At 46.8% G+C, this 141,883-nt stretch overlaps 9 protein-coding genes, 1 long non-coding RNA gene and 1 pseudogene across 20 annotated transcripts; 4 read left to right on the plus strand and 7 right to left on the minus strand.

Moving 5' to 3' along the window:
• Positions 1 to 4,833: 4,833 nt before the first annotated feature.
• LOC133926302 (serine/threonine-protein phosphatase PP1-like) lies at positions 4,834 to 10,743 on the minus strand. Its single transcript, XM_062372158.1, has 3 exons — positions 10,295 to 10,743; positions 6,313 to 6,872; positions 4,834 to 5,460 (listed from the first exon to the last, which is right to left on the minus strand). The coding sequence occupies exons 1-3, from the start codon at positions 10,470 to 10,472 to the stop codon at positions 5,230 to 5,232; spliced, it is 969 nt and encodes a 322-aa protein (XP_062228142.1). The 5' UTR covers positions 10,473 to 10,743; the 3' UTR covers positions 4,834 to 5,229.
• A 4,498-nt stretch (positions 10,744 to 15,241) lies between these two features.
• LOC133926305 (transcription factor BHLH6-like) lies at positions 15,242 to 29,315 on the plus strand. Of its 6 annotated transcripts, none has more exons than XM_062372162.1 (7): positions 15,242 to 15,791; positions 15,880 to 15,945; positions 16,053 to 16,118; positions 17,058 to 17,375; positions 17,487 to 17,556; positions 17,637 to 17,758; positions 28,811 to 29,315. In XM_062372162.1, the coding sequence occupies exons 1-6, from the start codon at positions 15,468 to 15,470 to the stop codon at positions 17,756 to 17,758; spliced, it is 966 nt and encodes a 321-aa protein (XP_062228146.1). In that variant the 5' UTR covers positions 15,242 to 15,467; the 3' UTR covers positions 28,811 to 29,315. The 6 variants fall into 6 exon arrangements, with proteins under 6 accessions (XP_062228146.1, XP_062228149.1, XP_062228150.1 ...); XM_062372165.1 differs by having other exon boundaries at positions 29,026 to 29,315; XM_062372166.1 differs by having other exon boundaries at positions 15,242 to 15,788.
• Positions 29,316 to 30,182: 867 nt separating this feature from the next.
• On the minus strand, positions 30,183 to 32,299 carry LOC133927525 (uncharacterized). The gene is made up of 3 exons (XM_062374000.1): positions 31,787 to 32,299; positions 30,777 to 31,083; positions 30,183 to 30,236 (listed from the first exon to the last, which is right to left on the minus strand). Exons 1-3 carry the CDS (start codon positions 32,297 to 32,299, stop codon positions 30,196 to 30,198), a joined length of 861 nt encoding a protein of 286 aa, XP_062229984.1. The 3' UTR covers positions 30,183 to 30,195.
• Positions 32,300 to 50,670: 18,371 nt separating this feature from the next.
• Positions 50,671 to 50,952, plus strand: LOC133927526 (transcription elongation factor 1 homolog). Its single transcript, XM_062374001.1, has one exon. The coding sequence runs from the start codon at positions 50,671 to 50,673 to the stop codon at positions 50,950 to 50,952; it is 282 nt and encodes a 93-aa protein (XP_062229985.1).
• Positions 50,953 to 53,611: 2,659 nt separating this feature from the next.
• On the minus strand, positions 53,612 to 55,016 carry LOC133925774 (uncharacterized). Its single transcript, XM_062371526.1, has 2 exons — positions 54,357 to 55,016; positions 53,612 to 54,305 (listed from the first exon to the last, which is right to left on the minus strand). Exons 1-2 carry the CDS (start codon positions 55,014 to 55,016, stop codon positions 53,865 to 53,867), a joined length of 1,101 nt encoding a protein of 366 aa, XP_062227510.1. The 3' UTR covers positions 53,612 to 53,864.
• A 1,702-nt stretch (positions 55,017 to 56,718) lies between these two features.
• Positions 56,719 to 62,871, plus strand: LOC133926304 (protein ALP1-like). Its single transcript, XM_062372160.1, has 2 exons — positions 56,719 to 58,015; positions 62,718 to 62,871. Exon 1 carries the CDS (start codon positions 56,862 to 56,864, stop codon positions 58,008 to 58,010), a length of 1,149 nt encoding a protein of 382 aa, XP_062228144.1. The 5' UTR covers positions 56,719 to 56,861; the 3' UTR covers positions 58,011 to 58,015; positions 62,718 to 62,871.
• On the minus strand, positions 58,362 to 60,798 carry LOC133927527 (putative receptor protein kinase ZmPK1; annotated as a pseudogene).
• Positions 62,084 to 64,593, minus strand: LOC133926303 (putative receptor protein kinase ZmPK1). The gene has a single exon (XM_062372159.1). The coding sequence runs from the start codon at positions 64,586 to 64,588 to the stop codon at positions 62,228 to 62,230; it is 2,361 nt and encodes a 786-aa protein (XP_062228143.1). The 5' UTR covers positions 64,589 to 64,593; the 3' UTR covers positions 62,084 to 62,227.
• Positions 64,594 to 71,974: 7,381 nt separating this feature from the next.
• LOC133926306 (caffeoyl-CoA O-methyltransferase 1) lies at positions 71,975 to 73,510 on the plus strand. Its single transcript, XM_062372168.1, has 5 exons — positions 71,975 to 72,285; positions 72,380 to 72,459; positions 72,567 to 72,711; positions 72,802 to 72,933; positions 73,038 to 73,510. The coding sequence occupies exons 1-5, from the start codon at positions 72,151 to 72,153 to the stop codon at positions 73,329 to 73,331; spliced, it is 786 nt and encodes a 261-aa protein (XP_062228152.1). The 5' UTR covers positions 71,975 to 72,150; the 3' UTR covers positions 73,332 to 73,510.
• Positions 73,511 to 79,946: 6,436 nt separating this feature from the next.
• LOC133926309 (uncharacterized) lies at positions 79,947 to 84,677 on the minus strand. The gene is made up of 3 exons (XR_009911083.1): positions 84,319 to 84,677; positions 80,874 to 83,716; positions 79,947 to 80,765 (listed from the first exon to the last, which is right to left on the minus strand). It is a non-coding gene; the product is annotated as an uncharacterized LOC133926309 (long non-coding RNA).
• A 137-nt stretch (positions 84,678 to 84,814) lies between these two features.
• LOC133926307 (histone-lysine N-methyltransferase EZ1-like) lies at positions 84,815 to 102,682 on the minus strand. 6 transcript variants are annotated; one of them, XM_062372169.1, is made up of 17 exons: positions 102,477 to 102,679; positions 100,451 to 100,567; positions 100,030 to 100,358; positions 93,517 to 93,678; positions 92,161 to 92,241; positions 90,977 to 91,061; positions 90,709 to 90,858; positions 90,577 to 90,624; positions 90,436 to 90,504; positions 89,607 to 90,316; positions 88,841 to 88,976; positions 88,536 to 88,756; positions 87,799 to 87,930; positions 86,687 to 86,777; positions 85,861 to 85,908; positions 85,638 to 85,766; positions 84,815 to 85,426 (listed from the first exon to the last, which is right to left on the minus strand). In XM_062372169.1, exons 1-17 carry the CDS (start codon positions 102,558 to 102,560, stop codon positions 85,148 to 85,150), a joined length of 2,871 nt encoding a protein of 956 aa, XP_062228153.1. In that variant the 5' UTR covers positions 102,561 to 102,679; the 3' UTR covers positions 84,815 to 85,147. The 6 variants fall into 6 exon arrangements, 5 of the variants coding, with proteins under 5 accessions (XP_062228153.1, XP_062228154.1, XP_062228157.1 ...); XM_062372170.1 differs by lacking the exon at positions 102,477 to 102,679 and adding an exon at positions 101,333 to 101,435; XM_062372173.1 differs by lacking the exon at positions 102,477 to 102,679 and adding an exon at positions 101,134 to 101,261.
• Between the last annotated feature and the right edge of the window lie 39,201 nt (positions 102,683 to 141,883).

The raw sequence follows: 141,883 nt of genomic DNA on the forward strand, positions 1-141,883 counted from the left end.
TCGCCCAACCGCCGGGAACAGAAGGGAGCCGTTCGTGCTTGGAGCCGAGCCATTACCGTCGCCCCTTGATCAAGCGCCGGCCATATTCGCCGCCGTTCCTCCCTCCGGTGAGTCTATCGTCTTCGCTCCGCCCTTATCGTCTCGTAGATAGCGTATAGACGCCCCCGAGTCCTTCTTTTTGCTTGCCGCCACGCGCCATGGCGCATTTATCTCCGTCGCCGTGCAGTCATTGACGCCAGCGTGCGTGTGAGTAGTGTGGTCGCCGGCCATCGTGCCGTGTGTTAAAGAGGCTCCAGGCCTCTTTTTCTTGCAGGTTGGCCCCTTTCCCGTACAGGGGAGGTGCCGCCCGTTTCTCTCCGCGCCTTGTTCCCCCTCCGGCGACGAACTGGCATCGTTTTCGGCATCAGCTGCCGTCGAGGTGCCCCCTGCCGAGTCCGCCAGTTCTCAAGGTTGGCCGGCGTGCCTTCGTCGTCGTGAAGCTTTGGCCGAAACACTTTTCCGGTGAGCTCTCTGGTGCGCGCCCTCGCAAGATTGCTCGCCGCCGGCCGAATTTCTCCCTCTCCGCCGTTCGCTCGCGTAGGCGCGCCCGCACGCCCGCGCGCACGCCAAACCGACCAACGGGCCGTGGCCTGGCTTGGCCAGACCGGCCTCGGCTCGGCCCAACGACCGTCTCGGCCCGTGCATCGCTAGCTCGGCCCAAGCAGCCAACCGCCAGCGGGCCAGGCCTTAGCAGGCCGGCCCAGCTCCCGTAGCCCATTCAGCAGCCAGCCCAAATACTGTGTGGGCTGCACTGTGTAGCCCACTACTGTAGACCCAAGCCCAGCCTGGCCCATTCAGGCCCGGACCCGGCCCACCTAAAGCCCAAGTGGGCTTGCTACTGTTCATGTGGGCCCCACCTATGAATAGTGTCTTTTTCATATTTTCCCGAGTTAAATCTTCCAGGAGCCGTAACTTCTCCGTTCTGGCTCCGATTTTGGCGTTTCTTTCGCCAAAATTCCTTAAAAATCAAGATCTACTCATTGGCCAACTTGTGTTGTCTGTTAGGGCTTGTTTGGCTTCTCAATTGGTGTTAATCGGTTCTTCTTTAGTTTAGCCGTATTGATCATAGTTGTGAATTACAGAGGAGCAGGAGCAGGAACAAGGACATTTGTTTTGCGAGATCTGTGCTGGGATTATTCGGGCTGAGGAGGATCCTGACTTTGATCAAAATCAAGAGGAGAACTCCGGAGAAGGCAAGTCCTATTTTCCTTGATCATATTGAACCTATGTTTTCCGATAATCTACATGCTCAACTAAAACTGGGAATACTACTGCATGTGCTATGTATTACGCTTTTGCAATTGTTTGTAGTAGTTAATCCTATCAACACTTGCCATGCCATAACTAACTTCACCCAGAATACATATCACCCTAGGATTACCTATTGTTATCTATATTAACGATGGAAGACGTCTTGATATCTAGCATGCTTAGGATTGAATACGTCTCCTCAGAGGCGTCGCTTTTAAACTGCATCTCCTCGGGGATGATAAATTATCATTATCCAATGACAAGTCATATACCATGAATCCTTGATGGATATGAATTTCGTGATGGATGTGAGATCCTTGTCGGTATGTGGGATATGGTGGGTGGTGTGTAAAAATTAGTGAAAACTGTTTTGGCGGGGGCAGGTAGAGTAGTCCTCTGTGGGAAGGGATGCTTTTGGGGGCATGTGGTATTGTGGGAATACTCGTGCTGAGAGATGCCCACCCCGGCCGCTTAAGGACCGAGTCATTGCGGCCCGTCTAGCCTAGCCACTACGTACAACCATACGTCCTGTATGGGCAGGACTTGACTTTCCTTTCACTGGACTGGGGCGGACATCATACCAGGAGGCTGAGAGCAACGAGCAGGCAAGTACTATCCTGTCCCGCATGCTTGGAGGTTTCTAGTACCGGCCAAGGCTTAAAAAGGGATGCTGGCCTTCGGAAGCATGCAGCTTTGGTACTTGGGCGTGTCTCGTGGAAAAGCCTGGCAGGAAAGGTGTTATGGAGGGTATCACTATGATTCGCTCCCCTGCATGCAACAGTGGGAGGCTGAGCATATCGCGTAGGTAAAGTTGTACAACCTCTGCAAAGTGTAAAACTATTCGAATAGCCGTGTCCACGGTCATGGACATGCGAAAGCAGCAATCGCGTTGACTAGACTCAGGGTGCGTATGTCTTGATGAGTGAGTGTGTGGACTAGATGTCCGTATGTTAATGTTCCTGACTCGATCCGCCAGAAGCTGTGTGGTACTAGAGGTACAACAGTTGTGATAAAAGGGACTGCGGAGTGAGGTATAGCCCCTCCCAGGACCGAAAACCCCCAGATAAAGCTTGTTACTGGTTTTGAACTATTAAAACAGTTTTAAAGATAATCATTGATGATACAACTGAATACCTGCATAGATTGCTTTACGCTAAAACTATTCCGTAAACCCTTATCCTTGAAATACTTCATTATGCATCTATAAAACCCTTGAAAGTAGTATAGGGCTTGCTGAGTACCTTTTGTACTCACTCTTGCTGTCATTCAGATGAAGAAGATAACGCCGACTTTGCCGGGGGCGAAGCCGGAGACGAAGAGTAATCTAAGCGTCGTGTTCACACCCTCATTGCTTGTGGCTTGGGTCCTTTTTCCGCTGTGCTTTTCATGAAGGCCGCTAGGCCATGTTTGTAAAAGACAATATGGTTTGTAACTTAAAGTACACTGTACGTTAATGTATTGTACGAAGTTTGACTATGATACTACAACTGTTGTACTGTGCGTATCAGCTACGTAATCCAGGGACTGATACAGGAGGCACAGGAGATCCCGGCAACGCGGGTCTTACACCAACTTTGCCTAAACCACTGTTACTCCAATCTGTTGCGAGGATGTTGACCTGGCCATGGTATTTTTTGACCTGCCAGTGGTTGTCTCTAATTTTCCAATCACCTACCTTGGCATGGCCCTAACCGTGGGATGCCTCAAGGCCTCTGTCCCGCAACCCATAGTCGACAAGGTGATTGGGAAGATGTTTTCTTGGAAGGAGAGGAATATGTCCCCGTTAGGGCGTCTTGCCTTAGTAAAGGTTGTGATGACCTCACAACCAATCTTATCGGCGATAAAGACTCCAATGTCGGTCCTGCACTAGATTGACAAAGCTAGGAAATAGTTTCTTTGGGCAGGCTGCAAGCCTATCACAGGTGCAAATTGCAAGGTCAATTGGAGGAAGGTTTCAAAACCAAAACCTCTCGGAGGGGGGGGGGGGGGGGTTCTCGGGTCTAGACCTCGAATCCTTCGGGTGGGCGCTCCGACAAAGATGGCTATGGCAGGAATAGAGCGCACCGCATAAGGCTTGTGTTGGTGGCTATTTGCCTTGCGGTGACTCTGATAGGCTTCTTTTCGTGGCGGCCACCTTGATTACAGTTGGTAATTGAGAGAATATATCCTTTTGGCACTCTCCTTTGGCTGGGGGGGGGGGGGGGTTTCAGGCCAAAAGACTTCACGTCCCTGCTCTTTGAGATTCTCGTAACAAGCAGTGCTCCCTCCATGAGGCAATGACGCATAGAAACTGGCTTACGGACTTGGCCTCGCTTCAACATGTCTCACGAGAGCACATTTCCCAGTTCATCCAACTTTGGAGGGCGACTTAGGACGTTAACCTTCGCTTCGTCATCCCTGACTCCGTTGTTTGGAAATTTTTTAGACACGGTGACTACTCTGCCAAGTCTGCGTACGCTTTGATGTTCAGAGGAGCCATCCCAACAAACTTCATTGGGCTCATTTGGAAGGTTTGGGCTCCGCCAAAGTGCAAATTCTTCACTTGGTTGGCTATCCAAAACAGGTAGTGGACAGTGGATCGTCTCTCGCAAAGAAATTGGCCTTGCAACCCAATTTGTTCCCTTTGCAAGCACTCTTATGCGACTTGTCTGCACTTGTTGGCAGAATGCCCGCTCACTAGGAGGATTTGGTGCCTTCTAGGTTGCAAACTCCACTTATTAGGCATTCTACCGGACACTTAGGATGCTTGTTGTCGCGAGAATGGTCCATATATGTGCTTTGGTTTGTAAAAGAGGGCTGCTCTTTTTGCAGTCGGATCTGTACTTTTGACCCGTAGGACCCTCCATCTTTTTAATATAAATTGACAACTTTCTTACCGATTTTGTTTAAAAATGCTCTTCTTTTAAATAAACAAGACTTATGAAACAGCTTAAAAAAACCTTATCCAGAAAACCGAACATTCCGGGAACCCAACATATCCTTATGAAACGGGGTAGATTGAGTCAGCAGCATCACGGCTAATCCTGGAGTTGCAAAACGAAGCCGTAATGGTCGGTAACCACGGAAATGGTTAAGTCTCTGGCACCAGCTCCGAGCTCTCCTTCAACCTTCCCGTCGGAGGCCCAAACAGCGGTGGAAATTCAACTTCCACCGGAGATGAGTTCACAAAACAGGACAGCAGAAAACAAGAATTAGCTGTTGCTCAGGAGCACACAGCATGTTCCAAAACTTACGTCGTTTCTGCATCTCCCGCCAGTTCTCATTCATAAATAAAACACACCGTGCGATATCATATCATGATCGACAAGATGGTAAAAAAAACTGAATCATGAGCCCGAAGGTGATAGCCAACTACATGGTTTCGCCTGTGCATGTAGCTAGCCATTAAAAAGAGAACACGTACTACCAGTTGTCAAGGAAGAACACATACTACTTACCATAGACCGCAAATTCAATATAACAATGACAAAACATCATGCTCCAGAACGGCCTTTAACCGTTAGCTGCTAGGCACACCTGTCCAGTCGTTTTCTGGCATTAGCATCAGCAAAAGGACATTCACTACAGTTTGTCAATCATTTTCAGTAACAAGCTTATGGGGGAAAATATCGTACAAAACATAACATCTACATAACAATGCAATCTCCACCGCAAGATCTTGTCGACGACACTTCCCCAGCCATAAAGATTTGCATGTGTAGAAGAGTAGGAAGAAAATCCACACAAAAACTTCTGAGGTAAGGTTTCTGTTCCTTAGTATGATCTTCATTTTCGTTGGGATAATGGCAGGACATATTTGTATCAGACCTCAGACCACTAAAAGAAAAGTTACGCGGGTTGACATTTCAACATTGTGTTAGGTGCACCTAAGCTCTCACCATAACAAGTTTGGCGGGATGCTTCATCACAAATTCTCAGTAAAGTTTAGAGAAAATCTGGCTAAATGATATTGATTTTTATCTTCCTAGGAGGTGTTCCAGGTTTTGACATGTTCCCAGTTCCTGCTTTTCCTTTCTTTTCGGAAGGCTTCAGAATCTGGAATGAACATGTCAAGGAATCGTCAATGCTCATCATAGCACCAGCATTGTCGAACTCGCCACAGTAGTTAGGTGCAGAGAATATGGTTACTAGCTGGCGCTTGGCAAAAAATTCATAACCATCCTCCACGACCTGTGCAGAGAAGATTCAGTTATAAAGCAGCGCATGGTAATGAAGGCAATGCACAATAATGAGAATTCACAACAGCAGAGATCCACTGAGAAAAGGTGCTCAAGATGCTTCAGTTAATTCCCTAGAGCACACTAGAGCAAACCAAGAATATCCAATTCTCTTATTCCAGAAGAAGGGGAAATACATCAGCGTTTTAGATTGATGGTTAAAGCTCAAACTGCATGAACTAGACTGTAATATACCAGGCAGTTGGATTGAATTTGACCATTTCAGTTTACAGTAAGTCTTAACAAACTTTACTCATGTTGTCTTGTAATTGGTTCAAAGTTTCAGATACTTAGCAGAAGTGCTGGCACAATACATTAAAAAACTATTGCCTGCTGTGTCCAATACCAAACGACAAACACCCTACAAAAGGACATGTGTGCTGCTGCTTTTTTCTCAATAGCAGGGTTACACTCAATTTTTACAACAATGGAAAGTATATTTGGCGATCATATTGATGCTCTGAATAGTACACTGATGTACATTTTTTTTTTAAAAAAAAATGTGTCCAATATAGACCAGATGTAAATAGCATCTTCACAAAAAGACACCAAATTACACAAAACAGAATATCTTGGATAAATGATTCATAATTAAATGGAGAACATTTTCAATTCTAAAAAACAGGTTAGTAGTAATTTAATCAGGGATTGAACAATTTTTTATATGATAGTTATTTGTTGGGAAACATGATCAAATGAATTTTCATATGAAATATGCACTTAGTGTCAAAAGATGAACAAAATTCTGGGTGGGACAGCTGTTTTTACTTGCTAGAAAAATGTACTGCAAGATCAACATGAATACCTGGTGGGCCCTGCAGACCAGATCCAAATCATGTTTCTGAAGAAACTCAGCAACCTTGTCAGCTCCGAAGGTGTAGGATACACCCCTGTCATTCTCACCCCACCCTTCAATTTCTTTATCAGGGTCAGACCACAGAAGATCACAGAGCAGACCATGGTCAGGCACATCCACAGGACGGGAAATGCTACGTATCTGATCCATGCTCTTCAATTCAGGAGATAAACCGCCATGCATGCATAAGATCTTATCATCAATAAGTGCAGCCACTGGGAGGCAGTTAAAACAATCAGTGAAAATCTTCCACAAGCGAACATTGAATCTTCTCTTACATTCATCAAAGAACCCATATATTCTGTTGATAGAGGCACATTCATGGTTTCCCCTAAGAAGAAAGAAGTTCTCCGGGTACTTTATCTTGTACGCAAGGAGAAGGCATATTGTTTCGATACTCTGTTTTCCTCGATCAACATAGTCTCCCAGAAACAGATAGTTCGCCTCTGGTGGATAGCCACCATACTCGAATAATCGAAGAAGATCAGAATACTGACCATGGATATCCCCTGTCAATGAGTAAAGAAGCTGTTAAACGCTGAACATGATTTCAATACATTACAAATTTCTTATAATGACAAATTTACACAGCATATATTGACCTTGAGGCAAAAGTATGAACCTATTCAACAAACGAAAAAAGGGTTGTACAGCTAATAACAATGTAACAAGTGTTATTGGACTTAGCAAACTAACAGGATACACAGTGTGGGGGATATTTGCACTTTATTCCAGTCTTCACTACAAAGTTATCTATCCTTACAGCACAATAGCAGTACTTATCATACAATGGGTAAAGCTAATTCAAAGTGGCACAAACAAATTATATCCAGTTATCCACTCAACGACCAAATGTTCTTTGAACTGCAAACCTCGGCTGTGAATTTCCAAACAGAGAAACCGACTCTGGATTTTGCAATCTGGTATAAACAGATTGTCTGATAACGACTTAGAATATGTGAAAGTCCACCATCAGAAGTTTCACATGCCTGAATGACTTCACTTGGCACATATTACACGTGTGATTAGTGGTGAAACCCTACCATTTTAATACATTTTTGTATAGTACATATAGCATAGTATGTGCCACTTTAAGTGAGCTAATACAAACCAAACAATCTTTGACAACTAGCATCAATTCTCTGAGTACTAGTTGACTTGTCAAGAACTCAAGATCAGATATTGATCACACTTCTGGCATGCTACATTGCAAATACTACCCGATGTCTCGGAGAGATCTAGGTGAACGGATAGCTTTCATGTAGTTACCTTCTGTATAACAAATATATGCCCCTGGCAAAATTTGAAAAAGACAAAAAGAAGAAATCAGTTGACGACATCCCCACAACTTAATGTGGCATCCACAACTACAAATCCCCACCCCACCCCCCACCCCCCCAAAAAAAGAGGAAATTTCACTTTGGACCATCTATTAGTGTATTTGGTGTACTTTGAACCACCTTTAATAACAACTTTCACTTTGAAACATATATTTCATGCTAATCTTTCAATTTGCACCGCCGGGTTTAGGGAATCAAACTTTGATCATGCTTACGTGACAAGCGGTTCCATCCACCTCAACTCTACGTATTTATCTGGGAGGATGGACAGCTATTTCCAAACCAATCTTTCTTTCTCTCGATTCATTCTTCGTTGTCTGCTTCCCCTTTGGCCTCAAGTTGCTAGAGCCATCTCTCCACATCGCGTAGGATGGTATCGAGTTTATGTCGTTGCCAACAATCCAAAAAGTCAACATCCTACATGTAATATGGTCCTCTGATTACCTGTTCGCTAGCATTGCGGAGATAGGCGTCAGGCCAATGGCGAGGTAGACATGGCCAGGGTGGTGCGGCAGTGCAGGTGGTGACTTGAAGGGAGGCGGTGACAAGATAGACGTGGCTGGTGAGGAGCGACCGTGTAGGTGGTAACTTGATGTGGTAGCGTCAGTGAGGAATATAAATAGATGACGACTGCGAACAATGACACTTGGACTCTGAAGGCCTGATATGGAGAGACGGCTCTAACAACTTAAGTCAACCCTCCTAGTTGAATTCATGGAGCTTGCCACATGAGCACGGTCAAAGGTCCAATCCTTAGACACGGTGCAAATTGAAAGTTTAACGTAAAATATATGGTTCAAAGTGACACTTATTGTTAAATGTGGTTCAAAGGGCACCGAGTGCACTAATATATGGTCCAAAGTGAAATTTGCTCAAAAAATATAAAGCATAAAAAGTCGCTGCCCCCTTTAAAACATTTTCTTCACTATTTCACTGTAAAGACACACAAAACTTAAGAAATAGACATAACATACCAACTCACATGTTAGTAATTACAATTCCAAACAAATTATTTTCTTCCACTAACACTCTTATCTTCACGCTCTTACTTTTCTCTCTGATCTGAAATCTCAAGCGTGGTATAGTGGCATAGGCACATATTAGAAAAGCCATAATATATGTAAACCACTACTTAACCCCCTCAAGTATTAAAACTGGGTTACTTAACCCCTTGGGTGGTTTTGGCTGGGCGGTTTTGCTAGCATGGATGGTATTAGATGATGGTTTTGGCACATAAGCATCGTAGGTGGATTAGTGGTGGTGCATGTGCAAGACAGGACCATTTGAGGCATGTTGAATGTCTCTCAGACGCCAAAACTCCTTGCTGTTCGTGTTTGCTCCAGATCTTGCCGAGCTTAGTATGTGGCTACGTGGGATCAGGTACAGAAAAGGTGTCTGTTCAGTGCACAAGCAGAGCCGGCAGCAGGTCTCATCCCCGGGTGGCAGTGCGGCCGACCTGATCGACAAGCAAGGCGGCAGCGAGAAGAGGTAGCAATGCCGCTGCTCCAGGGCTGCCCGTCATGCCCCTCACGTGGTGCAGCAGCCAATTCTTTAGCCCTCCACGAATTGAATCAAACTACTACTCTTGGCTCTAGTGCAGCCTATACAATGATTTGTGCTGCGAGTACAGAACTCAGGTGGCAGGCCATTCAAGGCTAAAAGTTGCTTCTTGGTGGCCAAAATAGCGGCACCAGAAGCAGTGGGGGAGCTTGACTACGGATTAAGAAGAGACCAGCACTTAAAAGAGGATGAATTGCATTAGGAACGGGTGGCCGTTTCCATGTTTAACTAGCTAATAAGTTAAATGTTCAATAATTTCTCTAAGGATTTGCAATTTTGAGGAGGGGCCATGGCCCCTCTTGGCCCTCACATAGCTCCGCCCCTGACCAGAAGCGTGGAGCAGTGGCTGGCACCATGCACGGCATGTAGTGTGCCATGGGCTGCGCCACTGTCGTCTGCGGCTTGGCGCAGGGCACAGGCTACAAGTTCTGATGCAGGTCCCACGCGGATTCGAGAATGGCATTCGCGGTGTACATGATCACTGAGAGACTGGCAAAATAGGATGATATGGTGAGCACAAGGGACAGAGAAAAGAGGAGATTTGTAGGAGGAAGAAAATATGATGTGGTAGCCACATCAGCAAAATCCGATGATGTGGCATCAACATGGCAAAACCACTAATCCACAACTGCTAAGGGGTTAAGTGACACGGTTTCAGAACCTTAGGGGTTAACTAAACCAAATAAAACTTTCAGACTAGTGAGATACTTGGTAGTAAAATGAACTTTTTCCAAAGAATAACAATAGAATCACCGAAAGTAGCGGAAGGTAAGACAAAGAAATCCAAAGCGCGGTTCCTCAGGCAGTCATACATTTTCTTTGAAATTCCTACCGGTGCTACATATTCCAATTAGGCAATTACTAATAGAACATGTAAACACACTGCGGGATTCCAAGAACATCAAATCCAGAGAGCCCATCCCAATAGCAACAGCTCTAACGAAACACAATTAGCCCGGAACAGACCGAGAAAACGAAGGCTCGGTAGGCTACTAGCACGCTTATCAGTGTTGCTTGGAGGCCGCTCTTACCGCATATCTTGATGGGAGCCTCGAGCTCGAGGAGGTTGGGCTGGGAGAGGAACACGTCCCTGGCGGCGGCGCAGAGCCTCCGGATCTCCGCGTCGGTCACCTGCGCGTTGCGCGGCGACCGCCCGCCGTGGGCATCGAGGAGCCGCCGGATCACGTCGTCGACCGCCGCCGCGTCCATCGCCTCGCCGCACCGGGAAGGGAAACCCTAGCTCTGCTGCCGCCGCGCCTCGCCGGAAAAAAAACCCTAGCTAAAACCCTAGCCCTCTTAATGCCTCCTGCGCTTTACCCAGCCGCCGATCGACGGGAAGACGACACGGGAAGGGAGGGGGGCGGAACGTGCACCAGAGGAGCAGGGAATTTGCAAGTTGTGGTCGCAGGCCATTATTGCGTCGAATCCCCGGCGGGTTGCACCAGGAACTGGCGTGTAGTTCGGACTCAGGCGGTTGGGTTCGGTCAGCTGAAGCAAATTTTATAGCACATTTATATGGAAGACTTTTTTAGACTGTGATTTAGCTAAATATTTTTTATCTGATCAATCAATCCTATATACCAACGGCGGTGGAATCCCTGAGCGCTCAGATGCTCTGCTACTGTAGCAGGGCCCACAAATCATTGCATACGGATACATGTATATATGTATATGTATAGTATACATATATATGTATATATATACGTATTTGTTATTGTAGCTACTGTAGCAGACCCGCCCATCATTGTATACCGATACGTATACATTTATATGTATATACATATTCGTATACATATAATATACTTTCTATTTTCGGAAATACTAGAAAAATTTGTTATATTGATAAATCGATTGGAACACTCTAGAGTGCAAAGAAAAAAAACTAAAACTAAAAAAATATAAAACAAATTTTGTTACTGTCCACAAATATTATATATATATATATATATAAATCTATATAGATATAAATATATATTTATATTTATATATGTATATTACATACATGAGTTTAGATGAATTTAACATCCCATTTCCGATAACATATACTAACGGTGGAAAAATCAGTGCACTAATACGAAACAAATTTTGTTAGTTCCGTATTACTGACGTAGCTATTGCTCAGCAATATATTGTGTGTGTATATATATACAAATATATGCATATATATATATATATATATATATATATATTACATGTATGAGTCTAAATGAATTCAATGTTTTCCTTCTAATAGCATATACTAATGGTGGAAAAATCGGTACGCTTCATGTGCTATTAAAGCTACTACAAATCATGCAATATTCAAGCATAACATTTATTCGAAACGGGCGCAGCAAAGCGCGTTAATCTACCTAGTATAATTAGATTGAAGAGAAGAGAAAGAAGACACGTGTCATCACAGGAAAAAGTATTTTGTAAAGCTTGGTTTTATAGGATTTGTTTCCTAGGTCTACGGTATGCCGGTGTTAGCCTGATCTATTTGAAAAATAAAAGGTGTTTTTATGGCGATGCCTTGATGACCGGTCAAAGTGTTTGGAGATTCGTGTTATAGTCCGTTTTAGATTATTTCGACTTTATAATTTCTATTGTTTTTTTTAATACAACCTGTTGGCACAAATATTTGTATAAGTAATGTTTGGAAAGCAAAATGCATGCTTTTGAGAGCATAAATTCAATTATTGATTCTTATTGTAATATATATGTAAAAAATGGTACTTAAATTATGGTATATAGAAGTATTTTTGTTATATATGTGCCCGTATTATTTTGATATGACCGTTTGATCTGGATACTCATGCGCGTAAGTTGGTCAAAGTAAAAAAGGATACGGTCATCTTTTTGCAAGATGTGAGAGTATTCACTTATTTATAATTGTTAACTCTAGCAAACATGTCTGAAAAAGTTATTCAATTTTAATAATCTAATTTTACATAGGGAATTCATGCATGTATATGTGTGTGAGAGACATGACACACTAATAGACATATATACTCTTAGACCAGACACACAGTGGCAAAAAAAAAAAAAAAACGATGGCCGAATAAGAGAGAAGGTTGGGGGCATCAATGTAATCCACTGCAGCTATCGATACCTGGGTAAAAATTTGTAGCACTGATGCACCTTATCTATTACATATATTAACCAGAGGTCAGGTTACTATTCATGTGGGACCAACATATATGTACGTATATATATATATATGTATATATATGTATAAGTATACATATATATATATATATGCATATATATAATATAATTTCGTTTTCGGAAAATTCTAAAAATGTTGAAATGAATATTAGTTATATTGATAAATCAGTTGAAATAATCTAAAATGTAAAGAAAAATATCTAAAACTCAAAAAATATGAAACAAATTTTGTTAGGTTCGTATTATTGTCGTCTAAATATTAAAATTATGTGTATGTATAAAAGTAATATTGTTTTCCTTATAATTAAATGAATGTGTTAAATATAAATATTGAGATGTTCAAAATTACTAAATCTATTTTTTTTTCACCCTCCTTTTATCATACTCTATGAAACACACGATCTAGGCGCACTAATCCGCCTAGTTGCTTTATGACTGCCGAATAAACAATTGAGAAAATGGAAGCAACTCCACTCCTGCCATCAGATGAAGAGGAACGCAGAGCTCGGGTAAACACCTTACTCCAGATTCAGATAGGGCGAAGCAGAGCTCGATGAAGAGAAGGATGGAGCTTAGCAGCATCGAATCTGTTGATTTGGGGCCATGTTTGTTTGATTTTGGTATATATGTGTGTGTATATGCCTGCATATATGTTTGTGAATCCACTAGCTAACACATCTAAAAAAGTTATTCAATTCTAATAATCCAATTTTACATGAGACAATTCTCTCTATGTTATCAAAAGTTATCAAAATCTTCGATCTACCAAAAAATATTTTTGTCCCTCATATATCACTACTTAAAATTATTTTTACCCTCTATACTACTACTACTATTACAACGGTATTAATTCTAATGACACATAAAGATTAAAAAACTAATTTTTTCTTCCCATATTTGCCACCGCCATCAACTCTATTACGACGACAGTGATACATAGTGAAAAAATTCAAGTAGTGGCATACCTTTTTTATGGCAGATCAAGAATTTTGATTATTTTTGGTATATAAAGAATTATCTCATTTTAGGAGATTCATGCATGTATATGTGAGAGACAGAGCGCGCGCGTGCTAGGCATGATTTGAGGCATGTGGGAAGGAGTTGACACGAATGTATCGGACTATGGGTCTATGGCCACGGAAAGCGGTGCTAGCATGACACATAACGCAATATTAATAAGATACTACGTTGTGCTAATGATGACATGAGGCATGCTCATCATGTAGGGAGGAAAGAGAATATAAATTCAGCTCTATCGTTGTTGCCGTATCGACTAAGGAGGAACGTGGTGGTGACCAAAAACATGACATCTAAGGATGCAAAGGATCAGCGAAGAAACTAGAGCTAAATGTTCGTTTGGTTGTTTATATAGTCTAATCTGACTTGTATCAGTGAGTCTGACTTTTTGCAATTAATAATCTAGAACTAAGGGTTTTTATTTGTTTATATGGTGTAATCAGACCCGTATTAGTGAGCCGAGTTTAATGAGTCAGGCTATATGGCAATTAATAATCTAGAACTAATGGTTCGTTTGGTTATTTATATGGTCTAATCTGACTAGTATTAGTGAGCCTAGTTTAATGAGTCAGGTTGTATATATGCAATACCACTTTATTTGGTTGGTTGTATGTGTTTAGGCTAGTTGAGATAATATTGTATTTGGTTGTTCGTATAAATACATATTGTATGACATTGAAATAAAAAAGCAAGTATTAGTATGATGTTTATTTTATATAAATATACTCTATGGTATTTAATTTGTCACATTAAGCCTTAATCTAATTTAGAATATACTAATATGAGTTAACACTTACTAATTATATGCTAATATCATCATTAGCCTAGCTATAGAGAAACATAATTAAAATACATTTTCTAGGAGCCAGACTCGCAGAGTATTTTTACACCGCTCAAAATAGACCGACTCAAGCGCCAGACAACCAAACAAGCGTTGCCTGAATGCACAGGGGGGGCAACCAAACAAGTCGTAAACAATAGACACCACTTCACTATACACACAGTAACGTATACAATTTTAACATTGTGCCTTATAATATATACTTTCAAGCTCAACAGGGTGCACAAATGATCAAAATAAGCAAATTATTACTAAAATACTGATTTCCTCTAACGCTTGTGCTGCACCCTAACTTCATATAGCTTTGACCCTGCAAAGGATATGGTCGAGGAGATCTAGAGAATGTGTCAAAAGATGTATGAGAGTAGTTTAAAGTAGACTTGAATTATAGGTTGATACACTAATGAAACTAACAAGTAGGTGTGCGAAGTGTTAGACTAAATTATTATTATCTCTTTTGATTATTGATGTCAACATCATCACTCGGCTAAGTACTTAGGATGATTAAGGTGCTGCTCTAGGATAGCTTGACCGCTATATAGATAGGTCTAAGTTCAGATAGGCTTAGTAAGTCACACTTCTACTAACTCGTAGGATTATCCCTATAAAAAATAGGTTATTTCCTTCATCAATGTCGTCAATGTAATATAACCACGTTCATATATTTCTTCGGGTTAAACTTCAAATCGGAGCTTCCGCAGGAAAGAATAACTGAAAGAAAAAGAACACGCTGCACCAAAAAACATGGATGCAGAAACCCACAGCGCTGGACGCAGAAAACCCAAACCCACACACTACTGAAGCCAACATAAATGCACACCCGCCGCACGGACCCACAGGGTGGAAAAGTGACCGGCCCGCGCTAGCTACCGCGGAGCCCGAACCCCCCGCTGCACGGGCGCACGGGAAAAAGCCGCCAAAACCACGTAGAAAGTCCCAAAAAACAAGCCCAAAGCGGGCGCGGGCGAGGGCGAGCAAGCAACCGGCCACCCACCAGTCCACCACCGAGCTCGGCTCCGCTCAGAGGCAGCAGCAAGGCATGGGCGCAACACTAAAAAGACGGACGCGGCCGCGCTTCCAACCCAAACCCACCACCTCCGCATCCTCTTGCCTTCTCTCTCCTCGCCGCCTCTCCCAACGAGAACTCTCCCCTGCCTGTCCTCGGCGGTGACGTCGCGTGGTCGTCAGGCGCGGGCGGGATGGACGAGCGGGGGCTCGGTGGCTTCGGCGGGGGCGGCGCGGGCGTGCAGGACCACGGGCGGGAGGCGATGCTGCTCCTGCACCATCAGCAGCGGCGGCAGCGGCAGGAGGAGGAGGAGGTGCGGCGCCAGATGTTCGGCGGGGTGGCGTTTCCGGCAGCGTTGGGCCACGGCCATCAGGTGGACTACGGGGAGGAAGCGGGCGGGCTCGGCGACAGCGACGCGGGCGGGTCGGAGCCCGAGCCGGCGCCGGCGCGACAGCGCGGGGGGTCCGGCAGCAAGCGGAGCCGCGCCGCCGAGGTGCATAACCTTTCCGAGAAGGTGGTGCGCTGCCATTTCTCAAGTGTTCCTCTTGCTTTGCTCTGATTTCCCAGTGCAAGTGCTAAAAATCGTTGCTTGGTTTGGTTGGCAGAGGAGGAGAAGCAAGATCAACGAGAAGATGAAGGCGCTGCAGAGCCTGATACCGAACTCCAACAAGGTCAGTAGAAAGCGAGAAGACCTTTCTCTTTCTCCCTAAATATATGGTTCTTCAGCTGTGTTCGTGCTGGATAATGTGTTTCTGCTATGATGGTTTATGGAGTCCAGACTGACAAGGCATCCATGCTTGACGATGCAATTGAGTATCTGAAGCATCTCCAGCTCCAAGTGCAGGTGAGCAAACACTACATGTCTGCATGACGCGAATGCATCTTTCCAATGCATACTAGGAACATTAACAAAAAAATGGTATCATAAGAGTATCTGTCCTTATTGATCCTCACCCAACCCGTGACGAACATACTTGCATGATGCGTTATGCTTATGCCAGTAGCCTTATTATACCCAGCAAGTGGTCTTTGCATGATGCGTGATGGACGCTCCATTACCTTGCAGGTACATGATTTGGTTGACAGGATGTTTTTCTTTTTGAAGTGTTAGACCGTTACCCCACCATGGTCGAATGATTGATCAATAACAAACTTCCCTGTTGTCGTGTTAAGTAAAGCGTGTCGTTGTCTATTATGTGAGATGGCAATTTTTGGGCACTAGGTTCTTGTCAAGACATACTTTTCTAACACATAATCTCATCAAGTTGTGTAACCCCAAGATAAATGATATAACTAGTGGACAAGAAGGATTGCCATGGGATGTCAATTCCATATTATGCTGAATACACAAAGATGGTTTGCAGCCTAAGGTGCTAAATAATCAATATGCCAAAGCAGTTTTGGGATAGCAACTAATGTCAATGACAGGCTGACAATATGCAGCAATGTACGTGGTTAGTGTTAAGCCAAGAATGCTGCCTATTTCCTATACTCCACAATAACACTATACTATTTTGGTTATATGCATGCTGTTTGAGTAGTTGACATACTATTCTATTTTAATTGTATGCGCTAATAGCTGAACTGTTTTTTTTTTTTGGATGGGGTATACGGAAGGGGAGACCCATTCCGTGGAAAATGGAACACCTAGGTTGAACCCAGGGATCGAACCCAGACGGGCTAGGCGAACAACCTCGCACAAAACCACCCGAGCTTCGCTTGGTTTTCCTAATAGCTGAACTGTTATTACAATTTTGATGTTTTTCCTATGGATTTGTTACAGATGTTGTCTATGAGAAATGGTGTTTTCTTGAACCCACCGTATTTGTCTGGAGCACTTGAGCCTGCGCAAGCATCACAAATGTTTGCTGCACTTGGTGGGGGCAACATCATAACATCAAAGTCTGGGGCAGTGATGCCACCTGTAAACCAAAGTTCAGGAGCTCATCAGGCATTTGACCCATTAAATCCTCCTCCACAAAATCAACCACCATCTCTTATCTTATCAAGTGTTCCTGACAAAACCATTCCAGAGCTTCCATTTCGCTTGGAATCATCACAGTCACACCTTCGATCGTTTCAGATGCCTGAATCTTCTGAGGTAATCCTTTTATCGAGAATAGAGCAGAATATTGATCCAAACCTTACCCTCTTTTAATATTTCGTTGCAGTGTCACCAGAGTTTTCTTAACTTATATTTTTTCTTTGTAAGATGATGCTTCGGGGGGAGATAATGGCAAAGCATCAACTAACTTCAGCTCAAGAAAGAGTTAATCTGCCAGGTTTGTGACATTTTACTTCCATTCATCCTGCGCCATTCTTTCACTTCTCATCCTTGACATTTCCCTTTGACCTCTTATAGGGAACAATATGAATCCCATTTGGCATGAATCGTCCATCGTGAATTCTGATCATTTTGATGGTTGCTCACGTAGCAAAGAGCGATCACATGATATGCTACCAAAAAATACAGGACATGCGTAGGTAAGCTTCTCATTTCATGTTTGAAGAGACATGTGAATCCTACCATGGTAAACTTTAAAATAGCTGGAAATAGATGATTTGAGCTTCATCACAACATAGCATGACTCTGACAACTTGACCTTTTTGAACTATGAAGTTGGACTATGGTTTATTATTGGTTTGAGCTGGACTTTTCATACTTATTGGCATGTTATCTCATGTTTGTTTAGACTATTGGTGCTATTTTGTTAAAAATGTGAAAACTGTTGATACTTCAAGCCCGAGTCTGTCGGACCCCTCCTTTGGGGTCACCTCGTGTAGCTCATATCAGTCCCTGGATCAGTAGCTGGTACGCACGAACTCCAACAGAAGTAGACATCATAGTCATACATCGAATACGATAACAAGGTTCAATACAGAGTTCATTAAACTAGAAGCCCGAAGGCATAATTTTACAAACCATCAATTACAGCGGAAACACACAAAAGCGACCCAAGCCCTACAGGCAGCTTGAGTGCAGACGAAACCGGCTTCTCTAATCTTCATCTCCTCCTTCGACGAAGTCAGCCTCTGGATCATCTGGATCCACAATTAGCAAGTATGAGTACGTAAGGTATTCAGCAAGTCCTATCTCAAGGGGAAAAGTTAGATGCTTAAAGGTAGATCGAGAAAAGGCTATAGAGTCTTTTAGGTTTTTGCGGAAAGCTAATTTTATTGATGCAGGGTTCATTTTGCAAGATTAACTTTAATGAAAACATTTCCGAAGTGAACACATAGGTTGAGCTTATGGGGGTTGACGGCCCTGGGGGAGATACATCCGTCCCGCCAGTTCCCACAAGACTTTGTCAGCGGACACACAGTCCAGGAGGCTTAGGACACAAAGCCAAAACCATTCTTCTAGAAAACACGGGCACACAGCCCACTCACACGCCAAGGAGTAACTCACGCCGAAAAGTTAATCATTATGACCGAACCGTAGCATGTCCTTGACCGAGGACACGGCTATTGTCAAATCCCTAGTTTCCCCCCTTTTCTCTCTCCTTCCTCTCTCTCTCTCTTCCCTCTCTCTCCCCGTGACTCGCCGTCCCGTCGCCGCGCGCCGCGCCTGCCGTCCCGTCGCCGCGCGCCGCGACGGCAGACCTCGCGCCCTGCGCCATCATCTCGCTCCCCGCGTCGCCTCGCGCCCCGCTCCGTGGTCTCGCGCCCCGAGCCGCCTCGTCCCGCACGCCGCTCCTCGCCGCCGGCTTCTATAAAAGAGGAGATGAACAGTGCCTTCTTCCCCGAGCCATCTCGCTCTCTCTCTCCCGAGCTCTCACCGCCGCCGCCGCCCTCTCTCTGTGCGCCCCGCCGCCGGTGAGCCCCCCCGGTCCCCTTCCTCCCTCTTCCTCTTTCCTCTCCCCCTTTTCCCTCCCCTGGGCGTACCTGGAGCTCCGGTCGCCGGCCTCCGCTGCCCGTCCCCGAGCCGCTGGCCGCCCGCCAGCCAGCCCCGGCCGGCGAGGCCGGCCGCCTCCCTCCGGCCGCCGCCGCCCTCCGATCGGCGCCACGACGCCGGCCTCCGCCGCCGCTGCACCAGCGCCGCCGCCGCCCGACGCCTCTCTCTCCCTCCCGTTCTCTCTTCGCCAAGCCAAGCCGGCCGCCCCCCTCTCTCTGCTCTCTCCCTTTTATACTCTCTCTCCCTGTGCAGCTGACAGGTGGGCCCGGTTCCTTGAGCCGAGCCGCCGGCTGCCGAGCCCACCGACGCGGAGCCGAGCCGTCCCCTCCGAGCTGAGCCGCGAGCCGAGTCCAGTCCGAGCCGACTCAGCCGAATATCCCCCCTTTTTCTTTTTTCTGAATTTTTCTCCCGGCAAAACTTCCGAAGCCCGTTTCTCCTCCGTCCTAACTCCGTTTTCGTCGATTCTTCTACCGATATTCATCTAAATTCGAGATCTATCCAATCATATCAATTTCATAATTTTTGTAAATTGTTTGACCATTATTTTAATTGTTTGATTGATTGCGCCTTTGTCGTTGTTGCGATTATTAGAGGAAGGAGCATTCGAGGACGACCCCGAGGACCCGGAGTTTGAAGAAGGAGCAGACGAGGACTTCAACGAAGGCAAGTCCTACAACCGTTGATCATGTTGATCCTATGTTTTTTTTAAACACAACCCGTAGAGCCATTGTTTCAAATAATAGGAGTATGCATGTTTAGATTAGTAGCTATGATTCTTAAAGAAATGCTAGAATAGTTATGACCCAGCTTGTTTATCCCATGCCTTGTCATTGTTACCATTATTTCGTTGAAACCCTAGAAGATTCCCAACATCAACTATAATGATTGCTTGGAAGAATGCTTGTTTACTAGTATGCTTAGGATTGCTTTGCTCAAAAGAAAGAACTAGATATTTACATGTGATAACCATGCTTTACAATGAGAAATGGTGTGTGCTTGGTGCTTGGTGTGTGTAACATTTGTGTTCTTGGGAAAACTCTAGAGTAGTGTTGACGAGGGTGAGTAAGGTGCCCCACAAAGGTAGGAGCCACCTTGGAGCAAGGTTCGCCTTTGTGGTGTTTTTGCTGGGAGACTCTTACCTCGGTCGTATAAGGATCGGTTCGCTGTGACATCTCACCTAGTATCTACTCGTAAACCACATGGCTTGTATGGGCAGGACTTGATCTAACCCTTCTGACTTAGTGCGGTACCCACCCAGAGGCCGGTAGTGGCAATAGGGACCAAGAGAAGACTTGGGTAGTGTGTAGCTCAAGGTCCGGCTGGTGATATTGTGGAGGCTAAGTCAAGCCTTGGGATTGCTAAGTGATCTTTCCCGTAATTCTTCTAAAGCCCCTGGTATCGTAGTGCCCCATGGGTGGATATTGTGGCTTCGTTATGAGGTCGTTACGTCTCGTTATGACGGCTTCACCCGTTGCTAAGGTGGGAGCCTGTGCATATCTTGTGGGTAAAGTGTACAACCTCTGCAGAGTGTTAAACCTATCCGGATAGCCGTGTCCTCGGTCAAAGACGTGCTATGGTTTGATCATAATGATTAGCTTTTGGCGTGAGTAACTCCTTGGCGTGTGAGTGGGCTGTGTGCCCGTGTTTTCTAAAAGAATGGTTTTGGCTTTGTGCCCTAAACCTCCTGAACTGTGTGTCCGCTGGCAAAGTCTTGTGGGAACTAGCGGGACGGATGTATCTCCCCCAGGGCCGTCAACCCCCATAAGCTCAACCTATGTGCTCACTTCGGAAAAGTTTTCATTAAAGTTAGTCTTTGCAAAATGAACCCTGCATCAATAAAATTAGCTTTTCGCAAAAACCTAAAAGACTCTATAGCCTTACCTCGATCTACCCTTAAGCATCTAACTTTCCCCTTGAGGTAGGACTTGGTGAGTACCTTACGTACTCATACTTGCTAATTGTGGATCCAGATGATCCAGAGGCCGACTTCGTCGAAGGAGGAGATGAAGATTAGAGAAGCCGGTTTCGTCTGCACTCAAGCTGCCTGTAGGGCTTGGGTCGCTTTTGTGTGTTTCCGCTGTATTTGAGAGTTTGTAAAATTATGCCTTCGGGCTTCTATTGTAATGAACTCTGTATTGTACTTTATTACCGTATTTATTCGATGTATGACTATGATGTCTACTTCTGTTGGAGTTCGTGCGTACCAGCTACTGATCCAGGGACCGGTATGAGCTACATGAGGTGACCCCAAAGGAGGGGTCCGACAGATGGTATCAGAGCCATTTTGACTGTAGGGCGAAACCTTAGGATTGGCCGAGTAAAAGAGTGATAATTTTATTACAAATTATTTTGATAAAATTTCCTTATCCCTATTGCCTATATACCTTGATGCTTCATTTAACAAAAGTTTTTACTCAATCCCAACTCATTTCTGTTCCTTAAAACCTTGGCAGATGGAAGGAGATGGATGGACCGTCACCTACTGCTTGGACGTGCAAGGCTTCCCCCTCATCCTTTGGGAGACACTGATGAGGTTCGGATATACTCAGCGTCCAGAGTACCGTGGACGGGAGTACTAGGAGCATGGTACCAGCAAATGTGAGGTCCATGTTCTTGTGTTCGAGACGCCCGAGCATACAGACTGGCAACCATGGAGTGTTGTTGCCTATGGGGCTGAATATAGTGACACCTACCAAGCAGCAGCCCGTAAAGCCCTACTACACTTCTGCGAGAAGCACGAGAAGGACACCGGACGTACCCCGGTAAAATTCTTTGCAGCAAGTGACCGTTCCCGCCCAGTGTGGCGCAATAGGATGAGAAGGTTGGAAGGCCTGGGTCAAAGAGAGGACGACCCTATCATAGTTGCTACAGTGAAGTACCTACTTGCACTAAAAGTACCTACTTGCACTAGACCAGCTATACGAGAGCCACCGCTTTGAGTGGAGGGCAAGTATTCAGAGGGCAGAACACTCAGAGACCCGGGAAAGAGCTCTGCGGAGGCAGTTGCAGCAAGTCCGAGAGCAGGCCGCAGCTGCAGAAAGGCGTGCCAAAGATGTAACCAAGACCCTCATGGAGACCTCAGAACACTATGTCAAGGAGCTCAACCAAGCCTACTTGATTTGCCACAGGATACACGGAGGACCGCACCGCAAGCTCACCCCAAGGAAGAGGACCTTCCACTTGCCTCCTTTTGACAGCGTTCAGCGCTTGGAATTACCCGGAGTTCCCCTCCTGCCCCCAGGAGTCGCCAGCGCAATCGCGTCTGGCAGAGTTATACCAACACCGGTCGCAGTGCCACCACCACCTCCACCAGCTCCCGAAGCAGAGCCAGAAGGCCAGATGTATGAAGAAGGATCCGAGGAAGAAGAAGAAGAAGAAGAAGAACCCTTCGAGCGCGAGTTTGTGCGCGACGACGACTCAGAGGATAGCTAGGAGTCCGTGGGGGAGAACAACATTGACTTGGATGGGTACGAGGAGGACATAGCTAGAACCTTTAGTCAGATGCACGACTTGGAGCTAGCTAGCCATGATGACATTGACCTCGCTGCAGAGTGGAGTGCAGCCCACCCTTGAAGCCCCTCTTCACCATCAGCAACGACGCAATTCAGGAGCGCCGTCAAGACCAATGTACCGCCTGCCGACCGCGTGTCAGACTTCCAGTAGTGAGCCCAGTGATGTAACCCTTGTATCGTAGTGTAGTAGCGTGTTGTGTTTGTAGCAGTTCTGTGTTGCTTGGAGTCCTTAGCTCCAATGCCCGTGTTTGTACTGAATCTTGTGTAATGTAATGCTATGTGATGTTCGTGCTAATGTTGTGTGCCTTAGTTAATCAAGTGCTCTTAAAAGAACCCTAGTAGCCAAATGATTAGCTATCCTTTCTGGAGCCTTACTTTTCTCCTACCTTCAAGCAGATGCCGCCTAAGAGGACAACTCGGATCCAGCCACGCCAAGGGCGTAAAGCTCGTGAAGGATATGAGGCCGCTAGTGAGATTCAAGTGGGACGTCAACCCAGGGGAAGACCACGAACCAGAGGAGGAAATCAGAACCGAGACGGATGGGTTAGACAAGCCCCGCTGTATCCCCAAGCCTAAAGAGAAATCATGGAAGAGCTAGACCATGATGAAGAAGTAAACCAAGAGTCAGAAGGATATGGCCAAAACAACCAACTAAGAGGACAACTGCTACCCCCACCGTCTGTGGAGGAATTGTGGCTTTGATAGCAAATCGGCTGACCGAAGCCATAGCTCAAGGCATTCAAGGCAATCGTGGACATAGTCAGGGGCCACAGCCCAAAATGATTGAGTTCATGAGACTGAGACCAGCCACATTTGACCACACTGAGGATGACCCTTTAGTAGCAGATGATTGGCTAAGGGGCATAAACAGGAAGCTAGATGTTGTAAACCCCAGCGACCATGAAAGAGTTCTTTTGGCATCACACCAACTAACAGGAGCAGCCCTAGAATGGTGGGAAAACTACCAAGAAGCAGTGGAAGATGCTAGTGCCATCACATGGAAGGAATTCCAGGAGGAATTTAGGAGGTATCACATTCCCGAAGGGATCATCGAGATGAAGGCAGCGGAGTTCCGTGACTTGAAGCAAGGGTCCATGACCGTGAATCAGTACATCCGCAAGTTCACAAAGCTCTCTCGCTATGCCCCTAAGGATGTGAACACAGATAAGAAGAAGCAGGACCGTTTCAGAAGGGGACTGTATAGTACCCTGAAGACACATTTGTCTGTAAGTACCTACCCAGACTTCAATACGATGATGAAACTGTCATAAATCAAGCCTTGGGATTGCTAAGTGATCTTTCCCGTAATTCTTCTAAAGCTCCTGGTATCTTAGTGCCTCATGGGTGGATATTGTGGCTTCGTTGTGAGGTTGTTACGTCTCGTTATGACGGCTTCACCAGTTGCTAAGTTGGGAGCCTGTGCAGATCTTGTGGGTAAAATGTACAACCTCTGCAGAGTGTTAAACCTATCTGGATAGCCGTGTGCATATCTTATGACGGCTTCATCATTGTATTGAAGTCTGGGTAGGTACTTGCAGACAAATGTGTCTTCAGGGTACTATGCAGTCCCCTTCTGAAACGGTCCTGCTTCTTCTTATCTGTGTTCACATCCTCACGGGCATAGCGAGAGAGCTTTGTGAACTTACGGATGTACTGATTCACGGTCATGGACCCTTGATTCAAGTCGCGGAACTCCGCTGCCTTCATCTCGATGATCCCTTCGGGAATGCGATACCTCCTAAATTACTCCTGAAATTCCTTCCATGTGATGGCACTAGCATCTTCTACTGCTTTTTGGTAGTTTTCCCACCATTTGGCATAAAGCTCATGGGCTCTTAATCTTTCTAAGACTATTCTTAGGTGCTGTTCGTGCTCTTCGGCACTCTGAGAGTAGATGAGTATGTCGTCAATGAAGACTACGACAAACTTATCTAACTCTTCCATGAACACCCTGTTCATTAAGCTCATAAAATAGGCAGGAGCATTGGTTAACCCAAAGGATATTACTGTGAACTCGTATTGTCCATACCGGGTTACAAAGGCTGTTTTAGGTATGTCACTTTCTCGAACCTTTAGCTGGTAATACCCTGACCTCAAGTCAATCTTAGAGAAGAACTTGGCTCCTTGCAGTTGATCGAAGAGGTCATCGATCCTGGGCAGTGGGTATTTATTCTTTATTGTGACTTCATTTAAGGCTCGGTAGTCCACACACATCCTAAAACCACCATCTTTCTTCTTCACAAACAAGACAGGTGATCCCCACGGGGACGAGCTAGGCCTTATATAACCTTTCTCTTGCAACTCTCCTAGCTGCTTCTTTAACTCTACTAGTTCATTTGCTGCCATACGGTAGGGTCTCTTGGTCATTGGGGATGTTCCAGGGATAAGATCTATGATGAATTCTATTTCCCGGTCAGGTGGCATTCCAGGTAGTTCCTCTGGGAACACATCTGGGTACTCCTTCACTATGGGCACTTTGTCCGGGGTGGTGGCTTTCAAGTTGCACAACATGTGCTTGGGTTTTGGTCCCTTAGGCTGTCATTCCACTTTAATGCCATGGTGGTTAACTAGGGTGACTTTTTGGGTGCCACAAGCTATGTTGCCTTGACATTTGGCTAACCAATTCATCCCAAGGATGATATTTATTCCATCAGATTGGAGAACTACTAAGTCTGCTAGGAACTCTACCCCACTTATTATAATTTTCACCCGGGGGCATCCTAGTAGGCACTTAATTTCCGCTCCGGGAGAGCGTATCATAAGGGGGATCTTAAGCATGACAGTTGGAATTCTATGCTTAGCAACAAACTTTGAGGATATGAATGAATGCGAAGCTCCAGAATCAAATAGTACGGTTGCTAGAGTTGAATTGACAATGAACTCACCGAAGACGACGTCCGATGCTTCCTGGGCATCACGAGCATCGATGTGGTTGACGCGGCCTCTTTCAAAGGATTGTGTTGTCCTCTTCTGTTGTCCTGAGGCTTAGGGTCCACCACGTCCAACTCCCGACGCTGCTGTCCTAGCACTTGCTGCGGGGTTCGTCAGGGCTCGTGCTGCGGTAGGGTTCTTGTGTGGGCAGTTGGCTATCACATGCCTAGGCTCTCTACAATTATAGCAGACTCTGTCCTTATTTCTCTCCGTCACCTGTGCAACAGTTCCACTGTTATTCTGCTGACTTACTGGGTGCTGGCTGCGGTAGGCTGAACTTGCTGGTTGGTTATATCTCTGAGACCGATACTGCATGGTTGGTTGGTGTTTTGTCTTCTGGTGGTAGCTAGGTCTGGGCCTTGCAAACCTTTCTTGCTGCTTTTGCTTCTGCGCCAAAAACTTGCGCTTCCGGTCATTGTCTCCTTCAGTCTTGGCCTCCTCTACGATGATGGCTCGATTCATCATCGTATTGAAGTCTGGGTAGGTACTTGCAGACAAGTGTGTCTTCAGGGTACTATACAGTCCCCTTCTGAAACGGTCCTGCTTCTTCTTATCTGTGTTTACATCCTCAGGGGCATATCGAGAGAGCTTTGTGAACTTGCGGATGTACTGATTCACGGTCATGGACCCTTGCTTCAAGTCGCGGAACTCCGCTGCCTTCATCTCGATGATCCCTTCGGGAATGTGATACCTCCTAAATTTCTCCTGGAATTCCTTCCATGTGATGGCACTAGCATCTTTCACTGCTTCTTGGTAGTTTTCCCACCATTCTAGGGCTGCTCCTGTTAGCTGGTGTGATGCCAAAAGAACTCTTTCATGATCGCTGGGGTTTACAACATCCAGCTTCCTGTTTATGCCCCTTAGCCAATCATCGGCTACTAAAGGGTCATCTTCAGTGTGGTCAAAGGTGGCTGGTCTCAGTCTCATGAACTCAGTCATTTTGGGCTGTGGCCCCTGACCATGTCCACGATTGCCTTGAGCTATGGCTTCGGTCAGCCGATTTGCCATCAAAGTCACAAGTTCCTCCACAGACGGTGGGGGTGGCAGTTGTCCTCTTAGTTGGTTGTTTTGGCCATATCCTTCTGGCTCTTGGTTTACTTCTTCATCATGGTCTAGCTCTTCTATGATTTCTCTTTGGGCTTGGGGATACAGCGAGGCTTGCTTAACCCATCCGTCTTGGTTCTGATTTCCTCCTCTGGTTCATGGTCTTCCCCTGGGTTGACGTCCCACTTGAATCTCACTAGCGGACTCATATCCTTCACGAGCTTGACACCCTTGGCGTGGCTGGATCCGGGTTGTCCTCTTAGGCGGCATCTGCTTGAAGGTAGGAGAAAAGGTAAGGCTCCAGAGGGGATAGCTGATCATTTGGCTATTAGGGTTCTTTTAAGAGCACTCGATTAACTAAGGCACACAACATAGCACGAACATCACATAGCATTACATTACACAAGATTTAGTACAAACACGGGCGTTGGAGCTAAGGGTTCCAAGCAACACAGAACTGCTACAAACGTAACACGCTACTACACTACGATACAAGGGTTACATCACTGGGCACACTACTGGAAGTCTGACACGCGGTCGGCAGGCGGTACATTGGTCTTGACGGCGCTCCTGAATTGCACCGTTGCTGATGGTGAAGAGGGGCTTCAGGGGTGGGCTGCACTCCACTCTGCAGCGAGGTCGATGTCGCCATGGCTAGCTAGCTCCAAGTCGTGCATCTGACTAAAGGTTCTAGCCATGTCCTCCTCATAACCATCCAAGTCAATGTTGTTCTCTCCCACAGACTCCTGGCTATCCTCCGAGTCGTCGTCGCGCACAAACTCGCGCTCGAAGGGTTCTTCTTCTTCTTCTTCTTCCTCGGATCCTTCTTCATACATCTGACCTTCTGGCTCTGCTCCGGGAGCTGGTGGAGGTGGTGGTGGCACTGCGACCGGTGCTGGTATAACTCTGCCAGACGCGATTGCGCTGGCGACTCCTGGGGGCAGGAGGGGAACTCCGGGTAATTCCAAGCGCTGAACGCTGTCAAGAGGAGGCAAGTGGAAGGTCCTCTTCCTTGGGGTGAGCTTGCGGTGCGGTCCTCCGTGTGTCCTGTGGCAAGTCAAGTAGGTTTGGTTGAGCTCCTTGACATAGTGTTCTGAGGTCTCCATGAGGGCCTTGGTTACATCTTCGGCACACCTTTCTGCAGCTGCGGCCTGCTCTCGGACTTGTTGCAACTGCCTCCGCAGAGCTCTTTCCCAGGTCTCTGAGTGTTCTGCCCTCTGAATACTTGCCCTCCACTCGAAGCGGTGGCTCTCGTATAGCTGGTCTAGTGCGAGTAGGTACTTCACTATAGCGACTAGGGTAGGGTCGTCCTCTCTTTGACCCAGGCCTTCCAACCTTCTCATCCTATTGCGCCACACTGGGCGGGAACGGTCACTTACTGCAAAGAATTTCACCGGGGTACGTCCGGCGTCCTTCTCGTGCTTCTCGCAGAAGTGTAGTAGGGCTTTACGGGCTGCTGCTTGGTAGGTATCACTGTATTCAGCCCCATAGGCAACAACACTCCATGGTTGCCAATCTGTATGCTCGGGCGTCTCGAACACAAGAACATGGACCTCACATTTGCTGGTACCATGCTCCTGGTACTCCCGTCCACGGTACTCTGGACGCTGAGTATATCCGAACCTCATCAGTGTCTCCCAAAGGATGAGGGGGAAGCCCTGCACGTCTAAGCACTTGGTGACGGTCCATCCATCTCCTTCCATCTGCCAAGGTTTTAAGGAACAGAATGAGTCGGGATTGAGTAAAAACTTTTGTTAAATGAAGCATCAAGGTATATAGGCAGTAGGGGTAAGGAAATTTTGGCAAAATAATTTGTAATAAAATTATCATTTTTTTACTCGGCCAATCTTAAGGTTTCGCCCTACAGTCAAGCATGGCTCTTATAGAGTCCTCGATTTAATGTAGAAAATTGTAGTTGGAGAGTGAAATTGTATATATGATGTTTAGAAATGAATTTGGTCGACAAGTTCATTGACCTTGCAATTATGAAGTTATTTTGTTCCATGGCTTCAAGCATATCATGAAAAAGCATGTTCCTTCAGGTAGGTGAAGAAAGCTCTGTCAGCAGCTTACTTGCTTCCTGACCTAAATTGGTATTTTTCAGTGGTTCTGCTGATATTTGTTTACATTTCTTTTATTTTCAATCTTGGACAGCTTAGGAAACTAGTGACAACTGATGAAACCGAGGTCAGGTCCCAAGCTAGGATGACATAGTTCAGTAACCTAACTGACAGGCAGGCTTTCCAAATCATTTACCTCCGTTACCACAACAGTATCTTTTATTTTTGAAGCGACCTGAATGCTTCACTTAGCAGGGCAGTACAGATAATAGAAAACCATGTAATCCTTGTCCGTTGCATATTTCACAGTTTATCGGGAAGCTAGCAGGTAATTGAGACTGGTGCGCTGTGATACGTTTTCCAATCAGCAGCCTGTAAACAACTGCCCCCATTAATCTGAGGCAAGTTAGCTAGCTCCACTATCAGAACTGCTCTGGATCAGATGTTCCGAGTATAGTCTACTGAGAGCAGCCCGAGACTGAAAAGGCTTCATTCTTTCATTTGCTGAATATTGTAATACTTTTCAAAAAGACGGCAGAAGCCGAATATTATGATATAATTCAGAATAGTCTATTGTGTGTTCAAGTTTTTGTTTTGAACTGCTCGTTGAACTGGATCAGCACGAGATATAAGATGATCTGAGCAATCTATATTCTAGGGGCTGAAAGCCATGGCCATGTGAATGTAAAAGGATCCGTACCAAGGCCTGAACATCTACCAAGCTGAAATTTTCCTTTTAAGAGAATACATTCGCAGAGATTGTACATGGACCTGATATGAAACAGCAGAACGTTTATCTAGTAATCTGTTATGGTACGCCACACAGGCGTTAGCGCAGGACAAACCATACGAAAGACGAAACGACCCCAGCAACTAAACCGATCAGGCATCAGAACCACTCCCAAAACCCTGAGTCCCTTCTGGCTTCCGTTGTCATTCACCGTACTGAGTTACAAGTAGCACCTGGCTAAAGCTTTAAGAATTCTTCAATGAGAAAACTGCCCCAAGTGCAGAGACCTTGGCATCAGCAGGGGCTCGAGAAGCGAGCATTCGATGCCATCCACCATGCGCGTTCGGCAACTCTGGCATCGAAGGGACGAGTCATCTCGGATCATGATCTCGTGTGTCCCCCGCCGGCCGACTCAAGGTACAGAGTAAACCAGAAGCATCTATCCTTGTTATCAATCAATAGAGATGAAGATGGTAACTACAACCAATGTCACTGTACGGAGTTGTTCAAGCATTATTTCCACATAATACTTTCCGCATTCTGAAACTGAAAGGCACAAACTGCTTCCAGTCAGGATAAGCATCGAGCCTAACTACCAGAAATAGAAGAGTTGATGAGTTTTCTGAAATTTTCTGAACAAAGAAAAGGACATCCACTTCTCATGTCATTCTATCCGAAGCAGCGAAACTTTTGATTTATGAAGAGATGAATTGAGAAGTTGTTGTCAGAAGTCCTGCTCTGATATTCCTCTAGCGTGCATCAACATCTGGGTGCCGCAACGCCTCAGCAGCTGAATTCGCAACGGGCAAATGAAAAGAACGAGTCAGTTAAGCAACATGTCATGGGTGATGCAGCTGTTGCAGAAGTTCAATAATTTAACACAATTTTGTAAATAGCAAAAAAGAAGACAAACATGTATATGCATCGCATTTTCTCAAGCACAAGTCAGCGCATTTGACTAAAATAAGTTCGCAAGAAAATATGTACATGCAACAACTATTTCACTGATCTCTTTTTGACAGCAAATTCAAAACTATAGAAGTACTCTGAACATATGCGCTATGTTACACGGTATGCAAGATTCAGTTTATATTGTCATCAGTATGATATTATGATCTACTGAAGATCTGTCATACAACAACTATTCTACTGATCTCTCACAGCAAATCCGAAACTACAGAAGTGCTGTTAGCATATGATCTATGGCACACAGTATGCAAGTTACGGCTTCTACTCTCATCAGTATGATCAACCGGTCACCTTTCATAATCAGAAGAAGAGCAGATAACTAGTGTCGCACAGACCACTGGGAAAACTGCAAAGTTCTGACCTGGTGATCCAGTGATCAGGACGACGATGTCCATGGTCTCCTCGTTGCGAGGCAGGTCGATAACCAGAGGGGTCAGCCGCCCGTAGACGCCGGCCCGCACGCACACCGTGATGTCGGAGAATATCTCTTGGTCCACACGGAGCGCCACCTCGTTCCTCAGGTTGAACACGGACCGGCCGTAGAACAGGAACGTGCCGAGCTGGTCGGAGTTCCCGAGGTCGTTTGCCCCAAAGCACCGGATGATCCGCGACCGGTCCACCACTGCCTCGGCGCGCCGGCGGAACAGGCCGTGACGGCCTCCTAGATTCTGTTGCAACGGAACACTGGTGTTTAGGAAACCAAAACAAGTAGACAAACACTGGTAACTGAATGAACAAATCTGAAATTCTGAATACACATCATTATGGGAAGGAAATGTTCAGACCCAGACAACACTGCAACCGAGAACTATGAGAAAGAACTACAACAGTGATGTTACGGACAATAGCAAGAACTCACCCAAAAACTGAATTCCTACAACTACAAAACACCAGGATCTGACGCAGATCAACGAACGGCAGACAGAAATTGAGAAAGCAATCACAATTCAGAACAAGAGTCCCAAACTTAAGTTCTAGACTAGACAAGAAATTTTGTATAGCTGGTACGAAATGGGAAGGCGAAAAGGACTAGTTTGATAAAGAACTGCTCCCTAAAGCGAACCAAATTCAGAAGAGCAAGAAGTCAAGAACCTTGCACTACTGCTCCCTATGAGCGCGACCTACGGAATTATAACTTTTGAGTGAAAGGAGTAGTAATCTTGGCACAAAATGTACCAAGAATTGCATCCCCGTGAAGTTAACAGGCGGAATTAAGGGACACTTTGGAACGAACTGTTGCAAGACTTGCCCCCAGGGGAATTCAATGTCAGATTTCAGCAGCTCTTGCAAATTGACGCAAAAATTCCAAACCCTGCTTCCCCCCACCAAATCAATGCGAGGAGTGCAAAGGACAGAGAACGACGAGCTCACCTGAGTAGGACCTGGAACTGGAAGGACTGGCGGCGCCGGTCTCGGGGGGATGGCCTCGACCATCCAATGCTTCATATTGCTCCAAATGCTAATGAAGTGGTCGACGGTGGCGCCGGTGTGCCATATGCGGAACCTGCCGTTGGCGCGGAGGTGGCGGTTGGAAACGTGGCGCAAGAAGACGTCATCCCCGACCCCGCCCGGAGCCCTGACGCCCATCCACATGACGGCGTTCAGCTCCTGCTCGTCGTAGCAGCGCTGGACGACGCGGTGGCCACGGTGGCCGCGCGGCGCCGGGGCGGGTGAGAGCGCGAGGTACCGGCCGTAGGCGGCGCTGTGGAGGAGGACGTAGGTGATGCCGTTGCGCACGACCCGGTGCACCGCCCACGCGGTGTTCAGCGACGCTCGGCGCCGGCGCAGGGAGACGCGCACCCCGTCGTCGTCGTCGGCGTGGAGGTACGCGCGGGTCGCGCGGTTCCGCAGCCTCACGTGGATCCCGTTGGGGAAGAACTCCATCGCCGCCGCCTGTGGTGGTGCGGCGACGGCCGCGAGCGAGTGGGTTTCTTGGTTTCTTGGCGCTGCGGCGAGGGGGCAGAGGAAAGGCGGGAAGCAGAGCAGGTGTTGGTTGCGACGGTTACGTTTGGGCGCCGAGGCGGGGCATTCATTTCAAGGCCAAGGCCTCCGCTGGACTCGCAAGCGTAGGTCCGTTGCTGCACGTGCCACTAGCAGGTGGGCCCGGATACGAGGCATTGCTGCAGCAACTGGTATGTGGGGCCGAACGCGAGGCCTCGTGCTGGGCCTGCGAGGAGAGCACTCCACCGGAGAGCACGCGCTGATGGAGCTCGACGACGTGCACTACGAGTGGATCGACGAGCGCCGGCGAGCTAACAGCGGCGGCCGCCGGGACTATGACGGCGATGAGCGTCAGCCATGAGCGTCGACGGATCGGCCTCAAGGGCAAGGTCGCCGAGGCGTCGCGCTGTGCCTGCGAGGCGAGCTACTCTACCGGAGACGGAGCGCAGACGGTGATGGAGCCCGTCGACGCGTAACGTACTACGAGTGGATCGACAAGTGCGATCGCGCCAACGAGGACTGATGGCGATCGTCGTGTCCCGGTGGGTTTTGACTTGGATTGATTCGGCACTCAAGCTTGCCGAGTTGGCCTGGCCCTTCTTGCATGCTGTTCTGCTTCTGCAGGAACTGCACATCAGCGAAACAAATATGAGAGATGTAACCTTGTAGCGACAATGCAACTCCCTAAAAAAACTCCGTTTTTTGTTGAGTTGTGTGGCACAGGCGCAGTTCAGTCTCTACATTCTTGAGGAGCGTATATTCATTCTTTCTGCTGCAAGACTAGTTCTGCACGCAATAGCAAACCTTATGAAATTTAGGGTTCCAATCTGATCAAGCTCGCAAGTTTTTATTGCTCTGCCCGGACTGCAGAGAGAAGGGACAGAAGTGAATCAATAACAGGATTGATTGTTTTCATTCTGCTGGAACAGCACAGATCCGAAACTTTTGAGGGTACGTCAGTTTTGATTCTGAAGCTCGTGCGGAAGTCGAAGATGAACGTGAGCACATTTGGCATTTGCTTGGATTGACATGGATTCACCCTGGTTAGCTTGTATTATCCAAGTTTGCAACTTGTGGCCGAGGCCCTTTTGGCCACCTGCCATCCTGGTATCTACGTTACAATAAAAAAAATGTAGAACAAACAGAGACTGATCATGGAACCCGTATGCACCTAGGAACTGAGTTGATGATCAATCAGACATAGATCAACCCAACTGAGACTTGGTGATATATCAACACAGGTGCCTACTACACTCACCAATTTGGTTGATTTCAAGCATATAACTTCCTTACATCATACAAATAATGTAGTACTAAGTCAAAACACAACAGTTTCAAGAGAATTTTCTTAGTTCATATTCCCAGTCTCATGCTGATTTTGAGTTCTCAAAGATTCGCTAGCACTGCAACATAAAAGCAGTCCTGTCTAAAGAAGGATCTGCCCAATTGGAAGTAAAGGACAATTGAGGATACTAGGCTAAGATTAGCTATCGCACAAGAGGTTATATTGAGGTTGGACCAAGCGGAGGAAAAACGCAACCTCTCTCTAGATGAAATTGAGTTCAGGAAATTCTTGAGAAGCAGAGCAATTGGTCTGGCGGCCATTGAAAGGACTCATCTACGGCAGCACTCTCGCCTCACCTCGATACGGAAGGCTGATGCAAATTCTAAAGTTCTTCGAGTTGAAAGCAAATTCAAGGAGAAGAAAGAACTTCATCCAAAAACTAGAAATGGACACCGGCATGTGTATCACAAAGGAGGAAAGGGCGGCAGAATTGTATGCGTATTTCGTCAAGCACAACGGGACGGTAAGGGAGAGTACAGTGGGGCTTAACTGGGGGCCCTGCAGTATGCCTAGCATGATCCGAGTGAGCTAGAGGATCCTTTCAAGGAAGAAGAAGTGTTTCTGACTATTAGATCTCTCCCTTCTGAAAAATCGTCGGGCCCAGATAGCTACATTGGGTTGTTCTACAAAACATGTTGGCAGATTATCAAGCCGGACTTGCTGGTAGCTTTGCGTCATTTCTATTATTTGAGATGCGTCAACCTTCATCTCCTCAATGTTTCCAATATTGTCTTGCTTCCCAAAAAGACAGAAGTAGTTAAAGGTCTCCGATTACAGACCCATAAGTCTCATCAACAGCTTCTCCAAAATCGTTTCTAAGTTGCTTGCCAATAGGCTTGTGCCACACTTGAACGAGATCATTTCCAGGAGTCAAAATACTTTTATCAAAACAAGGTGCATCCATGACAACTTCATCTATGTGCAAGGTGTGATTCATGAACTACACAAGAAAAAGATAACATCCTTGTTCTTGAAATTAGATATAGTAAAAGCTTTCGACTTCGTAAGCTACCCATACCTGCTCGAGGTCCTCGATGTGCTGGGGTTTGAGGCCCGATGGAGGGATTGGATTTCTTAGCTCTTGGCCACTGCTTCCTCACGCGTCCTGCTCAATGGAGAGTCTGGAACGAATGTCAACCACGCAAGAGGTCTCCGGTAGGGGGATCCTCTTTCACCGATGTTCTTTATCATTGCAATTGACCCGCTCCAAAGCTTATTCCAATTGGCTGAACAGAACATGCTGCTCTCAACAGTTCTTCCTAGGAAAGCAAACCTCAATTGCTCCTTATATGCTGATGATGCGGCTTTATTTTGCACTTCGGACAGAGACCAACTAAAGACCATAAACATAATTTTGCAAGGAACTTGGCAAAGAAGGGATGGCCACATACGTAAAGCTAAGATATCCAAGAAGTGCTCAATCGTGAAGATGCTGAGAAGTCAATGTTGATAGAGTATTCCGAGGCGAACAGAGTATATGAGCATGCTCGGGGTATCTTTTACCGGGATTTTCCCGAGTGGTATACTTGGTAGAAAGGCAAAAATAAAAAAAAATCTAGCAACGAAGGAGACGAGAAGGTGGACAGGTTGGTAGAATCGTGTCAGCTCATCCAGCCGAGGGGCAACGCTACTATCTGCGAGTTCTCCTAAACCACATGACTGGCACCACCTCCTTTGATGACCTAAGGATGGCTGACAACGAGATCCTACCTACCTTTCGTGAAGCCACAGAGAGAAGGGGTCTGATCGAGGCAGACAACACACTGAACGAGTGTCTTACAGAAGCGAGTTGTTCTAGATGTTACCATCGCTTCGAAGGCTCTTTGCAACAATACTGGTATTCTATGAGCCCAACGACGTGCGTGGACTCTGGAACAAGCACATGGAGGCAATGTTGAAAAACTATCGCCGCATCAATCCATGCACACTCGCGGTCCAACAGATGGTTTTAGTAGATATCAGAAACATGCTACAATAAATGGGTAAAGATATACGGTCATTTCCTCTCCCTGAGATCGACGAGGCACAGGACACAGCAAACGGTGTGCCCAAGGAGATCTTTGAGGAATCCACGATCGAGCTTGAACATGGGGACGCAACTCTGTCGGACTCCCTCAATGCCGAGCAGAGGGCTGCCTACGATGAGATTATATATGTTGTTGACAGTGATGAAGGCAGCGCATTTCTCGTGGATGGACCAGGAGGGACAGGGAAGACTTTTCTGTAAAAGGCATTGTTCCCAACAATACACGAGCAGGGGAGAAGATTGCTGTGGCAACAACTACGTCTAGTGTTGCAGCTTCCATAGTGCCTGGAGGAAGAACCGTGTACTCGCGCTTCAAGATACCACTGAGTGTCGACGATGGTGCGTTTTGTAGCTTCACAAAACAGAGTGGGTTTGCCAAGCTTCTACAGACGGCTTCACTTATTATTTGGGACGAAGTCTCTATGACTAAGAGATAGGCGGTGGAGGCGCTGGACAAGAACATGCGTGACATAACAAGCCAACCAGAACTGCTGTTCGGTGGGAAGACAGTTGTGTTTGGTGAAGATTTTAGGCAAGTCCTCCATATTGTCCGAAAGGGGTCAAGGGCTCAGATAATTGATGCATCGCTGCATAGGTTGTACCTATGGGATTGCATGTGTCACCTAAAGCCTGTATGCAACATGAGGGCATAGGGCGACCCATGGTTTGCGAAATACCTACTGCGCATCAAGGGTGGCACCGAGGAGGCAAATGGTGATGGTGACATACGCCTTCCTGGCGATACATGTGTGTCATATACAGGGGAGGACACAGACCTTGATAAACAAATAGACAACATTTTTTCAATGCTTGATGATAATATGTCGGATCCAAACTACATCACCTCGAGAGCTATCTTGTCCATATGGAACGATTATGTGGACTAGATTAATATGAACATGATTGGTCGCTTCCAAGGGGAGGAGATAGTGTATCATAGCTTTGATCGTTCAGAAAACGATCCCCATAACTTCTACCCCCTTGAGTTTCTTAACTCGCTAACACCTAACGGACTGCCTCCACACGTTTTGAAACTCAAGATGAATTGCCTTATCATATTACTCATGAACATTGACCAAGCGAACAGACTTTGCAATGGGACGAGTTTGGTGGTCCTGGGGTTCCGGAGAAATGCCATGGATACAGAGATTATACTATGGCAGCATGCTGGAAAGAGGGTTTTTCTGCCTCGGATCCCCCTGTGCCCCTCTGATGATGAGATGTTCCATTTCCAGTTAAAAGAAAGTAATTTCCTGTCAGGCTCAGTTTCGCCATGACAGTCAACAAGGCACAGGGGTGTACCATCCTCAACGTTGGCATTTACCTGCTCGAGTCGGTGTTCTCTCGGTCAGTTATATGTTGCGCTATCTAGAGCCACCGCCAGAGCGAACATCAGGATCCTCGCCATTCCAGCTGATGAAAAAAAAAGTGCTCAAAGCAAAGTGGGACATACACGAGAAATCTCGTCTACAGAGAGGTCCTTACGGCATAGACAAGGTCTAGAATCTCATGTAGTGTATATTTTTTTGCTTTTATTAGGAATATTTTTTTATCTTAAAATTGGATGCTTACAAGATTCCTGTTGAGGCTCATAATGCAGACATTGCATTGTTTTTTTTTTGGTCATCTTTAATGTAATTCTAGACTCTGAAGTTCATAGATTTTGCTTATGCTTGATGTTATCTTATGTAATTTTCATTTTCGTTGCAACGCACGAGCACTCAACTAGTAGAGAAGAAAAGAAAGAGGAAGAAGGAGAGTCTTTGGGGGTTTCATCAAATTCGTCACCAATTCGTGATCCTCACATAAGGAGAACTTTCTAAAAGAACAATGATGTCGCCTAGACGGAGGGTGAATAGGCGTTTTTACAAAAATTCGTCCCCTTTTACCATTGGCCTAAACTTGCAGCGTAATATAAATTAACGGATTTTTCACAAGTAAAAAACCTAAATATGCTAGACTCAACTAGTGCACAATCACCCTAAATAAGTGTGAAAATTACAATTCTAAGGTGACAAAAATTATTTAATTCTAGCAAGAGATATACAATAAAACTTAAATTGAAAAAGGCTAAAAATACTGTTCACATATCTGAAATCACTGTTCATTCGGAGTATCCGGGGTAGCCCGGATGTTCCGGGTTGTACAGGTCCGGACTCTCTGGTAAAGTCCGGATTCTCCGGGTTCTGTACAGAACTGAGTCCGAAACTGAATATAAAGGAGGGGTAGAGAGTTCTAGCTCAAACCAAGTAATGTCGTGTGATCCAAGTAATGATTCCAAGTAGATCCATGAAGAACCTACACTCAAATACACACAAACAAGTAGATCGAGCAATATGCACAAAGATTTGAACAAGAACTTAAAAATAAGGGAACAAGAGATGAGACACAAAGATTTGTTTTCTGAAATTCGGCTTCACCACCGTGAATCCTACATCTCCATTTAGGAAGCTCCAATGAGCCAGGTCTCTTTCAACCGCTTTCCTGGATCCACTAGCTTTATCTCTTCCCTTTCGAAGGCGAGATCGACCTTCACAAACTTTCCCGCAGCTCACCACACGCGTGGGAGCTCAGCGAGCAACACCTAGCCGGCTAGGAGGCTTCACCTTCAAGAGTAACAAACGCAATCGAACTTCTTGCCGATAAACTCAAGTGCTCAAGATTGGATTTGGCTTACTTGCACTCAATCTTCTAACTCACTTTTCTTCTCAAATCACACACTAGAATGGAGTGAAAGGGTGTTCTTTTGGCTCTAAAATGTGTTTCTTTTGTGCCCTTGCAGGAACACAAAGGATGGGGATGAGGGGATATAAATAACCCACTTAAAAAACTAGTCGTTACTCAACTTTTCTGGTCTTACTCGGAGTCTCCGGCGTACACCAAAGTATCCGGGTCAACTAAAACAGTCCAAACCGAGACTCTCTATGGAGTCTCACCCGGAGACTCCGAACAGTCCGGAGTATCCGGCCTTCACCGGAGTATTCGGGTTCAGCACAGTTGACCTCTAAAAAACGGCGATAACTTTTGATCCCGGAGTCCGATTTTGACGATTTTGGACTCTATGGAAAGCTTATTCAGAGGGCTACATATCTCAACTAAATTCATGACATAAAATATATAGGATCAAATTAGGAACACTCTAAAATCTAATTCAGATACTTTCACACTTTCCGCTCTAAATTTCTAAAAAGAACTCTCATTATGAGTTTGGTTAAAAACTCTTGAGCACTGAGACACGATAATTAGCTCACGTTGCGTTACTCTTAATAGTGCGGCATACCTATACTCAAATTCTAAGATAAAACTCGTTTGAACCACTTTGAACATTTGAAAACTTTCAAGTACCGCTTCTTTCTTTCAAACTTTGAGGGTTGTCAACTTTCATATATTCTTCACTCCATCTCTTCTTAATTATTCATATGATTGATGTGAATCATCTATAGCTTCACATGGCCTCGGACGATCCATCGGTGCAAAGCCTTCACTCGCTCTTCACCACTATTTTGGTCCTTCGGCGCTAAGCCATTTGCTTACCCTTCACCACCGGATGGTCCATCGTAGCCAAATCTTGCTTGCCCTTCACTGTCTTGCCATAGAAATCATTTTGTATTCGACATTTCCAAGGAATTCACTTTATTAATTATGAAGTCCACTCTTGTTCTTCACTCTTGTCACATATGATTTCAATTCAACTTATACCTTCTTATGGATCCTAACCCTAACTCACTCTAAGCACAAAGCATATGGGTTAGTCCATAAAACCTAAATGATAACTTTTATACCTTAAGTTATTTGATCTCCACAATTAACTTATTAGCCTTCATGCATATTGTCAATCTTCGTATAGAACTTAATCCTACTCATTCTTAAATATATAGCACATGGGTTAGTACATAAAACCCTATTAACAAATCATATATTTAGTTACTTGATCTCCGCAAGTAACTTAGCCTTCAAGCTTATTGCTAATCTTATTGAGCTTCTTCTTCTTTTTATAAGCATCACTAAAATCTCAATAACTTTTGATGCAATTATATGAACTCATGATATTTCTCAAACAAACTATGCTTCATCATTTATGCATCTCCTATGAAATAACCTAATAGCAATTCTCAATATGATTATTAGTCTATAGGCATTGTCATCACTTACCCGAGTGTCAGTTAGAACTCATTCATCTTGATGCATTTTTAATCTCCCCATTCACCTAAAACTAATGTATATCTCTCATCCATGCATCACCTATGGAACAACTTACTAACAAACTCAATACTATTGTTAGTCTATAGGTATTATAATTAATTATTAAAACTATACATAGGGACTTAGATACATTTTCAATTTCTATGTAGTCTCTAGCCGTTCAAAGATCATTTTTTTTTATGGTCGGGTTTGGCACCGGAATTGGGGACATTGGATCTATTTTGCGTGCAGCGGCTTATTTTGAAAACTAAGATCGATCTGGTGGATAATTACTGAGTTTTTTTGCCGAATACAAAGAACTAGTAGCCTGATGCTTTGTTTAATATTGACGAGAGAACATCAGTTCTTGTCGTAAACTGTCGATGAGAATTAGATTAATCTTGTTGTTTCGGTTGCTGATTGGTTGACTGGGTCCATATTTGGGTTAGTGTTTACTGCCCTTTTGTCTATATACTCTTGCTGTTATACCGGTAGTAAAATTCAGAGAAGAGTTTTTTCTTGCTGTTTAGTACCGCGAAAGGGAATTCTAGGGCATTGCCGTCGGGTGCTCATCAAGTACTTTCTTTATTAGTACTTTTAATCCTTGCCGATTTGTGTTAGAATTTTTTTAGAGAACTAGTTCAGAGCACTAGTGCAGCAGGTCAGTTTGATGTCCCTTGGTGACCTGCGAGCCTTCTTATTTCACTTGATGAAGCACTCTTCTTTCTAGTGCTAGTCTACAAATTGTTGCATTTGGTCAATGAAATTGAGAATTACGGATAGAACAGTGAAGTACAAGACGTTTAAATTGGTAGTTCTGAAAGTAAGGATTATAACTTTGTTAATGACCCTGGATGTAAGATGTTGTAGGCCCCTTTTGACAACAAGTCAATTAGCTTTTAGGCGGTGGAATGGGGTGTTTGACAGTAGAACTTATATTGACCTTTTCTTACGAGGTAATTATTGTATCGAGTGCCCATATATTTTATTTAATAGGAAATAGTGTCCCTAACCATGGTAAGACGTGGTCATCAGGATTCATGGGTAAAAAGACAAGTAAATGTAGTAGTTGCATTACGAAGACAAGTAAATATAGTAGTTGTATTATGCTTTAATTTGTTATTTGGGTACTTTTATCTTTTAATTGTCGTATTTTCTAATAATCTATTAAATTGAATATGAACATATTACTTATGTTTGTCTTATGAGATTTGATAATTTCATGGGTTATAAGGTAAAGGAAGTGTGGTATATTTTTTATTTGCAGATGTTCATATTCTTCATATGCAATACTTGAAATATATTTAGATGTTGAAAGTTATGTATTTCATTTATGCATGAAGCATATCATAAGTATGACATCTTGCATTGAAAGTTTTGTCATCGTCTTATGATCGCGACTGTACCGGTACAACGATGTATGTTGCTTGTGGAGTGACACGACGCACATCCTAATATTGCCTATGGAGAGGTAAGGATAAGGAAAAACATAACATGTGCATCTGTATGCATTCTTATGGAAGTATTTTATTTTGAAAGTTATATTTTTACTTATGCATAAAGCATGCCATAAATATGCATCTTATGCATTGAAAGTTATGTCGCGTAACATTCGCGAGCGTACTGGTACAACGTCGTATGTTACCTGAGAAAGGGTATGGTACACACCCTTATGTTATCTGAGGAGGGGGTAAGGATGAGGAAGAGCATGACATATGCATACATATGCAAAGTTAGTAGTAAATGTAGTAGTTGCATTTATATGTGGTCTTTACTTTAATTGGCATCAATTTTGCTCTTTATAATGCGATGAAGTGTTTAATATCGTTTTGGATGAGGATGCTATGATGAATCAAAGTTAGTAGATGATGGCAAGTGGTTGATGTATGTCATGCTTAGATAGTTTTTTTTCATACGTTGTTAACTTGTGAAGCTTCCTATCATTATTAAATATGAGACATGTTTCTTTTTTTCTATGGTATTTGATACTGTTAGTGTCCTGTTGATATCTCTGTATAACTGTATATGTTTGTTTGCTTCTGTTGTATTTGTTTTTAAGGGATGCTGTCAAAGTTTTCTGGTTCGATGGGCCTGTAGGTTGATTAGTAGCGCTCTGGGTCTATGGTGATCTCCAGATGTTGCATGCCGGAGCACCAGCAAAGGCATCATTGTCTGCTGGCAGCGCCGGGGCTATGATGAAGATGATGTGTAATCGTGATGTGGTTATTTTTAGGTGGTTCTAGGCATCAGCTCATCCGGCGCTTGAGCTAGCTTGCGAGTTGGGAAGTTGACTCGTCGTTTCGTCATCTCAGTTTGTATCGAAAGTTTTTGTCGTTTTGAGAACTTGCAGCACAAGCGATCAATTTCAGAAATTTCTTTTCCCACCTTTTAGTGAAGTAATGATTGTATGAATCTGATTGATTTCGTACTACGATTATCTCGTCTAAAGTGATAGAAATCCCACACAATTGCGTAATGTGGATTCATGTTGATTCCAGGATGTAGGCAAATAATTACCACCAATAGCATGGCCAACTCAAATAATATTAGTTCAATAAGCTGTGCAATTCATTTACATGTAACCGCTCACTTTGAGAACCACAGCTTGTCACTTGCAAGGATAAAGATCGTGGAGCACTAATGAGGATAGTCATATAACATCAGTACATAATGTTGTCTAATGTTATCTATAGTATCTATTCTACTCTGTATAAGCATATAACACTCATTTATACTAAATTATCAAATAATCTTATGCTACGCCACCATAATCAACACATCATTTTTAACTCTACCTCTCTGCCATTGGCGTGCCTCCTCGTACCCTCAAACAACAAAGCATGCTATGCTGGAATGTGGATTACATAGCTTCAGCAGGAAAAAACCATGCCGGACGCCCTTTGTTATCTTGTGGCCGCACCAATGCAGTCTCTGGCAACAAAGGCGTGATCATCCCATTTTTCATGTTGAACATGCCGCAGTCGTAAAAAGGATCTACAAAATAATTTCTCCGACCATAGTCACGTATGAAGTAGATGCAATCCTCCCGAACTCCACATTCAGAAGCAAGGAGAGACTTGGAGTGTGTGCCAACAAAGAGTGTTTGGTCCCCCAACGTACTGAGCCGTCTCCATTGACCACAAGAATCGGCAGTCAAGTCTGCTTCAAAGACTTCAAATGCAAGAGTATGGCCAAGGTTTGTCTTACTGTTATTGTCCAACGGGAATCCAATCCATTGCTTTACATGCAACAATCGACCACTAGATTCAATAAGGTAACGCTGCTTCGCACACATATAGCCCTCAAAAATGGATCGGGGTGTGGTCCCTGAATCATCAATGGAATCGATTATGCATTTCATGGATGGGATTCTTGGCTTACCTTCATAGCTCCAATCAATCTCGAGGACAAAAAGCTTATTATGGATTGAGACAGCATACAACTTTCCGTCAAAGAATGCAAGGTCATTGATGTAATCAAGATCGGGCACTCTGAATGCAGTGGCGGTCGGGGGCCGGCAAATAGAAATTATGCAATCATCTCTGGTGTCAATGCTCAGTACAGCAAACATGGAATTTGGTGATGGGTCCAGGGACGAGAGCAACACCAGCTTGAAGAAGATTGGACGTCTGGGGAGGGCATCCAGCCTGTCAGGATACCAAATAATGGTGTTTGCCGTAGGAAGCTGCACAACATCCTTGGAGAAAGGGTTCATCAGAGAGCACCCACCACCAACGTGCTCGAGGAAGAGCCAGTTGCCCACGGATCCATGGCAGACACGAGCGTCTTCTGGTACAGGCATGCGGTGGATTTCACCGCCTGGAATGCTAAGGAAGGTTCCATCGAGGAGGGTGACCCACGGCTGCGGAGGGGGCAGGGGCTCCAGCCGAGCACCGCGACGCCATGAGCAGCACACTGCTCGTAGTCGGACACGGTCAGCTAGGGAGGGGAGCCGCCTGAGGACAAGGCCCAGAAGTTCTGGCTGCAGGTCTGCCCAAGGCGGGGATCGTCTGGTCGCCGCCATCACGCAAGATTGAGATGTTCCGAGCGCGGCGAGAGGAAAGGGTCGAGATGGAGACGGCGGTGTTGGGAGGCGCCCCTGGAAATTTATCGCCAGTGTCACGCGGACTCGAGTCGAAGTCGGACGCTGCAGGAAAGGTTCCGTTGATCTCATTATAGAGTTTCAAGTTGGGTTGGCAAGCAGCAAGCAAACCGAGTCGTACTGGTACAGCAGAGCAGTACTAGTTCGAGGAGAAGAGGATTCCCGTAGTCCGAGTAGCAGGAGCAGCCGGCGACGAGCAGTGGACTCGGGAGGAAGCTGAACCGGCGCATCAGCGACATGAGCATGCTATTTAAGAAGACCATGAGCGAATTTTATTCAACTGTGAAAACTGTTGATACTTCAGGTCTTGTGCGAAGCGGCTTCCACGGATTCAGGTGCTGTCGTCAGAGCAGAGCACAACAGTATACAAATTCCTGTCTTGATAGTACTTCGTGGAAGCAACATAATCAAGAAAAGAATATACAATAGCGCTTTTACAGGCATATTTGCTTTTGATACAGACGCATGAGCTGCGAAATCTAATCTGCACATGAATGGCTCTGTAAATTGGGAAGATTGATTGTGCAAACCCAGAAGTTCAGTTAGGGGCGCTCAATTTTCTACCCCGGGATTCTGAAACTTTGCTTTTTCTGTACATGTGGTCTAGAATGTGTTTGTTTAGTTGAAGATCTGATGTAACGTGGTAGTGACCTGTACTTAGCCATAGCCAACATCAGTTTTGCTGCTTCTAAAAAAGATGGTTGTTGTTGTACAAGAATGGAGCCGCTTATCACAGATTCACAGGGTTGCCTAATATTTGCAATCTACTACATCTCGGAAGAAGATAAAAACACTCTACTTCTGAAAACGTATACTGTCTACACGACCTTTCTCAACATATATTCATTTGCTAGAAATATTCCAAGAAATGGTGAGTTGATGAAGTTCGGTGCGGAGCTTCAGCACACAATGATGTAACCATGATTTTCATTTCCTGACTGAAAAAGCTAAGTTGAACAAACATTGATTGTACTATTTGGCGTAGCAGGAGCATGGTTGAGTAAAATTAGTAACACTATTCTTGCTTTCATTCATAGAGATGTAGATGGGAACTATGTCCCTGTGAAAACCCATTCCACCATTATTTCCACATAATGCTTTTAGCCGTTTGTAAGTTGTGAAACTGAAAGACCAAAACAAAGCACTCCCGTCACGAGAATGCATAGAACCTAATTAACAGGAACAGAACATTTTCTGAATTTTCTGAAACTATCTGAACAAAAGAATACAGCCAATTCTCATGTCATTGTATCCGGAGCAGCGATCCTTTTGATTTCTCAGAAGATGAATTCTGATGTTGTTGTCAGAAGTCCTGCTCCAACCACAGTAAAATCAATTTCTTTTTCTTTACAAGTGTTTACTGATGTTCGCCTATTCGAGTATGGGTGCTGAACTAATGGGCCCTCCTTATGAATTAGCACTATGCTTCCAACAATGATATCACATTACCGACTGCTGCAAAGAATCGTTTCCAGTTTCAGAACTACACTCTCAGGCGTAACCATGATTTCCAGTTTCAGAAAATGCATCGAACCATGATTTTCAGTTCATGACTGAAGCATACTACTTCTGAGAATGTACTGTCTACATGACCTGTTTCAACATAATTTCCCATTTATTTGCTGAAAATACATCAAGAAATGGTGAGATGGCCAAGCTTAATTTGGTGTAGAGCTTCAGCACACAGATGATGTAACCATGATTTTCAGTTCATGACTGAAAGATAAGTTCAGAATACATTGACTGCAATATTTGATGTATCAGGAGTAGCAGAGCAAGGTACAGAGTAAACCAGCAACATCCATTCTTGTTATTACCCAAGAGACATGAAGGTGGTAACTGCAATCAATGTTACTGTGTAAAATGTGGTTCAATCATTATTGTCACATGATGCTTTCATCCATTTTTAAGTTCTGAAACTGAAAGGCCAATTCAAACCGCTTCCTGTCAGCAGAACACATCAAACCTAACTACCAAAAGTAGAAGAGATGCTGAGTTTTCTGAAAATATCAGAACAAAAGAAGACAGCCAATACGCATGTCATGGTATCTGTATACTTTTGATTTCTGAAGAGATGAATTGCGAAGTTGTTGTCACAAGTCCTCCTCTCGTATTCCTCTACGGTGCATCAACATCTGGGTACCGCAGTTGCAGCGCCTCAGCAGCTGAATTCGCAAGGGAACAAGTAAAACAATGAGACAGTTAAACTTTTATGTAATGGGTGACGCAAATGTGCAGCAGTTCAAAAGAAGACATTCAGTAACAAGATTAACAGTGTTGACTGACAAGTGAATAAACTGAAATTTCTGAACTGGGAATCAAAGTATCGGAATAACTGAAGTTCTCAACTGATGCGCTAAGAAATAAATCCAAAAATGTCTATATTCGGAACATTTTTAGCGTCTGCAAACACGACTGCTAAATCCAAGAGGCACTGTAAATACAATAGAACTGGAATAATTTCTATTCAACTGCTTCTGTTTATCGATGACTTGTTTCAGATTAGTACTAAGCAAAAAAAGTATACCATTTTCTCAGACACAAGTCGGCACACTTCCTTAGTATGATACTAAGGAAAGAAAGTATACCGTTGTCATCAGTATGATACTATGATTTACTGAACTTCTGGCATCTAGAAACGTTTACTGATCTCTCACAGCAAATTCAGAGCTACAGAGCTGCTGTGAGCATATGAGCTATGCAAGTTAGTGTATCTACTCATCAGTATGATTACCGAACACATTTCATCAGAAGAGAAGCAAATAACTATTGCTGCACAGACCACTGAGAGAACTGCAAAGCTCTCACCTGGTGACCCGGTGGTAAGGACAATGATGTCCATTTGCTCCTGGCTGAGAGGCAGGTCGATGACCAGAGGGATCAGCCGACCATAGAAGCCGGGCCGCACGCACAGCGTGATGTTGGTGGCCACTAAGTTAGCACGGCGCGCCACTTCGGCCCTCAGGCGGTGCACGGACCGGCCGTAGAACTGGAACGCGCTCGAGGAGAGATCCCCCAGAAAGTATCTTATCGTCCGGCGGCTACGTCTGGGATTATTCTGTTGCGATGGAACATATGTGTTTAGGAAACCAAAACAAGTAGAAAACAAACGATTTCGTAACGAGAACAAAATGTTCAGACACACAAAACCATTCGTAATTGTGATCTGGCAAGAAATGATCTAACTACAATACTGGTAACCGATAACTATGCAAGATAGCTCAAATGATCCAATCATACATCATGAGAAAGAAGTACTTGCTTACAAAACACAATGATCTGACAAATTTTTTGACAGAAAGCAATCGTAACGTTGAACATGTGTCCCAAATTTAAGTTCTAGAATAGACAAGAAATTTTCGATAAATGGCACGAAATGGGAAGGCGAAAAGAACTAGTAATGTGATTATGAACTGCTCCCTAAAGCGAACTAAATGTAGAGGATCAAGAAGTCAAGAACCCAAAGCTACTGCTCCCGAGGAGCGCGACCTACCGAATTAAAACTTTTGAGCGAAAGAAGTAGTAATCTTGGCACAAAATGTACCAAGAATTGCATCACTGCGAACTTAACAGGCGGAATTCAGAAATTAACAGCTTCAGTAACAAAGGCGGAGACTTATTTGGCAAGAACATATGAAAGAATTTTGCCCACGAGAATCCAATCGTTAGATTTCAGCAATTCTCGCAAATTGACGCAAAATTTCGCAGAATCGATACGTTCCAATAAGCCTGCTCCGCCCAAATCAATGCGAGGAGTGTCAACAAGGAGAGGGGGCGGCGTGCTCACCGGAGGTGGAGATGGAAGGACTGGCGGCGCCGGTCTCGAGGGGATTGCCTCGATCATCCATTCCAGCATCCTAGAACCCCGCCTGCCAAGGTAATCTACGGCGACGTTGGTGCCGTGGGCGCGGAGGAAGCGGCGGTCGGAGACGTGGCGCACGAAGACGGGGTCGTCTCCGTCCCCCTCCCCGACGTCCTCCCAGTCCCACTCCCAGATGACGTCATTCTGTTCCAGGACGTTGCCGTAGTCGCGCTGGATCGGTTGCGAGGGTGAGAGGGCGAGGTACCGGCCGTAGGCGGCGCTCTGGAAGAGGACGTACGTCGTGCCGTCGCGCACGAGCGGCTGCACCCGCCACGCCGTGTTCAGCGTCGCGCGGGCGTCGCGGCTCCGGCGCAGGGAGACGCCCACCCCGTCCTCGTCGGCGTGGAGGTACGTGCCCTGCACGAGGCTCCGCAGCCGCACGTGGTGCCCATCGAGGAAGAACTCCATCGCCGCCTCCGGCGCTGCTGCTGCGGGAGGGGAGGCGGACGGTGGCGAGCGAGTGGGTTCCATGGCGCTGTTGCGAGGGCGCAGAGGAGCGGAGGGGAGCAGAGCAGGTGTTCGTTGCGACGGTTACGTTTGGGCGCCCAGGCGGGGCGGGGCGGGGTATTCATTTCAAGGCGAAGGCCTCCGCTGGACTCGCAAGCGTAGGTCGGTTGCTGCACGTGCCACTAGCAGGTGGGCCCGGATACGAGGCATTGCTGCAGCAACTGGTATGTGGGGCCGACCGGGAAGTCCTGCTGCGAGTTCCGAACGCGAGGCCTCGTGCTGGGCCTGCGAGGAGAGCTACTCCACCGGAGCGCACGCGCTGATGGAGCCCGTCGACGTGCACTACGAGTGGATCGACGAGCGCCGGCGCGCAAACGGCGGCGGCCGCCGGGACTATGACGGCGATGCGATGATGTTTGATGCGAGAACTTGCGTGCTGTTCTGCGTCTGCGATCCATACCTCAGTTCAATCATCCTGTTGCAATTCTTGGCTTCTTGCCACCTTACTGAATTGGGTTCCTCGATTCTTGCATCATCGAGGACGGAATATTCAATCAAATAAGTTCAATAGGCAATATATCCATCTTTTCTGAAGAAACTAGCTTTTATCTAGTTTCTGTGCGCCGTTTGTTCAGTTGCAAGGATTAAAACTAGATGGGGTAGTCACACCAGCGAAGGACCTCCGACACCCTTAACTACATTGGTCTAAAATTCAAAGATCATCGGGCTCATAATCCCTCCAAAAACCTTAAGCTCTGGAGGTCGCGGAGGTCCAATCCTTCGTAACTCAGACCCTTGGAGATCGCTAACTCCCGGAGGCTTGGGGGTGAGGGACCCACCTAGAAAGATTAGTAGACAGAGGCCTTATCAGCCACGTGGGTTTCTGTCACGATGTGACTAACATTTAATATTAATCTAATCGACACAGGTTTGGCACGTCGCTGACTAGACCGACGTCGTAGTTAACGACCGACCAAGCACTGTGACCACTTACCACCATGGTTAGGTGATGTCATCGGAGAGACTGATATTTTGGCCTCAATCCTGAGCAATGTTTTACTAAGCTGATCCTAGGTTCCGATTGTATAGTAGTAGCTTGTATCTCTACCCATAGAGGCATGCTTGTACCCTTCCGCTATAAAAGGCAATATAAATACCGGTTATAGGCACACGATGCAAGAGGCGGAAGAGATTATGATCCATATAGGTAATTCCTTTCTCTCAACTATTTCTCTAAATTTGAACCACTCAAGTGAGTTAGGCTCTTACCGCATCTTGTTTGTAGAAGATTTTTTTTTTCACCAATACTATGAGACCTTCAACTTATTTCAGAACAAAGACTGTTGTAAAACACAGTAGAGTGTGTTGACTAATATTTTACTAGTTTCAGAACAAGTTTATCGACATGTGAGTCTTCAAGAAAAAAAAACCCTACTTGTCTTGTAGGGTAAAAAAAATAAAACTTTTTTACTGTCCAATTTGATTAAGGAGCGATGACAGATGATTTACTAGTTTCAAAACAAGTTTATCTGTCTGGGTCTTCAAGAAGAAAAAAGGCTTACTGATCTTGTATGGTAAAAAACTTGTGGGAAGAAAACATTTTTCTTGATTATGTGCACTTTGAAAATGAACCTTGAACGTGAGCAGCAATAGCGAATACTATTATTTTTATATTTCCAAAATTTAAAAATTGCAGAATTAGACTTCCGTTTGAAAAAAAATACAGAATTAGGCTACTGTCACCATTCCAACCAACGATAGGTTTTAAAATATAAAAATATCATCTTTCTAACGAACGGACAAGACTTTATAGACCTCGTATGTTCACCGGTTTTTTATTACCTGACAGACAGGATCTACAAAGTGTCGTCCATTCATCGGGTGAGAACTTAATCTCGCCCGATAAATAAGCGACGGTAATCTACTTCTACGATTTTTTTAAACAGACGTGTATTCTTACAAATATTAAAGAAAAAAAATATAAACAAAAAAAATTCCTAACACGGACGCCCGAGGCCCAGTTCATCTCGTTCGTTCGTTCTCCACCAGCCCTCTTCGTCGCTACCGCGCCGCCTTTCGAGTTTCGACGCACGTACTCACTGGCACGTGGGGTCCAGCAGCAGAATCCGACTAAGACTCTGCAACCGTGGGACCCACGCACTCGTCGAGTCCGATCCGAACTCGGCTAACGCCGGGCTCCAGATTGCTAGACCCAGAGCGCCCCAACGTACCACGACAACACTCGTTGCATTCGTCACATTCTCCTGTGCATCGCGTCTCGCCTCCTGCTGCAAACTCGCTTCGCGAGCACCGGTGCTCGCACGAGATCCGTCAGCTTCGTCAGCCAGCCATGGGGAAGAGGAAGTCGAGGAGCTCTTCCAAGGCGGCGATGCAAATGCAACCCAAGAAGGCGCCGAAGCTGGACACGGCCTTCACCTGCCCGTTCTGCATCCACCCCGGCAGCGTCGAGTGCAGCATCGACCTCAAGCACAGGATCGCCAAGGCGTCGTGCGGCGTCTGCAAGGAGAGCTACAGCGAGTGGATCGACGAGTGCGAGCGCGGCAACGAAGGCGTCGTCGTCCGGCCGCCGCGCCGGGGCTGCTACGCCACCGACTATGAAGACGATGCATGATCGTGTTATAGTTTAGGTCGATCCGAAGCTCCGAACTCTCGAGATACTGTATTTAGCTAGCTTGCCGAGTTGGACTGTTGCTTCGTCATTGTATCGCTAGTTTTTATCGTTCTGCCGGAGCCCAGAATTGCAGGGCAGACAGGAGCAGACATGTAAATTTCTCTTTGTCATATCACACGAAGACAAGTGAGTTGTATTTACTCTGTTTCGAAAGACAGGAACAGAAGTGTTACTGAATTTAGCTATTTCATTGATAACAAGTATTAGATCCATTTGTCACGAAGAAGCTTTTGACTGTTCTGCTGAAATTACAGTGCAAAAGCATATATATGTCTTCTCTTCTTTTTGAAACGATGTATGTCTTTTTTCTTTCTTTCTCCACGTAGCTCGATTGATATGTGCAAATTTGGTAGCATCCGTGATCAGGTTAACGCCATATGGGTTTACAAGGAATTCGGTTGATGAAGTTCTGTGCGGAGCTTCAGCACACAAGTGATACAGTTCTGATTTTCAGTTCGTGGCGGCTAGAGCCTGCCTGTTGTTCTCAGCCATGCCTGGCCGCCCCTCTCTGCGCGGCCTGCTGGGGTGTGGCGGCAGCGGCGGCTGCGGTCATCGGAGGGTATGGATTCTGCAGAGGTGGTGGTAGCGCATGGCGGCGCGCGTGAGTGGCAGGTCCTGCGCTCCACCGCCGTGTGGCGCGTCATCGGCCGGCGCGTCACTTGTTACCGTGGGCGTGGACGTGGACGCGGGGTTCGTGCCTACCAGCATTTTCTGAGCCAAGCCGGGGCGCCCCACCCTGAGCGGCCTGCTGGGTTGTGGTGGCGGTAGCTGTGGACGCTGGCGGGCATAGTGTTCTGCCGTCGACGCGGACGCACATGGCGGCACGGCGGCCAGATCTGCATGCCACCGCTAGTTTTTCTTTGGATCCGCACGTCGACGCGCTTGAGCGGCCGTTGGCGCCGTGCTATCTCCCTGTGGCCCGTCGGCGAGCTCCTTCTCCAGTGGCGTCGACTTGGTGGCTGCTCATGAGTAAAGTTGTGGACAACGCCCATTGCTCCCATGTTTCACCCGTCTTGCTGCCTCTTCTCATCCTGACTTTCTTTGTTGATGGTCGGAGATCCTAGTATTGCATGATCGCCGTGGTTAGTCTTAACCACGGGTAGCTTGTGGTTCATCATGTCGTTGCTTCTATTATTCTCTCTTAAACTTCGTGCGATGGTGATCCGCTATAATGTCTAGGCCGTCTCAAGCCTGATGCGTTAGCGAGTCTTTGGTTAGGGTCTGGCATTGCTCAATTTGGTGACAAGGCGGGTTTAGGAATACCGGGCGGAAAGCCCAGTTCGACGTCCCATCGATGCCAGCATTGGCGACGCCCTCATGCGTCATTCCCTTCTTGGAGGTGGTATTGTGGTATTTCCTGCTGATCACAGGAGGGTTTTCGGGTGAAAACACATGTACATTGTTTCAGATTGGTCAGCAGTGGTGTCTTTGGCATCTTGCCCTCCTTTGAGGCGTCATTTAGGAGAGACCCACCCTGCGGATTCGGATCTCTTCTGTTAGCGAGTGTTCTCGACCATCTCAAGCCTAGTCTCACTAGATAGATGGTCAAGTGCCGATGTCATCTCTGTGGTGCTCTAGACCTAGTTTAGCTAGATAGTTGCCCGTTGTGTCTGGTATTTTTTGCTTGGTTTTCTCTCAATTAACCGAGCAATTCAGCCCGTCAGACTTTTTTCTTATTTACTCCCTCCATCGATAAATGTAAGATATATTTTATTTTGAAAAAGTTAAACTTTATAAGTTTTGACCGATAATTAGTCAGATTGTATGCATGTTTAGTATAAAAAATTATTTCAACAGGTTCGTATTTTAAGATGCTGTTGATTTTGTAACATTTGATAATATATTGTAAGAGATTAATGGTCAAAGTTACTTTAGATGATTGTTTTCAAAATAAAATAGGTCTTATATTTGTGGATGAGGGAGTAATATAATTGGCAGTTCTTCTACCGGTTTGTTTAAAAAAAATATTTAATTTGTCTAGAGCAAGGTACAGAGTAAACCAGCAACATATATTCTTATCATCACCCAGTAGAGATGAAGATGGTAACTACAGTCTACAACCAATGTCACTATGCGAAATCGTTCAGCATTTCCCACATAATGCTTTCAGCAGTTTGTAAGTTCTGAAACTGAAAGGCCAATTCAAACCGCTTCCGGTCAGTGTAACACGGGCGATACCTGTCGTCGGCTAACAACGACGTCGTCCGCGTCTCCGTCCTCCGCCTTGACGACCTTCCACATGATGGCCGAGGTGGTTGTGCGGCGTCTGTGAGGAGGCCTACTGCACCGTCGCCAACGCGCTCACGGAGCCCGTCGAAAGTTCTTGTCGTTTTGAGACCTTGCAGCACATGTGATCAATTGTAGAAATTTCTTTTTCCCTCTTTTAGTGGAGTAATGATTGTATGAATCTGATTGATTTCGTACTACAATTATCTCATCTGAAGTAGTAGAAATCCCACATAATTGCGTAATGTGGATTCATGTTGATTCCAAGATGTAGGCAATTACCACCAATAGCATGGCCAACTCAAATAAACTTAGTTATCAATAAGCTGTGCAATTCATTTACATGTAACCGCTCACTTTGAGAACCGCCACTTGCAAGGATAAAGATCGTGGAGCGCTAATAAGGATATTCATATAACATCAGTACATGCTAATATTGTCTAATGCTATCTACAATATCTATTCTACTCTGTATAAGTATATAACACTCCGTTATACTTAGTTATCAAATCAACTTATGCTACGCCACCATAATACACACATCATTTTTACTCTGCCTCTCTACCATTGGTGTGCCTCCTCCTGCTAGTCCTCAAACAACAAAGCATGCTATGCTGGAATGTGGATTACATAGCTTCAGCAGGAAAAAACCATGCCGGACGCCCTTTGTCGCCTTGTGGCCGCACCACCGCAGTCTTTGGCAACAAAGGCGTGATCATCCCATTTCTCATATTGAACACACCGCAGTCGTAGAAAAGATCTGCATAAGAATTTCTCTTAGCGTAGTCATGCATGAAGTAGATGCAATCCTCCTGAGCACCACATTCAGAAGCAGGGAGAGACTTGGAGTGTTTGCCAATAAAGAGCGCTTGGCCTCCCAAAGTACTGACCTGTCTCCATTGACCACAAGAATCGGCAGTCAATTCTGCCTCAAAGACTTCAAATGAAAGAGTACGGGCATGGTTTGTCTTATTGTTATTGTGCAAAAAGAATCCAATCTGTCGCCTTACATACAACAATCTACCACTAGATTCAGCAAGGTAACACAGCTCTACACATGTATATCCCTTATTAAGACAGGATCGTAATGTGGGCCCTAGATCATCGGTGGAGTCGACTATGCATTTCATGGGTGGGATTCTTGGCTTACCTTCGTAGCTCGAATCAATCTCGAGGACAAATAGCTTATTCTTGAGTGAGAGAGCATACAACTTTCCGTCAAAAAATGCAAGGTCAAGGATGTAGTCATGATCGGGCACTCTGAATGCAGTGGCAGTCGGGGACCGGCAAATAGAAATTATGCACCTATCTCTAGTGTCCATGATCAGTACAGCAAACATGGAATTTGGTGATGGGTCCAGGGACGAGAGCAACACCAGCTTGAAGAAGATTGGACGCACCCTGTCATGATGCCAAATGGTGTCTACCGTCGGAAGCTGCACAACATCCTTGGAGAAAGGATTCATCAGTGAGCACCCACCACCAACGTGCTCGAGGAAGAGCCAGCTACCCACGGATCCATGGCAGACACGAGCGTCTTCTGGTACAGGCATGCGATGGATTTCACCGCCTGGGATGCTAAGGAAGGTCCCATCGAGGAGAGTGACCCACGGCTGCGGAGGGGGCAGGGGCTCCAGCCGAGCACCGCGACGCCATGGGCGGCACACTGCTCGTAGTCGGACACGGTCAGCTAGGGAGGGGAGCCGCCTGAGGACAAGGCCCAGAAGTTCTGGCTGCAGGTCTGCCCAAGGCGGGGATCGTTTGATCGCCGTCATCATGCAAGATTAAGATGTTCCAAGCGCGGCGAGAGGAAAAGGTCGAGATGGAGGCGGCGGTGTTGGGAGGCCAAGGGGAGACGCCCCTGGAAATTTATCGCCAGTGTCACGCGGACTCGAGCCGGAATCGGACGCTGCAAGTGCAGGAAAGGCTGCTGGAATCGCATGCGTTGATTGGTTCCGTTGATCTCATTATAGAGTTTCAAGTTGGGTTGGCAAGCAGCAAGCAAACCGAGTCGTACTGGTACAGCAGAGCAGTACTTGGCCAGCGGCGACAGCAAAGGAGCGCGTGCAGGTGGGAAGGAGGGCGATGATGGCGGCGGCTCCGAGCCGCGCGCGTGCGCTGGCTAGCGCGGTGGCGGCTGACCGGCATCGGGCCGGCGACTGCGCGATGCGGAGGAGGCGTGCGGCAACGGGCCGCGAGACGAGGGGGCGGCCGACGAGGGCCGCACTGCGGTGGCACGGCGATGCGGAGTGGACTTGTCTTGTTTGTTGGCATGCATGCTATTTAAGAAGAGTAGAAGACAATGCGCGGATTTTATTCAACTGTGAAAACTGTTGATACTTGAGGTCTTAGTACTCGGTTTCCTGTAAAAATATATTGTAGTCAAGAATGAAATTTACGTGACGTTTAGAAATGGAGTAGATCGACATGAGTTCCTTGCACTTTGCAATTATGAATTGAATTTGTTCCATGGCCTCCAGCATAGACTGGAAAAGCATATTCCTTCAGGCAGCTGAACTAATAACCACTCTAGCTCAATAAAGTAAGTAGTATTATATAGGATTTCTCAACAATTATTTCCATGGATCTGCCTGCTACGATTGCTAAGTTTGATAAAAAAAGGACGAAGCAACTACTTGCTTCCTGATCTAAACTGATATGTTTTTAGTATGTTCTGCTACTCTCAAAGAAGCCCTGAAGATATTAGCTGACATTTCTTTCGTTTCCATCTTTGGCAGCTTAGGAAGTGGTGACTGACTACTGAGGAAACTGAAGTCAGGTCCGGAAGGCAGGATGACATAGTTCAGTAACCTAGCTGACAGGCAGGCTTTCCAAATTATTCACCTCCGTTACCACAACAGTAACTTTTATTTTTGAAGCGACCTGAATGCTTCACTTAGCAGGGCAATACTTACACTAGAAAACCATGTAATCCTTGTCCGTTGCACATTTCACGGTCTATGGAAGATCTAGAAGGTAAATGAGGCTGCAATGCGCTACGATATGTTTTTCAACCAGCAGCGTAAGCCATACTGCGTGCAAGGAGCTGCCCCCCTTTATACGAGGCAACCACTATCAAAATTGCTCTAGATCAGAAGTTCAGAATGTAGTTTATGGAAAGGATTCTGAGACTGGAAAAGCCTAATGCTTTCGTTTGTCGAATATCGTAATATTTTTCCGAAAGGACAGCATGAGTTGACTCGAATATTTTGATGTGGTTCAGAATGTAGTCTGTTGTACAATTCAGATTTTCGTTTTGAACTGCCCGTTGAGCTGGATCTGAACGAGACATGAGATTTGAGCAATCTATATTCCATGTAAAAGGCAAGGATTTCTTACTAAGAAACTCTCCGATCCAAACGGGCTCGGAGGCTATCTTTGAAACTTGGAAAAGTTCGCAAGATTTCTACGGAAATCGATCAATTTTTCGTCAAATCAAACCGGCGCAAACGGCCGAAGGCGACCGTGCACGGAAGCGGAAGCGGCATCATCGATGATGTCGCGTCGTTGCGATCGCCTCCGCTCCAAACGAAATCCTCCCGTATTCCGCAACACCGACGGCTCAACCACCGCACCACTACCACCACCACCACCATGCGCTCCAGCCGCACCCGCGCCTATCCATGACGCCCCCGCCCCTCCTCACCACCCACTCCGCCGCCGCCGCCGCGCTCCTCGTCCTCGTCCTCAACCCCGCCTCGGCCGCCGCCCGCGCGCGCAAGCGCAGGCGGCGTGACGACTCCGACGCTGGCCCCGACGCCGACACGGACGACCCCAACCCGCCGGCCCCGCCCCTGGAGCAGCCACCGCCGCTGCCGCTGCCGCCGACGAGCCCGGACCACTTCCCGCTTGCGTTCCGCGTCTCGGCGCCCACCTTCCACTTTCTCTCGGGCCTCCTCGACCCGCTCCTCTCCCACCCCTCCCTCCCGTCCGCGGTGATCCTTGCGCTCGCGCTCGCGCGCCTCGCGTCGGGCCTGCCCTACCCGGCGCTCGCGGCGCTCTTCCGCGTCCCTCCCTCGGCCCCGCGCGCCGCCTCCTGCCGCCTCCGCCGCGTGCTCCTCGCCAACTTCCGCTTCTGGCTCGCCTTCCCCTCCGAGCCGAGCTGTACCTCGTCCTCCTCCTCGTCCGCCGCCTCGCTCCCCTCCTGCCGCGGCGCTCTCGGCTGCGTGCGCTTCTCCGGCCCGACTGGCCCGCTCGCCGCGCAGCTCGTGGTGGGCACCTCCTCCCGTGTCCTCTCCCTCGCCGCCGGCTTCCGCGGCAACCGCACCGACCTCGAGGTGCTCAGGCTGTCGTCTTTCTACCAGGAGGTCGAGCAGGGGAGGGTGCTTGACTCCACGCAGTACTTGGTTGGGGATGGGGGCGGGTACTCGCTGCTGCCCTGGCTCATGGTGCCGTTCCCGGGGCCCGTGGTGCCTGGTTCCCCGGAGGCGGAGTTCAACGCTGCGCACAAGGCAATGTGCCGCCCGGTGAGACGCGCTGTCCGGAGCCTTATGGGGTGGGGGGCCATCGCGCGGCTCCGCGAGGAGGAGAGCCCTCGTGCAGCTGTGGCGTGCATTGGGACGTGCGCCATGCTTCACAACGTGTTGCTGACAAGGGAGGATTACTCTGCATTGGCACCGGAAGAGGAGGAGGCAGAGAGTGATTTGGGGGGAATGCAGAGCCAGGGAGATGACTCTGGTGCTGGAGCAGAAGGATTCGAGGTTGATGGGCGTGCATTGGCGTTGCGGAGAGCATTGGCAGCAACAATGAGGGACCTGCGAGTGCCTGATTAGCAATGGTGATTGTTATACAATGTCTCTCATTCCTGATTCTTTTAATAATATATTCTGTATAGTGGTGAATATTTTGATTTCATTGGCTTTTTCACTCCACTTTGTTGCTTGCTCAATAAAACAGAAAAGAAATTAGACTATCACTTGACACACCTTACTAGTGTTGACTTGTTTGCAGCAGATTTAACATTTTATATGCACTCATCTAGTCTGTTGATATCCATCTCTAGGCATTTCTTCATCAAATAATGTAAATATACAGTGCAAGTGGATGCATTTTATGCAGAACAAATTATCCATATTTGTCTGAAGGAAATACTATTACTCCTTGTTAAGGAGATTATATCTTCATACAGTTCTTTAGACTTACACAAGATAGGGACAACGCTCCCAGTCCCAGTAACCATTCTGTGGTGCTATGGTGTAGTGCCTCTCGAGTTAGTGAAAGGGCACATCAGCCAGCTAGAAAAAAAAAAGGAATTACATTACTCGACATTATTCCACTAGTGAAACCAGAGTTTCAAGGACATGGTTCATGCTAGGTCTTCTGCTCCTCTCCTCTTCCACGCATGACACTACTATCTTTAACATCATGGCTGCTTGTAAGTAGTTGAATTCTCCATCCAGTCTCTTTGAGAATCTCAGCAGAGCATCGAACAGACATTTCCACCTCCCCCTCGCACTTAACCACCCAACTGGAAACCCGAACCCCTTTCACTAACTTGAGGAGCACTACACCATAGCTGTAAACATCGGCCTTGCCGGTGATCGGAAGATTTAGAGCCCACTCTGGTGCAATGTACCCTCTAGTCCCATGCACTCTTGACAACATTTGTACTCCTGCTCCTCGACTTAGTAGTTTCACCAATCCAAAATCTGCAATTTATGGTTCAAAGTCTTTATCTAACAATATGTTCTCTGGTTCGACATCACAATGCACGATCCATTCATGGTGGAGATAGGCCAGTCCTTTTGCTACCCCAAGTGCAATATTGTACCTTTGGCTCCATTGCAGCACAGAAGTTAAGTTATGACAATTGAAAAGAAGTCTGTCTAATGAACCATTCTCAACAAATTCAGAAACCAAGAGCTTGTGAGTCTGCTCAGCACAAAAACCCCAAACTCTCACCAGATTCATATGATAAATTCTTCCAATGACGCTAAGCTCAGACCTGAACTCTTGGTCTCCTTGGACTACATCATTTAGTCCTTTCATCATCGAGGACTCCCTTGTAAACCTCTCCAGACGCGCCACTTCCGAGCTCTTCCTGGAAACACTTGGTTGCCTTATGTAACTCATTGTAGCTGAACCTTCGGAACTGGCTGGAAATGATCATGTAGCCTTCGTCCATAATCTCTAGTCTTCTCTCCCATTTGTAAACAATCCAACACCCGACTATGATTGAAGTCACTTCAATGACGAGCAATGTCAATGCAGAAGATAGGAAGTAGCCAAACTTGAACCTGGAAGCACCATACTCAAGCATTCGTGATGAGGGATTGACTTCTTTTTCAGTAATTCTGCGAGGATGGGTTAGTCCAGCAGCCAATTCTTGCAATGCTGCCTTGGGAACTTTCAGATAGATATCATTGTAAGGATCTGGGAAGTTTCTGCCATTGAGAAGCAAGACCTTAGGATAACATTAACCTGTTCCCTTCCGGTAACCAAAAGCTTGGCAGTCAGCATTGTCCAAGCACATCTTCCTGCAGATCCACAATGGCACCAATTCTTAGTAGTTTAAGTCATACCCCCATAAGTGCATTGCAGGAAGCTTCCTAAATGAATAGTCATGGTTGGCCGCGGTATTAGTCTTGCGCCTGCACCCTTTGCTCCAGTCATTTGGTTCAATCATCTCAAAGCCTTCAAGGCAAGAACATGACTCTAGCTCCGGTCTGTATCTGCACAAGCTGTTTGCTCCGCACAATCCATGTATATTGCAGAGTCGAGGGAGTGCCATCCAAGAGACCGCCCAATTGCCACTGGTTGTGTTTAGGCTATACAACCTAAGGTTACCGTCGTAGTCAAGAGTTAACCTCCTCATAATCTCATCACCAAGATCAGAAGCTTCAAATTCAAGTTGGTCACTAGCCACAAAATGGCCTGTCTGGTCAAGAACCCCGTATCGGCTACTGTTATAAGTAGTCCTACCATTATCCCACGGCATGAAGTATGGATCAGGCCAATATATGCTACTAATCTCAGGACCATTGTAAATAGGAGTTAGTATATTGTTACTGCCAAAATAGAAGGCATAGAAGCCTGAATACAGCAAACCCGTGGCAGAAGCAGATACCAATTTAGTATTCTGAGTCATCGGTCGCAATGACAGAAGCGTGTCGCAATGGCAGAGCAGAGGTGATGACCCTCTGGATTCATGATGACAAGGTTGCCGCTGTCGAGAAGCATTGCACGGTTGGTGCGAGATGCAGTTGAGTTAGTGCTCCACACTTCTGTGCCATCGTAGTCAAGAAGGGCCAACCCCCTATTCAACCGGAAGATGAGCCTGGAGCCCTTACCGTTGACCGGAGCATCGCGGTTAGCCGTCCAGGCAACGGTCTTGCCAGATGACCAGGAGAACCAGATGGAAAAGGTGAAGGCGTTGGTAGCCACCTTGTAGAAGCCACATGAGAAGGCGCCATTGGGAGACACTAGGATGGTGGTGGTGTCATCCTGGGTGGAGATGGTGGAGCCTCTAGCAAGGTACCTTTGATCGTTTGCAAGAGCAATGGAGGACATGAAAAGGAAGGACATGAATCTGGTGAGAAAGAAGATGTCTCTCATGGCCATAGCTACTTGGCAAGCATGAAGAAGGAAACTAATGTGGGCGAGAGTCATTTATAGCAGATGTGTGCATCAAGAGCCAAAAGATGCCTTGGCGGCTTCAGGTGCCCTCTATTTTTGACTTTCTGTTTGCTTCAAAATTTCTGAATTTCTGTAGCATGTAAGTGAGTACTACTGTACTAGTAGCTAGTAAAGGGACTAATCGGTCAATCCTTTAACCCACTGAAGACTGTGAGGCCAAAAACAGTTGACTATGTGATCCGAATTCTGTTGATGGTGATGGATCTGCGCGTCTTTCAAACTTGTTTCTGTATTCGACTCTAATTTGTTTCTGTACCCCTTCTATACCTCTGTAGCCGCACATTATTTGCAAAATCGCCTGTTTTGCAATTCTCCTTTTATACAGTGACCATCGCTGTAGCGTGCTTGTGGTTTTTTCCCCAAGGGTTTTGCATGCAAAAAATCTGTCTCTTGTTCTTCAATCTACTTCGTCTTTCTGATGTGCTTTCCTAACAAAAGAATTCCTGGTGCTGTATAGTGTATACTGTAGATTTTACAGTGTATCAAATTAATTCCCTGCATTTAAGTGTCGCGGACCATTGCTTCCTCGCATAACCTTCAATGCATCGAGCAAGTAGCCAATAAGCAAAAACCAGAACCTTGTTTCCATTGCTAGCCGCCTAGCTATAATGCCATATGATGTTCGGTATATAGCATGTGCCTTGGACATAGACTGACCAGTGCTATAGTTGTGGCCTTATGGCCAGGATCTGGACTTGGCCAGTGCCTCAAGGCAACCTGTCAAGGACGGCATTACTGAAGTAACCCGACAACGCTGATCATGGTGTGAATTGTGATGCCTTAACTCATTCCTTGTCACCTCATTGCTGCATTTTGTCTTAGATGGAGCAGGGGCCAACTTTTGCTACTTCAAGTTTATTGTATACTGGCATTTACTGGTGCAGTGATACATTCGTGACCTCTCATATATTTGTGTAGCGCTGGATATTTTTATTCCATTGGGTTCTTTAGTTTGTTGCTTACCCAGTGAAACAAGTAGAAAGAAATACTATCACTTGACGCATCTTGCTAGAGTCGACTGTAAATATTTTTGCATTATTTTTCAGTATAACTATATGCAATCATCTATTTTGCTAGGATCACAGAATTTGTAAAGGTACAGTGGAAGTGTATGCAGACCAAAGTATCTAAACAATTAAACCAAGTGAAATAATACTCATATTAAGAATATTGGATCTTCAAACAGTAATCTAGATTTATTACAAAGATAGTTCTCTAGTTCATTACATAAGATAATTATCTAGGCATCTTACATAAGATTGGCATAAGGCTCCCAGTAGCATTTCTGGGCAACAGCACATCATTATTCTCTCATAGTAGGCACATCAGCTAGCTAGAACAATAGCACTAGACATTATTCTACCAGTGAAAGTAGAGCTTCAACGACATGGCTCATGCTTGGTCGTCTTCTCCTCTCCTCTTCTACACATGACACTGCTATCTTCACCATCATAGCTGCTTGTGAATAGTCAAAATCTCCACCCAATCTGCAATCGACAAACTCCAGGAGCCATGACCGATCTTTGCTTGCCATTTGCTCTTTAAGAATCTCAGCAGAGCATCTAACAGCCATTTCCACCTCCCCGTCACCCACAACCACCTGGGTGGAAACCCGCATCCCCGTTACTAACTCAAGAAGCACTACTCCATAGCTGTAAACATCAGCCTTGCCAGTGATTGGAAGGTTTAGAGCCCATTCTGGTGCAATGTACCCTCTAGTCCCATGCACTCTTGACAACATTTGTGCTCCTGCTCCTCGACCTAATAGTTTCACCAATCCAAAATCCGCAATCTTGGGCTCGAAGTTTTCATCTAACAATATGTTCTCTGGTTTGATATCGCAGTGCACGATCCATTCAAGACATTCATGGTGGAGATAGGCCAGTCCTTTTGCTACCCCAAGTGCAATATTGTACCTTTGGCTCCATTGCAGCACAGGAGATAAGTTCTGATTCTCAAACAGAACTCTGTCTAGAGAACCATTCTCAACAAACTCAGAAACCACGAGACGGTGGGCCTTCTCAGCACAAAACCCCCAAATTCTCACCAAATTCATATGATAAATTCTTCCGATGACACTAAGTTCAGACCTGAACTCTTGCTCTCCCTGAATCACATCTTTTAGCTTCTTCACTGCGACCTTCCTTTCATCATCAAGGACTCCCTTGTAAACCGCTCCTGATCCGCCACTTCCTAGCTCTTCCTGGAAACACTTGGTCGCCTTCTGTAACTCTTTGTAGCTGAACCTTCGGAACTGGCTGGAAATTATCGTGTAGCCTTCGTCTGTAATCTCTGGTCTTCTCTCCCATTTGTGTACAATCCAACACCCTACTAGGATTAACGTGACTTCAATGACAAGCAGGGTCAATGCAGAAGATAGGAAGTAGCCAAACTTGAACGTTGTCGGTGAAGGCGCCTCTATTTCAGTGACTTTGCAAGCATGTTTTATTCTAGAAGGTGATTCCTGTGAAGTTAACACCACCGTGGGTATTTTCAGATAGATATCAATATATGGTCCTCTGATATTCTTGCCACTGATGAGCAAGGCCTTCAGATGACATTGGCCTGATCCATTCAAGTAACCAAAAGCATGGCAGTTGTCATTGCCCAGGCACATTTCTCTGCACTTCCACAATGGCACCTGTTCGGCATAGTCGACGTCGTAACCCCATAAATCTGGTCCTGGCAGCTTCCTAAATGCAAAATCTTGGTTGGCTGTGCTTTTTATGTTGGGCCTGCACCCTTTGCTCCAGTCGCTTGGTTCAACTATCTCATAGCCTTCAAGGCAAGAACATGGCTCCGGTCTGTATGTGCAGAGGCTATTAATGCCGCACACTCCATGTATTTGACAGAGTCGAGAGAACGCCATCCAAGAGACGGACCAGTTGCCACTGGTAGCGTCTAGGCTATACAGCCTAAGGTTGCCGTCATAGTCCAGAGTCAGCCTCCTCATGACCTCCTGATCAAGATCAGACGCTTCAAAATGAAGATTGTCACTAGCCACAAATTGTCCCTTCTGGTCAAGAATCCCATATTGGCTGCTGTTATAAGTAGTCATATTTCCCCCCCATGATTCGTCGTAAGTATTAGGCCAATATACGCTACTAACCTGAGGGCCATTGTAGATAAGACTCAAAACATGGGCCCTGTTAAAGTAAAAGGTGTAGGAACCTGAATAGAGCAAACCCATAGCAGACGCAGATACCAGCTTAGTGTTCCGAGTCATCGGTTGCAATGGCAGAAGCGTGTCGGTTGGTGAGTCGAAGCTCCTCCAGAGGTGATGACCATCTGGATCCATGACGACAAGGTCGCCAGTGTCGAGGAGCATTGCACGGTTGGCGCGACTCGCAGTTGTGTTGGTGCTCCATACTGTTGTGCCATCGTAGTCAAGAAGGGCCAAGCTCCCGTTCCCGTCCTTCCGGAAGGTGAGCTTGGAGCCCTTGCCGTTCACCGGGGCGTCGCGGTTGGCCGTCCAGGCAACGGTCTTGCCGGACGACCTGGAGAACCAGATGGAGAAGGTGAAGGCGTTAGTCGCCACCTTGTAGAAGCCGCAGGAGAAGGCGCCATTGGGCGACACTAGGATAGTGGTGGTGTCATCCTGGGTGGAGATGGTAGAGCCTCTAGCAAGGTAGCTTTGGTCGCTTGCAAGAGCAGCGGAGGACATGAGAAGGAAGGAGATCAGTCCTGTGGAGATGTAGATTTCTCTCATGGCCATGGCTTCTTGGCTATCATTCACAAGAAACCAGTGCGTAGCTGGAGTCATATATATCACCTGTCCAGAGCCAGAGCCAATAATTGACGTGTGGTCGTGTGGACTTTTACGTGGTTTCTATTGCTATAGCATCTACTGCAGCACGAGCTAAGACAGGGACTACACGGCCAATCACTGAACCCGTCCGTCCAGGACAGCGATACCGAAATTTTTAGCAGATAAAGACAGTCGCCGTCGTTGCTGTTCTATTTTCTTTAGTTTTGAACGAACGGGCAGGAACTCTGTCAGCGTAGTTGCTGTTTTATGCTGTAGGAGCTTGTTTAATCTGTATTGAGTTAAGTCACGGTCACTTTCTGTCGCGGACCATTGCTTGGATTTAAAGAAGCCAACAAGCAAAGACGCGACTTCATTTTTTTAAGGAGTCAACTCGACTTTAGGCATTTTCAACGAATATTTTAAAAATTTATTCTCTATAATATTGTTACAGCATTTATTATTATTTCTATCTCCAACAGCTATTTTATTTCCTACCTTACGTGACTCTTCTCTTCCTTTCAAATTCACCTATCAGTCTCTATGAACAGTAATAAGGGAAGGAGAGAATACCTTAAATTTAAGATACCTCTCACCTCCCCCGTCACGGTAGCAGCACGAAAGAGGAGCTGCTGGAGCTGTTTGCCGCATGGGACGATCGGCAAAAAAAAAAATGCTACAGTGATGGAGATGTAGATGGAGATCGGCATAATATTTTGCAGCATCGAAGTACATTTTCTAGTGCTACCATAGTCACGACCACAACTTCAACCTGGACCTTGTCTGGGAGGGAGTCGTGGTCATCGGACCTGAAGCTGAGGAGAGGCTGCAGTGAGAGTGTCAAGGAGCGGTGGACTGCGTGACTTCTGTCTTCCGGGTGGAGGCCACCGAGGAGTAAAAAATTTGATTGTAACTTTTGTTTTGTAATATATTCAAATGGAGCCTCCCGCTTTTTGTTCTCTGATGAGTTTGTGTCGTTATGGTCATAGAGTTTCTAGAGTGTCCGAACCATCCGCCTCTACCGAGCCCCACCTACGCCGACTAGCCCCTAAGCCCTCGCAGAACCCCCGATCAATCCTCCGATGATCCTGCCGACCGGCGTATTTTGGAGGCGGCAGCCGAACGCGAGCTGGGGCTTGTGGTCGAGCGAGCGAGTACGCCGAGCGACCATCAAGGTTTGTTATTCTGACCACTTGAGCCACGTGCTGATCCCAGGTTACTCATGCAAGACTCGACCAGCTGACTCCTGTGTGGCTTACGACATGTTTCTTAATCAACCTGCCGGGAGGAGCTACTCACGGTGCAGAGGGATCTAGAGCGGGTGACCAGGGAAAGCGTCATACGGAGAGAGGAATTCTACGACCGCATTCGTCGTTGTCGGGAGGATCTGTCGACAGTGTAGAAAGACCTAGAGCAGATGATCAAGGAGAGCGATGAGCGGCGAGTGACATTCTACGATCATCTTAGCCAGGCCTTTACCCCCTTCGACTCCTTCTTCGGTCCTCCGGTGTTCAGGTTCATCCGACACCTGGGAACACCGTGACCGGTCACATTGAGTGGTTTCTGGCGGCCTCCGAGGAGGCAGGTGGCCTCGAGCAGAGGATTCATGAGGTCGTCGGCGACCACCTTTTTGAGGTCGGGTCTCCAGCGCTTGCCTTGCCCTCGCTTGCATCCGCGACCACTTCCCTGACCTGGACCTCTTGCTGGTAGTTGGTGCTGGTTTTGAAGGCACTCGGATGACCACGGAGGAGCTCGGCGCATGTGCCGACTCATTTTTGTATGCCGTTTGTTCCTGCCTTTGGACCGTCCGATTCGACCCACTTAGGGGTATCTTTGGGTCCTAGGAGTATTATCCCAGAGTCGTCTAGAGCCAATCCCTAGGTCTCATTCGAGTGGTCGCTTTGTAATGAAGGATGCTTGTCTTTATATGGATTTTTTCTGTGCTTGGGCAGCGAGCAGCCTCGGAGTGCTCGTAATGCCTAGGGAGGATCGCGTCGACCTGCTCGCTACCTAGGTTCTGGCACTAAGGATGACCTTTAGCCCGACAAGCCTTTTGGTGGCGACCAGCGCTTGACCCGAGCTAAGGCTTGTGGCATTGTGGTCGTTAATCCTCGGGTGTCATCCCCCTAGCTGCTTGCGAGCGGTCAATTTTTGGATCTCGTCCCATCAACATGAGCGAGTTGGCTAAACAGATCTGGCTGCAAGAATATAAATCAAATATCCTAATAGTTTTAGCCCCCGACTGCCAGGTCGGCGGAAGAAACTACCGACCAGGCGATCAAGTTCTTAGAACGGAAATGCTTACAATTTGGTGGGAGTTCGCGTTTGTCTGTGAAGTCCTGCAACACAGAAAGCTTGGTTTCTTGGATTTGAAACACTTACAAGTCATGTCCACGCTCGTCTGGAAGGTCCTGCAAAATAGAAAAACACGCTCGTTGCCAAGCAGCCTCATACATAGGATCGGCGTTTCGCGGGTTGTGTAATTTGCGATCGACCACCCTGGCTAATCTGACCCCGTTAGGCCGGGGAACTACATGTCACTTTGGAGCACCCCTCCCTCCCTGAGAGGAGCCTATTACAACCTGCCCGGCCTTGGACTGAACCCAGGTCGAGGTCACCATGACCAGTGCCCTTCCCGCGCCTAATGGTCGTGGCAGCGCTTAAGACCTTGTTGGGACCAGGCTGCTCAAGCCTTAGAGCATGTTCGCGGAACTCTTCGCTCGAGTTTTTATCTTCGTCCTCACCCGGCCACTTGGTCAGGCCCAGATGGCTGGCTGTTCGAGGCGACCAGCGTGCGATTCCCAACTGGAGAATCTAGTTCCGTTGTCCGTATTTATGTGACTTAGACTGTCAAGCCGCACTACCAGCGCTCATATGGACCTTAATCGCTGTTGTGGCGGTGATCTCCCTAACGGGCTCGGGTTCGATCCACTTCGTGGACTTGTCGACTGCCACGCATAGGAATTTAAAACCGTCTGGCGCTTTAGGGAACGGTCCCACGATGTCGAACCCCCAGACAGTGAAAGACCGAGAGAGTGGTATGGTTTGTAGTGTCTGGGCTGGTATGTTGGCATTTCGGTCGTGGTACTAGCATGACTCGCACCATTTCACCTGAATACAAGCATCCTGGAGGGTATGCCTCTGAGGATGTTAGGGAACGCTGTGCTCCCCCTATCCTGAGCGATGTATTTCAGTAAAGAGTCGTTGCAACCTTAGTGGTAGAGGCATCCCTCTAACAAGGAGGATTCTCGCGGTCTGCCCGCGTGACCCTTTCCGCTGACACATCGTCGTCAGGGGCTGCTTGATTCTGAAGGCAGTCCAAGATCTGATCCATCCGGATCGTACCCGAATCGAGCAGGGCGACCACATAATGTCCACACTAAGGGAGGCGTTGCCTTCAAAGGTGTTGCCTTTGGTGTTCCGTTTCCCAGTGGAGCATCCCTTCCACGTTGGTCCGAGACCGCGGTGGGTGGTCGTGTAAATCTTTTTCCCAAAGACTCCGAGGTTCGCAAGAAGAGGCCAGATGGACCAACCCAATTGCCAAGGAAGTAGTCATTGCGATGGACATACGTGACTTCCTGGTCAATGGCGTGTCACTCTAGCTTTCTTATTTCGGAGTGGTATGTCATCATTGTCTAGTCTGAGCACTAGAAAACCCTTTGGCACTAGGGTCGCACCCAGTAGCGAGTCCCTCATCACTAATAGGTGTTACTCCCTCTGTGCGAGTGCTGCTCGCGTTCCAGATAAGAAGCCCTCATACTCCGTAATGCTATTACTAATTGGAAAAATATAATTGAACCATGTACCTGACGATGCAGGATCATGTGCTCATTCGTTCTTGGTTGGTGGAAGCGTGCCTCGCTTAGGGACCAGTACTGCACCCGTGGCGCCTTGAAATCCTACAAAGTAGGATAAAGATTCCCCCTTCCTATAGATGGGTGGTCAGTACCGGGGGAGGAGAGGGTTACCTTTCTAATGTCTTGGTACCCAATAAGAAGTGGTTGTTACCTATATCAGAAGGGCAAAGTGTGGACCCCTCTGTTCGTCCTCGGGTTGAACCTGCTCGAAGAAACAACACACCCGATTAGTTTCTGGGTACTCTTTTACCTGATCGGATCATACCTGGCCGATGGTTTTGGTTTGCGCCACAGGGTTGGGTGTTGACCGTCCCGACGCGGTGAGTGCTCCTCCAGGTTATGATGTTGTTGATGAGGCTGGTTCCCTCGGGACTTGTGGTTCGTGAGCCCCGTCGGCGCCGGGAACATGGATGCCTCTGCTGCTCTTCGTCAAACCCTGAGACCTTCGGATCCTGATCCAATGTCCTGATTCTGTAACAAATCGGGTTTGTCTGGGTCGTATCCCATGAAGAACACATCACAGCGACTCGGATCCTCTGAGCGGGACTCGTCGGTCGTCAGGGATTCGAACATGGATAGCCCAAAAGAAATTAACTACACTTACCAGAACTCGAAAACGCGCCCCCTACATGGCGCGCCAAATGTTGAGGGGTAAATCCCTGACAATGATTCCGGGGTATGCTGGATAGTGGGTGCGTGATCGGTGTTCCAGGTGTGCCTGTGGAATGTGTGTGTGTGTTTATTGCTCAAGAACACTAGAGTTATCTAGGTTCAGACCTCCAGTTGGGTAATAGCCCTACATCCTGTATATTCTTCTCCACCCTCCTTGTTTACAGAAGATATCCCCTTTTATATTCCAAAGGGGTAGAAGTTTTACAGGTGGGCCCAACAAAAAGACCCATATCTGCCTAGAAAATCAATATAAATAATCATTACAAGTATACATGCGTTGTGCCTGCCCTGAGCCCCTGCAGCGCTCGTCCCGTCCATCGGTCGTACCCCCGTTTGTCGCGCCCGGCCTGCCCTGTCCTGTCGCAAGTTTCCCACGCGCGCCTGTCGTGCCCCTTGTCACGTCTGTGAGCCCGTCCCGCAACAATTAATGTTTGCAAGACGGGATACAGTAACTCTGCGTCGGCCATGCCGCCTCAGCCGGAGTGAACTGTCTGGGAAAGTAAAACGGCATGAGTAGCGGCATTAAATGAGATTTGGCTGGCTTAGACGAGTACATGCCCCACGACCAGTAAGGGCTGGTCGCGGGGAATCCTACGAAGGTCATGGCTGTGGTCGCGCTGGTGTCGACTGGTCGCGTGGGGGTCATGGGCCAAAGAACAAAAGTGGATACTGTCAAAACTGACCGTTGCGGGCCATCCCGGTGGAGGACCCCTATATTCTTTGCATCGACATTAATATTTAAATTTAGCAAAATTAGATGTCTATTCGAAAAAAATTACATATATAAACGTCTGTCGTCCGTTAGAAGGGCAATAACACCCTTCCAACAGGCAACAGGCGCGTCTGCGTGCGAGGGGGAGGGCAATTAGAAGGGCGACAACTTTTCCCTTATATACGTCATGTCGTGCTACCCTCTTACAGATTGCCCAGAAGATCCTGAGGATGACCTCTCACATGCAAGTTCTCGTTGGACGTTGCACGACATCTGAGGTGGCTTCTGGTTGGCCTCCTTGCCCCTCAGCGTCGTTAACGTTGCTAGGGCATATTAGATTTAAATGCGGTACATGGTTAGATTAGTAGAAAAGTGTATCGTGCATGTATGTTAAATTTTTTGAGTTAGGTTTCAATACATGTATTTAATTGTTTCAAATTGCTGAAATGAACAGAATGATAAACATAATAAATTAACCACAAGTATTACAGGAAAAAGAAAAGAAAAAAAGAACATGGGCTGACTTATTCCCGCATGCTGGGCCGTATTTGGGCCTCGTCCTCTGCGTGGTGGGCCTCTTGGACCGGCCTATGCCCAAGCTACAGGTAGGCCAACCTATAGATCGGACAGGAGCCCGCCTCCAACGTTAGCTCCTCGCCGACGGACACGGCCCGCTACGCCGCAGCAGCGCGTTTGTCGTGCGCCACCGGTCACCGTTCCCCCTGATGTCAGTAACTGCTCAACGGCCATGAACCTCGAAGCCGTTCTGCGTACCAAGAGGATAGGAAAAAGGAGTGGAGACCATTTGGCGAAGATGAAGTCAACGTTCCACTGACCATAGCCAGAGGGATATATAGTTGCCGTGTCATATTGGATGGCAGATATATCTTCTGCTAGCTCCAAAGGAAGCTAGATTTTGTCGCAGAACACAGATCAGTTCACCAGGACAAATCAATTTATTTTAGCCGAACTCAAATTCTAACGTGCAGCTACGAGCTGGAGCCTGCCAAACGGAGGCTTTTGTTAGCCGGTGCTAAGTTCTCGTCAAGTGGGTCGGGTTAAATGGGCTGCCATGAGGCATCGGGATTTTGGTTTGGCCTAAGTATGGTACGGCACGATACGACGGAGAATGGACTGGACCAGCATGGCACGATAAGGCGAGCCGTGCCTAAGCCAAAGCCGTTGCACGGCCAGAGAACGGCTCAGCCCGTTTTGCATGTGCAAGCAGCAGCATGTCCATGGATATATCATGTGTAGAAGCCAGTGGCATGGGCGGCAGAAGGAGTATTTGGCCTACATCGTCTTGGGAGATAATATCATACAGGCAGGCAGACTATCAGCCTAACATGACCCAATTATTTATCCAGGTTTGATAGGTCGTGCTCTAGCTGAGCCGTATCGAGATGTGCCTGTGCTAGCCCGGTCCATCAAACAAGTTAGCCGATTCTAACCCGGCCTGAGCACCACCCGGTTATTTATCAAAGCCTAATAGGTCATGCTCTAACCGAGGCGTATCCGTGCCAGACCCAGTTAGCCAGCATTAGACGGTGCAACTGCAACGATATGATTGTGACCCGCACTGGCACTCCGTTTCTACACCAGATTATGACCAGAAAGTATCTCTGATTCACGAAAAGAAAGGTTGGTGGGTGGGCGCACAGGCCCCGCGGCGGGTACCAACTGAGGGCTTTCCGGCGGGTCCCACCCCTCCCTCTCCCCACGACGACCGTTCCGTGCAGTGTAGCCGAGGAAGCCAGCCAAGTCAGCCCCGTCCCTTTCCCACCAACCCTCCCCGCTCGCCTCTCCCCATTCGATAGGCACCCGAACCCCCAAACCGGCCGGCACTCGCCCCATGGACGCGGCCCACGCAGCACCGGGGCGCACCGACCCCGGAGCCAGATGCCAACCGCCGGGGAGGCTGCCAAAGTCCACTGCCCAGACGCAGCCAGCCCACCACCCACCCCCGCCTTCCGATCGCCCACGTCGCGGCCAGGAAACGACCCCACCTCACCAACCGGTTCCTCCCGCTGACGCGCCGGCTCCCACCCCGTCGCACGACTCTGCTTCACCACCACGTCGTCGTCCTCCTCCTCTTCCACTGACTTTTCCAGCAGTGAGTACCGGCCGTGTCTTTGCCTACCTGGCTCACATGCCTCGCCTAATCGAGGCGGCGGCGGCAGCGCGTTATATATAAACGGCCCCGCGAGTCTCGTCCCGGCAGGCAGGGTCAATCGAGCAGCAACGCGTAGCGCCCAGATCTCCTCGGCTAGTTCCTCCCACCGTTGTCTGCAATGGCCACCACGGCAGCCGAGGCGAAGGCGCAGCCGGCGCAGGAGCAGCAGCAGACCAACGGCGGCGGCGAGCAGAAGACGCGCCACTCCGAGGTCGGCCACAAGAGCCTGCTCAAGAGCGACGACCTCTACCAGGTGCGTACCAGTCTAGATCTGTGTCTCCATTGTTAGAATTCTTTTTCTCTGGGTCATCGTTGATCTGAATCGGAATTGGGAATCGGGCGCGCAGTACATCCTGGAGACCAGCGTGTACCCGCGGGAACCGGAGAGCATGAAGGAGCTCCGTGAGGTCACCGCCAAGCATCCCTGGTACGCATCGATGTCGCAGCCCGTTTCTTGATCTCATCGTTCTATGTGAATTAAATCTGCCTTGATCTGATCCGGAAGATCGCTGATGATGTTCTTGGGGGCTGCAGGAACCTGATGACGACGTCTGCGGACGAGGGCCAGTTCCTGAACATGCTGCTCAAGCTCATCGGCGCCAAGAAGACCATGGAGATCGGCGTCTACACCGGCTACTCCCTCCTCGCCACTGCTCTCGCCATCCCCGAGGACGGCACGGTCAGTTTCTCCCCAGATCTGGGAGGCAAGTTAACCACCTGAAGCAGCAGCAGACCACTGATAAAAGGAGGATTTTTTTTGGGCCTGCAGATCTTGGCCATGGACATCAACCGCGAGAACTACGAGCTCGGCCTGCCCTGCATCGAGAAGGCCGGCGTCGCTCACAAGATCGACTTCCGCGAGGGCCCCGCCCTCCCTCTCCTCGACCAGCTCCTCGAAGACGTACGCACGCACGCGCTCCCAAAATGCATGCTCGATTTTGTCCATGGCGGCGGCCTGAGTTGATGCTAACAATGGCGGCGGATCTTGAACCTGGATATGTGCAGGAGAAGAACCACGGGTCGTTCGACTTCGTGTTCGTGGACGCGGACAAGGACAACTACCTCAACTACCACGAGCGTCTGATGAAGCTGGTGAAGATGGGCGGCCTCGTCGGCTACGACAACACGCTGTGGAACGGCTCCGTCGTGCTCCCCGCCGACGCGCCCATGCGCAAGTACATCCGCTACTACCGCGACTTCGTGCTCGAGCTCAACAAGGCGCTCGCCGCCGACGACCGCGTCGAGATCTGCCAGCTCCCCGTCGGCGACGGCATCACCCTCTGCCGCCGCGTCAAGTGAAAAACCATCCCCTGATCGCTCACCGGTCACCGCTGACGGCGCCGCCTCCCTACTTCAATCATAGGCGCCGATAATTAATTAATCACCGATTTTCCTTTATTTTCTTGGTATTGTATGTTCTTGGAAATTGTCACCATTTCTTACGTAAATGTCGAGATAATAATATTAAATTTACGATACGACGATGATCCCGTGCGTTGTAGCTTGCGTTGCGTTCGCGCGTGGCGACTGCTAACGAATCGATCGATGATGATCTGCTCTCCGAACGTTCCTTTTTTTTTCTTCGCTTTGTACATTGTACATGTTAAAAGTTCTGCTTACACTTCAGACAAATTTGGCAAGAGCTGCCAAATTTGGTACATTCTGCCTTTTATCTGGAGTAAATTCTTCTTCTTTGCTACGCTGAATTGTGGAGTTTCGTTCCGTCTGTCGACAGAGATCCTCGCTAGTTCATTGATGGCAACGCAGATATTTGCTGACATTTGTTTTGGAAATGTTAGCTTGCTGAACGACTTTCTTATGAACAGAACCTTCTTTGTCAGATGCCTAGTTGAATGCCCATGTGGCCATGTGTTGCTACCGATAGGAAAAGATTTTGTATTTATCCTAGTTGTCTGTTAAGGTATTCTCAGCTTACATCGCGAAACTTTCCCTTCCAATAAGTTTTCGTAAGCATAGTTTGCCATGCTTGTCCATAGAGCGAAAGGCAATATTCCCTAAATTAGAACCTGGCTAGAGTCTTTATCTTAATTCTCTTGTAACCTCGGTACATTTTATAAGTCACTGTTCTACAGTATAGCCAACCAGTAGGGGCAACCCTAATGTTTCTAAAAAACAACTTTTCTCAAGTTTTTAGGAGCTTTTGCTAGATTAACTCACAAGACAACGAGATATCTATTATGGCTTCATCAATCTTTGAGCTATATAGCTTCGGTATTCAGCAGGCTTTATACAAATGCATTCTTATGGTGTTGTGAGTACATACGTGCATCTACAACTGTTTCTAAAAATAAAGTCACAAGATCCACTCTAATCAAAGATATAAACCTTCGTCTCGGCATTTTCCCTCTCATTCGGCAAATCAACCGAACTAGTAACATCCATGATGCTACTAAGGGTGTGTTTGGAATCTTTATTGTGGCTTGCTTTGGCAAGCTGGGCAAGTTTTGGCGCATTTGGATCACCTTGCCGACGCCTCATTGCCTACGCTCGCCTTGCCAACATGAGAGAACAAAAATCGCTCTCCGACGATGGGAGCGAGCCGAGGCGAGGAGAGTGGGCAACGGATCCAAACGGCCTCTAAAAGTCACGATTCGATCAACTCAACTAGTAACTAGTTAGCGTAGTGGCGAAGCCAGAAAAGTAGGACAGCCTCGCAAAAATTTCGACTAGCCTAACTTCGATTTTGCCTGAGGTGAAGCTACCAAACCACCTGGCCCAACTTCGAAGCCCGGGCATGGCGAGCCGCCGTGAAGCCCGGGCAGCGACCCAGGGTCGCCGGCCCTGGCTCCGCCTATTCGTAGCGAGCAAGGAAATCAAACCACCAGAGGCTTCAGAGCTGGTTCCAGGGCAGTTAGGCCGAAGCCATGCCAGAGTTGGGTTCGTGTCCTCGTCTCACTGGTTGGTGAATGGTTGGTGAGACGTTTCCATATGCAATGCTATCGTGATGGGCTGCGAGTGAGACTCTGGGCAATCCATCTGTTGTAAAAGATACAGCTGAAAAGAACCCAAAACAAAGCACTGTGATTCATGTTCCCTGCATAGCACTCCCTCGCGTCAACTTTGACCGGTAATTAAAAATTATGATATTATAAAACTATTTTTCGAGACAAGTTTACACACTTCGCTTTCGCATGCCCGATCTCAATATTTACACAAAAAAGTGGTAGAAAATTCATCTGTTACTATACGGTTTTAGTTAGTGGCATTTACAAATACCTCCTTAATTTTTTTTATTTTTTTTTTCAAGAATGTCACTCGAATAACAATTTTAATGATATTTTTTAATTTTCTAGTGGCAAACTTACAATAAAAAAAAATAGTAATTTCTTTGCGATTGTCCCTTTTAGTTAAGTAGTAATTCTTTACCAAACCTCCTGCCAAAATGAATGGCAGTGTTAAAGTTCATAACCGTTCAACAAGCAGGAGTTTAAGAAAAATTTCTTTACATATGACACAACTCATGTTTTCAAAAAGTATTGATTATGTGCATGGAATATTTCGAACTGTGTGTCTACCGGTAAAAGAAGCGTGAGAACTGGCAGGATAAAAGTATCTCCCTTAGGGCCAACAACCCCATAAACTCAACTTATGTGTTCCCTCAAAATATTTTAAGGTAGTCTTTGCAAATTGAATCATGCATTGAAAACCAGCTTTCTGCAAAACCTAAAGACTGTGCAACCTTATCATTTGATCTACCTTTATGTATTTATGTCTCTTAACTCTTGCTATATGTGGATTCAGATAATTTAGAGGCTGACTTCATCGAAGGTGAAGATAAAGAATATAAAAGTTAGGTTTCGTCCACACTCAAGCTACCTATAGACCCCCAAAGACTTTGGAAAAGAAGAAGAAAAGGAAAAAAGGCAGAAACGGGAAAAGAACCAGGCTTCCAGCACCAGGACCATGACTGCGGTCTGACCGGGAGTCCCCGCAGTCTGACCTCCAAAGCGCGGAGGCTTTTAACTTAAAGCCCACCGACCGGACATCATTCGTCTCTCTCGATTCTTTTCACGCTCACTCACTCTTTCTCACCCAAACCAAGAGAGACAGAGAGATAGAGGAAGAGACGACGTTGACATCCTCGACGGCTAGAGATCGACAGAGAAGCCTTCCCCGAGCTCCCCGAAGCCTTCCCCGAGCTCCTTCCCCTCATCTCCATCACCGGAGACGTTTACAAGCAAGATTCCCCACCTCAAGGCCATCAACCACCCTGGAGCCCGATCTGCAAATTGGAGCTTCCCTGGAGTTGTCTTATCCAATAGAAACCTTCCCCAAGCCGAGGTGAGCCTTCCCCTACCCTTTTCCCATCGTTCCCGAGCTCTTATTGGTCTCTGTTTTGTTTAGACCAAGCTCAACCCTAGCTATAGATCTCAACCATGAGGTTTCTCGAGTTTGGCTCGATGCATGTAGTCCAAACCACTCTAGAAACACTCCCCTGGTCTCGTAGGGAATTTTGGTATCCTTCATGGTCGAAGGCATCGGTGGAGCCTTCACCGATGACCTCACAGAGATGGCGTCAATAGGACCCAGCGGTCTGACTGCCAGTTGAAACTAGGTTGGTTCAAGCTTTCAATCAAAACTCCAGAGTTAGGAGTCAGATCACCACTTGGTCGGTCTGACCAATAGCTACGATATGAACACAATGGTCTGGTCTGACCGCCAAGTTTACTCAATATCGAATTGCTCTATGTTCGATCCTCTTGGTCTGACCACTAACTGCACAAAACTTTGTGAACTGAGATTGTCTTATGTGAGGTTGAAACCTTTCATAACCCTAATTGTTAAGCGTTCTTTGCAAATGTTTTCGAAACATGGTGACTTTCATGTCGTTCACGATCATACATTATAAGCATATATTTTCATCATTCGTTGGTTTATTCGATGCATTCTTGAATTGTCTAGAGAGTGACGCGCTAATGGTTCACGCGGTCGAGGCTGACACCGAACCGAATTTCGTGAGCGAAGCGTTGGAGCAACAAGGCAAGCATCGAAGCATATTTTACCTTATACGTATGATGTCTAAATTGATAAATTATTGCTTTATATATGTTATGCATGTTAGCGAGTCAGTGTTGGGTTTTGTGGGTAGAACCTATGTTGATGCATTATTTCTACCTTAAATTATTGATGATCCATATCCTTATAACATATGTATAACAATGTTGATATCTAACTTAAAAGTTATCCGAGATGCTTAGTAGTGCATAGGTCCTCGGTAGAAGTCGAGCGGTGGTTTGACCATCGTTCGCGAGCTATAAACTTAATTATTGTTCGCAAGGATAATTATGATGTTGGGAAGCATAAGTGTGAGGATGAGACGAGATGTGACCGATGCTTGGGGTATGTCGGAAGAGGAACCTAAATGCTATAGATCACTTGAATCAATTACTCACCGACCGTTATTTGTCGTTGACCTAAGCACTTTTCATACTTGCACATATTCATTAAATGTACGAATGAGACAATTATCATACGTCATGCTAACGCTTACCGTGCGTCCCTATGACGCGTAAGATAAAAAGAATAAGGAGAAGTAAGGTAGCGGGGAGCTGAAGGTGTCCGGGACACGCTCCTGGTAACCCCGGTTCCATAGGAGCATATGCAAGTAGGTACTTTCGAATATGAGAAAGGTTATCTCAGTAACAAAGAGGATGAACTTGAGTCTTGTGGGTAAAGATGTACTCATATAGGATGTAAGATCAATTCAAATTGTTGTGCTCGATTATGAGCATACTTTTGTCCATTTGTATCAATAGTAAAGTTTCTTATTGGTGGTGATATTATATTGGGAAGTGGATAGTGATGGTTGATGACGAGTTGAACTGGTTCAAGTGATAGTTATGTTTATGTTGATGATATCAAGATTGGAGTATACAATTATTAGGTTGTAGATGCTCGCACTTTTGAGTTGATAAAATGCTGAGATTATTTTTTCTTATGGCCGATTCCCTGTTATGCATAATCAAATGTATGATCCTTAGAATCGGATTATTATATGTACACATTATAGATTAAGTCTTACGAGTACCTTCATACTCACGTTTATTTTGATGAGTTTTGCATGTGAGGAAGAATTAGTGTTCGGTTACTTCACACCTGTCGATATTGGTGATGTGCAAAAGTAGTACAAGCTACTCAGGAAATATAATTTTAGGGTAATGCCTTAGGGCAAATGACGCTACCCATGTTTTGTTGTTTATAGTTCATTTATTCTGCCTTGTGGTAACTCTAGCCAGCTAGAAGTAGAAACTGTTCTTTTGTACTCCTAACGTTTATTTTCCATAAATAGTTGAAACTATGATCACTTAAGAACTTATAATATATTTTCATTACTCGCTCTTTATTATATCATGATGTGATAAAGCTTGTTATAAGGACGTGTTTTGATCTTAGACATAAAATATATATCGAGACTATTAGAATTAAATTCTAATTAATCATTATGATCATAATTATATAAATAATCATCCTAAAAATTAATTAAATATAATTTAATTGGTTTCTCACGTCGTCCCACAATCGGGTTTGATAGAAGCGGGAGAAAAGTACACCGTTTGGGACCATAAGTGCTTTCTTTTGCCAGAAGCCGGGTGAGAAGCATGGTACAAAGCGAGGAGGAATCTGATTTCAACGGCACAATTTGAACTCACCGTACAGATATATATTCTACTTTAGAAAAATCGGGATTTGCATTTTATTTATACAAGGAGATACCTTGGCCAGCGAAATAGGGTACAAGGCAGTACACAACGTATACGTCCACTTGAGGAAAAGTGGGGTGAAATCTGATCTGCTTTGCAAAATCTAAACTAAATGCTCTTCATAAATATGATAATGATAGCATATTAGGTCCTGTTTGACAAATCTCACAAACCAGTTCTTCATGTGAAATTAATGAGAGCTCTGACAAATAGTAGTGTGAAATTAGTGAGAGCTCTGACAAATAGTAGTTTGTAGTTTTTAGCTTTTAGAGTGACTCCGTGAGAGTGATTCTTTAAAATGAACTAGATGCTAAAAGCTGAAAAAACCACCTTATCCTAATTCACTTTCCTTACAGAGTCACTTTATCCATAGAGTTTATCCTAAAAAATTATTTTTAGTCACAAAATCAATTCCCCTGAAGAATCACTTCTCACAGAAAATTTGAATCGGAGGAAATTCTATTCATCATGGTGTATGGTTGGATTATTGATCACAACTGAAATGGGAATAAGATGTGATCAATTGCTCATTTCAACTCTAGAGGATTGGAGAATTCACGCGAGATGTTAATCCCATCCAAAAGAAATGCTTGTTAGATGTGGACATTCATTCATGGCTAAGTCTAATGTAGATTTTCTATTGGAGAGAGAAAGTCTAACATGAACTCTAGATCACAAATTTTCCTTTAGGTTTGAGAGGTGTATATATAGATTTTGGACAGCTAATAGATGGGTACATATTTTGACATTTTTATTCCAGGTAGGCACAATCCAAACGATAGCTATTCCATCAATAACTAATCATCGATAGATCCGGAACTATGAAGTAAGGGCTCTTCTCCTTTTTCTTTTTTTTTTCTTATTCTTTCTCTTCTTATTTTGTCTTCTCTTCTTCCTCTTTTATATAAAAAATAAGTAGGGTCAAAAGCGAGGGGCTTCCAAGTGCCCCTAAGGTAGGGGAAATAATTCTATAAGATTTAATCTTATGTATTTATGGTCTAGATATAATTTATAATATGACACGTGATAATTTTTTTTTCTTGTTTCCTCACAAATAGTGCCATCGATGGAGAGCCAAAATTTTATTGTAATTTTTATCATATGTCATGTTATAGACTGAGTCCAACCACAAATATATAAAACCGCATCTGGTAACATTATTTTCCAGGCTAAGAAGCTTAAGCCCCCCTGGCCCCCTGATCCGCCGGGTGCTAATCAATTTTGGCTCTCCATCGATGACACTATTTTGGCGTGGATCGTATCGCGTAGGACCTAGAATTTTTCGGGTTTGAATACATCGATCTAGTTTGACATGAATTTTTGGGGCTAGCTCACATTTCTTTGGGTCCATCGGCCCATCCAGCCCATGTAAATCTATTCTATTTTTTTTAGACGAACCTATTCTATTCTCACTGGTAACGGTAACGCGAGCACGCAGCCGCCCCCGTCTGTTTCTTCCTAGCTCTCTCTCTCTCTGCTTCCACGCAAAGCAGCGCCGCCGGCGACAAATCGATCGCTGCCAGCATCACCTCGCATCAATGGCCAGCAAAATCGGTTTCCCAAGGCTTCCTCTTCTCTCCAGTACTCTCAATTTCGCTGGAGACCGCCCAATTTGCTTTGGCCGCTACTGCGCCCCCAAGCCCCCACGCCGGCTCGGCCTGTTCGCCGCCGGTGGCAGTAGTCCTCTTCGACGCCGAGCGCTGGACGTACCGGGGAAGTATCGCGCCGTATCTGATACGTGTATTTATTTGATTTTGTCCACATGATTGCAGGATGAGAGGAGCAAAAGTTGGCGAGTGCAAGCTGTGTCCGTTGCTCCCGATAGGTTTGAGAGCAGGAAGGATCTGCCAGAAAAGTGGAGGGGCTTGAGAGACGACGAGCTGTCCAAGGAAACTCGCGTTCCCGGCTGTGTGTTTGTTCATATGAGTGGCTTCACTGGGGGCAACAAGACCTACGAGGGAGCTTTGGGAATGGCAAGAGGTGCTCCCAAATGCTGATTCTGCCGAAGCATCTGTCAGTAACAGAATTTTACTACCCATGTTACCATCGGTTTAGTAATATCCTACGCATGCTGCATCAGAGTTTCAGCAACACAGTTTGCAGTTGCGTCTTCACTCACCCATTTGGCTCGTAGTCGTAGCTGACATTGAGTAGTCATCTTTTCTTATCCTCTCTTCTGATGATGAGGTTGTTATTTTTTCTTCAATCTGGAATAACATGGCATTTTGTTAAAGAAAATGGAGTCACCGTGGTGTTGCGTCCGCATTGATCGCCCGTGTCCAACATTTGGTAGTCACCGTGGTGTTGCGTGTGCACTGACAGAAGGGAAAATGCTACATGAAGCAAACTAACTATGCGCATGGTACTAAAAGGCGAACAAGTCAATTTTGCTCCAAATGAACAGATACTAGAATTGAAATGTCCGGTGAGTGTTACATGCAAGTTGTATTTTGGACTTGGTAGCCAGCTATGCCTATAGTTTAATGAAATGCTTGATTCCCATAAAAAAACTTGACATAAAATGAGGGCGAGGCACTATACATATAGCATAGATACATCATTATGCAACTACAAGAATCATACAACACTGTGCAAGTGATCTGAACAAGGCAACACGTTCATGCCTTCACACGATTAATATATTATGTTATTTGGTATTTCTTTTTGGCTACGGACACATGGATTAAACGTGCGTACTTCCGAGTACAGTTTAGCCCCTCACTCAGAAGACAATACTTTGATATGGATCGCTTAGGTCCTAGAATTTTTCGAGTTTGAAATTAACTAGGACGGAACGGAAGGCAGGCTACGCTGCGCCGTCGTGTTTGGGCTATCTGGTGGCGCATGTTTGGTAATGTTTGTCATGCATTGAAATCTTATTTGAAACAAAGAATTTGCTTCGTTGGTTCATAAATCATGCTTAGTTTGAAGAGATGAGCAGAATCCTTACGATTTTCATCAAATAGCTCTCCTACATTTCAGTGCCCAAGGACCATATATATCTTAGTCTTGCTAAAAGGTTCAGTTCAGTCAGCTGGCCAAAGACAACATGTATATGGAATTTGAAGTAACACTAAAACATCCTGAACATAAACACCAATTTAGTCCAATCATTTTGACAGCTGAGTCTGATCATGGATATTAAAATCTAAATCTGAAAGAACTAATAGAAATGAAAAGCACTGTTGGCACCATGCAATTGCCTGATGCTGCTTCCCTCTCGTAATGTTGCAAGAAAGGATGCATGAAATTGAACAGAAGCAGGAAGCATGAACACAACAACAATAAAACTGTAAAATGAACTTAAGAAGTGCTAAAGCATGTGAAAATACACGATTTAAATTAGGAGTCTCGAGGTTGCCATAAGAAAAAGGCACCAAGCATTTGCCGAACCAAAATGGAGACTACGAAGAATATGCTAGACTGAGACTCAAAAGAACAGCAAGAGAACATCTTCCTGTGGCCTACAAAGCAAAAAATATTTCTTTGGGAGAATAAATTAGTAATGTTCTGCTGGAATATATGAAAGTAAAGATATCAAAGCTTTTATTTTTGTTATCTGCATAAAAGATGTTTTTCCTTGTTGTCTATTTTGATGTACAAAATAAAACTGACACCTTTGTATGGTCTTTTGTGCTCTAGATTTACCCCCAAATGATATATAGCATTATCAGTGTCATGAAGCTAAAAGAAGAAATATGTAACGATTAATGTTGGGTGTCAAAACAAAAAGGTGGAACCTGAACAAAGTTCAAATTCTTTGCTTGAGGCTTGAGCGATTAAATTTGACAATTTCTGGAATGCTGGGCGCTATAGCAAACCTTAAATTAATTGAGAAAGGTAAATACAATGCCTGAGAAAAATTTAGCACAGGACAATATAACCTGCAAGACTGCAAGATGTCTGGCAAATAGAAACGGGGGAAATAAAATCACAGAAACAGCTTACCTTGTTTCTTGGCAAACCAAGTAGTAGTTCATAAAGCACAGAAACACACTACAAATGTTATGATTTGTCTCACCGACGCGTCTTCGATACCACAAACGAATGCTCAATTGTACAACTGAATTATTTAGCCAAAGCACTGGTAGGCTGTATCTGAAAGGCTAATGCATTGCTTTTCTGCATTTCCAAATACAAACTAATTTCTGACACCAACACACCAATGCAAATTTTTCACCAAACCACAAAAAAGGATGTCAACAGCTATTTCGTGTCAAATTTTTTAAGAAGGGAATAATGTCCTACGTGAAGATTATGGACGTTCAAGTTGACAAAGAGATGGGAAATCAAATTAGTGAACAATAAGGTGAAGTAACCATTATAAATACTATTAAAAGAGATGAGGAACAATGTCAGTTAGCAATTAGTGAAATAAAGCATTAGGAATCCTAATGAATCAATAGATGAAGCATAAATTGAAAGGAATCAAAAGCAAGCGATGAAATGAATTTTACCCTAATCACAATGACACCCATAATACATAGTTGATTTAGCTAGGGAAAGGGTTGATTTAGCTAGGGAAAGGACCTAGCTCTTTGGCAAAAATTGTTGAAGTCAACCTTTTGAAGGTATTAGTCATAGGTGCATGCAGACATCATATATAGCACTTATGTTGATATATACTCCATGCAGCTCTTTTATAACAATTAGAAAGTAAGGCCACATAGAAGCGACATGTTGTGAATTAGGTCAAAATGGAGTTGGTTAGCATGTCATAATGACAAAAAGGAACAACATTTGCACATAGAACTCAAAAACTACCTGGGATCATGTGAACATAGAACGCCTGTCGTTAGTGTTGCAAAACTATACAGCCCATCTATCAGCTTCATTGTCATACAGAAAGGGAGCATGTGCAAAACCTTGGAGGGAATGTAGCAGATACGCCAACAAAATTATATAGCCCATCCATCAGCTATTCAGCTTCATGATCACATAGCAGGAAGCATGCAAAAGACCCTGAAGGGGACAAAAGCAGATGCGCCAATGAATGTAAAGCAACATAACATGTGAGTTAGCAAAACTGACAGACAAATTAAGCGCTGTGTGGCATGCCTGTATTTAAATCTGAACTTAGCATCTCATGCCACTCCTAGATTTACCAAGTTTAAACTACGAACTTTTCTATATTGAAGAACAAAAGAGAATCACCTAGCATAAGCAGTAAAGGCCATAGATGCATCTGCACTTGAACTTCATATCTCATCATTTGACTTTTGATTTAGATTTAAGCCATCATTTCAATCCATTAATAAGAAGGCATGAAAACAAATCTGATTCAGAGCATGGCTCACTTAAAATATGCTGATAGGCTCACTAATGGCCTAATGGGGAAGCAAGGTGATTTAGCCAAGAAAGAAGCGCATCTCCGTGGCACAAAACAGCATTAGAACAATAAACAACTCAAAAATCTTTGCCCAAACCAAGAAATTAGTAGAATTCCTACACTTCCAGTAGGCCGCCCACATTCGAACAGAGCCAATCAGAGGAACCCTCTACAAACCCGATCTTTCTAACAAAAAACAAACATAAGGAGCACATGGATTTCACGGCAGACCTACCACGCTCACCAATCGGGGATTAGCTGCGTCGCCTGGAGCTTCTCCATGCTACCTAGAATTCGCGCCTCCACCCAGGGACCCGTCCCGCCGCCGCTCGAGGAGCACCTCTGCGCCGCCTCGGGCACGGCTCGCGTGACACCTCCGTGCGTGGATCTAGGCCGCTGCCGCCCAGATCCATCTTGCCCGCGCGGATCCTTGGCTCAGCTTCCCCGTGCGGAGACGACGCGTGCGAATCCGCGCCTAGGCACCTACGACGCGACGCACGCGTACGGGAGGCGACAGCCGACGGCTATCGTTGGCTAGGGAGCACGCGTCGTGGAGAGGCGGTCGAGGCTCCGGATGCATCGGAATCCTTTTATATATATATATATATATATATATATATGTATATATATATATATATATGTATACATATATATATATATATATACATATATATATATATATACATATATATATATATATATACATATATATATATATATATATACATATATATATATACATCGAGCTGAACCTTGTTTGATGTGAATTTCTCGGCTCAGGCTCTCTTTTCTTTTGCGGCTACAGTTAACAGGAGCTCAGGTATATATTTTGGTATACAAATTGTTGCTTTAAAAACACTAATCATACTCCACAAGAATCCTGCTCTGAAGGAGTACACGCAACCTACGGATGGCAGGACCAGCGGCCATGGTGAATTCATATTAACTCAAAAATATTCGAGTTGCATTGACGAGTTCAGATAAATCAGGGACCTAGGAATGACAGGTTTCCATCAGGTGCTAATGACAGCCAAATTTTAGGCCATCCAATGAAAGAATCAGAATCAAGCTCTGGTGTTTTGGGCAAGCTTCTTTGCGCGGCCATGAGACGGTTGCCCGTCGTCCTTTCCTCCAGCCTCAGGCTTCCGAGCCCAAGCAGGGGCTCGGTCAGGCTCGTAGCGGTAATCATAGAACAGCTCCTCGCCAGCGCTGATCCGTTCTTTGGCAAATATGCCTACTCTATGATCACCTGCTACCATGATAACCTTGGCATAGCAATTCGGATCAGGGGAATGGTTGGCAAATTTCAGCTTGTCACCCATTCTGTACGCATCAAGAACAAACTGCATTCAAAACAGTACAAGTCAGCATGTTGCAGTTACCAAATGCAGCAGATCAAATATAATATGCAGGATGTTGGACAAAATGACTCGTGCAGTCGAAAAACTCGGTTCATGCAAACATACAGTACAGGGCTGGTCACCTCTGGTGGTCAGCCCAGTATATAAAAACAAATTCTTGCAGCCTGTCACCAGGATGATTTTGCACACCAACCTCATTATTCAAATTGAAAAGGAATGATGAATTTTCACGGTCGTATATCTTTCCTCGCTTATCTGCTTCCTTGTGGGAGATAAGTTCCCCAGTGTACTCGCCGAGATATTCATGTTTGCCAACACTATTCTGAAGATTAAAAAAAAAAGACAAATGAGATGGGATGAAGGGAATGTGGGAGAGACGAATGGAAGAAGGGAAAGGATCAAATGAATAGTTCTACCTTAAGGAACGCTCCCCAGCCGGAAACATCAGATCTTCCAAGTAAGACCTGAGAAGACACCGTAACTCATGATTAAGTAAAGACCATTGATGAAATATTTATTGAAATGGAAAAAGAAAATTGTAATGTAAAATGTAGTAAGACGTGCATTTCACAATGTCAAACTACTTTATTGGGACGTGTTGCCTCACAATATATGTCCATTCAGAAACCCAAAGCAAATTCCATGCATTCTTCTTGTTTTACACTTCATTATCTCTTCCAACTAATGAGATGAATGGTCTCCATCTCTTAATGCCCTAAATTACAAGTGTGGAACAAGCGAACTTTACTTTTCCTTGACTTTATATTTTGTCTGTACCACAATGCCTGCTTTACATTTACTTTTCTGACCAAGTTTGAACACAGGTTTTGTTCTGATATCCTAATTTGCCCAGAATTGGCTAGAAACTGACTATAAACAAGAAAAGCTACTGTTTAAAGGATTTTGACTTTCAGCTGAATTTGCTGCTAAACCAATACCAGCTTCAACAGTAATGACAGCTAGCTCAAATAGAGTTAGACCGTTGCACTTAAATCACGTGTACATCACAATTGGGCTGTACCAGATAAAAACAAAGATATTGGAGACAGATGAAAACAAAGATATTCATAAGTGCAAATCGGGACTTAATTGACCTCAGACTCAAAGAGTCTCCTGTAAATGGACTCACCATTCTTTTTTTCTTGGTAAATGACAGAAGGAACAGACAAATCAATTATCATCTCAATGGAATTATAACCAAGATGCCGATAGCATGGGATATATCAAGGCAAAACTTTTTACCCTTTGCTGTTGTTTAAGAAGCAGTTTCATGTTCCGGCATTCATAATTATCTCCTCTCTGGTTTGGGACTCCCAATGTACCATCACCACACCTGTAAGTTAGAAAATATGAGTGGATACGAGTAGTTCCATGTACTGATGATTTATTCCAGAAAAAAAATATGGATTTGAACGAGATTACACAATGTTGAAGTTCGAACAAACTAGTGAATCACTTAGGCGAGGCTTTAGTGGAGAATCTTTTGAGCAAAACATGTATAAATGAATAAATCGTTATTTGTCTTTTACTCAACTGCATGTCATGTAAAAAATTTCCCTACTATATTTTTGGTTGACGCGTAGCAAATTCAAATGGAATCACAGAAGATTTCCTATACGTGCCACAGAAGGCTGATAGTGAAGTTTTACACAATATGAAGCCTACCATTTTGTAGAGCCTCCTGGATAAAGTGGATATTTCCCACAAATTTGCATAAAGCCTACCATTTTGTAATATTTGACCTGAGAGTTGAATGCTGTTAATTGGGATACCAGGTCTGTTTCAGCTCCAATAAAAATTGCAAAGGCACATATTAAAATTTAATCCAGTATTTTAGCATAAGGTATGGCACGGTAATTCCAAATTACTATGATTGATGGTTGTGGGGTGTAACTGATGACAAAACCAATTAATTTAATTATCTTAAATCCAAACATCCTGTGTAGACTTTTATCTGCAGAACTCAGTATATTGAGGTACTGCAATATAAACAGTCAATATTCTTAATAGACTTCTCGGCCACCAATGTTCCTCATGAATAGAAGAGCTTGCATATACCCTAGTTCAAGGTATGGAAACCCGCATAATGAAATTTGGCATTACAACTTTACTACATTGCACATGATTCCAGATGCAGGATGCCACTACCTAGTCCCAAGATCTCATATGGTAAAATATAGGAAACATATAAATTTTTCATGGTACAGGTCGTACATTACCAACTTTTAAGGTACAGTTGTGATTAGAGAACAAATAATTTTGAGGTATCACTAGTGCGTTTTTCTCTAAATAGATAGCTATGAAATAACCAAAGAAAAATCCCCGAAGAATTTCTCAGATTTTCAAATGCGTACCCGACCCAGCAGTTTCTGCAAACATCAGGATCACATTCCCTGTCAGCAGCAAAGCATGGACATTGGCGGCTGCGACACTGACTCTTTGCACAATGACAACCTCGAAAACGATTCTTGCACATTTTTGGACATCTGGAATGCAGAAGGGAAGGGATACACTTTCACACAAAGGACATAGTGAATCACTAAATTATAACAGCCAGACAATGGTAACAGGTTGAACATATGCTAATTTCCTTTACAATCAAAATAAAAAAATCTCAAACTAAGAAACAGTCAGCAAAGTAATACAGGTATACAATATCTTTGAACTCGAATATTTGTAGAAGAGTGGTAACAAGACAGTAACTCAATGGGCAGCGTTAGAAAAGCATTGAATTATCCATGTATTCTAGCAAAAAAATGTAATAACATGCAGGACCATAGTACGTGTATACATATACTGCAGTTTCTTTCATAAGAAACACTATTAATATCCAGAAATGCAACCATTCCTGATTTAAATTCTGCCTGCAATAAGACTACTTAACAGTATAAACTACAAACAAGGCATAAGTAACTGGCAGAACAGATAAAATGTTTCTGATACCAGGTACCAGCAAAAGGTAGGTAAAACCATAATAGATATTGGTGCGCAATCAATAGCTAAACATAATCCATACCAATACTATACTTTGCATACATAGGAACTTATGTGTGCAAATTTAAGTTGATGCAAAGGAAACCAAATAACTCACCCACAGTATTTCTCACAGCATGTCCCATTTGTGAGACATGGACACTGCTTCCCACATGCAGATTGACAACCACAAGGATTATACTGTCGACAGGGCTGATCCTTCCTTTCTGTAATCCTTTTCCTTATGAAATGGTAACCTGCAGATTTCCAGGTGTACTTCAAACGGCGGACTTTACCTCGCCTTCTAACAAACCTTGATCTCGTACGCAGCTCATTACCCTAGAGTATCAACATGGAAAACAACAAAATAAGTTACCAACTGGAGGACAAGTATCAATAAATGAGGGCTACAGTGAATCCAACCTTTATATATCCTTTAACAAGAGAATCAACACCACTAAGAGCTCCAGATGCATTACTGTTTTCAATATAATTCATATACTGAAAAACATCTCTGCATGTTTTCATTCCACCAAGAAGGTTGCGAGCAATTAAACAACTGCGTGAAAGACAAACCATGGGTTCAGTGTGACTATTGAGTTTAGTTCATCCAAGATTAAATTGTTTTCTTTTTACAATAATGATAGGAAGATCTCCAAGAAAAAGAAAACTGAGGGCCATATTATAATGGCACAAATTTATTAGAGCTGTTACAAAAGTGCAGATTAATAATAGTACACACCACTTATTTTGGTTGGTTATATTATAAAACTGCTTCTTAACTACAGCTGTTAGAGTTATTTACATCATTATTTTTATGTAGCCAGCTTATAACGGAGTAGAATAATTAGAGGTGTTGCAGTATTACACACACATATTTTGTTGGAACCAGATTGTATCATTATAACAGTGTAGATTAGTTGGAGTTATTATAATTGTGTAGCAAATGCACTTATTCTTTAAATCATTGGTATCACAGAAGTGTTGCAGTATTACACACACATATTTTGTTGGAACCAGATTATATCATTATAACAGTGTAGATTAGGAGTTATTATAGGTGTGTAGCAAATGCACTTATTTTTTAAATCATTGGTACCACAGATGCATAAAAGTGAACACAACCACATAATAAACCTGTGCAATCATGCGGGCTATTCAGAGTCGAATATCAGGAGGAAAAGCCAACCTGTTCCTTCCAAAAATCTCTAATCCTTTCACCAGGAGTCCCTGCTCAATCAACTTCCAGGATCTACAATTATCATCTTGCTTGCATATATTCTCATCAACGAATTCTTCTTTCCTTGAACCATCGTAACAAACTATTGCTAAATGTCGATTATTTGTTTCCTCCATTGAATCATTCTGAGCTTCAGCAAAAGCTGAGTTATTCCCAATTTGAGGTGTACTCTTCTTTCTAGAACTTCTTGTGCTTGGAGAATTGGATTGAGAGGATGCAAATGAATCCTTATTTCCATTCCGTGTACCGGATCTAAGCTTCATGTCCCTTGCCCAAAGGGATCCACTAACAGAACTAGAGTCCGACGGTGCCATGTCCCTTTGTCCTTTTTTCACACTCATAAGAATTCGCTCAGCAATTCTTCTATTGGTATTTTTCCTGATTCCACCTTTTGGACCAATTTTAACTTTTGAGGGACTAGGAGAATGTTGTGGGTATTTATTGCTTATTGGATCTACTTCTGAATCACTGCTTTCTGAGGCAACCCTTGCAGTTGAAGAGCTTTCACTTTGTTGGGATTTGTTTTTTCTTCCACTGGAACCATGCTTTTTCCTATTTGGCCCTGGCTGGTTTGTTGCATTGTCTGATGAATGAGTGGGCTCCTCAGCATCAATAAGCATGTGAGAATCAGTTGCAGCTACAGAATCTGGTTTAGAGGCCTGGAAAAATATGGTTAACAAAATAAATAGAGGGCAAAATTGTGTGCTTATGCTTCAGAAGGCTAAATTGTCACACCACACAAGCCACTTTGTGGAAGTCACAAACTATAAATACAGACCAGTTTATAACAATGAATACCACATGGTATACCATCATCCATGCCACTCCAAGCTGATTGTTTTTCTGTCTGCATAAAGAAGACACAAATCAGGTAAATACACACAATTTTAGAAATAACTCTTTTGACTTGAAAACTTACAGGAAATACTAAATCTTGAGAACACCCATGCAGTTTGCAATCGAAAACCTGTTAGCATCATAATGAGAAGAATGTTCATCAGCACAAAGGTCTTAGAAAAGAATATTAAGAAAGTTAAACAGTTGAGCATACCAGACATCGTCGACAGAAGAGATTGTCAAAGGAATCCAAAGCTGCGTCCAAATCCTTGTCACGGTACAAATCTTCCACTTTGGCATTATATTCAGTCACTTTCTTAGAAGAATCCTCAGTTTTCTCACCATGTAGGATCTCATATCTGGCCTGTAAAATAGGACCATGTGTTCTATATGTCAGATATGATAAATGAACTGGAAAAGGAAGGGCCAAATAAACATGAAGCCAGCATGAGATTAATGAGTCATATGAACATAAAACTAGCCTTTATATCATCAGCAGCCCTCACAAGATGTCGAGCTAAAGTTTCCACTACAGCATCAGACATGCCACATTCTTGAATAGTCAACCTAACAAAGTGCAGCAGAGAAACTCATTAGATGGTATCGCTATCAAGTGGAATTTCATATTGTTGATAATTGAACAATATGCTAGAACAAAGTCTGCTGCCAAATCAAACTTAACTTCCAAATTAAGATATCACCTTACATCGTTAGACAAAGCAAGCTTATAAACCATACACAAACTACTAAGAGAGAATATTTATGAAAATAACGTAATTCTTAATCATGACATAACTGGAGGATAAGCACAATGCCATAATCTTAACAATCCACCTACTTCGGTGATGAAAAAGCCTTACTTTTTGCAGATACCTTAAATAATGCAATCAAACTTTTCATAGTTTTTGAAGGAATAGCAATTAAACGACAGGGAAAACAATTGTGATCAAACAAAATGCTATAGTATTTATTAGCTATGGGAGTTCTCTACTGCATGAAAAGCAAAATGAAGCTATGAATGCCATATTAACTGAACGAGGAAAGCTACATATATGAATGAACTTGTTACCAACGCTATACGAACAGAGAATGACAAATGATCTGTAGTATTCTCGAAAAGAGAAAACCCGTCCTGTGATTCCAGGTGGTAAATGGTAATTGATTTCACATGCCATGTCTTTATATAGTGCATTGGTATAAACTTTTTGTATGCATACCTCCTCTAACTAAACTGTTTGTATTACTTTATGAATACCGATGTGATCCTTTTTCAGAGAAAAATATGGCAAACCTTTACTTAAAAGTAAAGTGTATGCAATAGTGTTTCTTCTAGAAATTATGTATTGTAAAATCAACAGATTTATTGAGTCCCAAGTCAGTGCGGAAATTAAAGAAGAGAGTGCAAACATAAAGGCAAAAGAAAATTAGTCAGATTAACATCTCAAGCTCTGTACCAAATAATAAATCCATTGGCACCTATAAACTCTTTTTTTTCCTTGTCCATTCTCCACAACACAATATTCACTATTGGTGCAAATTAAGTGGTAGCTGCTAGGCTATTTATACCCATCAAAGTTCTCCACTACACAGAGGGCAAGGCCATGCATACCGTGATATTTACTCAACCAATGTACTTATATTTAGTAGATATCTCAAGATTCTTTACCGAACAATAAAATCTTCAGCATCTGTGAACCCTTTCTTTTGTTCCTTATCCTCCAAAACACCAACACCATCTTCACTAGGGCTGCAAATTGAAAATAAAATGCTAGGCTATTTATACCTAGGAAAGGACTCTAACAAAAGGAGGCGAACATACGAACGATATGATTTTTACTTTGGCGTAGTAGAATAGCCCTTAAGGTAGCCCAGTGATCACTAATGATATTAACCAAAACAGTTCTGTGAATTAACGAGAGTCTCAGACAATTAGTCGGTCAATTCATAATTGGCGGTGGGTAAACCATCACATGTAACAGATCAGAGAGCATTTAACAGATTAATCTGTCCTTTTCTTCAACAGGTCAGCAGTTTTCAGAATTAACTTGTTGATTAAAATTCATTATCATAGAATATTGTGCAAAGATGTAGACCATGTATCATGTAGATTAAGTTATGATCAATTGTGCTTAAAATAGTGTTACCTTAATAATCTTAATAAATTTATTTTTATTAATTTTAAGCATGAGTGCATATATTGTTGAGGACATTTTCCTAATCATCCCTGTTTTCCAATGGATCAGCTGAACGATCAGTCACTTTGCAGTACTCATTCGTCTGATGACATGTTATCCAAAATAATGATTCAAAGTATATTTAGCGGTCTTAAACGAGTAGTTGGCTGATAAATCCAATAAGTCTGGCTATTTTCTAAAAAGGGTGGCCATTTTTCCCTGACTGGTTGTAAAATCAATGCACTCATAACCACCATGAAGAATTTGTCAGTTTTTAGTCTCAGTATAATAGAGTATGAAGTATGAAGTAAAAAATTAAGACAAAATTCAGACATTAATTTTGTGTACATGAAAAAAAAATCAAAGTCTCCATACAAAAAAGAAATGGTGTGCCATATAAATATGCTTGTGTTTTTTTCAATAGCAACAAAACTTGCTCTTTTATGTTTTGTTATATTTTATGTATAAATATATCATAAGTGACCTTGATAAGTCAATGAATATGTATAAATATATTACAACAAACATATAGTTGTACTTTAAACTCCAATTAATTACTTGGAGGTGTCATACTTTCAAACAGGCACGTAATGCTTTTTACTGCAGATTATTTACATAACTATTGTACTTGTATTACTTAGCTATGTACCTTAACATATTGCTTCTTAAAAGGAAAATGTACATCTCAAAAAAAGGGGGAAATGTAACTTTTACCTTCAAGAAACATATGTACAATAGCATTTCTTCATTAAACTATGTTTGTAAAATCATCACATCCATTGATCACACATTAGACCATAATTTAAACATAATAGGCAAAAAGAAAGCAATAACTCAGACTTCTTTACCGAATAATGCTATCTTCAGAATTTTTGAATTCCTTTTTCTCTTCTTCGTCCTCAATGGCTTCATCTTCACTATCACTGCAAATTAAGGCTTCACCACAACTTGTATCATAGTAAATCCTTCGCCGACCAAGTACAGATTGGTCTTCTGTCATCCTCTGGTTCCTGCATGAAACCCCACAAAACCTTAGATCTCAAGAGACCTTATGAGACCTTAATCTTGCACATTAGGAAAAATGGATTGTGATCTCATGCATGCATGTTTGCATTCAATTTTCAGCGAGGGCAAAAAAAACCTTCATACTCCTAGTTCTATATTATAGAGTATGTGTTGACGCAATAAGATATCTTTCACGAACAAGTGCAGCGACCACAAAACCTTAGATCTCAAGAGACCTTATGAGACCTTAATCTTGCACATTAGGAAAAATGGATTGTGATCTCATGCATGCATGTTTGCATTCAATTTTCAGCGAGGGCAAAAAAAACCTTCATACTCCTAGTTCTATATTATAGAGTATGTGTTGACGCAAGAAGATATCTTCCACGAACAAGTGCAGCGAGAGCTCACTCACTGGAGTGGCTCAAGCTTGAAGAAGAAGTGAAGAGGGAGCTCACTCACTGGTCTGTATTTATATGGCCATTCAGAGTGCAGATGTACAGGTATGCCCTTATAGCGATACAAGTATCCCAATACGTCATAGGCCTACAGCTGGTTGAATCACACATGGGTCTAGATGGGATACCTTTGCCCCTAATTTAGAAGATATTATCTACTATGGCGATACAGTGGTGCAAGTGGCCCTAAAGTTATGGTATTCTGCCAGTCGCCTATTGCGGCGTCGCACTGCCAAGATGTCATGACGACCTCTACTTGCACCGGGGATGTCAGAGTAGTCTCCACTTGTGTCGCATTAAATGTAGGTCACTTCCTTACAAGTGGAGGACGGTTGGTGAGCCCCTTATGATTTATCTTTCTCCAAGGTCTGATGGCCCTCCCTCTGAGCTCCGGGGAGCCTACCAAGGTTCCAGGAGACGGGGGCCTCTGGGAGGCCAGGGCTTCGAAAGACTAAGGCTCCAGGAGACTGGGACTCCAGGAGGCCAGCGAGACCGAGGGTGTCGGGGGTCCTTAAAGACGACCCCCAACCTCCCCTGGAGGATGGTTTCTTCTCCTATCTTAGGGGACAGTAGCCGAAGGGGCCTACGACCTTTGGAAGCCAGGCTTCCTGATTTGGATCCGGAGCCCAAGGGCTCCAGAAAAGCTCCTGGTGGCAACCTTTTAGCAATGTCTGCGGGCTGGAGTATTTCTCTCAACAATACCCCCTTATTCGCTAGCCCGAGATGAGAAGGGGTGAGCGGATGTAAAAGGAACTAGCTCCAGCCCGGCATCGTAGTCAAGATATCCCATGACATAGCTTCTATCCATAGAGGAGTCTCTTAGAAATAACCATGAGCGACGATGTCGGAGCCTGATGGAAGCGGCAAGGCTCGAAGGTGTAGATAACGTCGGGGCCGGAGACCGCTGAGATGCTAACAGAGGCACCAAGTTTTGGAGTCCATGCGGAAGCCAGAATGAGCCCTTCAGCTTCTCCGATGATGAGTCTTCTTATCACTTGAACCGTCATTGCGGGGGTCATGCATGGAGACAAGATATTTTCTTTATCCTCGACATAAGTACTGGATGGCGTGTGATAATGGCAGTGCGTGTGACGGGGTCATGCGCAGTCTCGCTTGAGCTCTTGTGCCCACGATTTTGCATGCGCCGAAAGGGGCTTGGCTCATAAATGCGACGAGACAGGTGCGCAAAAACCCAGGGTGCCACTGTAGGATGCCACCATGTGGATATGGATTAGCTGGGGCGTGGCCATGAGCCCTTCAACTAATGGTGGTGCGTCTGACAGGATCATGCATTTGTTTGGGGTCTGGCGCCCCCGACCCTTGCATACTCCAAAAGGGGTCTGGCTCATAAATGCAATGGGACGTGTGCGCAAAAAACCCGGGTGCCACCGCAGGATGACGCCACGTGGACGGGGATCAGCCGAGGCGTGGCCATGGGCCCCTCGAGGGAGTAATTGGAACCACCGCGAAACGATGCGCACGGTGATTTCGTTTCCTTCCTAGGGGTGTGCAACCATTTGGCCTGGCTATAAAAACTAGGGTTCAACGAGCTAATCCTTCCCTGCTTGTGCAGGGGAGCGCTTCTCCTTGGCTTTTTAGAGTATGGCGTCCTCCTCATCATCGGAGATGTCGATGTTCTCGATGGCGAGGTCGCCCTTAGCTCCGGTGCCGGTGCTTACAAGGTTGGAGCCAGCGACCATGGTACTCCCCTCCTCGCAGAGGGGGCTACCGCCCATTGCTCCGTCTCGATCTTCGATCCAAGCTATTGCTCTAGCCAAAACCATCGCCATCTCTGATGACAAAGAGGAGGTCAAGTGGGATTCTCTGAAGAGGGAGATTGATGCGGAGGAGAAGGCGGAGGCGGAAAAGGAGGCGGCAAAGGCGAAGAAGGAAAGGGTCGAGGAGAGGGGGAAGAGAGCAATGATGGAGCTTGTTCCGTCCTCTTTCTCGTCCTCTAGCAACCCAAGGGTCGGCTACTATATTAGCTTTCGTAGTGGTAAGCCACAGATGAAGCGCATCAGTCGTGACATACGTCGCTGATAGGGTTTGTAACATCTTTGATCATCACCTTGTACTCTTTTTCCCTTGGGTTGCTCTCTCTCAGGATTACTCTTTTTCCCCTGGGTTGCTCTCTCAAGATTTGTTTTTCGTTTGTTCATGTCTCCTTTGTAAACGTCCTTTGGATGTGCAAGTTATTTGTAATGAAAATAAATCTTTGGAACTATTTGATGTCTTTTCTCGGATCGAAATGTGAGCGATCCTCCGAATAGGTGGCCAGACATGTGTTTTATGTGCCTTCAATCCCCAAATGTGGTACCTTCCCTAGCCTCTTCGCATGCCGCAGTTGTTTGGCAGCCGGAGCAGCAAGCCCTCTCTTCTATCTGAAGCCGGTACAGACTACACTCTAAATTTGTTCCAGATTTCCGATTCAAGGCAATCCATCCGGAGCCCGGTGGTGATTGTTGGGGATGAAGCTGTCGAGAGGGCCGAGGGAGGCGGTTCGCGACCCCTTAGGCCTTTAGCTGTGGTGAGACTCCGGAGGTGGAGCCGACGATCGGGCCGAGGGAGGCAGTCCATGACCCCCTGGGCCTTCAGCCGGGGCGAGACTCTGGAGGCAAGGCCACTCGTTGTCCTGCGACGGTTACCAAAGGTGAAGCCGACGAGGGGGCCAAGGGAGACGGTTCGTGACCCGTTTGGTCATTAGCCGTGGCAAGGCTCCGGAGGCAAGGCCATCCGGAGTCCCATGACGGTTGCCGGAGGTGAAACCGACGAGGGAGCCGAGAGAGGCGATCCGCGACCCGCTTGGCCTTTAGTCGCAGCGAAGCTCTGGAGGCAAGGCCATTCGGAGTCCCGCGGCAGTTGCCGGAGGTGGAGACGGCGATCGAGCCAAGGGAGACAGTCCACGACCCGCTTGGCCTTTCGCCACCAGGAGTCCCACAACGATTGCCGGAGGTGAAGTCGACGAGTGGGCCGAGGGAGGCGGTCTGCGACCTACTTGGCCTTTAGCCGCGAGGCTCCGGAGGCAAGGCCATCCAGAGTCATGCGGCGGTTGCCTGAGGTAGAGCCAACGATCGGGCCGAGGGAGGCAGTTCGCAACCCGCTAGGCCTTTATCTGCGACGAGGCTCTGGAGGCAAGGCCATCCGGAATCCCGCGACAGTAGCCAGAGGTGGAACTGACGACCGGGCGGAGGGAGGTGGTCTGCGACCTCCTAGGCCGTTAGCCACGACGAGGCTCCAAAGGTAAGACCATCCGGAGTCCACGATGGTTGCCAGAGGTGGAGCCGACGATCAGGCCAAAGGAGACGGTCTGCGACCCCTTGGGCCTTTAATCGTGACGAGGCTCCAGAGACAAGGCCATTTGGAGTCACGCGACGGTTGTCGGAGGTGAAGCCAACGATCGGGTCGAGTGAGGCTGACCGCGACCCGCTTGGCCTTTATTCGCGGCAAGGCTCCTTAGGCAAGACCATCCGAAGTCTCGTGGCGGTTGCTAGAGGTGGAGCGGATGATCGGGCCGAAGGAGGCAGTTCGCAACCCCCTGGGCCTTTAGCCACGGCGAGGCTTCGGAGGCAAGACTATCCGGAGTCCCGCGGCAGTTGCCGGAGATGAAGTTGACAAGTGGGCCGAGGGAGACGGTCCGCGACCCGCTTAGCTAGCCGCGGTGAGGCTCCGGAGGCAAGGCCATCCAGAATCCCATGGTGATTGCCGAAGGTGGAGCCGACGATCATGCCGAGGGAGACGGTATGTGGCCCTTTTGGCCTTTATCCGCGACGAGGCTCTGGAGGCAAGGCCATCCGAAGTCCCTCGACTGTTGCCTGAGGTGAAACTAATGAGTGGGCCGAGGGAGGCGGTCCGCGACCCTCTTGGCCTTTATCCACGACGAGACTCCGAAGGCAAGGCCATCCGAAATACCGCAGTGGTTGCCAGAGGTGGAGCGGACGATCGGGTCGAGTGAGGAAGTCCGCGACCCGCTTGGCCTTTATCCACGGCGAGGCTCCGAAGGCGAGGCTATCCGGAGTCACGCGATGGTTGCCGGAGGTGGAGCCGACGATCGGGCAAAGGGAGGCGGTTCGCGACCCTCTTGGCCTTTATCCATGGCAAGGCTCCGAAGGCAAGGCCATCTAGAGTCCCGCAGCGGTTACCGGAGGTGAAGTCGACGATCGGGCCGAGAAAGACGGTCCACGACCCCCTGAGCCTTTATCCGCAGCGAGGCTCCAAAGGCAAGGCTATTCGGAGTTCCACGGCTGTTGCGGAAGGTGGAGCCGACGATCAGACCGAGAGAGACGGTCCGTGACCCCCTTTGCCTGTAGCCGTGGTGAGGCTCCGAATGCAAGGCCACCCGATGTCCTGCGGTGGTTGCCGGAGGTGAAGCCGACGAGGGGGCCGAGGGAGACGATCTGCAACCCCTTCGGCCTTTATCCACGGCGAGGCTTCCGAGGCAAGGCCATCTGGGACCTGCGGTGGTTACCGAAGAAGCAATGTCACTCCAGCATAAAAATGTCAGAGGTGGAGCCGACAATCAGGCCGAGGGAAGCGGTCTGCGACCCGCTTGGTCTTTATCCACGGTGAGGCTCTGGAGGCAAGACCATCCGGAGTCCCGCTGCAGTTGCCGGAGGTGGAGACGACGATCGGGTCAAGGAAGGCGGTCCGTGACCCCCTGGGCCTTTAGCCGCGGCGAGGCTCTGGAGACAAGGCCATCCGGAGTCCTGCGGCGATTGCCAGAGGTGGAGCCGACGATCGGACCGAAGGAGGCGGTTTGCGACCCCCTTGGCCTTTAGCCGCGGTGAGGCTCCGGAAGCAAGGCCACCCGGAGTCCCGCGACAGTTGCCGGAGGTAAAGCCGACAAGTGGGCCGAGGGAGACAGTCTACGACCCCCTCGGCCTTTATCCGCGGTGAGGTTCCAGAGGCAAAGCCATCCGGGACCCGCGATGGTCTACTAAAGAGGCCATGTAGGAAGCCGGGGCTCTGGGAGGCTATGGCTCCGGGAGACTGGGGCTCCGAGAGGCCAGTGAGACTGGGGGCGTCGAGGGTCTTTAGAGACGACCCCCAACCTCCCCCAGAGGATAGCTTCTTCTCCTGTCTTAGGGGATAGTAGCAAGAGGGGCCTACGGCCTCCGGAAGCCAGACTTCCTACTTTGGATCCGGAGCCCAAGGGCTCCAGAGGAGCTCCTGGTGGCGACCTTTTAGCAATATCTACGGGCTGAGGTATTTCCCCTAACAATATGGAGACATGCAAGATCATTTAGCAACTTCGAAAGAATAGTACAAAGGCAGTCAAAGCTGCCAAGCAAACACCCAGATTGCTCATCCAGACTATCCAGATTACTCATATAGACTATCCACACCAACTTCATCTTTCATGTAACAAAAATATGCAATCATTATAAAGTTTCCAGATTTCAACTTGTCGTTGTAATTGAATAGATCACATCCACTAGAACCGCCAATTATTTCAGTATAATAAATGTAATAGCTGCAGAATTGCATCAATCAATAGCGCATTTTGAAGTTAATACTACCATTACATATACCATTATCATAAACAGGCAATGATACAGCTATGACAAGATCAGGTCAAAATATTGTAACATGTCGTTTCCTAAATTTATAGTAGGAAATGAATCTTATCTGGCATTAGTGCAAAAAATATATGTTAGCCAAATTTCTTATACTCAAAATATAATCAGCAAAGGCACAGATTTAACGACTAGAAAAAATATTACCGATACCAAAAAGCCACTAGAACAATCCAACCTCAACTGCTCAAACTAAGATTGAACACAAAATTGTGCTGCTAGTAATTGTGTTACAAGGTGTCTAAGCCATATTTTTGTGTCAGCACCTAGTTGAAGTATTCAAGGGTTTGGGGATGTTGAGAAAAGCCTATGATTATAAACCGACCTGTCCAAAAATATCCATGTCGTGTAAGGTGGAAGCTTTGGCAGTTCTGGAAGTTTGATCGGTCGAATGGCATTCTTCGCACCGAGATTTCCACCCAAAACAACATTCGATGTGGAGAAAGAATTTTCTTCTTGACAATTGCCACCATCTTTGTCAGCAGGATAAATATCAGGACTATGCAAGGTGCTTAGTGCATCATCTTGCCTTTTAGTGAGAAAATTTGATACTACATCAGAACCATTTGATGTATTACTTTGCCTAGTTTTTGACAAATTGTAAGTGTTCTGCGTAAAGGTGCTGAGATTAATCTTGTTCTGCTCTATCCTATTCTGGAAAAGATCAGAACAAAAAGGAAAATCAGAAACATAAATATCTGGTACAAATATTCAGTAAAAGGACAAAATATGTAACTTCGAAGCACCTTAATGTAAGTAAATCGATCTGCTGTTATTCTCTTCTTCAATGAGTCAATAACAGATAAAACATAGCGAGAGGCAGCATTTTCTTCTTCAGATCTCACAGCCGTAATACTGGTAACCTAAAAAAAGCATAAGCAGTAACTCTATCACAACAGGCGTACTACAAACTCAAAGGCTAGGCGTATACTTATATTTTATTCCAACAAAGTTTTGACTTTAGATCAAAGGGTCAGCTAGTATTAAACGAAACATCATTCTTGATAAAACCAGCTATGGTCCATACTCCAATGATCTTATGTAACCATAATTATAGAATGAGCAAAATTGTTTGTATGAAATCTTTTGCAAACATAACTCATTTACCTCTGCATTCTGACAAAAGCAAGCTACTAAAATGTATGCCTATGGCATGACCTTTTTATTTCTTAAATGAAAAGGGCATAAATGGATCAGAAAGACAAGATTGTGCAAATAAATAGCACAAAAATTTGTAATCATTGGGTACTGCTACAACCAAGAAAATGCATGCTGTTCCTCTACTTTGTAAGTAAAATTTAGATAAATAATGGCTCATGGTTGCTACTTAGCACATAATGTCAGTGCACCATAGAGAACCGACAACCGCTTAATAACATGATAAGAGATTTTGTTAGAATCTAGTGTTCCTTATTGTACAGTTTGGTACCTTGACAATGGTTGTACTCCAGAATTCAATTCTATGTGCAAAATGCAATAAAGTCAACAAAATATAATGCAATACTTCAGGTTCAGAAACGAAAAGAACAGAATCTGGGATGTAGCCTGTCAAGCCACATTCTCAGATACGATAAAATACATCATGAGAAAAATACAACAGTACAGAGTAGATGCGAATTGGAGCACACCAGCATTCAAGCTGAAGATGATGCTGCTAGTCACATTCCATCCCACACTTTGCTAAAATGCAGTACAGAAGGGGCAAAATGTTGACATTCCGCTATCTACTCTCTGAAAATCACCCGAAACAAACCAAGTTGTCTTAGAAATGCCGAGGCGAAACACCGAGACAACCCCACCTACCGCCAGGGGCTCTTGGGGGCGCATGGGCGGCCTGAATCAACATTAGGCATACTCCTCCCACCTTCCAGCTCAGCTCATCAAAGACAATTAAACACCCTATAGCCCAGCTCTCCGGGTTTGGGTTGCCCAGCATCCGCTGCTGCCGTGACTCATGAACATCGCAGCTGCCCTACCCCGCCACCTCCCCACCTCTCGCCAGCTCCATCTCTGATGCGGGCGACTCCTCCGGCGAACCCCAACCGCCTCAAATCAAAATGTTCCACCATGTACAATCAATTGTTCCAAATAAGTGAATCCAATATTCCAAGGGGGAAATTAGTTGTTCCGGGAGCAAAAGGAGCCTCGCAGGAGCACGGACGCAGCGCGCGCCAGCTGAGAGCGAGAGCAGCGATAGTGACCGGAAGTTGAGACGAGGACGGCGAGGCCGACGGGAGCACGACGAGAGGCGGAGCGCAGAGGTTGGGAGCCCACCTCAGACTTGCTACGGCTTCGTCCGTCGCGAGTGACGAGCAAGGAGTGTCGGCGAGGGAACGACTGTGGGGCGTGCGTGGAGGTGAGGAAACAACGGCGAGAGGCCCTGGACGGTGGTGGAGATAGTGGAAACGCAGTGGTGGAGGCGACGCGCGTGGGGCGGAAGGGGGTGAGCGACGCCTGGTTTGAGGCAGCGTAGGCAGCCCGGATGATTCACGCCTACCGCCGCCGCTAACACCATAGCCACCCCGTCTGAGCGCGCACACGACCGCAGCAAAAACCAAGCAGGCAGCCCAGAGCTCCGCCCCCAAAATCCGGCGACCTCACTTCAAGCCCCGCACGAACAGCACCAGATCTCTCCCCAAACGCCCCGAAACCGACCGATCGCCGCCGCAACGACCCCAAATTCCAACCTACATTGCCCACTCGACCCGAGACGCGAACCACCCACCGACCCGCGCACACGAAACCTCAGCACCGCAGGAGGGAGGGGCAGACCTGGGCGGCGCTGGTGGATGGGTGCGACCGGCCCGCAGACGCCGAAGCCGAGGCCGACGCGGACGACGCCGCCGCCGCCTCCATCGCGCGCGAAACCCTAGCCCTCGCGCGCGCGCGCTCCCGCCCTCCCCACGAGTTGGGCGCCGAGTCGCGTCGATAAAAAAAAAGTGCGCTAGGATTTGGTGGGGGAGAGGAGAGGGGCGAGGTGAAGCGGAGGGTGAGGGGAGGCGTTTTGAAATGGGCGCCTCGTCACTCATCAGCTGGCCGCTCGCTGGCTGCCTACCGTAGAAACAAATTCGATGAGACCTTTAGATAAAAGATCTTATGAGACTCAATCTCATATAAAAGATCTTATGAGACTCAATCTCATATAAAAGATCTTATGAGATCTTATGCCATATATTTTAATCTAACGGCTCGAGCATGTATATAAGTGTGATAGAAAATATATGTCACGGAGAGGTATGAATCTGTCTGTGAGACTCAATCTCATATAATTTGCTTCCGCCTATCGGTGGTCAATCCCTGGAGCAGGGGCATTTAATTTTTTTTCCGGCCATTCGATATAGTAATAAATTTATTATTATAGACTCGAAAGGATCTATTTATCATTCTTAATGAAAAATTGTCACTCCAATAGAATAGCAAAAAGTTAAATATTTTTCTGAGCCAGTGGTCGTGGTGGGGAGTGGTGATGAGGTACTGGGCTTAGGTAGATTGCAGTCGCTAAGTGGTGGGATCACAATTTTGTGGGGTCTGAGATAGGGATAGATTAGGAACTTGTGACGAGGGAAGGTGTGGGGCTGGGTCAGATGTGAGGATAGATAACGTTTTAAGAGGGGATAAATTAGGATATTTAAAAATTAAATCGGTTCTATAAACTATATAAGATAAATCTATATCAATTTCTATAAAAATATGATATATCTAATATGTCCACTCTACCGTTCAAAAGATATTGTAACCTACCTAGAAAGGTAAATTACAAGAATATAAATCAAAAATGTAAACAAGATATAGAGAGCAAACTCGGTACAAAGGATTTTTATCCAGTGGTATTGATGGCATAAATGTCACCATAATCTACGTTGGAGCTCCACCAAGGATATACTCCCGGTAGGTACCCGATCACGGCTCTTGAGCCACCACAACCACAAATAGGTTGAGCCACCAAACCACCAATGCAAGACCCCACCATAAGCCTCTTTTTCGGTCATTTGCCGCAGTGATCACTTTGGAGCTTGAACCATGAGAATGCAAAAGGTATCAATTGGGAAAGATACTGTCGGTGACATGAGAACCAGGGGTCCCCGAGTCCCGAGGCCAGAATCGCAGAATGCCACGTGACGCCATCCTTCGGAGACCATCTCCCCGAGGACCGAGAAGAGTCAGTTCTGGGAAGGGTGCTTAGGGCCATGAACAGTGGTCCCCAAGTACCCGTAGTTCCCCGAGGACCCGAGAAGGGACATATCCGGGAGAGGGCGCTCGGGGCTATGAACAGTGATCCCCGAGCACCCAGAGTTCCTTGAGGACCTGAGAAGCCACTTGCAGGTGGACCTCACAAGGGCTCAACGATGATGTGTCAATTGGTGAGAGGTCCGATGCTGCATTTAAGAGGGAGCGTGACCTGTCACATCCAACCACTCCCCCCCATGCTTGTTGTACTGAGTACGTCAGTCCCTGCCATAGTTTGGCACGAAGACGTGGGGACATTTAATACAACGGGTCCCATCGCACGTCACCCTGCGGGGCCCATGAAGGAAACAGCTTGGGGATATCGTCGCTGGGCTCGAGGAGCATCACCTGCCCCCCTGCTATGTCAGATCTGCTCTGACCGGGAGGGCATGCAGGGCAGTTCGGCGGCTGCCCGGTGGCCCCCCTGCATCTGCTAAAGTTGGGTGTAATGGGAGATAGGACTGGCCGAAGGCGCGTTTTCAACGCCCTGTAACATCAAACTGCAGTCCCATGATGGTTGCTTTCCATTTATGGCTCGTGGGAACTCCAAAGAAACCAGGCTGAAAAAACTTAGAAGAGCAAGACGATTGATAGAAGTCGAAGAAGCTGGGCAAACGTTCACCAAGCTTGAAGCAAGATCAAAGCTCTAGACTTAGACAAAAAATCTTGTAACACAAGAGATCCAGAGAAAGGTATTCCAAGAGCATTAACAGCATATTATACACAAAGGAGTAGGGTATTACGCTCCGTGCGGCCCAAACCTGTCTAAAAATCCCTTGCGCATTTACTCCTACTAGCAAACGATCATCCGTCCTGCCTACATCTCACATATTCACATTAAATCCACGTACAAGGTAGATCCAGAATAAGCCCCCCGGCCGAATCTCAAAGGGGTCCCTCGGGATCCCCGCTTGCGGTGTTGTCGATGTATCAAGAACCGGGGGTCCCTGAGCCCCGAGACCAGGCCAGCCATCCGCCACATGGTGCCATCCCGCGAGGTCCCTCCTGCGGGGTGAGGAAAGTTCAAGTCCCGGGAGAAGGTGCTCGGGGCCACAATCACTGGTCCCCGAGCACCCCAGTTCCCCGATGATCCGCGAAGTCTAAGTACCGAGAAGAAAGTGCTCGGGCCGGTGCCTGGTCACCCCCGAGCACCCTAGTCCTCCGATGATCAGAAGAGCTAAAGTTCCGGGAAAGAGTGCCCGGGGCTGCGGGCAGTAGCCCCCAAACACTCGGTTCCCCGAGGTTTCACGCAAAGAGTGCTCGGGGCTGCACATGGTAGCCCCCGAGCACTCGGTTCCCCGAAGGTTCGTATAAGAGTGCTCGGGAGAGAGTGCTCGGGGAGGTGAATAGTACCTCCGAGCACCCGGTATCCCGAGGACAAGGATAGGCATTCTCGGGAGAGAGTGCTCGGGGACGTGAACAGTACCCTCGGGCACTCGGTGCCCCGACGACCTAGAAAGGCCCCCGAGGGGCCCACCGATGAGGTGTCCGCCAGTCAGAGGTCCGAGGCCGCATTTAATGAGCGTGCGTGGCCTGACACATCAAACTGCTCCCGCCGCAGCGTCAGTTCCTGCCATGCTTTGGCAGAGGGGCGTGGGGCTATTAATTGCACGGGTCCCGTCCCGCATCACCCGTATCATCGCAAGGATCGCGTTCCGTCTACCGCCCTGCTGTGGCAGAAGAACAAGACTGGGCGGGCATGCCGGGTTGCTCTGCGGCTGCCCGGTGGGCCCTCTCCACGGCGCCCGTTGCGAGGGCGTTTATGGTGATAGGTGATCGGGCGCGCGATCCTGCACGCGCGGTGTTCCCCTCACAAGGGGACCAAGGCGTTGGGCCCAGCAGGGCCGCCGCCGCCGCCGGTGCACCATCCGACCCCCAGCTGATGGTCGAAACCCCGGCCGCCAGGTCCACCGCTGGACAGCGCCGGGTGCCTCTCCGGCGTAGGCTCGCTTTCAGCGAGGCCGGCCCCAGGAGCGCGCTGCTTGCGGCGCACGCTCTCCTCAGGCATCCGCCTGTCCAGGCGACGCCGGAAACCCCGGAGGGTCGCTGGATCCAAGAAGTCGCTGCCCTGGTCGGCACTGCGCGCCGCCAGGTGCTGGCCGAGAGTTCTCGCGCCACCACCCAGCGTGGCGCTGCCAGAACCGGCCCATCAACGGGCAACACTCGCACGGGCCGAGGGGCCTCCAGGCGGAGCGCCACCCCCTAGCCGCGTCCGAAGTCCAGGACCTCCGCTTGCGTCTCAACGAGCGGAGGGGCCACGAAGATGCGGGCGTCACTCTCGAGCGCCAGCGGGAGACCCGGCAGGAGGCCGAGGCTGAGGACCAGGCCTCCTCTTTTCCGACCCACGATCGCCAGGATTCCCGGCTCGCCGGCGTTCGCCACCAAGGAACGCCACCCGCGCCACGGGGTACGGCACCGGCTGCCGTGCCTTCTCTAGTGAGCTCCGATGGGTCAAATGGCCCTCCAAGTTTCGCCCTGAGCTGTCGGAGAAGTACGACGGGTCCATCGATCCCGTTGAGTTCCTCCAAATATACATCACGGCCGTCCAAGCGGCCGGTGGTAGTGAAAAGGTGATGGCAAATTATTTTCATGTTGCCTTGAGGGGCTCTGCCCATTCCTGGCTCATGGACTTACCCCCAGGATCTATTAGTTTCTGGGATGACCTTTGCCACTAGTTCTTGGCTAATTTTCAAGGCACGTTCACACGCCCCGGCTTGGAGTGCGACCTCCATGCCATCAAGCAGCAGGAGGGGGAGACGCTGCGGCGCTTCATTCAGCGTTTCAGCCAGGTCCGCAACACCATCCCGTGGATAGCCCCCCACGCTGTTATCGTCGCCTTCCGGCAGGGCGTCCGCGACGAGCAGATGCTCGAAAAGCTAGGTACGCATGAAATCGAAACCACTGCGGAACTCTTCGCACTGGCCAACAAGTGCGCCAAGGCGGCGGAGGCCCGGGCTTGGCATGCTCCGCGCCCCGAGTGCCCCGCCGTCGACCAACCAAGTTCTTCCCGCTCCGACAGGCGGGAAAAGAAAAAGAGAAGAAAGCGCGAAGCCGCTCCTGTCGAACCGGCCCAGGGCCCCGCCCTTAGGCTGACCCAAGAGCCCGACCGCCAGCAAGAACGCCGGGCGACCGCCGACAGACGGCCTATGCCCGCGAGGGCCCCTCCTAGGGCTCCGGCTCCCGCAAGGGCCCTGGCACCTGCAAGGGCACCAGCTCCGGCAAGAGCCCCGGCACCCGCCCGGGCTCCTGCTCCAGCGAGGGCCCCCGCTCCCGCGGGTCCGAGCCAGGCAAATGGTGCCCCATAGACCAGACCAGATGGCACAATCTCACGGAGTGTCGTACGGTCAAAGGTCTCGTCGAGCAGCGCTAGAGGAAGCGCGATGAGTCCCGCGGGGGAGGCGACACCGAGGCCGTCCCCGGCAACGCCGAGCTCGGCTTCCAGGAACCCGAGCATACCGTCGCCTTCATCGACGGAGGCGCTTACACACCTTCCTCGCGGCGTGGCATCAAGACCATGCGGTGCGAGGTGTGCTCGGCAACCCCGAGCGAAGAGGCCGCCAGGCCCCTGAGGTGGTCGGACGCTCCGATCACATTCAGTATAGCCGACCACCCCTCCAGTACTGCGGGTGTGGGGCGACTACCCTTGGTGGTGTCCCCCACCATCTGCAATGTCAAGGTCGGCAGAGTGCTGATCGATGGGGGTGCAGGCCTCAACCTCCTCTCCAAGGAGGCCTTCGAGAAGCTGCAGGTGCCCTCCAGGCGCCTAAAGCCGTCACTTCCGTTCTGCGGAGTGACGCCCGGGCACTCCCTACCCCTCGGGCAGGTCGAGCTACCTGTAACCTTTGGGAGTCGGGACAACTTCCACACGGAAGACGTCCGCTTCGACGTCGCGGAGCTCCCCCTCCCCTACAATGCCATTCTCGGGCGTCCGGCGCTCGCCAAATTCATGATGGCCGCGCATTATGCGTATCTCACGGTTAAGATGCCGGGCTCAGCAGGCCCCATCTCCGTGACTGCCGACTCCGGCGGCGCCGTCTCCTGCGCCGAGCAGTCGTACATGGCTTTGGTCTCAGCCCAGGCCGAGGTCGAAGGCTGCACAGGGGGCCCAGGACCCTCTTCATCCAAACCCCGACTAGCCGCCGACGCCTCTGTTCCTACGAAGGAGGTCGTGGTGGGCGAAGACGCTTCCCAGGTCATCCGAATCTGCGGTGACCTGGGCGGCAAATAGGAAAGCGCGCTCGTCACCTTCCTCCGGGCTAACGCCGACGTGTTTGCATGGTAACCGTCTGACATGCCCGGGATCCCTAGGGAGGTGATTGAGCACCACTTGGTTGTGCGCCCGGACGCACGCCCGGTGAAGCAGAAGGTCCGGCGGCAGGCGCCTGAGCGCCAGGAGTTCATCCGGGAGCAGGTCAGCAAGCTCCTCGACGCCAGATTTATTCAAGAGGTCCTCCACCCCGAGTGGCTGGCGAATCCAGTTATCGTCCCGAAGGCCAACGGCAAGCTCCGCATGTGTGTGGACTACACCGACCTAAATAAGGCTTGCCCCAAAGATCCTTTTCCATTGCCCCGCATAGATCAAATTGTAGATGCAACCGCGGGATGTGATCTTTTGCGTTTTTTAGATGCAAACTCTGGGTATCACCAGATCCGTATGGCCGTAGAGGATGAAGAAAAAACTGTTTTCACCACCCCGGTGGGGACTTACTGTTATATGTCAATGCCTTTTGGTTTGCGCAATACTGGGTCTTCTTTCCAGCGCGCCATTCTCATCACCCTTGATTCGCAGGTTGGCCGCAACGTCGAAGTCTACATCGACGATCTCGTGGTCAAGTCCCGAGACTGCGCCACCCTGCTCGACGACCTTGCCGAGAATTTTATCAGTCTCCGCACTACCCGCCTCAAGCTCAACCCCGAGAAGTGTGTCTTCGGGGTGCCGGTGGGCAAGCTCCTCGGTTTCTTAGTTTCCAGCCGAGGAATCGAGGCCAATCCAGAGAAGATCTGGGCCATCGAGCAGATGCAACCCCCGGCTCGACTCAAGGAGGTCCAGCGTCTCGCCGGCTGCATGGCGGCCCTCGGGCGCTTCATCTCCAAACTTGGGGAGCGGGGGCTCCCCCTCTTCAAGCTTCTGAAGAAGACCGGTCGTTTCGACTGGACGCCGGAGGCCGAGCAGGCCTTCCGCGACCTGAAGAAGTACCTACTACTCTACGTATCGGCCACTCCTCAGGTCGTAAGCATGGTGCTGGTGGTGGAGCGCGACGAATGCGCGGGGCCAGGTGCTGGGTCCCAGCTCCCGGCTGCCCTCGGGCACTCCCCAGTCCTCGCGGCTCCCCCCGAGCAGGGGGCCGAGCCCGAGCACTTGGCTCCCCCCGAGCAGGGGTTCGAGCCCGAGCACTCGGCTCCTCCCGACCAGGGAGTAGAGCCCGAGCACCCGGTCAGCCCCGACCACGCCGCCGAGCCTGGGGGCTGTGACAGCCCCTCGGGTGAGGCCGCGGTTCGGGCCCGCCGGGTACAACGACCGGTGTACTTCGTCAGTGAAGTACTCAGGGAGGCCAAAACGAGGTACCCCCAGGCTCAGAAGCTGCTCTACGCCGTGCTCATCGCATCCCGGAAGCTGCACCACTATTTTCAAGCGCATAAGGTCTCGGTGGTTACCACGTATCCGCTGGGACCCATCCTCCAGAACCGAGAAGGCACCGGGCGTGTTGTCAAGTGGGCGGTGGAGCTGGCGGAATTCGACCTGCACTTTGTCAGTCGCCAGGCGATCAAAAGCCAGGCGCTCTCTGATTTCGTGGCAGAGTGGACACCCATCCTCGAGGTCGTCCCAGAAGAGATTTCTGCGTATCCCGGGCATGATGCGCCCGGGTACTGGGTCATGCACTTCGACGGTTCCCTCTCGCTGAAAGGCGCGAGGGCTGGAGTGGTTCTCACCTCCCCAACGGGTGAAGAGCTCCGGTACGTCGTGCAGCTGCAGTTCCGCGCATCCAAAACATGGCAGAATATGAAGGTCTCATCGCCGCCCTCCGAGACGTGGAGGGTCTCGGGATTCGTCGCCTCCTGCTCAAGGGAGACTCTCAGCTGGTGATCAACCAAGTATCCAAAGAGTACCAGTGCACGGATCCTCAAATGGCGGCGTACGTGGCGGCAGTCAGGAAGCTGGAAAAGCGTTTCGACGACCTGGAGTTGCGGTACACCCCTCGCCGCGACAACATTCTGGCCGACGAGCTCTCCCGCCTGGCCTCCTCTCGTGCGCGCGTCCCTGCCGGAGTCTTTGAAGAAAGACTCACACGGCCTTCCGTCCTGCCTGCCGAACAGGACGAAGGGGAAACCTCGAACTTAATTCAGGGGACCCCGGCGGCGCCCTCAGTGGGAAGCCCCGTCAGGGTGCCGCCGTCCGGCGAGTGCGCTGCATTTGCTGAATGTTCTCAAGATGCCTCGTGGATGGACGACATTCGAGGGTACTTGAAGGAAAAGTTCCTCCCCAGGGATGAGGCGTCTGCTGAAAGAGTTGCTCGGCAGTCCAAACGCTATGCCATAGTAGATGGGGATCTCTATCGACATAGCGCAGGCGGAATTCTCCTGAAATGCATCTCCCGGGAAGAAGGCGGCGAGCTCCTCGCTGAGATCCACAAGGGCGAGTGCGGTGGCCATTCATCGTTCCGCACGCTGGTCGGGAAGGCCTTCCGGCAAGGCTTCTACTGGCCTACAGCCTCTAGAATGCTTCCGAGCTGGTTCGGTGCTGCAGAGTGTGCCAGTTCGATGCATAGCAGATTCACCAGCCAGCTCAGGCTCTTCACACCATCCACCTGTCATGGCCTTTTGCGGTCTGGGGGCTGGACATTTTGGGTCCATTCCCCCGAGCAATCGGGGGCTATGAGTACCTTTACGTCGCCATCGACAAGTTCACCAAGTGGCCGGAGGCGGTCCCAGTCATCAAGGTGACCAAGAACACGGTGCTCCAATTTATCCGCGGCATCACCAGTCGCTTTGGTGTCCCGAACCGGATCATCACCGACAACGGCACCCAGTTCACAAGTGCCCTGTTCGGGGACTACTGCGAAGACCTCGGCATCAAGCTCTGCTTCACCTCCGTCGCTCATCCTCGGAGTAACGGGAAAGTTGAGCGCGCCAACACGGAGATACTGAAGGGCCTCAAAACCAGGACCTATGACGTGCTCGCAAAGCACGGGAAGGGATGGGTCGACGAGCAGCCTGCTGTGCTATGGGCTAATCGGACCACACCAAGCCGCGCCACCGGGGAGACTCCATTCTTCCTCGTGTATGGCGCTGAGGTGGTCCTCCCCTCCGAGCTCACCCTAGGCTCCCCTCGGGTGCATGCCTATTCTGAAGGCGAACAGGAGCAGCAGAGGCGCGATGACGTCGACTACTTGGAGGAGCGCCGGCAGCGTGCCACCGTCCGAGCAGCTCGTTACCAGCAAAGTCTGTGGCGCTACCATCAGCGCCACGTCCGGGCACGGTCTCTCGAGGTGGGGGACCTAGTTCTCCGACGCGTCCAGTCACGCGAAGGAAAGAATAAGCTGTCCCCTATGTAGGAGGGTCCCTTCACCGTGATCGGGGTCCCGCGAGAAAGTTCTTTCAGGTTGGCGACAGAAAACGGGCAGCCGCTTTCCAACCCGTGGAACATCGAGCACCTGTGCAAGTTCTACCCGTAGATGGCCATGCTCGCGGCTCAGGTCAACCAGGCCTGGGGCTTCCCCCCCCCCCCCGCCCAAGTTGACCGGGGGCTACCACTAGCTGGGTAAGTCACCCAACCTTGTAAAAAATTGTCAATTCAGTATGAATGTTGAAATACAATCGTGTGTCAATTTCGTTTTTCTAGATTACATATGTTTAATCTGTCTGGTGAGATGCTCGATTGTGCGAGAAAAGTTCGCTCTCTCATTTTCCCCGCTGATAAAAGAATCACAATCGGTATACGCGCGGGCAGTTGCCGCAGACTTACGTCCGATGTGGTAGGCCGTGGTGTTCGGTGTCGTGGCAGATCTTTGGGCACTATCGAGTCCCTGGGTGCTCTGGGTAATCCTATCGCTCGAGCCTCTCGAGTAGTCCGGAGCCCAAGCCCCAGGGGCGGGCTGTCGGTGCTCGATCTGGTCTGTCATACCCGGGCGCCACCGAACCATAGGACCTCTGGGTTATGCCTCTGCCTGCTCTTGTCCGCCGGTCTGGGTATTCGAGAGGTCTCGGGTCGAAAACGAGAGCAGTCTATAACAAGTACCGCACTAACAGAGCGCACCAAACAAGGATTTTCTCCATTCTCTCTTAAGTCACAGATCGACAATCAAAGCAAAGACAGCTCGACCGCGAGGGGCTCGATGCCTAGGTCGCTGCTCGGCCCCAAGGGTCCTCGGGTAGTCCTACTGCTTAAGCATGAGTGGTTGAGATCACCCGACCCCGGGCTCCTCGCGCACCCCTTGATGCTCGGGCACCCCGGCTGAGGGAACCAAGTCCCCGGGCACCCCGAGCTCAGAGCGCACGCCCCTCCTGGATCGGTTGGCCGAAAGGCCGACAGCTGTCCAGTGAGTGGTTAAATTTAGACGAATTTACGTTCAAATAATATTTTGTTCCCGAGTCGTCCCTAGGGGCCCTCATATTCTAATCTGCCCGGTGAGATGGTCTCCTCGCGCACATAACCCTACCGTGCGTCCACTTTTTCCTAGAACGACAGAACGGTCCGTAGAAAGGTGTACCATACGTGCGGTAATGTCTGATCGAAGTCTTTCGTGGTGGTCGTGGTGTTCGGTCCGCTTTCAAGGGCCCCGAGCGCTACCGAGTCCCTGGGCGCCCTGGTTAATCCTATCGCTCGAGCCACTCGAGTAGTCCGAAGCCTAGGCCTCAGGGGCGGGCTGTCGGTGCTCGGTCCGGTCCGTCTTAAGCCCGGGCACCACCGAACCATGGGGACTCTTGGTCGCATTCCCGCCCGCACGTGTCTCCGGTCTGCTGACTGAGTGGTCGCAAGGTGGAAAGGTGTTCACCGGTCTTGGCGTGCTCCGTGCTGGATCAACCTATCTCCCGAGAAAGGAAGTTCGTGTCTTTGTCTTTTGACTTAGTCGATGCGGACTCGCGAGGGCTCGGGGGCTGAACGCACCGAAAAGGACGGTCGGGATGACATAGTTCTCGGGGAAGGAAAGGTCGGATCAAACCGACGAAGTACTCCTCGGGGCATCAAGGCAGAACATCAGAAACAACATCAAACACTTAGGAAAATACCGGAGTTGCGAGCCTAAAGAAAAGCTTCCATTATATTTACAATGGGAATACAAGCATTTCTAAGGGATCACTCCCGTATTTACATCAAGACAAAAATAAAAGAAGAGGAAACTACTACAAAAAGCCTAATCGGAGGTGGAGTCAGTGTCGGCGTCGGAGTCAGAATCGTCACGGCCACCCTCGGGGGCTGGCGGCGGCGGCACTTCCCGCCTGAAGCCGGTCGCCACCTCGGCAGCGGTGCTTCGAACCGCTTCCCGAGCTGGCTCCAGCGGGATGTTTGAGTCTCTGCTCCGGTAGCAGGCCAGGACGTGCTCGGCCACCGCTTGGGCCAAGCCGCGCCCTTGCCGGGCGGCAAGCTCCTGGATGGCCCAGGGCAGCGCCTCGAGGCGCTCGCAGACCTGATGGAGTCCCAGGACGAATCGTCCGGGGGCGTCGCCCTTCTTGTCCATGACGAGTCGCCCAAGGCCGGCCCTCGTCACGGACCGCCGCATCCGCTGGAGTGTGTCCTCCAACATCTGCTGCAGGTTAGCCCGCGCGGCAAAGGTAGCCTCGAGCTTCTCCTTCGCGGTCCGCAGCTGCTCCTCGAGACCCTGGCCCCCGACCGCGCTAGAAGAGCTGGCCTCGGGTGCAGGGCCGGCGGCTTGCTTCGCCTGCGCCACCAGTTCGGACAGAGCCCGCTCGCGGGCGATTAGCTCCACCTCGTGCTTGGCGATCTGTTCCTCCCTGGCAGCGGCGGCGGCTGCCGCCTCGGCAGCCTCACCCTCCCGGAGGGTCAGCAAGTCCTCCCGGGCGCCCAGGTCCGCCGCCGTAATCTTGGTGTCGAACTCCCAGATGGCAATGTCCTCCTCCCAGCATCGGAGGTCCCCTTCGGTGTTCTGGAGCTCCGCTGCCCAACGCTGGAAATCGGCGCGAGCCCGGTTGGCCTCGCCCTCCCGACAGGTCAGGTCAGCCTCGAGGGCCTCCGCCGCCCACTCACGGCTCGCGACCGCCCCCTCTCGCTCCTGCACCTGCCTCTCCCTGGCGAGGGCCTCGGCAACTTTCTACCGTGATGCCTCAGCCAGGCGGGCGGCGTCTTCTCGCTCCCGCGCAGCTTCTGCGCGGGCGCTCCCCAGAACCTCCCGCTCCCGCGCGATCTCCGCGCGGGTATCCTCTACAAGCTTCTGCTCCCACACGGCCGCCGCGCGGGCCTCCTCCATGGCGCTTTGTTCCTCCTCATTGGCGACGCGCTGCGCGGCGATGTGGGATTCGAAGGTGCGCCAGGCGGTCGTAAGCTGCACCCTCTCCGAGTCCAGTCTAGCGCGCTCCGCCTCAAGCTGCACCTCCTTCACGTCCACCGCCGCGCCCAGCCGCTCGATCGCCACCTGGACGCACTCGATTGCGACCAGGAAGGGGTCGGCAGGCCGGCCGGGCGCCGGTTGGGCGCTGGGTTCCCCGCGACCCTCCACCGGGGGGTTCGGGGTCCCCGAAGGTTGCAACGGCATCATCCGCCCCGGGCTCGGCACGTCCGGGGTAGGTTCACCGGCGCCTGGGGCTCGGGCGACGGCTGCATCGCCGCCTCGGCCGCCGCGTCCGCTGGCCCCGACACGGCCGCCGCTTCCGCCGTCCCCGCCACGGCCGCCGCGTCCGCTGTCCCCGCCTCAGTCGTTGCGTCCGTTGGCCCCGACACGGCCTCCGCTTCCACCGTCCCCGTCTCGACCGCCGCGTCCGCTGTCCCCGCCTCGGCCGCCGCGTTCGCTGGCCCCGCCACGGCCGCCGCTTCCGCCGTCCCCGCCTCCATCGCTGTGTCTGCCTGCCTTGGCTCCGCCGGTCGGCTTGGCTCGGATGCTGGCACCGGCGCTTCTTGAACCTCGGCGGCACCCGTAGGCGGCCTGCAGGGGAAAGACGAAGATCAATACCGAAGCTTAGTTCGGGCGAAGTGCGCCCAAGAAAGAGCGAAGGATGAAACTTACGCCGTCGTAGTCCCCTGGTACTGCCATTTGGCCGCCGGGATCCTGAACTCCGGGCCCGACAACGTCGGCCCAGAGTCCTCCCTTCTCCTCTTCCGCCGGGGGCTCGGCGGGGCCGCCGCGTGGTCTCCAGGCGCCGGGTTAGGCCCCATCCGAACGAGGAGCGGTTCCAGAACCGGAAAAGCCGCCGTTGCCGACGGCGACGGCGGGGACTCTGGCGCGGGAATGTAGAGTCGGGGGCGCTTCCCCCGGTCCTCCGGCGCCGCCACCGCTGCGCTGTCGGCGGTTCCTCCTTCTCAGGTGCGGCGGCTGCTGCCCGCAGCGGCCCCACCGTTGGCATGCGGTTCCAACCCAGGGAGCTCGTGGGCCTCGGGGCTCTGGCTCCTCGGTCGGTCGACGAGCCCCTGGGCGTCGAATTCCGGGAGCTTCGCCTGGATCGCTGCGCGCTCGGGGTTGGCGCAGAGCGCCATTTCCCTCCACGGGAGCTCCGCCCGGCTCATGTCCTCCACGCCGGTGACCACCCGGAGCATGCCCCTCAGCTCCGCTGGGCCCAGGTCCCAGCTTGCGCCGATTTGAGTCCGGGTGATGTCTTCGGGCCCGGTGTAGAGCCAGCAGGGCCGGGCCCGCTCCCGCAGGGGCGCCAGGCGGCGGTGCAGGAAATTGATGCGCTCGAAGACCGGCTCCAACCTCGCGTCCGACGGCGGCGGTGCCTCCCATGTCGACTTCTGGGGCTCCGCCACCACCTCCGGTAGAGCGAGACGGTCGTGGGAGTCGACGTCGATGAAGAACCAGTCCCGCTGCCACTCCTCACATTTGCTTCGCAGCACCTGGGGGATGTACCTCTCCCCCATGCTGTCTCACAGCCGAAGATTGCAGCACCCCGCGACGTCCGCCGTGGAGTACCCTCTCTTCTTCCCGGCTGATCGCAGGACGAAGAAATGTCGGAGAAGCGTTACCGACGGCGCCACTCCCACGAACATCTCGCAGAAGTGCGCGAACACCGCCGGCACGATGACGGAGTTGGGGCTCAGATGCACCAACTGCACGTCGTAGGTCTCGAGAACTTGGAGGAAGAATGTTGAAAACGGCGGCACCAGTCCCGCCGCCACGAAGGACGTAAACAGGACGATGCACCCGGGGATGGTCGTCGCCGACGGGAAGTTCGCCGGCGTCACCACCGAGGCCCCCTGCTGGCCCTCAGGGACCAGCAGCTTCCTGACCCTCTCCGCCGCCTCCTCGTTCCTCAAGCGAGACTCCGGTAGTACGCTGTCCGGAGTCCTGTCGCGGCAGCTTCCCCCGGCTCTCGGCATCTCGTCGGAGGGGGAGGTTGTCTAGGTGGAGGAGAGGGAAGGAGAGAAGCGCTCCGATCGCCTAAGAGATTCTAAGGGCTCAGGAGCGCGAAGGAAACAAGAGCGGGATCGCAAGATGGCGTAAAGAGGGGGGCGGATCGCTCCCCTCCCCCTTTTATACCTCAGAGAATTCAAACGTCTTCTGCCAAAGGCGCGCTCGGCGGGACGGTTTCCTCGATCAATGCAACCGCCAGACGAATCTCCCACTGGTCGTGCGGCGTCAGCGGCTGCCAGGCGTATTTTCCTCGGTCTGCGCGGCAGTCGCGCGTGCCTCCCGTCCCGTTGTCATGACTTTCGGGAGTAGTGTGGACGCGCGTCCATTCGTCTCCCTGTTGGGCCGTACCAAAGGCCCGAATCTAAAGGGCCACCCCCTGAAAGCTTGCCACGTGGCGTGCACGCTTGCCTCGGCCTCGTTCGCGATGAAGGGCCCATCCGCAGTCTCCGTTCCATCGCTTGCCAATAGGCCCGGGGGCTACTGTCGGTGTATCAAGAACCGGAGGTCCCTGAGCCCCGAGGCCAGGCCAGCCATCCGCCACATGGCGCCATCCCACGAGGTCCCTCCTGCGGGGTGAGGAAAGTTCAAGTCCCGGGAGAAGGTGCTCGGGGCCACAATCACTGGTCCCCGAGCACCCTAGTTCCCTGATGATCCGCAGAGTCTAAGTACCGGGAAGAAAGTGCTCGGGCCGGTGCCTGGTCACCCACGAGCACCCTAGTCCCCCGATGATCAGAAGAGCTAAAATTCCAGGAGAGAGTGCCCGGGGCTGCGGGCAGTAGCCCCCGAACACTCGGTTCCCCGAGGTTTCACGCAAAGAGTGCTCGAGAGAGAGTGCTCGGGGCTGCACGTGGCAGCCCCCGAGCACTCGGTTCCCCGAAGGTTCGTATAAGAGTGCTCGGGAGAGAGTGCTCAGGGAGGTGAACAGTACCCCCGAGTACCTGGTACCCCGAGGATAAGGATAGGTATTCTCGGGAGAGAGTGCTCGGGGACGTGAACAGTACCCTCGGGCACTCGGTGCCCCGACGACCCAGAAAGGCCCCCGAGGGGCCCACCGATGAGGTGTCCGCCAGTCAGAGATCCGAGGCCACATTTAATGAGCGTGCGTGGCCTGACACATCCAACTGCTCCCGCCGCAGCGTCAGTTCCTGCCATACTTTGGCAGAGGGGCGTGGGGCTATTAATTGCACGGGTCCCGTCCCGTATCACCCGTATCATCGCAAAGATCGCGTTCCGTCTGCCGCCCTGCTGTGGCAGAAGAACAAGACTGGGCGGGCACGCCGGGTTGCTCTGCGGCTGCCCGGTAGGCCCTCTCCACGGCGCCCGTTGCGAGGGCGTTTATGGTGATAGGTGACCGGGCGCGCGACGTATTTTCCACCCCCCAGTTACTTCACCCAGAAGAAATGATGACGCCTTTCCCAGTCATGGCGTCTTGGAACTTGTGCCCCCTCCTTCCCGTTCGGGGCATGTTGCAGCCGGCGAGTGCTTAAAAGAGCCGGTGGCACAGAGGAGAGGGGGATGGAGATCGAACAGAAGGAAAAAAACAGGAGAGGATACGCAGAACAACACAGCATACAAGGCACAAGGAACAACCCCTGCCGAAGAACAAGGAGCATCAAGCTCTTAGTTAGACAAACATTCTTGTAACCAGCAACATCCTCGAGGGACTTCCTCAGGACAATTATTGCATTCATACAGGAGTAGGGTATTACGCCCCCGCGCGGCCCGAACCTGTCTAAATTCTGGTGCATTTACTTCTCTTGCACTAGGCCATCATCCCCCACCACCGGCCGTTGCATTTACATCCACTTCCATTTATTTCTCCGACGAACTTATTCAGGATCATCCCCCCGGCTGAATCTCTAAAAAGGGGTCTCTCGGGATCCCTGCGACAGGAGTTAATCCTTCGACAGGTGTTCACCCACCGATAGATACCAATTGAAACCTTTAAGTATTGCATACCTCCGGGACTTATAGATTGCTCTATATGACTACAAAAGATATCACTTGAAATACATGTTAGTCTCAAAATCATAACCCATAGAATATACTCCAGATTGATATATGCATATAAGTGTTGAATGCTTGTAAGACATATGCACTTGTTATTAAACAAAGAGAAATTTATCCTATAGATTTATTCACGACATATAAAGAATACTAATTGAAAAACTAGTGTCATGTAAGGAACCTACAACTAATAAATCATATAGGTTGCTCATAAGAGAGGGAAACACAAACGACATATTATATGAAAAACCTACACTAGGCATTACAATAAATAGAAATAAGTATATGTAATCCTAGACAAGACAAATGTATAAATTGAAAGGATTTTGTATTTAGTATCTTTCATCTTTGGATGGGGATTTAGGTATATGATGATCATGATCTTCATCAATATATCCAATCTTATACACTTGATTTCTTTGCTTGAACTTTCACTTTATTTTGTGACTGAAGTCTTCAAATCCCGGAGCCACGTGGATTTCAAGTCTTTTGTGGAACCTAAACCGATTAGGGTCCCTTCATATTGGTGATGACTTTCTTGTGTATTTAAATAGGTTGGTTCCATCTTCGGTCCTTTCTCCCAACCGTGTGTGCAATCACCTTGCCATTATCCTTCTTCTAGAGATTATAGTGATTGCTCTTGGTCTTGGCCTTGTAGCTAGGTTTGATGTAGAGGTTGCACGTCTTGTTAGAGAGGTTTGTCATCTTCTTCTTCTCCTTTATCTCCTTCTTGACTTGCTTGTATTGGAAGGACTCGTGTCCTTCTTGATGGCACTTGAACTATGTCATGGTGAATCCCTTTGCAAGCTTTTTCACTATAGTAGCATGATTATCTTAAGGAGGTTGGACATGATTCTTGCCCTTTAATCTTGCTAAGTTCGTCTTGAGCTCATCCACTTCTTGCTGAGCTCATCATTCTCTTATACAGTGAGTTCATTAAATGATTTTACAATAATATTCTCAATACATGTCTCATTGCAAAGGGGTGAGCTAGATAAATCATCATAAGAAGTGGAAAACATCTACCTTAGATTTGAAATTAAAGAGAAATGTAGGTTGCTCCAAAAGGGCCTTAGAATGAGATTCAATGCACTCAAATTTTGCATTAAGTTTTTTCATACTCCTTGTTTACTAATTTAAATTTACTCAATAATTATTCATAATTAGAAACAAAGGTAGCATGGATGTCACTGAGAGTATTGAATTTCTTAAGTTCTTTTGATTATTTCTTAAGAACCCTTTATTGCTCATTGATCAAATGAAGGAGTTTTTTCTTAAGAGAGAGAATCCTCATCAGATTCATCATCACTTACATCGTTATTCATACATTTGGTCGTAAGGCACATGTGAGATAGCTTGCGAGGTTACTTGTGTGATGATATCTTTGAGTAAGAGCTTTTCTTTGAAGGGAGGATGGTGAGGCTTTCATCACTTGAGTTTGACTCTTAATCGTTGCTCACCCATCTTCATATATTTGTGAATACTTTAGCTCTTCCCCTTGTCTCCCTCTTGTTCTCGGTCTTCTTCTCCTTCTTGATATGATCAATTATATTGACTAAGTCTTCAATAGAGATTGGATGATCAATCTTGGCATTGATCTTATTCATATTCTTCTCTAATTTTGAGAAGAGTTTAGTGATCTTATGATCAATTTCTTCATTATTTGATGTGCTTTAATCATCCTCTTCATTGCTCTCTTAATCTTGATCACCATCATATTATTCTCTAATTTTGAGCACTAATCACTCATTAATTGTGTGCTTAATTGCCTTGGATGATCACATTAAGCACTATGGTGGATTGGATGTCTTTTCAAGTGTCTTTGAGTTTCTCTGGACTCTAGCACCTTTAAATGACCGAGTGGAAGGGTATTTATACCCTTAAACCCGCCAACTAGCCATTACCCTAACAGTTCAACTTTAATGTTAACACTGAATGATCCGGTGACAACTATGGTACTAACACCGGATCATTTGGTGAGTATAACCTCAGAAACTAGCCGTTGGAACCGCACTCAAACCTCTGTGAACACCAAACTATCCTGCGTAACCTTCAAACCATCACCGGACTATCCGGTGAGTTATATTGAGACAAACCACGTATTTGTAGCCTCTCTGTGTAAATTACTCTAGTATAAACATCAGGTGTGCATTCCATTTACACCGGACCATTCGGTGAGTTGAACATTATCTTCTTTTCCCTAGAAATACTTTGGTGCAACTATCTCTGTAACCACCAGACTATCTGATGAGTTGATCTTTAATCTTCAAAGGCTGCAACCTCTCTGGTAAAAATACTCCGGTGTGTATCTTCCTCTGATCACTGGACCATCTAGTGGGTTGTTCCATTTTGCATTCTAAGCAGAAACACTCCGATGAGTACTCAAGCCTCAACACTGAACTATCCGGTGAGGTCTTTCTCCTTTATTGAATATGCTCCGGTGAGTACTGCCTTTAGTACACCGGACCATTCGGTGAGAACAAATCTCTTGGAACTTCTCCAATTCAACCAAACTTTATCTCGGCTATGGTGGCTTTTTTATGTATTGAATCTATAAAACTTACTGAAGTATATACTTGACAAGCATGTTAGTGCAATTGACTATGTTGTCATTAATCACCAAAATTATATTCATGACCTAATAGGGCTATTTTCGCTATATCAGGTAACAACGGTGTGAGCCACGACGGGTAGGAGTTAGTAAAGCGTGACTGTGTGGGTGTCGAAGAATTATATACGACTATCAAATATTTATAATGTGAAATATAAGGATTCATGCGTGGTCGCATAAGAATATCGTAAAGAGGGACATGGAGTTTATACAGGTTTGAACCTTCGAGTGGATAATAGCCATATATCATGTCTTGCATTAAATAATCTTAAAATCGCTGTTTACAACAAGGGCATGTATGGATTTAATCCTAAGGATTTAGGCGGATTTCTCTATGTTCCTACTGCTAAAGTCATAGTTGGATGATGGTTACTTTTATCGTAGATCTTTGCTGGGTGTTGATGGTTCCTACCATACTAGGCTTGTTCTGGGGTTTCGTGACTTTGTAGATCTAAATGCCAAGTTGCTTTGGGTTCGGGGCCTTGTGCTTCTATAGATTGGCATGTCTTGTATATACCCCTCCCATCCTTTTATATCAAGGGTAACGGGCGCAATCCTTCTAAATTGTCTATTTCTATGATATCTAGGAAATCACTCATGAATAGAGGATGGCTTCCTCATTCAATATGATTACCTTCCTTGTGTTATCTCCATACATGTCTTCGTGGTGGTTAAAAATCATACCGAATTGAGTAAGATACGCATGGCTATCGTATATCCTTATAGATATATAGTATTTATATAATATATAATAATTAATATCCACGTTAGTGAGTTTTATCATTTTTATTATGAAAATAAAACCAATGTGTTAGTCTTTTTATTTGCTCAAAAAATCATATATAGAGTGCATTCAACGAAAATGTAGGCTAGAGATAAAATCAGGGATTTCAATTCTACTCTAAAAAACTCCCTTGGTAAGTAGAATGTTAAATATTTTTTTACACAACCAAGCCTTTAGTGTAGAGGATGTTTTGCCTCAAGTTTGATACTAAGAGCCCATTTGGTAGGGTTTTGGATTTTCTCAGAAACATTTTGATTTTGGATTCTCCCTGAAAACGTTTCTTTGATGAATCAGAATCACCTCAGAAAATCGTTTGGCTAGCTAGCTGGATTTGGTTTCTTAGAAAAAGAATGATGATGCAATTAACCTTTTTTTTTTTGCAATAACAACATCGGAGACCCACATGTCAATGGTTGGCTTCACTCAGCACACCGAGATCACATCATCCCAAGCACCCAGTCCAACCATGTCCGAGCTTTTTCCTCCGCCACCTCACCTCACTGGCACCTGCACCTCCACCTCCACCTCTAAGTGTACTAATGGACGCCGGATCTCGCTGTCCACGGCGACCGCATTGCCAGAAATGAAGCGCCGCCACCTCCCACCAGCCCCTTCCTCCTTGTGCTCTTACTCCTCTCCCTCTCCTTCTGCCACCACCTATTTCTCCCTCGAGGCCCATCCCAATCTGCTAGTGTCGCACTCCTCCACCGGCTCACCGTAATCGACGTTGGCCAGGACCAGATTCTGATGGAGGAAGCCATGCTCCTATTCGAGGCAGCCTCGGCAACCACTACCAGTCCTCTACCTCCGCCTATCTTACTTAGCGCCGCAACCTTTGGCCCACGACCAGGAATTGTCTCTACCTCCGCGTCCCCTCCGAGAAGCTCCCCTTCGATGAGTCCATCCTCGCCGCCTTCCGCACCTCACTCCACTCCTTCCTCCTTGCTCGCCACAGGCGTCGATGAAAGTGCATCTAGCCCCTATGTGTGGTTTTGGTAATTAATGATAATACCTATGGACTAACAATGGTGTTGAGTTTGTTAGTAGGTTGTTCTATAGGTGATGCATGGATGAGAAATATGCATGAGCTCTAGGTAAATGGGGAAATTGAAAATGCATCAAGATGAATGAGCTCTAGATGATGCTCAGGTAAGTGATGACAATGCCTATGGACTAACAATCATATTGAGATTTGCTATTAGGTTATTCCATAGGAGATGCATAAATGATGAAGCATGTATTCTTTAAGAAATGTCATGAGTTCAAAGAATTGCATCAAAAGTTATTGAGATTTTAGTGATGCTCATAAGAAGAAGAAGAAGCCCAATAAGACTGGTAATAAGCTTAAAGGCTAAGTTACTTGTGGAGATCAAGTAACTAAAGGTATGACTTGTCAATAGAGTTTTATGGACTAACCTGTGTGCTATGTGTTTAAGAATGAGTGGAGTTAGATTCTATATGAAGATTGACAATATACATGAAGGCTAATAAGTGACTTGTGGAGATCAAGTAACTTAAGGTATAAAAGTTGTCATTTAGGTTTTATGGACTAACCCATGTGCTTTGTGCTTGAGAGTGAGTTGGAGTTAGGATCCATAAGAAGGCATAAGTTGAATTGAAATCATATATGCCAAGAGTCAAGAACAAGAGTGGACTCCATATTTGATAAAATGAATTCTCTGAAGATATCGAATACAAAATGGTTTTCTATGGCAAGACGGTAAAGGGCAAGCAAGACTCGGCTGCGATGGACCATCCGGTGGTGAAGAGCAAGCAAATGGCTTGGCGCTGAAGGACCAAGGCGATGGTGAAGAGCGAGTGAAGCTATGCGCCAATGGACCGTGCAAGGTCATGAGAAGCTATGAGTGATTCGCATCAATCACATGAGGAATCAAGAATAGATGGAGTGAAGATTTTATGGAAGTTAGCAACCCTCAAAGGTTTGAAAGTAAAAAGCGGTACTCGAAAGTATTCAAAAGGCTCAAATTGGTTCAAATGTGTTTTATCTTTGAAATTGAGTCTAGGTATGCCGCACTATTAAGAGGGATGCAACATGAGCTAATTATCGCGTCTCAGTGCTCAAGAGTTCCCAACCAAACCCAAAGTGAGAGTTTGTTGTTAAGAGTCCGGAGCGGAAAGTATAGAAGTGTTTAAAATGGATTTTGGAGTGTTCCTAGTTTGATTCTATGTGTTTTAGGTCATGAATTTAGTTGGGATGTGTAGCCCTCTGAATAAGCTTTCCATAGAGTCTAAAATCGTCGAAATTGGACTCCGGGATCAAAAGTTATCGCCGTTTTTTGGAGGTCAGCTGTGCTGTGGCCGGAGACTCCGGTGTAGGCCGGATACTCCGGTACCTGGAAAGGCCGGAGACTCCGGTGAAGTCCGGATACTCCGGTACCTGAAGTGGCCAGAGACTCCAGGAAGTCTCCGGGGCTGTTTTCTGTGTTAAGTGCCGACCGGATACTCCGGTAAAAGTCCAGAAAAGAGCATAACGGCTAGTTCTGACACATTCTGTGACCGTTCTAACACCGTTTTTGGAATTGAGACCGGATACTTTGGTGTTCACCGGATACTCCGGGGTAGGTGTGTCAGAACAGTAACGGCTAGTTCTTTGGAGTGGGCTATTTATACCCCACTCACCCCATCCTTTGGGGCTGCTGCAAAGGGCACGAAAGAACACATTTTTAGAGCCAAAAGAACCTCTCTCACTCCATTCTAGTGTATGATTTGAGAAGAAAAGTGAGTTGAGTTGAGAGATTAGAAGATTGAGTGCAAGTGAGCTAAAATCCAATCTTAAGCACTTAGTTCTTGGCAAGAAGTTCGTCGTCGTGTTTGTTGCTCTTGGAGGTGAAGCCTCCTAGGCGGCTAGGCGTCGCCGACGAGCAACCAAGGTTGTGGGTTTGATGAGGACATCACTTCCTCGGATACATACAATGATCCTTCATTGAACTTTCAAGGTCCAATCACAAGAGCTCGCGCACGATAATTAAATTTAGATGTGAGCTCGTTCCTAAGCAACTCTTTATATAATTTTGAGAATAGACTACTACCTAATGATTATGTGTTGCTTAGGAATCATGGAGAGAACAAGGAGACACATAGAGGAAGGCTTGGAGGCGTGGAGGAGCAGCTAGGACGTCCAACAACAGCAGGAGGTCCAGTCCAACTCGAGTCCGAATCAGTCTCGACCTCCAGGACCAGCGAGCAGTAAAACGGACACTCAGGACGCATCCAGACTCCGTTTTCGACGATTCACATATGGTTGGAAAGATAATTTCATAAGGAAACCAATGGCGTTGGTTTGAGGTCCAAATTCCTTCTGAGTCAACAGAAAACGTCGAAACAAGTCAGCGTCCAGAATCTGTCCCGGTGCTGCGTCACCGTTTTTGGTCCGTTGGGCCGTGTATCGTCGTTGAGCCCATTAGGGGGTGTGACGACCCTTAGACCCTTATTATCAACCGCTGCCGCTCTCGTTAGGGCGGGTTTTTGCTTAGATTATTCTGTCAAGAACAGTTTCGCCGTTTCGTCGGTTTGTGAGACCCCAACTCGTGAGATTAATCATTCATCTGCAATTTGGTTGCATTCTTCCTTGTTCTTGCTTGTGTTCTTCGATTTGCAGGCAAGGACTTTAGCCTTCTTGGCGAGGTCAACCGTGCAACGCCGGTTGATAACCAGAGGAGACGTGGTGCTGCGATTGCGGGGTTTCGGATCGTGTTGTTCGGAAGCCGGATCGACTTGTGTCTCGTTTCCACCAAATCGAGAGTTACCAGAACCTTTCGGAAGATCGGGAATCCTTGTTCATACTAAGTGGTATTCAGAGCTTCAGGTATACCGTCAGGTTCATATCTACCCTTAGTTTCGAGTGTTTTCGCCTTCGTTCCATAGTCCACTGCCATATCGTTTTTTTTTCCTGTCCTACAACCCTTCCGCGCCTTTAGCTTTTGCATATTTCAGTTTCAGAGTCCGTCGTGTTGAGTTTGTGTCCTGGTCAAGGTCTTGTTGCTGGTTAGGTCGTGTTAGAGTCCAGTTCGTGTGTTTTCCCCCACCGTTTCCATCAAACCCTAGCCTCCGTCGCATATTTTCCCCACTTTCTTCCCGTTTTGTCCTCTAATTCGGAGTCGTTTCTCAAATCGGGCATAACTTTCGCGTACGAACTCCGTTTTCAGAAAAGTCACAGAGTTTTTCGCATCGAAACGGCATTTCGGATCCGTTCGTCCCCTGCTTTGTCGGGTTCGGCGAAATCAGAATTCCCAAATTCGCCTCCGAAGTTTGAGTTTTCAATTTCCAAATATTTTTCTCATTTTCCGGCTGAACTTCAGAAAATTCTACAGGCCACGTCTTTCACTTGTTTAAGCTCAAATTTTCTGTGGTTCCCTCTTGTGTGCTCCTAAGTGAAAAAAAAATATCAAAAAAATAAAAAGAAAAAGTCGAATTTTCCCAAAAAAACAACGACAGCCCAAAAAAATAGAAAAAAGAGAGGGACAAAAGAAGAACAATATCTAGAGGAGCACATAGAGAAGGGCAAAGTGAGCTGTGTTAGCGTGTGCTGTTTAGTTCTTTGTTTCTATTGCTCTTGCTATCCATCATACTTGTTTCTCCACCTTGTTTATCACACATACTTGGTACTTGCAACACTTTAGGCCAGCAACGAGAACAAGTACTTGGGACTATAATTCAGCATTACTATCTGTTTCTGATTTGTGTTCCACATATACATATTTATTCTCTTTGTGTGCCTTCCAAGCTCCACAGATTCTTCTGGACAGCACTGGTTTGCATCCCTGCAATCGCTCGCACGCCTTCCAGGTATCCTTTGCTTTGCTGGTAAGAACCCTGGTAAGAGCTTGGTAAGGTGTCTACCTTTGCTGATCTTGATTGAGAGGCACCACTCCACCTTTGTAGTACGATTATTAGGGATAACCTTCACTGTTTGTTGTTGTGTTTGTTTTCACAATGTCAGTTGATGGAGATAAAACGCCAAAGGACTTCAAGGAGTGTGTCAGCCAAGAGCAGCTACAAGCTGTTGTAGACAATGCTCAGAAGGAGATGAAGGAGACAGTCATCAAGGCTGTCACTGAAGCGATAATTGAGATGAAACTCGCAAACGCGGTTGAGCGGGTGGACAAACGGTTATCCGAGCTCACCGACAGGGTAAATGCTTTGGAAAACCGTCCTGTGCACAACGAAGATGTGAATGGAAGCAACACCGGTGATGAGTTGTATGATGACGATGGTAATGTTGATCCAGCGGCGACATTGCAAAACAGATTACGGCGTCGTCTTCGCACTAACACCACAGGTATGGGTGGCGTTCCACATCACCACCACCATCGAGGTATGTATAATCGAGCTCCTGAAGATCCTTATGCTAAGGTTAAATTTATTATACCTTCTTTTTCGGGACATTATGATGCTGAGGGATATCTTGATTGGGAGATGACAGTAGAGCAAAAATTTAGTGCCCACCAAGTACCTGAACAACATAGAGTTAGACAAGCCACTAGTGAGTTTAAAGATTTTGCTATTATTTGGTGGACTGATTTAGCTGCGGATGGTGCCACACCTTGTACATGGGAAGAGCTTAAGGTTGCTATGCGTGATAGATTTGTTCCCCCATCTTATCATAGAGACCTGCGTAAGAAATTGATGCGCTTAGAACAGGGAGATAAATCTGTGCAGGATTATTATGGTGAGCTTCAAAAGGGCTTGATGCGTTGTGGCATAGTAGAGGGAAACGAAGATTTTATTTGTCAATTTTATTCGGGTTTGAGACGTGAAATCCAGGATATTATTGATTATAAAGAATTTAACAATGTCAACCAGTTGTTTCAGTTTGCTATGCTTGCAGAGAAGGAGTTGCAGGGGCGTGAGCAGCAGGGCAAGTACAAGGCCAGCACCACATACACGCCGCGCACAGGACCATCCTTGGGGCTGTCCAAACCATCCACTTACAGGGCTCCCTCACCAGTGAGCAAGCAACAAGCAGCTACGGCACCAAATCCGGTCACTACACGACCTTCAGGCTCAGGTAAAAATTCTGTTTTGCAGGGACCTTCCAAGAGTGCTTCCTCTGTTGCATCAACGGGACGCACCTCTGGCATTCAGTGCCGTCGCTGCCATGGATTCAGTCATGTGCAGAAGGATTGCCCAAGTCAGCGGGCATACATTGCAACGGAAGATGGGTACATCAGCGCCTCTGACATTGAGGAAGAAGAAGAAGAAGAACCAGTTGTTGAGGAGAGCAACGAAATCTTGGGCAGTGATGACACAGCGACCTATAGGAGCATCATTGTGCAGCGGGCGCTCAGCACAAAGGTACAACAACCAGAGAAGCTGCAACATCATAACTTGTTCCAGATTTTCTTCGTCATCCAAAATCGGCGAGCACGTGTCATCATCGATGGAGGTAGTTGTAATAATTTGGTGAGTTCAGATTTGGTCAAGAAGCTTAGCTTGACCACACGCCAACACCCCCATCCATATAACCTTCAGTGGTTTAATGATACTGGAAAAGCTAAGGTAACACAAACTTGCAGAGTTTCTTTTTCCATTGGTTCCTATGCTGATTATGTTGACTGTGATGTGGTACCTATGGAAGCTTGCTCACTTTTATTGGGTCGACCTTGGGAATTTGATAATGATGCTATACACCATGGTAGAAGTAATACATATACTTTTATGCATAAAGGAAAGAAAATTACTTTGGTTCCTATGACCCCTGCTGAAATTGTACAAGCTGATAAAGAACGAGCTGCTAATTTGCGTGATACTAAATCTGAAAATCAGCAAGTTGCTAATTCTCTTTACCCACCTAAAAAGGATAAGTCTGCACCTAGTTCTAAGGTAGAGGGCATAAAATTGAAGGGTGGTGTTATGCTTGCACTAAAAAGTGACCTTGCTGAAATTTCTAATAATGATATTTGCTACACCTTGGTTTGCAAACGAGTTTTGTATTCGCTTGATGATGTTATTAGTTCGATACCTCCTGCTGCCACTAACCTTTTGCAGGAGTATGAGGATGTTTTTCCAGCTGAGATACCCCCGGGACTGCCACCTATGAGAGGGATAGAGCATCAAATCGATTTGATCCCGGGAGCAACATTGCCAAATCGTGCTGCGTATCGAACCAATCCCGAGGAGACTAAGGAAATTCAGCGGCAAGTCCAAGAGCTTTTGGACCGCGGGTATGTACGTGAGAGCCTTAGTCCTTGTGCTGTTCCTGTGATTTTGGTTCCTAAGAAAGATGGTACTTGGCATATGTGTGTTGATTGTAGAGCCATCAATAACATTACTATTCGATATCGCCATCCTATTCCTAGACTTGATGATATGCTTGATGAGTTGTGTGGCTCTGTAATTTTTACAAAGATCGACTTGCGTAGTGGTTACCACCAAATTAGAATGAAACTTGGAGATGAATGGAAAACAGCTTTCAAAACTAAATTCGGATTATATGAGTGATTAGTAATGCCTTTTGGTTTAACTAATGCACCTAGCACTTTCATGCGTTTGATGAATGAGGTTTTAAGAGTTTTTATTGGACGATTTGTGGTGGTTTACTTTGATGATATATTGATTTATAGCAAGTCTTTGGATGAACATATGGATCACTTACGTGCTGTTTTTAATACTTTACGTGATGCATGTTTATTTGGTAACCTTGAGAAGTGCATCTTTTGCACGGATCGAGTCTCTTTTCTTGGCTATGTTATTACTCCACGGGGAATTGAGGTGGATGAGATGAAAATTGAAGCCATAAAGAGTTGGCCGGTGCCCCAAACCATCAAACAGGTGAGAAGTTTTCTTGGACTTGCAGGTTTTTATCGTCGTTTCGTGAAGGATTTCAGCGTCATTGCTGCCCCCTTACACGAGTTGACAAAGAAAGGTGTGGTGTTCCATTGGGGTAAGGCACAAGAGGAGTCCTTTGACACTTTGAAGGACAAGCTTACGCACGCGCCATTGCTGCAACTTCCAAATTTTGGTAAGACCTTTGAGCTAGAATGTGATGCTAGTGGAGTTGGCATTGGAGGTGTTTTGATGCAAGAAGGTAAGCCCGTTGCATACTTTAGCGAAAAATTGCATGGCCCTGTTCTTAATTACTCTACGTATGATAAGGAATTGTATGCACTTGTACGTTCTTTAGAGACGTGGCGTCATTATTTGTGGCCTAAAGAATTTGTTATACATTCAGATCATGAATCGCTTAAGTATCTTCGTTCTCAAAATAATCTGAATCGTAGACATGCTAAGTGGGTTGAATTTATTGAATCTTTTCCTTATGTTATCAAACACAAGAAAGGGAAGGATAATATAATTGCTGATGCTTTGTCTAGACGATATGCTTTGTTGTCCCAACTTGATTATAGAATTTTTGGACTTGACTCAATAAAAGAACAATATGTGCTTGATCCTGATTTTAAAGATGTATTACTGAACTGTAAAGAGGGACGTACATGGAACAAGTTTGTGATCAATGATGGATTTGTGTTTAGAGCTAACCGTCTATGCATTCCAGTTGGTTCCGTTCGTCTTTTGTTGTTGCAGGAAGCACATGGAGGAGAATTGATGGGACATTTTGGTGCTAAGAAGACGGAGGATATGTTGGCCACACATTTCTTTTGGCCAAAGATGAGGAGAGATGTTGAGCGGTTCGTGGCACGCTGTACCACATGTCAAAAGGCTAAGTCTCGCTTGAATCCACATGGTTTGTATATGCCTCTTCCTGTTCCTTCTATTCCTTAGGCAGATATTTCGATGGACTTTGTTTTGGGATTGCCTAGGACTAAGAGGGGGAGGGATAGCATTTTTGTTGTTGTGGATCGTTTTTCTAAGATGGCACATTTTATACCTTGTCATAAAAGTGATGATGCCGTTTATATTGCTGACCTCTTTTTCAAAGAGATTGTTCGCTTGCATGGTATGCCTTCTACTATTGTTTCAGATCGCGACGCTAAATTTTTGAGTCACTTTTGGCGCACTCTATGGAATAAGTTGGGTACAAAACTATTGTTTTTTACTACTTGCCACCCACAAACTGATGGCCAAACGGAGGTAGTGAACCGCACTTTGGGTACCATGTTGAGAGCTATTTTGAAGAAAAATTTGAAGATGTGGGAAGAATGTTTGCCCCACGTGGAGTTTGCTTATAATCGGGCAACACATTCTACCACCAAGGTAAGTCCTTTTCAGGTAGTGTATGGTTTTAACCCTCGCGCTCCTATTGATCTTTTGCCTTTACCTACCACTGAAAGAACACATAGTGATGCTAGTGCATGTGCTGATTTTATTCCTAAGTTGCATGAAACAACTAAAATAAATATCGAAAAGATGAATGAAAAGTATAGAATTGCTGGTAGTGAAGGTAGGAAAGAAGTCAAACTTGAACCGGGTGATTTAGTGTGGTTACATTTAAGAAAAGATAGGTTTCCAGAGCTGCGTAAGTCTAAATTAATGCCAAGAGCTGCTGGTCCTTATAAGATAATTGAGAAAATAAATGATAATGCATATAAACTTGAGTTGCCACCCGAGTTCGGGGTTAGTCTTTCTTTAAACATTGCAGATTTGAAACCTTACTTGGGAGCCGATGATGAGCTTGAGTCGAGGACGACTCCAATTTAAGAGGGGGAGGATGATGAGGACATCACTTCCTCGGATACATACAATGATCATCCATTGAACTTTCAAGGTCCAATCACAAGAACTCGCGCACGACAATTAAATTTAGAGGTGAGCTCGTTCCTAAGCAACTCTTTATATAATTTTGAGAATAGACTACTACCTAATGATTATGTGTTGCTTAGAAATTATGGAGAGGACAAGGAGACACATAGAGGAAGGCTTGGAGGCGTGGAGGAGCAGCTAGGACGTCCAACAACAGCAGGAGGTCCAGTCCAACTCGAGTCCGAATCAGTCTCGACCTCCAGGACCAGCGAGCAGTAAAACGGACACCCAGGACGCATCCGGACTTCGTTTTCGACGATTCACATATGGTTGGAAAGATAATTTCATAAGGAAACCAATGGAGTTGGTTTGAGGTCCAAATTCCTTCTGAGTCAACGGGAAACGTCGAAACAAGTCAGCATCCAGAATCTGTCCCGGTGCTGCGTCACCGTTTTTGGTCCGTTGGGCCGTGTATCGTCGTTGAGCCCATTAGGGGGGCGTGACCAGGGGGTGTGACGACCCTTAGACCCTTATTATCAGCCGCCGCCGCTCTCGTTAGGGCGGGTTTTTGCTTAGATTATTCTGTCAAGAACAGTTTCGCCGTTTCGTCGGTTTGTGAGACCCCAACTCGTGAGATTAATCATTCATCTGCAATTTGGTTGCATTCTTCCTTGTTCTTGCTTGTGTTCTTCGATTCGCAGGCAAGGACTTTAGCCTTCTTGGCGAGGTCAACCGTGCAACGCTGGTTGATAACCAGAGGAGACGTGGTGCTGCGATTGCGGGGTTTCGGATCGTGTTGTTCGGAAGCCGGATCGACTTGTGTCTCGTTTCCACCAAATCGAGAGTTACCAGAACCTTTCGGAAGATCGGGAACCCTTGTTCATACTAGGGTTGCCGCGGAAGTTTGTGAAGGGAAAGATATCAAAAGTGGATCGAGGAAAGCGGTTGAAAGAGACCCGGCTCGTTAGAGCTTCCTCAACGGAGACGTAGGATTCACAGTGGTGAATCCAAACTTCAGGAAACAAATCTTTGTGTCTCCTCTCTTGTTTCCTTACTTCTAAGTTCTTGCCAAAATCTTTGTGCATATTGCTCGATCTACTTGTTTATGTGTATTTGAGTGTAGGTTCTCTGTGAATCTACGTAGAATTATCTCCGGAAACACACGACATCACTTGTTTTGAGCTAGAACTCTCTACTCATTAATTTTATTCAGTTTCGGGCTTTGTTCTGTACAGAATCCGGAGAATCCGGACTTTACCGGAGATTCCGGACCTGTACAACCCGGAGACTCCGGTCTTCACCGGAATATCTGGTGAACAGTAATTTCAGTCATATAAACAGTGTTTTCAGCCTTTTTCAATTTAAGTTTTATTGCATATCTCTTGCTAGAATTGAATAATGTTAGTTATCTTAGGATTGTAATTTTCAAACTTATTTAGGGTGATTGTGCACTAGTTGAGCCTATCATATTTAGGTTTTTCACTTGTGAAAAATCCGTTAATTTATATTCCGCTGCAAGTTTAGACCAACAGTAAAAGAGGACGAATTTTTGTAAAACGCCTATTCACCCCCCCCCCTCTAGGCGACATCATTGTCCTTTCAGTCGAGGAAACATCACCAGCGTCATGGGCGACCTCAAGGGGATCCTAGACAAGCGGCACTTCCCCACCTATGCCGTCGTTGGCAACAATGGCATCCTTCTCATTTTCGGCCACAGCACGCAAATCGACATGTATGTCTTTGTCATTCACCTCAACAATGCAACGTGAGGGGGGTGATTGATTTTTTGCCATCCTACCAGATGGCGTACGCCCAAATGCCACTATACCGGAGTTTCTCGCCTATTTGCCACCCAAACACTGTTCAAACCCGGTTTCCCGTCGCGTGCAGTAACTTTCCCGTTGTGAACAGTAACCACGAGCTTAAAAAAAACGCAAAAAATGTGTCCATTTTTTACATGCTCTATAATTCATAAGCAACCCATTTTAACTATATTCACCTAAAAATCTTGTGTAGAATTCAAACTAAATTTTTTGAAAAGGTGCTACTTTTGCAATTTCTAGCAAATTTTAAATCCTCACAATAATTCCAAAAAATTTGGGAAAATTCACTAATATTCCTCTAATGTGATGTAATAATTTATAAAATTATCTTCCACCCTAGGTTATAAGGTGAAAAGGTGAGTTAATTTGTAATGCCTCACCTTTTCAACTTATAACCTAGGGTGGAAGATAATTTTATAAATTATTAAATCACATTATAGGAATATTAGTGAATTTTTCTAGATTTTTTGGAATTTTTATGAGGACTTAAAAATTGCTAGAAGTTGCAAAAGTAGCACATTTTGAAGATAGTTTGAATTCTACACAAGATTTTTATGTGAATCCAGTTAAAATAGGTTGCTTAGGAATTATAGAGCATGTACAAAAAAGAATACATTTTTTTGCGCTTTTTTTAGCTCATGGTTACTATTCGTGACGGGAAACTAGATTTGAACAGTGTTTTGGTGGCAAATGGTCGAGAAACTCTAGTAGAGTGGCATTTGGGCGTACGTCATCCGGTAGGATGGCAAAAAAATCAATTGCCCTTGGAACCAGTCACCTGTTTCGCCCACGAAACTGCCTTTCACCCATTTCTCGACCTCATACCAGAATTGCGAAACGATTCTTTTGGTTTGTGGATTAGAATGATCCGAGTTCTCCCGTTTGGAAGCCATCCAAGCGTTTCTCAATAGAAACCAAAACACTTCGGCCATCCAAACGGGTCCTAAGGACCAAGAATTTCAGTTATTTTCTCGTTTGCAGATGTGGGCCTTGTTGTTCTACCTTTTATTATACACAACAAAGCCTGCAGTGTAGCCAATGTGCTGTTGTGTTCAATAGAAGAGATCTCAAGTTCGATTCAGGGCCCTATTCTATCTTTTTTTATAAACAATTGAACATAGTGGATGTGTTGTTGTGCTTGAGAGAAGAGGTTTTAAGTTCGATACCTAGCAGCAAGAATTTCAATTTTTTTCCTGCTTTGCAGGTGTGGGTTGGTTTATCAATGAAGGTAAATTAGAAAAAGAGTTAAAATTAGGATTCAATCCCTAATGACGTTCTCCATGCAGTAAGATGACAACCATTACGTTAAACGTTGGGACATGCTTTTCTGAGTGTATTCAATGTGTATACTAGAATTATACAATTACTTCAAAAATAACCAAAATTTGCTGAAATTTAGGTGAATTTTTACTCAGTGGATAAAACAATATTGTGCTTCATAAATTTTACCTTAACAATATAGAAGGAGAGTCTAATACATTTCACAATTGCAAACATCTGAGACCCAAAGGAAATGCAGCACCGATCGGCAAGATTGGAGTTAAATGTTGCCAAATTTTCAATTGTACTACAGCATTGTTTGCTTCATGGCTGATCCACTCTTTCACTTGCAAGTTGTGGTGTGCCTCTTTAAGTGTTCGGTTCCACCTGAGGGTTTTGTAGATAATTCATGTTTGCAGATATAACGCTTAGCATACCTGACATTTACACCATCTCCCTCTCTGTAGATCTTTCGAAGTCTTGCCAAACTTTGGAAGTAGTAGCTCTTTATCTTTTAGAGCCAGTGCTTGTTGACGTGTGTGCACTTGTAGAACCTGACGATGTAGGTGCTGCTAGAGGGTCATCGTCGTGTCTGTCACCTGCAACACCGCTACCAAAAGAGCCGTAGTCCCCTTCAAGTACTTGAAGAAAAAAATCATGATCGATGGACGTATCATGACCATCGGCATCCATGGTTAATGTCGAATAGCACTATAAGAAAATTCAAATTTTCGAGTTAGAAATAATCAAATAACAAACAAACGATGGAAAAAACAAGAAAGAACAATGATTCAAAAAATCACCAAGATTTCTTCAAGACATCAAGATGAGGGTGTTGGAATTTTTCGGATTTTTGACAACAATTCAAACTAATTTTGATAAATTATCACAAATTCTTAAGAACTTTGAGACAAGAATGAGAGGAGGAAACAAGGGAAAAAATATTGTTGTTGGTGTGGAATGGAAGGACATGGTGGTTCTCTATTTATAGCTAATAATAATAATTTTTGCAATTTTCTCGAATTTTTTGGAGCCCAAACGGTCACAAAACGGCTACAAAATTCAAAATAAATGGGTTAATGGGTCAAACGGGCTGGGCGATGCCCATTCAACCCGTCAACCCAGCCGGGCCAAACATGCTGACCATGCCCCGCCAGGCCAGCCCCACGCGCAATGGCTCTTGCCGGTGCCGACCTGGGTTGGGCCGTGCCCGTGTTGGCCCGCCTCAGCCAGGCCGGGCCATGTCGGCACTCCGTGCCGTTCGCTCAACCCAGGCACGGCCCATGGCATCGTGCCGTGCCCTGCCTGGGCCATGCCTATAGTGCCGAGCCTCAGGCCGGCCCAGTAGGCACAGCCCATTTGGACAGCTTTATTGTGCGGGAAGTATCAGGCAAACCCTAGAGCACCAAGGTAAGCATCTAAACATATTACATCCTTTGATTGAATTATGGAGTCTAAATTGATAATTTATACTTTATGTAAGTTTACATGTTCAGTGAGTCGATGTCGGACGTCTATGGGTATGATCTATGTTGATGCATTATCTCTACCTTGAGTTATTGATTATACATATCTTTGTAGCCTTGATAACATCGTCTATGTCTAACTTAAGAGCTGTTTGAAATGCTTAGCAATGCATATGTCCTTAGTAGAAGTCGAGCAATGGTTCATCTTTTATTCATGAGCTTAGGGCTTACTTATTGTTTACAAAGATTGGTTATGATATTGATGGTTGGATGAGTGGTGAGATTGAGACGAGATGTGAGTAGTGCTAGGGGTGTCTTCTGCCTCGGAGGAGTTCCTCAGGGTAGTTCGGGAGAGGAGCCTGGGTACTATAGATCGTTTCCATCGTTTAAGCATCATCCGTCGATGCAGTTGGCTCTGGCACTTTCCATACTAACCACAAGCTGATCTAATGGTAAGGTATGCCAAATATCATACGACGTGCCGACACTTGCATTACAGCCCTGTGACACATAAGAGAAAGAAAATAGGAAGTAAGGTGGCGGGGAGCCGGAGGTGTCCGAGACACGTTCACGGTAACCCAGATACCATAGGGGCATTACAAGTGGGTGGTTCTAGGTATAAGAAAGGTTAATACGGGTACCCCTTAGGTGGGTATGTGTGATCACTCAAGCCGTATGATCCTCGTCTCGTGTGAATAAAGTTGTACCCCCTGCAGGATGTAAAAATAATTTGAATTACCGCGCTCTCAGTCATGAGCATGCTCTTGTCCATTGGTATCAGTCGTAGAGTCACAAATGTGAGATGATTGGTATGGTTTTGTTGCGCATGGTTGTTGTCAGAGGGTGAACTCCTCAAGCGGGGATCCGGAGGGACCCCCTTTGAGATTCGGCCGGGGGGATGATTCTGAACCCGCCTCGTACGTGAAATAAATGGGAGTAAATAAGATGCAGGTGGAGTGGATAATCGGATGCCGGAGGAAGTAAATGCTCAGGAGATTTTTAGACAGGTTCGGACCGCACTGAGCGTAATACACTACTCCTGTATGTATGCTATAAATGCTCTGAGAATGTCTCTCTGAGGATCTGCTGTGTTACAAGAGTGTTTGTTTAAGTCTAGGGCTTCGTGCTTCTTCTGTCGTCGTCGTCTGAGTTCGTCCGATGTGTTTCGGTGTGTTCTCCAGACTCGTCTTCCCCTCTTCTTCAGGGAGCCCGCCCCTCTTTTATACCCGGCGGGGCGGGTGACGTGCCCAGAAAGGATTGGCGCAAGTTCCAAGATGTCATAAATGGAAAGCAACCATCATGGGCTGCTGCGTGAGGTGACAGGAAGGGTTGAAAATGCGCCCCCATACGGTCTTCGTCGTCATCATTCCGCTTTCCAGCGGGCGCAGCGGGGAGGGTCCGGCGAGCAGCCACCGAGCAGCCCTGCGTGCCCGCCCGGTCAGAGCGAACTTGACACAGCAAGGGGGTAGGCGTTGCGCCTCGAGCCCTGCGACATTATCCCGAGGCACGCCGGATGACGCGCGATGGGACCCGCGCATTAAATGTCCCCACGCCTCCCTGCCAGACCGTGGTAGGGACTGACAGCAAGCTTGGGGGAGTGGTTGGAAGTGACAAGTCACGCGCCCTCTTAAATACAGCACCTGGCCTCTCACCAGTTGACACATCGCCGCTGAGCCCCTGTGGGAACCACCGGCGAGGACTTCTCAGGCCCTCGGGGAACTGTGAGTGCTCGGGGACTACTGTTCATAGCCCTGAGCACTCTCTCACGGATACGCCCTCTCTTGGTCCTCGGGGAACTCGAGTGCTCGGGGACCACTGTTCACGGCCCCGAGCACTCTCTCTCGGAACTTGACTGCTCGGGTCCTCGGGGCACTTGGGCGCTCGGGGGCCACTGTTTACGGCCCCGAGCACTCTCTCGCTGAACTTGATTGCTCGGGTCCTCGGGAAACTCGGTTGCTCGGGGACCACTGTTCATGAATCCGAGCGCCCTCTCCCGGAACTCGGCCTTTTCGGGTTATCGGGGAACTCGGGTACTCGGGAGTCACTGTTCATGGCCCCGAGCACCCTCTTCCGGGACTTGGTCTTCTCGAACATCGGGGAGATAACCCCCGAGGGAGGGCGTCACATGGTACTTTGCTGTTCTGTCCTCGGGACTCGGGGACCCCTGGTTCCCATGTCACCGATAATTGTCGATGGTCGTTGATTCCATAAGATGGTTCCATTTACATTTACATTCATATTGTTTACAAGATGGTTTATTTGGTTAAATATAGGTGCTCATACATCTGTCTCTAGGTTGCTTACGCATATGAATTTACATAACCTTGTGGTCTTTTCTTTGCTAATGACTCAATGCATAATCCTTAGAGTAAGGTTATCTTTTTTTTTGTCTTTAATTTTGTTTCTGGTGCGTAGTTGATCTAATTTTTTGTGTAAATTATTGTAAATGGTTGAGTGCTGAAGAACTTGTAATCTAATGTTAATTAGGCGTTCTTTCTTAAGCTTTATTATGATGTTATATATTGGAAATGTATGTGTTCTGATCTTGAACATAAAACACATATCGAGACTAACGGGATGATATTTTGATTAATCATTGAGATTATGATTACTGATAATAATCATCCTGATGATTAATTAGAATACTATTTAAACGGTTCATCACAAGGATTCATGGAGGTGGAGGCGGCCGGCGGTGGGCACGTGAGAGAGAGCGAGTGAGAGTGATAGTGTGAGCAACATCGGCATTTAAAGTCACTGAAAAGCCGAGCAGCCGAGGGTATGAAGCCGAGCAGTGATGCACGACAAACGTATGGATTTTATGTATCACTACCGGTTCGTGTTTATAACTGGAAGAGTTAATCATTATCGCTGTTGGTTTTTGTTAACTCGATTTTTATGTGCGACTGAAGCTTTCGAACTTACAGTGATATATTATCACTGTCAATTATTTTTAACTGACGTGAATGATCTTTTTTTGGGTACTACCAGAAAATGCAGTATCAACTGGCACGATTAAAGTTAAATGTTTACTGATGTTCATCTGGCCCGAGCAAATGCAGTGCTAGCTGCCATGATTAAAGTTAATGTTGCATTCAGTTGGCTATGCTCCGCACTCCAAAGCTCACAATATAATTAGCATAGACATCGATTGAAAAACTCCACACAGCTAAGAGCAAGTGAAAGTTAGATTGAACAAGGTCATTTTGCTCGTCATGGTAAACTTTCTCGGCTGGAATGCAGAATGGTGCCGTCCGCCCTCATGCGTGTACATGTCAGTATGTCCTGAAGCGAATTCGTTTCCATTTTATCGGACCAGCACGGTGATGTTCTGTTTCATCGTATATACCGGCCGGGTTAACACGTCGAAAGTTATGTATGAACCTAGTGAGCCCAAAAGAAACCTAGTGTAAACTTTTGTGAATTTATCAAAATATAGAGGCGGGCACAGTTTGTTTAATTTATGCAACTCAATCCATTAGATTATCATCGTAGCCAAAGATAGCCCATACGAGATGTCAGAGCTCTCATTTGTGGAGCCAGGAAAATTAGATAACCTGGGCAAACTTATAAACAATAATTTATTCCTAAAAATATGCTCTAATTTATAAAGCAACATGTGGTCATGCCTGGCTTCTGACACGAAGTTCTAGCGTATCGATCTCAGCTGTACAATCTGCGCCTAAAAGGGCTGCACTGCACGTTCTAAAGTTAACACTACACTGCACTTTTTAACGGTAAATTTGAAGTTTTAGGGGCAGATCGAGACAGCAACCCAAAGGGAAAAGCAAAATGCTATCCACAAATTTAGGCCACCGACAAAAATAAAATTTACTAAACTAGATTGTGCAAGTGCATTAAACAATTTGAATCGAAAATCTAACGTGTGAGCAAACTGACTCCAACTCAAATTCCACAACATGAACGCATCACCATCCATTTGAGCATAACCAGGGAACTTACAATAACCAAACAACCGGACTAGCGCTAGCCATCATCAATTTCATAGATCTAATACAACAACAAGTAACCTCAAGATATATGCACAACGCAAGTAGCCCAAAGACGGACGAAGTTAAAACGAAACATGCATCCAACCACGAAGAAGCATAACATATCGAAACAAACTACGCATAGAAAATTTCGCAGGGAATGAGATGGTAGCAACTTATAGCATCAGGCATGGACTTCCACCTGTCACCACCCACCTTGCTGATCTGCAATCCACAAATGCACATGAATTAGAACGCAAGTTTTCACAGCGAAATCAATGCATAATTTCGAATCAAATCGATGATTAACACGGTGAGTTGCTTCACAAGTGGGTTCTTCTCCCTGCGAAAAATGAATACACCAAATCAATTAGAACGAACTCACAACTAATATGGAAAAAATCCGCACAAGAAACTGCACGAATCTAACACTCACATGAAGACGAAAAATGTGCTTGAGGTCTCTTGGGCTTGTCCGGGTCCTTCTTGGACTTGGTCTTCCTCATCGAGAGCCTTTACCATCACCACCACCACCAACAACAACAAAATGTTCAAGATATATATATGTTCAGCATGGTGTTGTGGCAAGCAGTAAATATATCCTACCTCATTTTCTAAATAATTAACAAATGTAAAGTTAAAATTGTGAATTATTTAGAAACAGAAGAGTACATGATTTTTTTTACATAGTCTAAAACCATATTTGAACACACTAGCCACCAAAGTGTTAGGGGTTTAATTTGGTTATACCTCATTTTTATGGCAGGTGCCAAAGACCACATTTGAACACACTACCTCATTTTTATGGCTGGTGCCAAGGACCTCTTGAAGCTGTTGTCATAGAACCCTCTCTGGGCGTCGTATTTTTGTGATTTGGTTCGGTTGGTAGGACCCCCTGTCCTTCAGCGTGTGTACTGTTTTATTTTGTTTTGTTTTGTTTGTTTTGGTCGGTCTGGATGTGCCATGTTGTGGTGATTGTACGGATTCTTTTTATTCTTTCTTAATATAATGACGTGTAACTCTCATGTTGGTTCAAGAAAAAAATGGTTATACTTGGTGTATTAGTCACATAAAAAACAAACCATTGATCCTTTGACAAGTTTGAATTTATAGTGTTTGCTCTTTTGTCTTGAACTCTTAAATTAATTACGTTCAAAAGCAAGGGTTTAAATTTCATGTTGTATGGGAGGAAGACCCTAGCTTTCCACTATTTCAATTTGTAACAATAAGTTTTTTTTAAAAAAAAACTAGTTATGTGCACATGCTTCACACGTAACGTGGACGTGTGGCCGCGCAAGGGAATTAGGCCCGCGCGGGAGCGGGTGTGGCAGCGCACGCGCGGGCAGGAGCGCACGCGGCAGGCGGGAGCAGGCATGAGAGCGTGCACAGTGGGCGGACCCACGCAAGAGCATGCTGCAGCGCACAAGAGCGTGGGTGCGGGACGTGAGCCCATGCGGGGGAGCGGAGCGGAACGCAGACGCTGAAAATACCAGAAGCGGAACGCATGCAAGCGGAACATAAACCACTACGTATTTTTAAGTAGTAAAGATAATAATAAGGGCACGTATGTGTCCAGTTCATGTAGGAACTGAAGCAAAATTCCCAAGTTCAAACAATAAGAAACAAATCGGCTTTGCACACGATACCAGTACGAAAACAGTCATCGCCTGAGCTCGGTCGACCAGTCGGCCGCTCGACTACCAAACAATGCAGGAAGACCCATGATGTCCCCTGTTCAGTTTGTCAAAGCCCGTTTTAACGAATCCTATGTTGTGCATCCAAAAAAGAAGCTTGCATTGGTACTGCATCTTTTCCGCGCATCAAAGCCCTA

The sequence above is a fragment of the Phragmites australis genome, chromosome 8 (genome assembly GCF_958298935.1).
Source record: "Phragmites australis chromosome 8, lpPhrAust1.1, whole genome shotgun sequence".
Classification (NCBI taxonomy): domain Eukaryota; kingdom Viridiplantae; phylum Streptophyta; class Magnoliopsida; order Poales; family Poaceae; genus Phragmites; species Phragmites australis.

Excerpts from the sequence above, each read along its gene's own strand:
- LOC133926302 (XM_062372158.1), bottom strand. The coding sequence starts at position 10,472 with ATGGACGCGGCGGCGGTCGACGACGTGATCCGGCGGCTCCTCGATGCC. Across the intron at positions 6,873-10,294 it reads GGCTCCCATCAAGATATGCG|GGGATATCCATGGTCAGTAT; the intron begins GTAAGAGCGGCC and ends ACTCATTGACAG. Across the intron at positions 5,461-6,312 it reads TGGTCTGCAGGGCCCACCAG|GTCGTGGAGGATGGTTATGA; the intron begins GTATTCATGTTG and ends TTCTCTGCACAG.
- LOC133926305 (XM_062372162.1), top strand. The coding sequence starts at position 15,468 with ATGGACGAGCGGGGGCTCGGTGGCTTCGGCGGGGGCGGCGCGGGCGTG. Across the intron at positions 16,119-17,057 it reads ATCTCCAGCTCCAAGTGCAG|ATGTTGTCTATGAGAAATGG; the intron begins GTGAGCAAACAC and ends GATTTGTTACAG. Across the intron at positions 17,376-17,486 it reads AGATGCCTGAATCTTCTGAG|ATGATGCTTCGGGGGGAGAT; the intron begins GTAATCCTTTTA and ends TTTCTTTGTAAG.
- LOC133927525 (XM_062374000.1), bottom strand. The coding sequence starts at position 32,299 with ATGGAGTTCTTCCCCAACGGGATCCACGTGAGGCTGCGGAACCGCGCG. Across the intron at positions 31,084-31,786 it reads CAGTTCCAGGTCCTACTCAG|AATCTAGGAGGCCGTCACGG; the intron begins GTGAGCTCGTCG and ends CCGTTGCAACAG. Across the intron at positions 30,237-30,776 it reads CCTGATCACTGGATCACCAG|CTGCTGAGGCGTTGCGGCAC; the intron begins GTCAGAACTTTG and ends TTGCGAATTCAG.
- LOC133927526 (XM_062374001.1), top strand. The coding sequence starts at position 50,671 with ATGGGGAAGAGGAAGTCGAGGAGCTCTTCCAAGGCGGCGATGCAAATG.
- LOC133925774 (XM_062371526.1), bottom strand. The coding sequence starts at position 55,016 with ATGATGACGGCGATCAAACGATCCCCGCCTTGGGCAGACCTGCAGCCA. Across the intron at positions 54,306-54,356 it reads TCCCACCCATGAAATGCATA|GGATATACATGTGTAGAGCT; the intron begins GTCGACTCCACC and ends TGTCTTAATAAG.
- LOC133926304 (XM_062372160.1), top strand. The coding sequence starts at position 56,862 with ATGACGCCCCCGCCCCTCCTCACCACCCACTCCGCCGCCGCCGCCGCG.
- LOC133926303 (XM_062372159.1), bottom strand. The coding sequence starts at position 64,588 with ATGGCCATGAGAGAAATCTACATCTCCACAGGACTGATCTCCTTCCTT.
- LOC133926306 (XM_062372168.1), top strand. The coding sequence starts at position 72,151 with ATGGCCACCACGGCAGCCGAGGCGAAGGCGCAGCCGGCGCAGGAGCAG. Across the intron at positions 72,712-72,801 it reads CCATCCCCGAGGACGGCACG|ATCTTGGCCATGGACATCAA; the intron begins GTCAGTTTCTCC and ends TTGGGCCTGCAG. Across the intron at positions 72,934-73,037 it reads TCGACCAGCTCCTCGAAGAC|GAGAAGAACCACGGGTCGTT; the intron begins GTACGCACGCAC and ends GGATATGTGCAG.
- LOC133926307 (XM_062372169.1), bottom strand. The coding sequence starts at position 102,560 with ATGGAGGCGGCGGCGGCGTCGTCCGCGTCGGCCTCGGCTTCGGCGTCT. Across the intron at positions 100,359-100,450 it reads ATCGATTTACTTACATTAAG|AATAGGATAGAGCAGAACAA; the intron begins GTGCTTCGAAGT and ends GATCTTTTCCAG. Across the intron at positions 90,625-90,708 it reads TCTTCTGTCGACGATGTCTG|GTTTTCGATTGCAAACTGCA; the intron begins GTATGCTCAACT and ends TGATGCTAACAG.